Source organism: Sorghum bicolor, chromosome 5, assembly GCF_000003195.3.
Source record: "Sorghum bicolor cultivar BTx623 chromosome 5, Sorghum_bicolor_NCBIv3, whole genome shotgun sequence".
Lineage (NCBI taxonomy): Eukaryota > Viridiplantae > Streptophyta > Magnoliopsida > Poales > Poaceae > Sorghum > Sorghum bicolor.
The window spans coordinates 30247052-30391230 of record NC_012874.2 but is presented as its reverse complement, the minus strand read 5'-3'; positions in this window follow the sequence as shown (position 1 = coordinate 30391230).

The following is a 144179-nucleotide window of genomic DNA, read 5'->3' as shown; positions in this document are numbered from 1 at the left end:
AGTATTCAAAAATAAATAAATAAATGCATAACCATGAAACCAAACAAAGTTTTTCTTTTGAGTAATATACAATAGTTTTGTGTAATCCTAAGTTTTAAATAAAATAAAAAGAAAGTTTGATCCAAGTCTAGGTAATTGACAAACATGATATGAGAAGGTCTGAGCTACTATTTAACTTGTTCCAAGTTTCGCTAGAGTTTTGGAGATTTTATCTGTTGATGCAAAATCGATCTGCAAACACAAAGGGCTAATACCCGATTCAAACGTTAAGGCGTGCCAGCCGATTTGACCTTACTATCGGAAAGGTGATAACTCGAATACTTTAGTCCTGACAACAGCGATGCGCCCGGATGTCACGGCTAAGAGGTACTCACGCGGAACTCAAGAACACGCCGAACTTAAGTCGACGAATTCCTAAGAACTCGTAATAAAAGGGAAAAAAGTATGACGAAGTTACTGTTCATAAGTACGTTCTAAGTTGTTCATAAGCTGGCATCGGAGCAAGGTTTAGCGAGTTACTGTTCATAAATACGTTCTAAACAAAGTCTAAACAGGTCTAATGAAGGATTTTAGTAATTAATAAAGATCAAGGTGTTAAACTAAGTTTTGGGAAACTATCTAGTGTGCCATGGTCATATCCTTTATGCCCAATTAAGGACTCTAAGGTGGCTAGTTAAGTATTGACTTGGGGGTGAATGCATCATATTTTTATTTCGTCGCTCATACGGCGTGCAATAGTATGAGTGCCATTCATTTGAGTGGTAATGTATGGATCAATTTTTCCTCTACGCCACGGTAAGTGGGAGCTGTGAGAGCATGATCGGATACACTGCCGATCTAGGGGAGTGTTGTTAGGTACTGTGTCATGCACACATGTTTGGTGTGTCTTGAGAACAGTACCGCATGTTGGGAATTCCGTCCTGAGAGGCGATGCCGTCAATAGGGCGATGATGTGGGTAGTGACACGTCACATGCATGGACGGGTGTCTGTGTATGTGAAGTGCATAGTTAAAAATTCTTGTTCTGCACGATCATACTGTGGGTGGGCTGAAATGAGCTTTCTGCAGGTACACTAACCACGTTCTCGCTTAGAACGCTAGTTACGTTATGAGAGAACGTTGTGTGCCACCGCATATACCGCTTAGTGTTAACCTTTGTTTCTAAGTTCGTGAGATCGTAAGTTCGTGCATGCATCATGTTCATTTCATATCATTGCTTACTTTCCCCCTTAATTTAATCTGTCCCAATTCTAAATAAAATAATTAAAGGTAATCCTCGCTCTTACCCACGCTATTCCATTTGCAGCAGATGGCACGCACTAGGCTCACCGCTCGCAAGTCCACTGGTGGGCGGGCCCCTCGCCATCCGTTGGCAGCTAGGAGCTCGCGACATAAGAGCAAGTTCCTGGAGGAGTTTGGAATGCCCACTTTGCTTTGGAGGGTGCTCAGTTCGATGGGGTATCCCAAAGGAAGGGAGCCTCGCTACTATTGGGATAAGGAGCCGCTTGGTGATGAGACCCTGGTGGGGATCGAGGCAGTTGTCCCTACCAGTGGAGGAGACCCTGCTTGGGGCGGCTGGGTGTATGAGTCCCGAGGTGTCACGCCTTTCCACGGTGCTAGCAGGGCAGCTTTCGCAGTTCAGAGGGACCTCATGGATAGGTTTCCACAGGAGCTGGCCCACGCCTTCGCTGGGGTGTTTCCCCGAGGTGACCCCTACACTTCGGTGTGGGATCAGTCCGAGGTGAATGCTCTAGAGAGGAGTGCAGATGAGGACCAGCACAGTGACAGTGCAGCTATGAGTGCCATGTACGCGTTGATGAAGACCTATGGAGGCCTAGAGCGTTGTTTGGGTCGCTTGTCCGGGTCTCTTCTCACCGTCTAGGATGAGAAGCGTCAGTTGCAGCGTGAGTTCGACTCTGAGGTTGAGAGGCTACAGGCAGAGTTGGCCCGTGTGACCAGAGAGAGAGACCAGGCAGTCCAGAAGAACAGTGAGCTGAGTCAGGACCTGCTTGCAGTACGGGAGCAGAAGGACAGGGTGACTACTGCTCACAGGAACTGCGAGCGCATGCTAGTCCATGTGCTTGGACAGAGGAATGAAGCCTGGCACGAGGAGGACACTTTGAGGGCCCGACAGTTGGAGCTAGAGCAGCAGCTAGCTAATGCTGAGGAGTACAATGAGAACTTACATGAGGAGATCCATGTTGACACTAGCTAACACCACTTAGATACTAGGTTGTCATCCCTAGCATGGCGCCAGAGTGTACAAAGGTATTTATAAATGTAAAGGCTCTCTAGAAAATAATCTATTCTATCCGCAAGCGCACAGATAAAACACCTCATTGTAGCATTTCACCAGGATAAGTATTCCAGGTATCGTTATTTATAATTTTGCTTAGGGATCTAAGGAAGATGGAATTTAAAATAAAAGGGCAAAATCTATCAAGGCATAGACTAGAGATAAACTTGCAAGAACATGATTACTAATAAGAAACTCGTCACACAGTCACTTACTTTAGCAGGGGGTAAACCATAAAGATAATGATAATAAAGTATAAGTTCATGGGATAAAGAGCACAGCGATTAGAAAATAGACTACTCCTCATATATGTAGGTGATGTCGGAGCTAGAGAATGGATTCTAAGTCATCTACTAACTACTAAGTCATAATCTACTCTAGTTATCTACAAGATCATGTATAGCATAAAAGACTCTTCATTCATGTATAAGGAACATTGATAAAGTAAATCAGAACATCGCATGACTTACTCCACAATACCGGTTCTGCCTGTCCTATCAACGGAGGGTGGACTATATAAGAATCAACGAAGCTGTCACTATCGCGAACTACCACACGACTCGGCCAATAGGATACATTTGCAGATAAATAACATCTAAGCACCACGCTCACATGTGATCTATCACCTAACTCCCTCGCGACAAGAGCTAAGCGCTTTGCAAACTTATACATAAACTCATTATCAATTAGAACTATATCAAATATAGAACTAGAGCAAACTAAGAACATAATAATTAAAGACATAATGCAATTAGAACAATAGAATTAGAGAAAGATATGAATAATACCAATCTTTATTACCGAAGATCCGAATCCAGAGCGTAGTGCTCTACTTCTCTAATTGCTATCTAATCAAACTCTAAACTTGAAGGATTAGGTAGTAGCTAATTCTAATTCTCTGTGGGAGAGAAGCTCTAAACCCTAACTTTGATGGCTACCACTGAATAATGATTTCTCCTCCTCTCCTCCTGGGGCCAGGGGGTCTGGTTTTATAGTCCCCTCAAGTGAACGTGAGCCATTGGATCAAACCGACATAGATTGTATGGTTTAGATTGATCCTTTAGGTCGGTGGAGGATTGTCCCGAAGCAGAGTCCTGATTGGACTCTCCACCTGGGCGGGCGCCCAAGGGGGGTGGGCGGCCGCCCAGCCCCCGAGCCCGAATCCCCTCTCGTTCGTTCCCGTGGCTTCTGGATCCTTCTAGATCAAGGAAAATTGCACGGCACGTAATTATCTCGTTGTAAACATGACATGTGGACCTTCTCTCCCTATTTTCTGATAAACCCCTGTAGAAATAGATAAACACCAAAGCTCGTGGAATTCTGCCAGATAAAACCTTAATTCTAGATGTTTGTTTCATATTGATCCTTTTTCATGTTTATTTGATTATTAATTTTAGTACTTAAGGACCGTCAACAATCCACCAGCTGCATAACCAGCTCCACCCTCACCAAATGCCTGGAGCAGCTGAGCTAGACTCTAAGGACGAGATGGATGCGGATCCCGAGATAGGAGCAGCTGCTAGTGGAGATGAGGATGAGGATGGCTCCGGCATAGACAGTGACCATAGCGAGTAGATGCTAGGGCTCTACAGCTAGTCCTTCTTCTTATGTTGTTGTATGTTGCATGGCATGTCGTGTACTTTTGGATCTGGGCTATGTAAAACTTTATGAGTTAATGCTGAAAGTCCAGTGTATGTATGCTGGCAAGTTGGATGTATGCAAACCTTGTTGCGTGAATGTTAAGTAATCTGTTAGTGATGTTGTGCGTGGATGATCAGTTGTTGTGCCTTTGTTTATTGTGTGAATTTATTCCCTTAGTAAATTCAGTACGGCACGATTTTACACATTTTCTACCGTTGATGGCAACTCCTAACGATTGCTTATCATTGGCGTATGCAGATGGTGCAAACACGTGGCGGGGGTAACAGCAATCCGGGTCTTGGAGTAGGTACATCCGGAGGTGGGGCTCAACGGAATGAGGACAGAGCACCAACACCGCCCCCACCACCGCCTCCTCCATACACTGCGGACGTGTTTTCGCGCAGTTTCTGGGGAGCCAACGCAACATGGAACAGATGCAACGCAACATGGAAGAGGCTCTGCGCAACATAGCTGACAACACCCGTCGTGGGGATAACCAGGGCGGCCGCGAAGTCAACCAGTACAGTTCGTTCAAGGACTTCATGGATACCAAGCCACCAATCTTTAAGGAAGCCTTGGAACCGCTCAAGCAGATGAGTGGATCAACACGATGGAGCAGAAGTTTCGTCTTCTTCGGATGACCAAAGAACTCAAGGCTGAATATGCGGCACATCAGTTGCAAGGACCCGCTGGGATTTGGTGGTCCCATCACCGTACCACCTACACAGAGGGGACCCCAATTACCTGGAACCGCTTCACCACCGCTTTCCGGGGAAATTATATTCCTCCTGGTATGGTTGAAATGAAGGTTGGGGAGTTCATGAGGCTGTCCCAGGGGACGAAATCTGTGAAGGAGTATCTATATGCTTTCAATAATCTCGCTCGTTATGCCCCCGAGTTTGTGAACACGGAGGCCAAGAAGATTACTAGTTTCCAGAGAGGCTTGAATCCAAAGATGCTGAAGACCATGGGTACAGGGGCCAGGGCTACCTTTAATGCCTACATTAGTGACTGTCTGACCCAAGAGAACAATAACAACAACTACAGTGCATCCAAGTCACGTAAGAGGGCTTTTGAAGCCGGATCATCCCAGTCCAGGGTACCAGTGGCAGGGCGACAGCCGTATCGTCCTCCTGCCCCAGGTGCTAGGTTCCGACCGCCGCAAAGGAGGAATATCGGGCATCCAACACAGCAGAAGCCGTATAAGGTGGCGATAGCCCCTGCCAAGCCAAAGGCAATTCAAGCTGCAGCACCTGCCGTCAACAATGCGCCCAAGGGTCCGTGCTATAACTGCCACAAGATGGGGCACTTTGCAAAGGAATGCCCCTATCCCAAGAGGCAGCAGCCAACCTATCCAGCTCGTGTGCACCATACCTTGATCGAGGAAATCCCGGAAGGAGAACCGGTAATAGCTGGTATGTTCTCTGTCAACCAACATCTTGCAGTTGTTTTGTTTGATTCTGGATCATCGCATTCATTCATGAGCCAAGCATTTGCACAAAAGCATAATCAACCAGTTACAGATCTGGGTTATGGCTATCGCATCAGCTCAGCCGGAGCCGATGTGTTGACTAATAAAACAGGAACAGGAGTTACTTTGGATATCAGTGGCCGAAGGTTTCGTGTAAACCTTGTGGTCATGCCAGGACTGGTTTTGGATGTCATCATTGGAATGAACAAGATGACTGACTGGGGCGCGGTTATAGATGTCGGGAATAGAACTCTTTCCCTTAGAGACCCGCAAGGGAAGGGTGTGCTTCAGGTCAAGCTACCCAGACGGTTGGACTTCGCCAGTCTTTCGTGTGCAGTACATGTAGTTCCACTAGAACACATACCCGTGGTATGTGAGTTCCCTGATGTGTTTCCTGAGGATTTACCAGGGCTTCCCCCAGATAGGGAAGTGGAGTTTGCAATCGAGTTGATACCGGGTACAGCACCAATATCTAGAAGGCCATATCGGATGCCCCCAAACGAACTCGCTGAGTTGAAGAATCAACTAAAAGAATTACTGGATAAAGGGTTCATCCGGCCAAGCTCGTCGGAATGGGGTTGTCCAGCGTTGTTTGTGAAAAAGAAGGATCAATCGTTGCGCATGTGCGTGGACTATCGTCCACTCAATGCCGTGACAATCAAGAATAAGTATCCCTTGCCAAGGATTGATATCCTGTTCGATCAGTTATCCAAGGCCAGAGTGTTTGCTAAGATAGATTTGAGGTCTGGGTATCACCAAATCAAAATTCGTCCGCAAGATATCCCGAAGACTGCTTTTTCCACCAGATATGGGTTGTATGAGTATCTTGTCATGTCCTTTGGGTTGACAAATGCTCCTGCATACTTTATGTATCTGATGAATTCAGTCTTTATGCCAGAATTGGATAAGTTTGTTGTGGTGTTTATCGATGATATCCTGGTGTATTCAGAAAATGAGCAAGATCACGCCGAACATCTGAGAATCGTGCTGACACAATTACGAGAGCATCAGTTATATGCCAAGTTCAGCAAGTGTGAGTTCTGGTTGAAGAAAGTTCCTTTCCTAGGGCACATTTTGTCTGAAGAAGGGATTGCCGTGGATCCATCAAAAGTGCAGGAAGTCATGGACTGGAAGGCACCAACTTCTGTCTCGGAAGTTAGAAGTTTTCTTGGTCTGGCCGGGTATCATCGTCGTTTCATACCTGACTTCTCCAAGATTGCTAAGCCAATGACAAGTTTGCTACAAAAGGATCATAAGTTCGTCTGGACGGAAGAGTGTGAGTTAGCCTTCCGCACCTTGCGAAAGATGCTAACCACTGCTCCCGTTCTGGCACAACCTAATATCGAGAAGCCTTTTGATGTGTTTTGCGACGCATCGAAGAGTGGCCTGGGGTGTGTGTTGATGCAAGATGACAGAGTGATAGCTTATGCTTCCCGACAGTTGAGAAAGCACGAAATCAACTACCCAACGCACGACCTCGAGTTAGCAGCAGTGGTACATGCTTTGAAGATTTGGAGACATTATCTGCTGGGAAATAAGTGTCACATTTATACCGATCATAAGAGTTTGAAGTACATCTTCACTCAGTCCGAGCTAAATATGAGGCAACGACGGTGGTTAGAGTTACTCAAGGACTACGATCTGGAGGTTCATTATCATCCAGGCAAGGCTAATGTGGTAGCAGATGCTTTGAGTCGCAAACCGCACTATCAAGTGGTTCAACCGTTGTTTGAAGATGGGTTCAATCTTATGCATCCTGAGGTCTTATGTCATATACAACTCAGTTGTTCACTCGAGAGTCAAGTCATTGAAGGTCAGAAAACAGATAAGGGAATTTTCCACATCAAAGAAAAGATCAAAGATGACCCAAAAACTCAGTTTCGAGTTGATGAGAAGGGGGTACTGTGGTTTCAACAGCGGTTAGTAGTCCCGAAAGATCGGGAATTGAAGAATCGTATCATGGATGAAGCTCATCTCTCTAAGCTTTCTATTCATCCTGGCAGTAGCAAAATGTATCAAGATCTAAGACCCCACTTTTGGTGGACCAAGATGAAGAAAGAAATAGCCGCATATGTAGCCCGTTGTAACACATGTTGCAGAGTTAAGGCCATCCATATGAAGCCTGTAGGTCTGTTACAACCGTTATCCGTCCCAGAGTGGAAATGGGAAGAGGTCAGTATGGACTTTATCACCGGTTTACCAACCACAAGGAAGGGGAATGACTCGATTTGGGTAATCATAGATCGATTGACCAAATCGGCCCATTTCATTCCTGTGAAGACTCGCTACCGGCCTCCTGAGTATGCCGATATATATATGGCTGAGATTGTCAAGTTGCATGGTATTCCCAAGACCATCATATCAGATAGAGGACCACAGTTCACCACTCACTTCTGGGAGCGCATGCATAAGAGTTTGGGGACCAGTCTGATAAGAAGCACGGCCTATCATCCCCAGACTTCAGGCCAAACTGAGAGGCTAAATCAAGTGTTAGAAGATATGCTGAGGGCCTGTGTGCTATCATCCAAGGGATCGTGGGAATCATGGTTACCTTTGGCCGAGTTCTCATACAATAATAGTTATCAAGAAAGTGTCAAGATGGCCCCGTTTGAAGCTTTGTATGGTTGAAGATGTAGAACTCCGTTAAACTGGGTTGAACCTGGTGAAAGAAGATACTATGGTATCGACTTTGTGAATGAAGCCGAGAAAAAGGTGCAGATCATACAGCAGCATATGCAAGCGGCACAGTCACGACAAAAGAGTTATGCTGATAAGAGAAGAAGGCCACTTGAATTCAATATAGGTGACTATGTGTATCTCAAGGTTACGCCAATGAAGAATGTTCAACGTTTCTGAGTTCGAAGCAAGCTTACACCCAGATATGTGGGACCGTACCAAGTACTAGAAAGGAAAGGCCCGGTGGCCTACAAGATTCAGTTACCTGAAGAATTGAGCTCGATCTTTCCGTTCTTCCATGTGTCGCAACTGCGGAAATGTCTGAAGGTACCTGAACAAAGAATTGAACCTCGAGGAATCAAGATAAAAGCAGACCTAGAGTATAAAGAGCAGCCAGTGGGAATTGTGGATACCAAGGAACGAGTAACCCGAAACAAAGTTGTCAGAACATATAAGGTGGTGTGGAGTCATCATGACGATAGGGATGCCACCTGGGAAACAGAGGATTACTTAAAAACAGTTTATCCAAAATTTCATAAGAAATGGTTGGTAACCCAAAATCTCGGAACGAGATTTCCCTAAGGGGGGAAGGGCTGTAACACCCTAGGTGTTAAGCATGCACGTAGTCTTATCAAAGTCATGCATAAGCATTCCCATCAAGCATAAGCATCATGAGCATGTCACTCTTTTCAAAATATGATTTTATGTGCTTCATTTCATGAGTTATAAATATGCTAAAAATATGATACTTGCTCCTAAAATTGTGAAATACTCAAACTAGGTTGATTTATGTGTGAGAAGAATTTAGAGTATTTTTGTGTAATTTTTGGAGCTATAGAAATTGGGAAATGGAATTTATACCAAAATTTCCAAAATGGATTTATTTAAAAACCTAGAACTAAGTTTTAATTTGTAATTCAAATTCTATTTAGAATTTGGTCTTGCTTAGTAAAGCAAAGTTGTAGAGTTTTTAGTTTGGAACAACTTTGCCTTTGGGAGAAAGTGGTGAAAAATGATTTGAAAATGGCCAAAATGAATTTAGAAGAGAATTTGAGAAAAGAAATTCAAAAAAAATGGAAAAGGAAAAAGGCGGCGCTAGCAAGCCGCGGCCTCACTTCTGGCCCGCTGGCCGATGCCGGCCCGGCCCGCCCGCGCCTTCCCCTTCCCCTTCCCCGCGCTCGCGCCCGCGTCCGCGCGCGCGGACGGCCTCGCCATGCCGCCGTGGCGCGCCGGCAGAGCCTGGCCGCCGCGTGGCGGGCATGCGACGGCGCGGAGAAGCCCTGGTTGGCCACCAGGAGCCCCCGGCCGCGTCCGCCGAAGCCCCCGCTCCCATTTGCGCCCTCCACCTCGCGCTCTCGCCTCTCTGCTCGCTCTCGCGCAGCACTCGCCGCTCCGCCGCACGCCATAGCCGCCGACGGCTCGGATCTCCTCTCCCGGCCAGCTCCGGCCCTCTCCTTCCTCTTCGCGACCACCACCGGCTCCGCCTCGTCCTCCCGCGTCGTGTGCTTGCGCTCTTCCGCGCTCGGTGAGCCCCGCCTGCCCGCTAGAGCTCACCGGAGTGAGTCGGAGCTCCGGCGACCTCTCGGCTCGCACGGTTCTCCATCTCCTCTCTGTCTCTGCTTGCGTTCGTAGGTGCGTTGGATCCGCCTTGGCCTTTCGCACCTCTTCCCGACGTTAGCCTACGTTCTACCGCCGTGAAACGGCCGGACCACGGCGAGCAGCGCCGCCGCGTCCGCCATTCGCGACGGCGAGGTAGTTCCGGTGCTCGTCCAGTGCCAAAGAGGGTACGGTTGGACTCGTCTCGTTCTCGCGAAGCCGTAGGTGCCCCCGGTGTCGCCGGAAACCTCACCGGCGGCGAGATTCCGACCGATCTTTGGCCGCGAAGTCACGGGGTGGATGACAGGTGGGGTCATCTGACTCGCGTGTCCCGCCTGTCAGTGACTCCGAGGGTTTGAATCCGGGTGCGCTTAGCGATTTAGGTTGTTTTCCGTTTTAAAAGTTTTTCCAGAAAATGAGTTATGTATTCAAAAATCCATATCTTGAGGAATATAGCTCCAAAAATTGTGAAATAAATTTTGGTGTATTCCTTATTTCCAGATCTATAGCCTAGTATGTTTGCATGTCAGGTTTGAGTAACTTTTCTGTATGGAAATATTTAATCCATGTTTTTGATAAACTTGGAAAATGCATAGTAAATAAAATATGGCTCAGAAAAATGTGAAATTTGTTTTGTTGGCTCTGCATGTGTGTTTACTCACTGGGAAAATATTGTTACATATTATTTGGTGTATAAATGAATTTATGGTAATTTAAATACTTGCATGGCAGTGATTTATGATTTTTAATAATTATTTGGGTCCTGCAATAAATCTGAAAAATTTTGTGGGTATTTCTTATGATATTAGACAAATGGTAAAAATATGAAATCTGTTGTTTGACATTTATATCGCAGTGGAGTAATTATGCTTACTTTATTAATTAATCTTGTGATTTTTGTGGCTCAAAATAAGTATCCAAAAATTATGAAAAATTTACAGAAGACTTTATGCTTAGCTGGTAGTCTCCTGTAATTTTTGTGGAATTTATTGAGGAAAGAGAAGCTCCTGACCAATGAGAAGCACAAGAACATCGGCATCTTGAGATCTTCAGGAGACGCGTTGAAGCAGAAAATATCCGACCTATCGACAAGAAGAGAATCCCTGTTGGCGGAACTTAAGGAAGTGGAGGACGCCTTATCCCAAACCCAACAGGAAGAGAGCCAACTGCCAGAGACCATCAAGCTTCTTGAGCACGAGCGAAACGTTCATGGTCGCAAGGCACTTCAACTGAAGAAGAAGCTGAAGCCGATAGAAGGTTCTGCCGACGATGATATTAAAGAGATAGAAGCAGCCAACCAAATCCGGCTACGCGCCATATCGGCAATCCAGGCGCTGCTGAACATCTGAGGCTTTCATCGGCAACACGTCTTCGCTCCTCCGCACTTCAGTTTCTTTAATGTCTTAGTATAGCCGTTAGGACTGTTATCGGCATCTTTTGAAACATTAAATCTAGCTCCAGATACATTTTAATCCAGCCGATAGGAGTGTTATCGGCACTTAAACTTTTACGCATCGACCCATATGCTGGGGTAGTACTTCTTTAAATATTTGCCATTTAATGCTCTGGGAAATTCAACTCCTTCGAGAGTTTCTAGAATATAGGCGTTACCAGGAGCCGATCGACTTATCCGATAAGGACCTTCCCAATTAGGAGACCACTTTCCAAACTTCGAACTTTTAGTCCCGATTGGCAAAATTAATTTCCATACTAAATCCCCATCGGCAAACTCCTTAGCCTTTACTTTCTTATCATACCATCTAGCAACTCTCTTCTTATTTTCTTCTATACTCATTAAAGCTTTTAACCGATGCCCTGCTAGATCATCTAACTCATCGGTCATCAGAGTGGTATAATCATCGGCAGTTAACTGATCTTGAAAAGACAATCGCCTAGATCTAGCCTTAATCTCCCAAGGCAACACTGCATCATGTCCATACACCAATTGATAGGGTGACACCTTGGTTGATCCATGACAAGCCATCCGATAAGACCACAATGCTTCATTTAATAATGTATGCCACCGCTTAGGATTTTCTTCAATCTTTCGTTTAATAAGCTTGATAATTCCTTTGTTAGACGCTTCGGCCTGCCCATTGGCTTGAGCATAATAAGGAGAAGAATTCAACACTTTAATCCCCATGCCAATTGTGAATTCATCAAACTCCCCCGATGTGAACATAGTGCCTTGATCGGTAGTAATCGTCTGAGGAATCCCAAATCGGTAAATAATGTGCTCCTTCACAAAATCAATCATATTGGCCGAAGTGACCTTCTTCAAAGGAATAGCTTCAACCCATTTAGTGAAATAATCGGTGGCAACCAGAATAAACTTATGCCCTTAGCTAGATGGTGGATAAATCTGGCCGATCAGATCGATAGCCCATCCCCGGAACGGCCAAGGCTTGATAATAGGATTCATAGCCGATGCGGGTGCTCTTTGAATGTTACCAAACTTTTGACAACCTTGACATCTCTTGAAATACTTAAAACAATCCTCAAGTATGGTTGGCCAAAAATATCCATTCCTTCTAATCATCCACTTCATCTTAAAAGCTGACTGATGTGCTCCACACACTTCCTCATGGATCTCTCCCATCAAACTCCTAGCTTCATCATTACCTAGGCATCGGAGAAGAATTCCATCAATAGTTCGATAATACAATTCATCTCCGAGGAACACATACTTGGTTGCTTGAAACCGAACTCGTCTTTCAACTTTATTAGATGGATCTTTCAAATAATCAATAATTTCTTTCCTCCAATCATCGGCACCGATTGCCGATATTGCATTAATCATAGGCTGATATCCCGAGGCATGTTGAGCTAACCGATTGGCCTCTTCATTATGCAATCGAGGAACATGCTCTAATCGGAAATCTTTGAATTCCTTTAACAGTTGCATGCTCTTCTCGTAATAAGTTATGATAACTTCACTTCGGCATTCATAGCTCCCGGCCAATTGATTTATAACCAACATAGAATCCCCGAAGACTTCGACAGCGTCAGCACGAACTTCCCTCAACAACTCTAATCCTTTTATCAAAGCTTGATACTCAGCCTGATTATTTGTTGATGTAGCAACAATCGGCAAGGAAAATTCATACTTCCTTCCCACAGGGGAAACTAACACTATGCCGATTCCTGCCCCTCGGTCACAGGTAGATCCGTCAAAGAAAAGCGTCCAGGGTACAATTTCCAAGGCTTCCACTACACCGCAATGCTGAGTCACAAAATCGGCCATAATCTGCCCTTTGACTGCCTTGGCCGATTCGTAACGCATATCGAACTCCGACAGCGCTAAAATCCATTTACCGATCCTGCCACTCATAATCGGCATGGATAGCATGTACCGGACCACGTCATCCTTGCAAACAATAGTGCATTTGGCCGATAGCAGGTAATGCCTCAGTTTGATACACGAAAAATACAAGCATAGGCATAGTTTCTCGATGGCCGAGTACCTGGTTTCAGCATCAATCAACCTCCTACTCAAGTAGTAAATTACCCTCTCTTTCCCTTCAAATTCTTGGACCAAAGTTGAACCGATAACCGTCCCATCGGTAGACAAATACAATCTGAAGGGCTTTCCTTGTTGAGGTGGAACTAGAACTGGAGGATTCACTAGATATTTCTTGATTTCATCCAAAGCCAACTGCTGCTCTTTTCCCCAAACAAATTCTTTATCGGCTTTCAATTTAAGAAGAGGACTGAAAGCACGAATCTTACCAGACAGATTGGATATAAATCTCCTGATAAAATTTACCTTGCCGATCAAGGACTGGAGCTCAGTCTTGTTGGTAGGGGCCACTATCTTATTGATGGCATCAATAGATCTTCGACTAATTTCAATCCCCCTTTGATGCACCATGAAACCAAGAAACTGCCCTGCCGATACACCAAACGCACATTTGTTGGGATTCATCTTCAATCCATGCTTCCTTGTACACTCTAACACCTTTCGTAGATCGGCAAGATGCTTTGAGAAATCCCCAGACTTAACCACCACATCATCAATATAAATCTCCACCAGCTTGCCGATGAACTCATGAAATATAAAATTCATGGCCCTTTGATAAGTAGCACCAGCATTCTTCAACCCAAAGGTCATGACTATCCATTCAAATAACCCAACATGACAAGGACACCTAAATGCGGTTTTTGGAATATCTTCCTCTGCCATGAATATTTGATTGTATCCCGCATTGCCATCCATAAAGCTAATGATCCGATGACCAGCCGCAGTGTCAACCAGCAGATCGGCAATAGGCATTGGGTATCCATCCATCGGCGTAGCTTTATTGAGATTCCTAAAATCAATGCATACTCGAAGCTTCCCGTTTTTCTTGTAAACCGGAACGACATTGGAAATCCACTCGACATACCGACACTGCCGAATAAACTTAGCTTCAATGAGTTTGGTGATTTCGGCCTTAATATCAGGTAGAATGTTAGGATTACATCGGCGAGCTGGTTGCTGATGTGGCCGAAATCCAGACTTGATAGGCAACCGATGTTCAACAATTGATCGGTCTAAACTAGGCATCTCGGTATAATCCCAAGCAAAGCAATCTTTATATTCCTTTAACAAATCAGTTAATTGTTGCTTACACTCAAGATCTAATTTAGTACTAATAAAAGTAGGTCTAGGCTTATCACCACTACTTATATCTACTTCCACCAAATCATCGGCCGATGTGAATCCCTGGCCTAATTTTTCATCATCGGCGAATCTATCCATTAAAAACCATCGTCAGAACCGACTGCTTGGATCGGTGGAATCTCGTAATCGGCAAATTTGAGAAAATCTTTCTCCCAAACTTCCCCTGAAATGCACCTAGTCCTCTCATAGGTATCCGCCTCTGCCGATGCAATAACATAAGAAGAATCCCCTGGGACAATCTCAATCTTGTCACCTACCCACTGAACCAAGCATTGGTGCATTGTAGACGGGATGCAACAATTGGCATGAATCCAATCTCTTCCCAACAATAAGTTGTAAGAACCCTTTCCACTGATCACAAAGAAAGTTGTCGGCAAGGTTTTGCTACCGATGGTCAACTTTACACATATTGCCCCTTTGACTGGAGACACGTTTCCTTCAAAATCCTTGAGCATCATATCGGTCTTGGTCAAATCCTGATCCCCTTTCCCAAGCTTCCGATATACTGCATACGGCATAATATTAATAGCAGCTCCACCATCAACTAGGATCTTGGTCATTGGCTGCCCATCAACCCTTCCTTTGATGAACAGAGCTTTGAGATGCTGTCTTTCATCATCGGCAGGTTTCTCAAAGATAGCTGTCATAGGATCCAGAGCCAGCTGAGCTATCTGATCGGAAAACTCTAACTCATCATCGCTGGATGGTGCAAGAAACTCCATCGGCAACATAAAGACCATGTTGACTCCTACCGATGGACCTTCCCTCTTAGTGTCTGATGGCTGCTGACTTCCAGAGTTCTAGCGTTTGCTTAGCCCCTCTTGCCTTTCGCGTTGCAATCTCCTTTTCTGTGTCTTGGTTAACCCTTCAGGACACCATGGAGGGAGTGGCTTTTGCCTTGCTGCCGGGCATCGGTTCTCCCTTGACTCCATACGATGCGTGTTAGCATCCCTGCAAAATATAAACTCATCGGGAACTCGCGCATTAGCCATCCCCTCGAGCTCTTCCTGGTTCCTGGGAAAATATTGGACACGATCACCAAGCCTATCGTGCACGCTAAGCCTGCCCCCCAGCCGATCATGAACTGACGCCCTTCCTCTAATTGGCCCATTAAATCGCCGATCATCGTCATGATAACGCCGATCGGCCCTGTCGTACCGATCATAACCGTTGCACTCAGGGCAGTCTCTAACAGTGGGAAGCTTGATATTTTCCTCCCAACAATGGATGAAGAACGGACAATTCCAATGATCTCTATGCCGATTCCACTTCTGTCGGCGTCTTTCTTCCTCCCGTCGATAATCATCTTGCTGGCGTCGATATCGATCTTCCCGTTGCTGCCAATTCTCTCGAGGCCTCCTATGAGTTATAACGATGCCAGACCAAGAAGGCCTACCCGAATTAGTCCCTTCCTGGACTAAGCCTTTACCCTTTGCATCGGCAGTAGTAATCTGATGTTGAGGATCTACCGATGCACTTTTCTCAGCTGCTTCTGACGTTAAGACCTTGGCCTTCCCCTTTGAATCCAACATTTTTGTCGGGAAAGGATGTTGGTCTATCTTCATCGGCTTCTGAGTCTTGGAACTGTCAAATTTAATTCTCCCAGATTCTATTGCCGATTGCAGCTGCTGTCTGAAAACTTTGCAGTCATTGGTGTCATGAGAAGTTGCATTATGCCACTTGCAATATTTCATCCTCTTCAACTCCTCTGCCGATGGGATCACGTGATTAGGAGACAGCTTGATCTGACCTTCCTGGAGTAGAAAATCAAATATCCTATCGGCCTTAGCGGTGTCAAAAGCGAACTTCTCTGGTTCTTTCTGCCCAAAAGGACAAGACATCGGCTTCTTGTTCTTTACCCACTCTGCCAGGCCGATGACTGGTTCTTCATCAGAATCTGAGCTCGTTGCCTCATCAACAAATGATACTTTCTTGTTCCATGCTCTTTTGGGCTCAAAAGGCTTGATGTCTTGATCAGAAATCCTCTGCACCAAATGACTTAAGCTTTCAAACTCCTGAGAAGCATACTTGTCCCTGATGTGTGACAATAAACCCTGGAAAGCCAAATCGGCTAGCTGCCGATCATCTAGAACCGGACTATAGCATTTATTCTTAACTTCCCGTATCCTCTGCATGAAACCTTCAACCGATTCATCATTGCGCTGTCTCAATTTGACCAAATCGGTGATCTTCTTCTCGTGAACTCCAGAAAAGAAGTACTTGTGGAATTGCTTCTCTAGATCGGCCCAAGTAATCACTGAATTAGGAGGTAATGATATGAACCAAGTAAAGGCCGATCCAGACAATGATGATGAAAATAGACGAACCCTCAATTCGTCCCTGTTACCAGCTTCTCCGCATTGAATGATGAACCTGTTGACATGCTCCATGGTTGACGTGTCGTCCTGCCAGGAAAATTTGGTAAAGTCTGGTACCTTGTACCGATGTGGAAGCGGGATCAAATCATATGCGGGAGGATACGGTGTCCGATAAGAGTAAGTGTTGACTTTGGGTTTTATCCCAAATTGTTCCCTCATTACTTCAGCAATCTTATCGGCCCAATATGCATCGGCATCCTGCCGATGAGGCGACTGCGGGTCCGGCACTTGGTGGCGAACCTCCATGTGTCTGTTCGGGGCATGATCTGCATGGAACACTGGGTTGATCATCTACCCTCCAATCTGCGGACCACCAAACTGCTGTCCACCGATTTGTTGTCCGATATTCATCGGCTGGCTGGGGATCCCCTGACTTTGGAATCCGAGATAGATCTGTCCTTGCTGGAACCCTGTAGCCTGGTAACTCTATTGGGGCGATTGTGGAAAGACTTGCTGTCCAAACCATCCATTATTAGCGTTCATCGGCATAGGCGCTGCCGATGATTGGTAATTGGGTACCATCATTGAATTGACATACCCCGACTGGGCCATAGACCTCTGTTGCATCAGCATTGAATCTGCCGATGCATTAGGCATCTGGAACATTGAATCTTGAGGATTCCCAGTGTGAGGCCTTGCAGTAGTAGTTGTGGTATACCAAGGACTCTGGTTCCACGGCGCATTGGGAGGCGCCGATGCCATAGAAGCTTTGCCCCTCATGTCAGTTATCTGTGATGTACCCGGTGTTAATTCTGGAGGCATACCGTAGCCCCACCAGTTGGGAGGAGGAGTCAACCCTGACATTGCCGATGCCAACATATCTGTAGACAATTTATTCTACCCACTTGAAGTTTGTGGGTTGGTTGTCATTGGCACAGATTGTGTGCTAGTAGCTCCCAATGTACCCGGAGGGACAGCAGATTGTGCACTCGCAGCTGTCAAAGCAGCCGATGGAGCCGTAACCTCTGGTGCTGTTGGTTGATGATGAGTGGGGCCCACATAATCTAGTGGGATCTGTCCTTCCTTGAAAGTTCTTGCCACGGCATTGAAAACTGTATTGGACAGTACGCCAGCTTGGTTGATCAAAGCACGGTTGATAGCACTGTCAACCATATCTTGAAGCTTGCCCGGATTGGCTTCGAAAGTAACCTGCCGTGGTGCCGGAAGCGCATCCTTCTGGATCACCTCGCCACTCCTGTTTATGCTGAAGGACTTCAGGCATTGCAGCTTGTATTCCTCCATAGCTTGGGCAATAGTTTGCTTCTGCTCATCCTTGAGATTGGCCTCCGTCACAGGGATGACGTTTTCCTGATCGAAGTCAGAGATCGACATGTTGATCTTGATCTTGAATCTGGTCCCACTGGGCATGCCAAAAGATGTGTTGATGCAAAATCGATCTTCAAACACAAAGGGCTAATACCCGATTCAAACGTTAAGGCGTGCCAGCCGATTTGACCTTATTATCGGCAAAGGTGATAACTCGAATACTTTAGTCCTAACAACAGCGATGCGCCCGGATGTCACGGCTAAGAGGTACTCACGCGGAACTCAAGAACACGCCGAACTTAAGTCGACGAATTCCTAAGAACACGTAATAAAAGGGAAAAAAGTATGACGAAGTCGTCGAAAAGTAGATGCTGGAATATGAGTAAAAACGTGTGTTTGATTGAATGATAGATATCTCATTACAAGGTCTTAGGGTTTATATTTATACCCTGCTTAAAGAACTACAACCAGACATGACTAGAATTCGAATTCCAAATTACACAGAATCCGTATATAAAACGACTCAAATAAATAAGGAAATAACAAAGCTATCCCCCGTGACGAACTGGAATTCTTCCACAAACCGACTGGCAGCTTCCAGACTCCCCCTTTGTATCATCGGCAGACTCCCCTGCAATAGTCATCGGCAGACTTCCTCATCATAGCCATCGGCATAGACACATCATCGCCCGCAAACTTAGCCACATTCAACCTTTCCTTTGTCGGCAACCATCCTCATCGGCAACTCATTATGTAAACCACATACTGCCATCTTATCCTGCCATCCTGGACACGTGCCCAAAAACGGTGTCAACATTATCTTTTGAAAATCTTAAAATTAAAAAAAATGAAAAAATTAGATCCTATTTGACATAATACCTAGAGTCTTATAAGATATAAATATTAAAACTGTGGGCACTTGCTTTGTTCAAGCCATCGTTAATTCTTGTAGTTTTGGTTGAGAGAATTATCATGCTCCAAAGATCAAGATCTTTTTGTTTTAAAACTATAAACGATTCACTCTTCTGAAGTATTATTGCATTAGAGGCATGGGACTATGCAAAAATTTGATTCGAAAAAAAAGGAGTGAGACGAGAGGTAAAAATGGACAAGTGTCCGAAATAGAATTAGGGGTACAAAGATACCCACCTAAGTGGAAAAAATGGACATGTGCGCGATAGTAGAATTAGGGGTACTTGGTGCCCACTTGAAAAAAAAAAGAGAAAAGAGAGAGAGAGAGAGAGAGAGAGAGAGAGAGAGACTGAAAAAAAGAAAAAAAAATGATAGCCCATGGTCCCTCTAATAAGCAATATGCCAGTAAGAGATGACAAAATTTTCAAAAAGGTCAAAGGTCTTGATATAGGAGTATGACATTCCCCTCCCTTGCTCCGAGCATTGACATAGCAAAATGCAAGGTAAGTATGCTAAAACTTTTAAAGCTCTACTTATATATCTTTCGAGAAGAAGGCAAATGCCTCAGTTTTATTTTGGAAACTTACAAAAAAAACTCCAGAACAAAGGTAAGACAGAAGAACTTGAGACATAGTGCTTGACTTGATCATTCTGTTTTTCAATCAATTAAGACCTTAGTAATAACTTTAAAATCCTGTAGAAAGAGGCATAAAAGTAACCCCTGTTTTCTTGCTGATTTTAGCTTTGCTCAGGGACGAGCAAAGGTTAAGCTTAGGGGAGCTTGTTGACGGTCCTTAATGCTCACATTTAAGCGTCAAAATTAGGGTTTCATCTGACAGAATTCAAAATTAGGGTTTCATCATGGAAAAGGACCTATATGCAACCAACATCCAAAATTAGTTTTTCATCTGATAGAATTCCACGAGTTTTGGTGTTTGTCTATTTCTGCAGAGGGTTATCAGGAAATATGGAGGAAAGGCCCACACGTCACGTTTACATAGAGATATTAACGTGTGCGGCAATTTTCTATCATCTAGAAGACTCCAGAAGCCACGGGAACGAACGGGAGGCCGAGCGGGCCGGGGACTGGGCGCCCGCCCTCCCCCCTTGGGCGCCCGCCCAGGTGTCTCGGCCAATCAGGCCCCGCCTCATGGATCATGCTCCACTGACCTAAGGGATTAAGGAAAACCATGCGATTAAGGTCGGTTTGATCCGACGGCCCACATTCATTTGGAGGGGCTATATAAGCAGGCCCCCTGGCCCCTAGAGGAGATATCTCTTCTACAAAATCAAAGCTAGGGTTTCAATTATTCATCCAAGTACAGAGGATCCCTCTAGTTCATCTAGTTCTAGTTCTAGTTCTAGTTCTAGTTATAGTTAGTTCTAGTTGTAATCTAGAAAATAGGGAGAGAGAAGAGGAGAGCGGAGGATGAGCCGGATCTGTCGAATCTACCTCAACATTGTACTTTTGCAGCAACTGGTTCGTTCTTCATCGTTCTCCAAGTTCTTCAATTCATAATTCCTGAGTTCTTTAATTACTTTTATTTACATTCAAATTATTTATTGGATTCCAGCTAGCATCAAGTGCTATAGTCTTTGCAACGCTAGAGTAGTAATTAATAGATTAGACATGGTGTTTAGTCTTGCAATTACCTGGAATTACACCCAATCCTGCGGATTGTTGTGGTAGCCCTAGGGTAGAGACAGCCCTAACGGTCGACGTATTCCACCTTGTTCGGATCGGTGTTTGTAGGACCGTAGTCAGAGCTTCCTAGCCCCCTTCTCATCTCTTTCTGTGGTTATTGTTCTGATGTCCCGAAATAAATAATCTTTGAAGTAATTGTTGATTCTTAGATCAACTAGTGAACTCTCAGAAAACTTCCTCTCTTCCCACCAAAATTATTTATATAGTTATCCTTGGGCGATCTTGAATCTTAATTAATACACTCACGTTCCCTGTGGAAGATCGATACTCTGGAATACTCCCGGGTGAAAGCTACATCGGTATCTGTGCGCTTGCGGATTTTTCTGTTTGCGTTTAAAATACCCAACAATGCCCCTCTTAATAGTACGGTCAAAGGAAAACAAAGTCCTAAACTACTCTAAGTGCCCTTCTTCACCATATGATACTTAGACCTAGTCTAGTGTTGACGATGTCCAACCATCATTTGAAACCGAAACGATTTCCACCATTAAGTAGGCATGAACCTTTTAGTCCATCGATCACCATTACCATGACCGAACTCATATGACTTTGCCTCTGCAAAGCACACATTAGTCATAGTAATCAACATTGTCATTAATCACCGAAACTCATTGGGGGCCTAGATGCTTTTCAAATACTACTGTATCATACGTGATAGTGAGCGGCGGCAAAGCGTGATAAGCCATGTCGGGTATGGTCTGTAGGTGCCCATAAGAAATGAGTCCGCTTGGATAGGAGTTTCGTCCTCCAATTGCTGTCGACTTCCAGCAAACAAGCAGCTAAGTTTAGCGATGTTAGTGTGTGTCCGCTACTAGACTAGATTGGTCCATAGGAGTAAAGTTAGAGTCATAGGAGTCTTTTATCACTCGTTGTCCTCCCACCTAGCTACACTACACTAGTTATCTTAGATTTAACCAGAACCACATCAACCTTCCTCTATGCCTTCGTTACCTCACTACCTTAGTTGATCCTAGCTGAGATAGGATTTCCCTTCCTTCCTATCTCTTCTAGCATGCTTTCCCTTGGACGGACTATAAATTATGACACCTCGGATACTCACCATGGTCAAAGTGCTACATCGGTATCTGTGCTCTTGCAGAGTTACCCCTGGTACGTCTTGCATTTAAGCAGGGTAGCCTGACAACCTACACTAGTAATAGCTCGGGCTTGCATTTAAGCAGTGCTGGTTAGGCGCCACCATTTCAAGATACTTGTCACATCTTACTCTAGCTGGTGTGCGTTAAGATTTGCCAACAAGCATTTCTGGTGCCATTGCAGGGGGAAGCATAGCCTAGAAATTTGTAGGATGAACGAATCTGGTAAAACATCATCAACTTAGGATCAACTAGTTGTAGGCAGTTACCCTGCCTATGTTTCTCTTCATTGTGAAATAGGTAGTGTATGAGTGATTTCCAGTTCAAGGCAACCACATTAGCCCATTCAGAGAGATATCGAAGGAATTCTAGACTTCGTCTAGTCCACCGTCAGAGATCCAGCTCACACTTGAACTCACTCAAGGAAGGAGGCTCAGCACCAAGAATCAGAATGTCGATGGTCAACCAACCCATCATCGACTTCTCATCTCCCTCTGTGACCCATATCTCATTGGGACCGCAAGCGAAGATTGGAGATATTGACTTTGAGATCCAGCCATCGCTAATCCAATGGTGCAAGCTAGTACATTTAGTGGGAAACCAGATGAGGATGCAAACACACACCTTCAGATCTTTCTGGAAGTGTGTAGCACCATCGCTATCAAAGGAGTCACAAAGGGATCCATCCGCCGTCGCTTATTCCCATTCTCTCTGCTTGGGAAAGCAAATCAATGGTTCTACGCTCTCTCAGATGATGTTGACACATGGAGAAAGTGTACTATAGCATTCCTCAACAAGTTCTTCCAAATGAGCAAAACATCAGCTCTACAGGCAAGAATTTCCAACTTCTGTCAAAAGGCAGAAGAGACCATTCCTAAAGCATGGGAACGTCTCCAGGAGTACATTCGGGAATGTCCTCATCATGGAATCAAGGAATGGCTCCTAATCCAAGGTTTCTACCATGGGCTAACACTAGACGCCCGTAGTCACCTTGATGATGCTGCAAGAGGATCATTTACATACCTCAATGTCGCACAAGCAAAGAAGCTCATTGAGAACATTGTGACAAATCAAGGGTAGAATGATGAACATCCTAAACCCAAGAAAAGAGGCACCCACACCATTGAGGAGGTGAAAGCCTTCTCTCAAAAGATGGAGCTCTTGATGAAGAAAATGGAAGATCAAACTTCAAGAAAGATCGAGAGGCCATCCAACAGTAAACCTCAGGACGTGTCGTTGAAGCAATCCAAAGGTGCGAGGTTCAGGAAGAAACTCCAGAGGTCATCTCCGCATTCGACAATGGGCAACCACGACAAAGCAGACTAACTCCATGCTTCCATGGCCAAGGTAATTTTCAAAAATCTAACTGGCCTATGCTTAGAGATCTTGTTGTCAATCAAGCTAAAATTAATGAAGGCATAAATAAAAGGTTCTTAGCTAATGACAAGACTCTTGAAATATTAACTTCTAAAATGGACTCTCTAGCTTCTGTTGTTAAGGATCAATAGAACTTTAACAAGGTCTTAGAGTCCCGGATGACTCAAATTGCTGCTTCTGTTAATTCTTGTTACTCCTCAAATGCGGTGGCCACGAGAGGGGATAAGACCATTCGTGATCAACCATATCCTAACATGACAAGGAAACCAGCAAGGAAGGACAAGCAGGATGAAGAAGACAAGTTAGAAGAAGTAGAGCTTCCATCAATAGAAGAAAGTACCAAGTTCAATGGGAAAGTGGCACCACATGGGTTCTACGATACAAACCTACTGATGCCATTGCCCAGGACGAGGACTCAGAAGACCGATGAACAATTCTGCAAATTTGTTGAGGTAATTTGATAATTATATGTCAATATCCCATTACTTGATGCAATGCAGGTTCCATCCTACGCCAAGTACTTGAGAGACATCCTCAGCAACAAAAAGCCGCTGCCTAAAACCGAGGTAATTAAACTAACTAAAGAATGCAGCGAAGTCATCTTGAATAAATTCCCAGAGAAGAAGGACCCCGGTGCACCACCAATGATTGCTCCATCGGGACACACCACTTTGAGCATGCACTATGCGACTTGGGAGCAAGCATCAGTGTCATGCCAAAGGTAATGTTTGACAAATTAAATCATACTACCTTGTCCCCTACATCAATATATTTGCAACTAGTGGATCAGTCGATTGGCCATCCAGTGGGAGTATCTGAGAACATCCGTGTCAAGATACATGATTTCCTCGTTCTTGTAGATTTCGTAGTTCTTGACATGGAAGTTGACAAGAAGGTTCCCCTCATCCTTGGGAGACCATTCCTCAGCACTATCAAGGCACATATTGATGTTGGAGCCGAAGAAATTCAATTCACCATCAATGGGGCCTAGGAGAAATTCAACTTCAAGCCAAAAGTTGAGCAGTGCTCAATGATCTTGGCTACAGAGCTGGCTACAATTATTGCCCAGACGCACACCAAAAAGAAGGCTAAATCAAAACCATGGGCAAAAGCCAAGCAAATATGGAAGAGAAAAATAGTGGCTCCGCCCAAGAAGGCCTCTAGAGCACCTCAGGGAGGTCCTGATGAAAGGACCTGAGGCAACTACTCTTCCATCGAGGTAAGTCAAATCAAGGTGAGTTTTCAAACTTTTAAAATTCAGCATTTATTTTCTGCATTTAATTCTAAGTTTTTTTAATTCAAAACATTTTTTCTGTCGACCACAGTTGTGCATCATAAAGACTGAAATCAACCCCTGCTTAACATGCTGAGCAAATGGACATCAGGTGGGGCCTAGGGCCAGGTCGACCAACCTGCCCTTGGTGGGTCCACCTGCTCAATTTTGCTCCATCATCACACAATCCCATGCTCATGTCGGTGCTAAAGTGAAAACTGAATTTCATGACATGAATTGCTTCACATGCCAACTAGAGAATCTAGATGAAGCTAGCTTGGTAACTTTTGTGACTTTAAGCAAAGAAGTTTTACTACACAATGCATGATTGCTCTGTTTGAGTGCCGCTAGAGCCTGGGGGTGGCCAAACCATGGTCGGCCGACCATGATATTAGGCCCACCTCCCTCTAGCCCATGGTATTTATGGTCCTATGGCTCTAGGATGAGTGTTGCAAGAATGTAAGACTGGTGGCTGTTGACTTGAATTCCTAGGAATTAGTGGCTCTCCCTCACCTTCTTCGTTTGGAAATAGAATTAACAAATTGGCCATAAGCAATCCAAGGGTCTAGAGGAAAATTTTCATGACAATCCTTCTCCCTAACCACACTTATGCCCCAATCCACCATTCATTTTGGCTAAGCAAGCTTATTTAGCAGTAAGCTAATCACAAAAGGATGAGGAGGATTCTCCCGTGAGAACTCATGACACAAAATGCCACCAACCCTAGTCCTGTCTTGCCCCGTCTCTTTTGCTTTCTTTCCTCTCATCACTTCATCCAAGAAAGGGAGATGCCATGCACCACCATCCAAAGCATGTTATGCATGGAGCCAACATGGAGTGACATCCACTCACTCTCATCTTTGGCACAAAGCAAAATGGAGAAGAAAGATGGGTCGGTCGACCCATGATGGAGGACACCATCACATGCATTGCGATCCATCTCTCATTGCACTGCTCCTGGAGAGTGCACACTTTAAAATTGAGGAGAGAGTCCGGTCGGTCGACCGAGCTTTGGTGCACCCAACAGAACCACTTGCTTGCATTGGATTCCTGAAGGTAGGTGCCACGGCCACACAACAAAATTCCCCAGAAGTGAAGGTCGACCGACCTCCATAAATCCACAACAGCACTTCCTCATACTCCCTCCATCCAAACACACACTCTTGTGCACTCAACCAAACAGCAAGAAACCCATTCTTCTCTCCATTTTTTTAACCATCATTTTCTCCAAAATAAAAATCCAAAAATATTTTATTTTTATCCTTACTTTACAAGAGTTCATCATCTAGAAGAAAGTCAGGGGTTGGGGGAAGTCGGTTCTCCATCAAATTTCCTTTAGCTCTAGTGACTCCTCCATGCAAGATGCACGGAGTCAAGCGTCAAGGGAGCAAGTATCATCTCCACCACCTCAAGTAAATGGAGAAGTCGTCCATGAGAAAATTCGAGATGAGGAAACCGGCATTTGGCTCACTCCCGCTGAGATGGAGAAGCTTGAGGAACTCTGCGACTGTGAATTTATTCACACCAAGGTGATCTCTTGAATTTCTCCAAAGCATAGGCGTAGATGATGAGTTCACAGAAGTTTTCGAGAAAATGGGGTGGGATGAAAGCATAGGCGTAGATGATGAGTTCATAGATGTAAAAGGAAGTAAAATTCTCACCCTAGAATTTCTAAGCACCCTAGGAATAACAACAGAGAAAATTTTTTTAGAGTGCTTAATAATGAGTTTGACCTTCCATGGGATGTTTTCTCTACATGTCTTGGTTTTGATAATCCCAACATTAAAATTGATCATGCCACTAAGCACATGAACAAGAAAGAATTTTGGTATGAAATCACTTGGGAAAATTATGAGGGATGGTAACCACGTACTAGTCACATATGCAATCCTACCTTGCTTTTCTTGCACCAGTGGATAGGACTTACTTTGTTTCCTCGAGATGACATAAGAATTGTCAGGGAAATTGACACTAGGATCCTTTTTGCCATGGTTCATAAAATTCCAATTTCACCAGTGGTAGAAATGGCTAAACATTGGATATGGGCATCATCCCAACCAAGGAGCTAGGCCATTGAATTTACTTCTGTGATTACAAAATTTTGTGCACGCCTAAATCTGCTCAATAACTGTGATAGATACATAATTACTCCTAGAGTTGTCTTGCACAAAAGATTTTACATTCAGGGCCAATATCTTAAGGGAGGAGCAAATAACTTAGTGTTTTTAAAAGATTATAATACCCATGAAACAATTTTGTTGCCCTGTGAAGAACTAAAATTATATAGTGGCAAACCATTACACCCTATGTGCAAAAGACAAATGAGGCATGCAGGAACAACCACAAGTGTAAGAGCACGAGCTGCAGGTGATGATGATGATGATAGTGACTATGAGGGAAGTTTTAGTGGGATGCAGACGTTCCATTTGGGACGCAGGTCTGTGCCCACAGTGGCCGTATGTCTTGTTCTTCTTTGCAGGATTCACAGCCCCGTGCTCAACGCATTGACTTGGACATGCTGACCCAACAAATTGGTGTGCTACGCATTGGACATGAGGCTATGCCAAACACTGCAACTCAAACCCAGCAAGCCCTCCTAGATCTCCAAATCCAACACAACATAGGCTGGAACAGGATGTATGCACACCATCAGAGGCCACTACCACCAAATATTCCATTCATTCATATGCCACCACAGCGGTAGCAAGACCCATCTGCACAGTATCCTCCACCATATCCTCAGCAGCCCTCATATCCTCCACCATATCGTCAGCAGCCCTCATATCCTCCACCATATCCATATGGCTATCCACCATATCAGTGATGAGGCATGAGAAGAGACAATCTTGGGGGAGATCCTCTCGCCCAACAAGGTAAGTATTCTGGCTCTTTTAAATTGATTGCAATTTCAGTTTGTTCTATGCTTCATGAAAAATAATAATAATAATAATAATATTTGCCATGCATGTCATATTTCTCTTGGAAATAATGAATAGTTGCTCTGTTAATATTTCTCTAGTATCTAGCACTCAACTTAGTATTTTTCTAAGTATGGATCACTTGGCTCACATAGACAACCATGAACCTGATTTCTTTATGTGGGTTGCAAGTGCTAAAACTACGTCTAAGTTGTTGTGAGATATGAGATAGTAAGACAAGAGCTGCTATGATTATCGGAGGATTTATTTGGAAAATATCTAAAAACAATGGTTCCTCAATGATTATAAAATTCCTACCAAGGCCAAATATTTATGCTCCATATATATATGCATACTTTAGCCATAGTTGGTTATCATTGTTGGGGATTGTCAAGGATTGAACTTAACTTAGATTAAAGTCATATGTTTAGACTGAGACACACTTTGCACCCACCAAATAAAGCTAATTCTTACACTGAGGATTGCACGCAACTTGCACCCTTCCATCCACCAGAAAAAAGTGCTCTTCTCCTATACTGGGAGAAAGCAACCAATTTTTTTGCTAGGAAAATACTCCATCCACTTTTTCAAATTGATCTTTCTCGATATCCTTTTTAGAGAGACATGGCCAAGAAAACAAAAAGGTGCACCCATGTCAAAAGTCCCCAAATGTTTTATAGAAGGAAAAGTTAGTAGCCATGTCTCAAAATATTCTAAGGGAGAAAGATCATGCAATAAATGGAGTATAGTTTAGTGATAGGATCCATTCCACACACTTGACGTCTCAGTCTAGCATATGCCTTTGATCTTAACTTAGTTTGGTTTTTGATTTATCCCCATACAAGAAGCAAGTATGCCCACATTCCACACCTACTGAAACTCCACATAAAGCCTTAGCTATAGGTTGTGAGAAAAGCAATGCCTTTGGTAAGGTACATTATCCACTTGAGAGATTGAGAGAAATCAATTGAGGAACCTAGTTTTCTTTGTGAAAATGAAATTTGAAAAACCTCCTGTATGAAACTCGCTAACAATAAGAAAGTGGTGCTCTATATCAAACTGTTCTGTGTCTCAACTGCCCAAGACAAAGGAAAAGCCAAAAGCCCCACGAAGAACTAAGGTAAATGTGTAAGTCTTCACAACTAAATTTTCCATACTTATGAGAAATAATTTGATGCATACATGGTACTCTTGAAATGTTGACATTGCAGCAACTCCTGATCCACCGAGACTAAGTTTAATTATTTGCTTGGGACGAGCAAAGGTTAAGCTTGGGGGATCTTGTTGACGGTGGATAAGCTATAAATTCCACACATGAAAACACAGTCAACAGGCCAGAAATAGTGGAAGAATGGCATAACATAGGCATCTTTTATCACTAAGAGGTTCCACTTGTGCTCTAAGTATTTGGATGCAGGTACACTTACATTTGGGGCAAAATGAGCTCCTGGACCCACCAAGTCCAAGTCGGCCGATCTACACTTGGGGTGGTCCAGGTGCTGGCTCAATTCCTGGATCCTAAGATGACACATTCAAGTCCATCTCGACCCTTATGCCACACTTGTGTTTTGTTCAAGTGTGAAAGATGGAGGTACAAGGATCCATGGACCCACCAGAAGAACCAGACCAAAGATGAACACATGTTGCACTCCATGATAGATGGGGACACCAATAGAGCAAAGCTGGTGGGCCCACCTCACCAAACCTCGGTCGGCCAACCGGGCCCTGGTGGGACCCACCTGTCAACTGCACTCCACCGACCTCCAGGACTTCTAGAAGGCTCATGGTGGCCCCACCTAACAGAATGTTAGGTCAACCGACCTGTGATGTGGACCAACTCAAGGTCGGTTACACTTCACTGACTTTGGCAACATGTGCAGATGATCTTGGACGTCCATCTAAGGTGGTTCCAATGACGGTTTATCCAAGGGTGGAAAAGTGGGAAGCACATGGATCGCTGACGTGGCACCCCCTCTACTCCCCCTATAAGCATCCACCCTCTTTAGTGTGTGTGTTTTCAAGTAAGCTCTAGCTTTCCAGTTGTAAGTGTCAGTGTTATTCTAGTGTGGGAGTTAGAGTTGAGTCGAGCGAAGCTCGGAGTCTCCAGAGTCGTCTTCTGGAGAGTCTAGTATTCCTCTTTACCTTTTCTCTTGTAAGACTTTGAGTATTTAATATATTTACTTTTCCTTTACTTTCCTAATTATTTACTTTCAGTATTTACTTAGTGCAATATTCTATTGTAGTGTCCTAGTCTGTCTTGTAGTAGTTACATACTAGCTAAGTTATTCTTAAGTGCTTGGGTTGTTTTCTCTGCCGGTAACACGGTGCTTGGACTAGGTTGTATACTTAGTTTGTGTAGTAGGAGTTAGCATAAGTGTGGTGCTTAGGCTAAAGCCTGCCCTTGAATACCACCGTATCAAACGTGATAGCCAGCGGCGGGAAAGCGTGACAGGCCTCTGCTTCCCAGTAGGTTCTATTCACGTCGGGTATGGTCTGTAGGCGCCCATAAGAAACAAGTCAGCTTGGATAGGAGTTTTGTCCTCCTATTACAGTCAACTTCCAGCAAACAAACAGATAAGTTTAGCGACGTTAGTGTGTGTCCGCTACTAGACTAGATTGGTCCACATGAGTAAAGTTAGAGTCATAGGAGTCTTTTCTCACTCGTTGTCCTCCCACCTAGCTACACTACACTAGCTATCTTAGAGTTATCTAGAACTACATCAACCTTCCTCTACGCCTTCGTTACCTCACTACCTTAGTTGATCCTAGCTGAGATAGGATTTCCCTTCCTTGCTATCTCTTCTAGCACGCTTCCCCCTTGGACAAACTATAAATTACAACACTGCGGATACTCACCATGGTCGAAGTGCTACATCAATATATATGTGCGCTTGTAGAGTTACCCCTGGTACGTCTTGCGTCATTGCTAGAGCTTAGCATTTCTAGAGCCGTTGTCAGGGTAGCCAGATATCCTATCCTAGTAACAGCTCTGGCTTGCATTGAAGCAGTGCTGGTTAGGCGCCACCATTTGTAGATACTTGTCACATCATACTCTAGCTGGTATGCGTTAAGATTTGCCAACAACCATGGAATAATAAATTATGCTTGCAAGTTGAAGCAACTTAACCTGAGCATGTGTATAGTCACTAATGTTTTAAAGCCAGTGACAGAATCAACTTTGAACTAAGAAAGTAACAAAGCTCTGTTGGAAGGTGAACATATGAACGAAGAGGTTTGGTACAATGGATTAAAAAGGAAAAATGGACTAGTGACTGGAGTACCTGAGTGAGTAAATTGAAATCCCTACCAATATGATGGAACCACACAAGGAATAGAAGATTTAAAGGTAGATTATATAGATCTCTCTAATCACAGTCTTCTGAATCTCGAGGACGAGATTCATTTTAAGGGGCGTAGATTTGTGACAACCTAAAATTTGCTTCTTTTGAAATAGTTTTGAAATAATTTAAGTTTGTATTTTTGGTGCTCATGAAGACCTAGGAAAACAATAATTTTTTTATTATATTAAAATTCACTATAGAAGTTAGCAACATGTTTGAGCATGCATGCCTTTGCATTTGATTTATTGTAATGAGTGGTTGACTCAAAACTCAATAGATTCAAAAAGTGTTTTAAATGGATTAAAAAAATCTGAAATCACAAAAAAGAAAAGGCAACCAATTCTCTCACCCTTTCTCTTGCTTTCTTCTTATTGTCCTGATCCCAGCTAGTAGCAGCTAGTTGGCCTCAGCCTTCCTTTTGGTGCCAGCATCTAGCTCTAGCGCAGCGCCGCAGCCCAGTCCAGCCAGAGCGCTGGAGTGCTCTCTCCTTCTCTATTTGGATGACAGTCTGGTTCCGGTTTCCGTCTCTGCTACCATGCTTGGGCCGCGCGTAGGTGCCTTCTCGGTCCACTGGCTTGTGCCGTTACCGAGCTGGACTCGGCAGGGATGAAATCCCACCGATGCACTCCTGTTTTTTTGCCGATTCGGCGTTCGTGCCACACCCTTGCCCTATATAAACCAAAGCCAGGTGCTGTGCCGCCTTCTTTCTGCCCTAGCCATAGCCCTAGCTAGCTCCGTGCTGCCTCCATCATATCATTTGGATCACGGTGATGAGCAAGACGGATGCTGCTGCTGTTGGTGCTACCTGCTGGCTCTCTGTCCTCTATGACTAGCCACTGATCCAAGGCCAGGAGAGTAGAGGAGTCCTTGTACGAGGAGCACCATCTTCTATATTATCCAAATTGAGAACGCTGCTCTTCACCGGATGGTGCATTATTGACGGTGAGCACATCTACCTCCGCTCCGTGTCCGGTTGTGTTTTGCTTTTGCATTGCTAGCTTGACGACATCATGATTACATAGACAAGTTTTATTGCCGTTTTCCTTTAGAAAATTAAATCTAGAAATACGATACAAATACGTGACCTATACAATTAGCGATTTCATCATTTTAAGCCGGTTTCACATCGTTAAAGCTGTGTTAGATCCAAGTCATTGCACTCTACGCAGTAGGGCTAATATTTTTCATCTCACGCATTTATGCTTTCATTATTTAAATGCTAAATTGATTAACGTTATGCGATTGGATTCATGATAAAAAGCTATATAGGATATATACCTCGGTGATTTATAAATATTAATATGATTAGTGCCTTTTAAAAGTGTGTTTCTAAATTCCAAGTTGCTTAGTTTACACACGTTGCATATATGATAAATTCAATTAGTTGCTTCCACATATACTTTTTCTTTTGCAAAAATAAAGTTTAACTTGATTAAATTCTATGACATTGTTTATAAATAAAATATGAATAGTTTTCACCTAGCTTTTGAATTAAATTATGTTTTGACTAAACTAATCTAAATTACTTTTCACGTAGTTCTACTCAATTAGATTAATCGATCAAGCATATATAGGCTTATTCTTTAATATAATATAAAAAAGTCTCTGTAGTCGTTTCTTTTGAAACGTAGCTCCAATTAGCGTACTTTTCGCGTCTATGTGATCGTAGCAATGCGTAGAATCATTTTATAAACGTTTCTTACTGTTTTTCTACTATTGGTGTACTGTTCTAATTATAGCTTTGTTTCTTCGTGTATGTTTGGCTCTGAATGTTTGTATGTTTTCGATGATCGAGTATAGACGGTGAGCAGTATTTTGGTGATCAAGATCAGAGCCTTGGCAACAAGACCAGTAGAATCATTAGGATTAGCAAGAGCAATTGGATCAAGGCAAGTATAGCATTGGGTTTTATTTCTGTGAGCATGATCGTGTGACTAGAATAATGTTAAGCAACAAATGATAAAAATGAATTTTTAGTAACTTGAGGATTTATCTGTACGTTATCCCCAGGGATTGAAGTGCAACCATGAGGGCTATAAGGGCTTTGGCTTTTGTCAAGTATGAGTAACTTTTTTAGCTCATTTGTGGTTACCCATGTGGCACAATTAGGGGATAGCAGACCATGGATCCCTACATGTTAGAATTACATAGACTGACTAATGAAACCAAGCGGCCTTAACTCGTTAGACAAACCTTTGGAAGGCTTTATACTGATCCCTCTCGACCTCTCTAGGAAGGGGGTTAATAGATTAACTACCTCAGGCGAAAGGGTAAATCATGACTCATGGGTAAAGATGTACGACCTCTTCAGAGTGTTTATAAAACTGGTATACTAGCCATGCTCACAGTCACGAGGGGCCTTGAGGATTCTTGCATTTAGGGTGATGATTTTTGTTGTGTTAATATGCTCATATTTATTGTTTGATGCTCTATATTAGTTATGTCACATTGATCATGATATTGTGGGAGCTATACAATCTAGTTGCCATACTTGTGGAGTTCGACATGGACTCACTCTTGCTATTTTCCCCATACTTCAGGAGGAGTTTAGGCTTGAGATTAACCTGTCATTGTGGATCCTGTAGAGTGGAGTTAGTACTCGAAGTTTGGAGTTACTTCCCTTATTTGCTGCCTAAGGTTATGTCTGATTTTAATATGTATGTTATATAATTTATGCATTTTCTTTTGATATTACCCCTTATTTGTACTTATATGTAAGATTTGACTTCTAAGACTCACATATGGTGTATATCTGATTTTATCCTTAGGTATTACAGTATACACACTGCCTATCATGTTGCCTTACGTATGTCAGCCACGAGTTGAACCTCCCCATTTTCCTTAATTAGATGAATTATTCAATCTAAATAAAGTGGCTCACAAGCCATGCAGAGGGAGACTCAGGGCTTGACGCGTTCCATGTTTTGACGGCATCAGGCAACCCGGTCCAAGTTGAAAGGAGGATTCAAATCTCCACGAACTCCACGTCCGGATAGCAGTCGCGCGCGAGGCTATTCAAATCACAGCCACCAGGGTCATTAGCGGAGGCAGATTGAATTTGAAGAGCGCCAAACCTCGTGGTAACCACTCCCGCCGCTTTAGCTCTTGACGAGATTTCAAAATATAATAATAACCACCCGGCTCTCCTGAATCAAAATGCAGTCAGGCTGCCTGCTTGCATCGCTGAAACCACCGCCAGGCTGCTGCACCGCCCTCGCCCACGAAAAAGCAATGTCAGGTTGCCGGAGTGCCAAGGGAGTTGCTGCTGGGAGGCTGCCTCTCGGCTAGCGCACCGTCAAACGCCAAAAGCTGCACCATCGCCAAGAGTTCCAGTTGTGGCAGAACAGATCGCTGCTATAAGCGGCAGTGTTCTTAAGGATCCTGAGAAGGTGAGAAGCGCGTCGTGCTTCTCTTCTAGTTCTCTCTTCCATTCTTGTTCTGGTCTTCGGCTAAGGCATCGACGAACTACATCGGCAACTCTACGGTTTTGTTCAACGGGTAGCCTATGTTGCTGTGTATGAGTAGCGCATATAGGTCTTACCGCAGTAAAAGGTAAAAAGTGTCAAACATGACTGGTGCCCCGCGCCTGAGTTTGATCTCCAGAAAAAGGTCGGCTAGTAGTGCTATGACTGCCTTTTGCGCATGGATGATATGCCGTGGTTAAGGTGTAAGAAGACAACAAATAAGCCACGGTAAAATTCTGGTTTGGATGCAATTTGGCTCCATCTAGCGGTTAAAATTTGGGTTAGACGTACTTTGGCTCCACCTTGGTTATGTTCATAAAGAATTTTGGTTGGACGCGATCTTGGCTCCAACCCGGTTAAAGGTTCATGTATAAAATTGGTGGACGCGCCTTGGCTCCACACTGTTAATGAAAAAATTGATTTGGACACGATGTGGCTCCATACCCAAACAAATCTGCATATATTTTGGCCATGGCCCCACCGGTCCATTTCGATACTGTGCATCAAAGAAATAGATAAATTACATGCTACGGCCACAAAGGAAGATCGTATGCTAAGTTATGACAAATGAAAGAAATAGTCATGTGTGCATTAGAAATTAAGATAGCTATGTATTGGATAAGGAAGGAATAGCTTATGAAGAATTGTTTGCTCTAGTAGCAAGACTTGAGACAGTGAGACTAATCTTAGCTATGGCAGCTAACAGTGGCTGGGAGGTACATCATCTTGATGTTAAAACAACATTTCTAAATTGTGGACTCATGGAGGATGTGTTTATGTCCCAACCCGAAGGTTTTGTGAAGAAAGGGTAAGAGCAGATGGTACTCAAACTAAAGAGAGCTTTATATTTCCTAAAATAGGCCCCTAGAGCTTGGAATGTGAAACTTGATGGCAGTCTGAAGAAGCTGGGATTCAAGAAATGTGTGACAGAGCCAGCTGTGTACACAAGAGGTGTAGGACTGTCAAAAGTTATACTAGGCGTTTATGTTGATGACTTGATAGTAACTGGAGGTGATCCAAAAGAGATTAGTGTCTTTCAGTAGCAAATGACCTCTGAATTTGAGATGAGTGACTTGGGCATACAGTCATATTATCAGGGAATAGAGGTTGAGCAGAAGACAGACTATTTCTCTATCAAGCAAATTGTGTGTGCCAAGAAGGTACTTGATCAGTTTGGGATGAGTGACTGCAATGCAACAAAGTTTCCCATGGATCCAAATGCAAAGTTGGATGTAGATGAACAGGGAGAAATGATAGATGCAACAAGGTACAAGAGGATGATAGGCTGTTTGAGGTATCTGTTACATTTTAGGCCAGATTTATCCTTTTCTATTGGTGTTGCAAGTAGGTTTATGGAGAAAACCTACTGTCCAGCATTTCAATGCAGTAAAACAGATCATGAGGTATCAGAAGGGAACACTGAACTTTGGTTTGGTGTATACTCAAGAGAAGAAGCCAGAAGTGTTAGTGGGATACACTGATAGTGACAGTGGAGGTGATGTTGTGGGAAGGAGCACTAGTGGGATGGCCTTTTATTTAAGCGAAGGTCTGATTAGTTGGAATTCTCACAAGGAGAAAACAGTAGAATTGTCACCTTGTGAGGCTGAGTTCATGACAGCAACTGCAGCAGCCAAACAAGCTTTGTGGCTCAGAAATATGTTGAGCGAGATCACTGCAACTGAACCAAAGACAGTGACTCTCTATGTTGACAATCAGTCTGCTATTGCATTGATGAAGAATCCTGTGTTTCATGGCCGCAGCAAACACATTGATATGAAGTTTCATTTCATCAGAGAGTGTGTGGAGCGTGGCCAGATAATTGTCAAGAAGATTCACACCCTGGATCAGAAAGCTGATGCACTTACAAAAGCTATGCCAGCAGTCAAGCTCGGAGTGATGAGACATTTACTTGGTGTCAGTGAAATTGAAGAACATCAAGCTTAAGGGGGAGATTGTTGGGGTAAGCTTGTGTTCACAGGTGATGTGGTTGTTGATGTGGAGTTGGTTAGTCAAAAGCTTCAGCACAATTTGAATTCAAGCTTTGGCGGGACTGGTTGGTGTGAAGGTAGGTGCGTGGTGACCGCGCCCAGCGAGGAAGTTCAGTCTGTATCACATATTTTAATTTCATGTGTGTGTGTTGTTATCCTTACTAGCTATTGGTATAAATTGCTGAAAGTTAGAGGAGCGTGTTAGCGCTTCCTGTGTGTTGTAAACACCTATGTATTTGAACTCGTGAGAAGTGAAAAGGAGCACTGTCTACCCTGTTGACAGTTGCCAGTTCATCGTGTTCTTGCATGATCTTGAGCTCGTTCTTGATTTAGGCATAGCCACCGTGATAATCTATGTGTGATTGTCGATTCTAGGTCAACACTGGAGAAGCCCAAAATTCATAATCCTTATATGCTAGACAATTCATAAACCAGAAGCATTCATCCATATTATTTTGAACACAACAATTGATAAATGCCTTTTTTGGTTATGAAAATGATGGATGCCACTTACTTACACTATTATGAATGCAATTGTCTGTGGTTTCTATATTGCCTTCACTGATAGGTTTCGAGATCGGTCTAATTTTCAAAGGGAATGACATTGTTTAGTTCTACATTTGAATTATTTCACCATGTCAACTCACTGCAAATAAACTGAGTGGCAACACGCTGCAGTAGCAGAGCACTAGATATTTGCACTGCAGCTCCATCATGTTATTTGGGGGAACAAGGCCATACCCTATTATCTGCAATTATCTTGGTAGAAAAGCTTTATCTAATTATTTTGAAGGATCAGAAGGAGCTGCTCAATAATTGTTTCTATTCCTTTAAGCAACTGAATGTTTGACTATAGCTGTATCCCAGTCCCTTCTGTGTGTGTGTGGGATGTCTGTTATTTAAGATTTTTTTATCTTTATTGCTCTGGTAATAAATTTGTTTCGGCTCTTCACTGCATATGTTACTGGTTCAAAAATTTTTGAACTTGTAATCATCAGTTTTGACTTATTCACTGCAATATATGCGTTTATTCTAAATCTTTCTGATTATGTTGCTGACTAAAAACTACTATTTCCATTGATCTCAACATCTAAATCTTGATGATGAAGAGTTGTGAAAAAAGACAATAGATTTTTGCAGTTTATAAATTTTTTCTTAGACATGCTTTTGTAATGATATTGTTGAATCTATCATAATGAATCTTTCTTTTGCAAAGGGTTGGGTGTCCCATGGTAATTTTGGACTCAGATCTTTTGATGCTAACTATTATGCAGGTAAACATTGTTTTGTTGTGTGATTTGTATTACCAAATGTCACTATAGCGTTAGCATGGGTATTATATTATTTTGTCAACGTAGTGTTAGCACGAGTATTATACTTTTTTTTGTTGTGTGATTTGCATTACCAAACATTTTTTTCAGGTTTTCTATTTTGTCACTAAATGGTTGCCTCATGCTTTATTTAAGTTAGACTCTATCGTTTGCACTTGTTATCTTTGTATCTTTAGTTTCTTATTATGGTCGTCCTTTTTATGTATCACCCACAATGTGTGAGCACAACTGAAAAGTCACCATAGCGTTAGCTCGGACATACCAGTGCCGGTCCTAGAGAGGTGCTAGAGGTGCGCCGCCCGAGGGCCTATGGGAGAGAGGGGCCCACACCCAGGTATACAGTGACCCCCAGTATATACCGCTACGCGAGTGCCGCAGAGCCAAATACGAAGAGGCAGAGTCAAGCACACGGACACACGCGGCGATGGACCGCGGACTCGACTTGTCTCTTGCAGAGAATGGATCAGGATCAACGGAAACGGCGAGGCGCACCGCGCACTGCAAGGCGGCGTTCAGGCACCAGGCCCTAGCCGATTACTGTAGGTCTACAGCCGATTATCACTTCATCCATCATCAGTTCATCAGCCGATCAGGCCCTAGCCTCTAGGTATTTTTTCCTTGAGATAATCATATTAGTTTTAGTCTATATTGTTCTTCGATAATTACTAAACATGCTAAATTAAAAATATATCACAGGATTTGTTTTCATTTTGCAAGAAATATTAGCACTTATATATTATAAGTTTTATACAGTATAGAGAGGCCATTGCGACGATTTCGCTAGAGGGCCCTCAAAATTATAGGACCGGCACTGGGGCATACTATTATTAACAAGAGACCATGTATACATGTCATCTCAAAGCTTAAACCAGCATCACTATATTTTAGCCACCATCTAGGTTATTGTATACAAGAGTAATCACATGAGTTATTTATGCTTTTACTAATAACCTCTTTTCTTTACTTATATAAAATGCAATATATACTATTTCTAAGTGGTGTAGCAAATACCTCATTTGGATACCAAATCCTCATGAGAGATTGGTGATGTCAATATATGACTACTATATAAATTTCATATGCTCAGGTTATATAAATTAATTACTATGAAAAAGACAAATTCTAATTGTAATTAGGCATGTGAGAGGAAGATAAATAGGAAACTCAATATTTTATACCAACACATAGCCATATTATGTATCAAGATGATATCACATCATCATACAAAGGTAGAGGAACCGCATTTTCTATTTATGCATTTTTTTATTTAATTATAAACCATGTAACAATCAGTAAACAATATAAATCAATAACTTAATCATATTTAATCCAATGAACATGAACCTTTTTCTGCAACACACAGATAACATCATCAGCACAGCATAAAAATTTCAAATCAAAAGGAGCTACACAGCATGACAAATGGATTTCTCCCTTTTAAGCATAACTAAAAGGCATAAATCATAACTAATTATTTTACGATAGAACATGACAAGTTAAATATTTTTAATAAAAACTATACATCCCAAGGAGAACAACAAATTTTGGTTCACCAAAATTGGAGTTACCAGACTCTAGATATGAATTTTCAAAGATTCAACAAAACATCTACAAACTATTCACCTGAGTCATGGTCTATCCAGTTAGGTCCTGGGAAACTTCCAATTGTTGCATGAACTCCTTGGTCGTGAATTGAAAACAGAGATGATAGGGACAACGGTTCCAGCAAAATAAGGGCACATCAGTGTTGGGGATGAAGTGGGGAGCACCCCGGGGCTTGTGCACACGCATTACTGGTCGCAGCTTGTCTCGTGCTGGCTCGTGGCTGCCTGGCTACAGTGGCAGGATGCATGGCGGGATTCTGCGGGAGCAGGGAGGGATGGTAGTGCTCGGGGAAAGAGGGTGCCGAGGCACGTCAGCATCTCAACAACTGGGCAATGGTGCTGTGGAGCTATGGGCGAGGCAAGAGGTGGCTAGGGTGCGAACCGAGACAAGCTTGGCCGGCGGAGAGGGGTGGCTGGCGCTGAGAACGTCCAACGATGGCGGCAGAGGGAAGAGAAGCAAGTGTGGCGTCGTGGCTCCCTTCCAATGAGGACATAGATGGCTAAGAGCGATGGCGGGCAAGCACACAAGCAGTTGCGAGGCACACGCGAAAACATGCCAAGGGCGGCGGCGCTGCAACGGCAGGCAGCGATGCCCTACTGCGATAGTAGCGAGCACTGTACCTGCCCCCCTTTATTGAATTTTCAAAACTTCTGTGAATTTCACTAAATAACAAGAGAGTTCAAAATTCAAATTGGAAAAAAAGTCAATTTGGAAATTTTCTGAATTTCTAAAATAATTTTTAATTTTATGCAACATCATGGAAATCTCCAAAAATAAACGTTGTTCATTTTCAAAGGTTCAACTACTTTTCTTTTGACCACATTTCAAAATTCTAAACAAATTTTGAAATATAAGTTTAAAAGCACAAAATCTGTATTTGCAAAATTAGTTTAAATTTCATATTGAAACTTTAAAAACTCAAAAACCCCGAAGTTATACATCTCAACAAGATCTATAACTTTCCTTTTGGGCTCATCTCCAAATTTTGCTTAGATTTTGAATGACACAAAAGGGGGTATAAAGGGGATTTTGGAATTTAGGGCTTTTCAAACAATATGGTTTAGCGACCTTGGTGAATTAATTAGAGGCAAACATGGATCAAACATGTCTATTTCCATAGTAACATAGAGCAAGTAGCCTACCAAGCAATGCAACAAAAGTTGGGCACATTTTTATTTATGAAAATTTATTTAATAAGTCCCCCAAAAACAATCTTTCACTGATTCTCAAAACTGGGTCAAATTTTGATCAAGTTCTGAATCAATGTTAAATTCAATTTTGGAGCCAAAAAATTTAAACATGTTTAATTCAACAACTTTATCAAATTTTGATTTCACATTATAGAGCACACTTTATACAATAATGTTTATATTAACAAAATTTTACTTATTTAAGCAAAACTGCAGATGAAAATTCACACAGAATCCTTAACCACTATTCTTGATAACATTTCATGCAACTTATAAACACCACATACGAAATATATAGAAATTATATGTATAACATGATATGCATTTGGGACATGACACATGATACTTATGCTTGATGATGCTCATGATCTAGTTTGACTTAGCACTATAACATCTAGGATGTTACAGGCACAGACGCATGGCGGTGCTGAGCGCCGTCTCCATCTCTAGTTAGCACGATAGAGCGATCAGCACGTGCGGCTAAAGCTTGCATACACCCTAAGCTACACAGATAAGAAGAAAGGAGAAGAAGAGAGTGATGAGGCCACTTGGCATTGAGTTCATCAGAGAATCGACCATGGCGGCTGAGTTCGTGAGATTGGGGCAACGCAAAATGCCCTTACCAAGGCATTCTTTTGCTAGCACAAGGGTGGATGAGGTGGATGAGATGATAGTGAAGCTATGATGGTGGTTGGGAGGACAGATGAGCAACGACGAGTGCTGGTGTGGCCACCGAAGTGAGCACGACGGAGGGAGTTCACGACATTGTCTAGATTCTGGCTCAATGCACGTGCGAGAGAGTGTGGAGATGCCAAGGGAGGATGTGGTGATGTCGTGGATGTCATGCATCCTATGATGGCCTAACAAGCGGGCCTAATGCTGGCGTATGGTCACCACATGGTGGTTGTCTTATGCCGCTGGTCAGCCACGATGGCAATGTTGAGATGGCCATCAAGCCTGCACTTAGTGACAAACTCAATTTTGGGTGACGTTTTACACCCAATCTGTTGAGAACTAGGTGATGTGTTAGTTGATAATCTTGTAGAGATTAGTGAGATCTCCAACTTTGTCAATTGGAGCATGAGCTAATTCAGCCTGGATTGAGAGTTAGGGAGCCCTAAACCTAGGTTCATGCAAATTGTTTTCAGCTTTTAGACTTAGAAATGAAACAACACTCAAATCTAACTTGTGGGCCATATTTGAGAAAGTTGTGTACATTTTCATGAGATGACCGTTAAACAACTTTTGATCCATATAAAAGTTACTACAACTTTTCTTAAGGGTGCTCAGACATGCAAACAATTTAAGCTACACATTTTAGAAGGTCAAGCAAAAGAAGTTTAGAGGTCAATACAAGTCTAGCACTTGGAAGCATAATTAGAGCAAATGACCGACATGAACATTGTTCCTAAAGACATTCAATGTAAAGTTAAGTTGTTTAGGAAGGTTATAGATAGACACTTGCATAGGTTACACATGAGCAACCACATATATAAGCATATACAAGCAAGGTAAGCAGGACTAGGCATTAAATGATGGCACTCACATGACATGATGCTTATGATATGAGATAATGATTCCTATGCTCATGTTATCCAAGTGATTAGATGCAACCATAACACTTGGGGTGTTACAACCCTCCCCCTTACAAAAATCTCATCCCAAGATCTGGAAAGCTTACTATTTTTCATAGAAGGTTTTATAAACATCTCTTAAGTAGTCTTCTCACTTCCAAGTAGCATCCCACTCACTATGGTTGCTCCACATCACATTGTAGGGCCTAACCACTTGGTTATGAGTCACCTACTCTCGAACATCAAGGATGGCTATGGGTTTCTCCTCATACACCAAGTCTGAATTCAACTTGATACCTCGTACTTCAACTCTTTCTTTAGGAACTCAAAGACACTTCTTAAGTTGAGAGACATCGAAGACAGGGAATATAGCTCGCAATTCATGTGGTAACTACATTTTGTAAGCTACTTTCCTGCTCTTTGCAAGGATTCGATATGGCCCAATATATTAGGGTGCAAGCTTACACTTGACTCTGAACATTTGAACACCTTTCATCAGAGACACCCTCAAATATACATGGTCTCCCACTTCAAACTCGATAGGCTTTCTTCGCTTGTCAGCATAACTCTTTTGTCTAGCCTGAGCAGCTTCTATATTTTGCTTAATTTTGCAAACTTGCTGCTCTGCTTCTTTGATAAAGTCGATGTCGTAGTATCTCCTCTCTCTAGGTTCACCCAGTTTAAAGAGTCCTACACTTATGACAATACAAAGCCTTGAAATGAACCATCTTGACATTCTCTTGATAGATACTGTTGTTAGAGAATTTAACTAACAATAACCACTTCTCCCACAAACCTTAGAAAATATAACACAGGCCCTCAACATGTCCTCCATAATTTGGTTAACACACTCAGTTTGCCTACCAGTTTGTGGATGATAAGTAGATCTTCTAACCAAATGAATGCCCAAATGCTTATGCAAGCACTCTCTAAAATGTGCAGTGAACTGACATCCACAATCAGATAAAATGGTGCGAGGCACACCATAGAGACGAACTATTTGAATGAAGTACCGCACAGCGTACTGATGTGGTCGATAATGAGTTGGGACTAGGATGAAATGAGCTACCTTGGTTAGACGATCTACAATCACCCAGCTGACCTTCGGGTCCCGCATGTCAGCGTCCCTAGGGGACAAATCTGGGTTGCACGTAGCATTTTAGGCCAAGGATTTTTAATAAAAAGGATTCTAGAAATGTTTTAAAAACCATAACTTGGTTTCTAGAGCTCCAAAAATGATGAAACCAATTTTACTGTGCACTGTAATTGTAGATATACAACTTGGTATACTTGCATGTCAAATTGGTGATACTTTTATGTATAAGATTATTTAAATCATGAAAATGTTGATTTCTTAGGAAAATGTGTAGAAAATAAAATATAGGTCAGAAAAATGTGCTTCTTGCTTTAGTAACTTTGAGATGTTGTGTAGCCTCTGTGAAAATGTAGAACATGATATATGCTATACAAAAATAATAATTTGTGAAGTAAATGCTTGAATGACTATTGTTTCAGACTTTTAATAAATAATCTACACATGGAAATAACTTGAGAATTTTTGTAGGGCCTTATTATGCTGACATTATTTAAGAAAAGTATGAAATCTATTATTTGGTGTTGATATTAGTTACAGACACAGAGAAATAATCTGCAAGAACATGGATATCTATGAGCACTTCACCCGGGAGATATTCAAGAGTATCGTTATTTATATTTTTACCACTGAGAGAAAGCTTGCATCTGACTAACCTAAATCTATACTTAACCCCTAGGCTTGCAAGACATGATAGTGAGATATAAGTGATATAAATTGAATTCCTTCATTAGTCTTCCTTTAACCTATGGTAAGCTGTGTAACTATTGTTCTAAGGGGCCACCTAAGCAAAAGTGACACCTCAAAGAGCGGTTAACCCTGGCACGTTATTTCCTACCTTACCTACTGACGGGACGTGGATTACGGAGACATAAGGAGATTGTCACTTCCGCCCAATGCTACCACAAATCTAGCCAAATAGGGAGTATCTACGCGTATTCCTAGCCGAAGCTCCACGATTACGCTACGAATGATTACTCTATTCCCTAGCGCTAGTGAATAAAGTAACCCCGTAAACCAAAGAACAATAAGAACAATAAACTTAGTAGTATTAGAAGTCAAATTGCCAAATGATTCTAGAACCAAGCCTCGGGTTAGGAGACTTGATCCTGCAGATACAAGGAAGAAGACAATGACAGGCCGGGCTTCCTCCACTTCTATCTCCACTGTATACTCTCTCAACCTCTCTTGCTGCTAAAAACCTAAAGAGATAGATCTATTCAAGGGACCCATCTCTAGCTAATTCGCTCTAAAAAGTATGAATTAGGGTTTTAGAATTGGCACTAAGCCAGGAACGGTCAGGCTTGTATTTATAGCCCCCTAGGAAGCACCATAGCCCTCGGATCAAACCAACCTTGATGGATGGCCAAGATTACTCCTCAAAGGCGGTGGAGGCAAGATCCGCGAGGTTGGGTCTGATTTGCTGAGCTAGTGTGGCGAGCGCCCCTGCCCTATGGGCGGCCGCCTGGCTCTTGAGCCTGATTTGCTTCGCATTTGGCCTAGAGTCTCCTCAAACCTTCTAGGTTACAGAAAAGTATATGTTTGCCTTTTATCTCTATGTAAACCCGATATGTAGACCATCTTTGATTGTTTTTAGCTGACACCCTGCAGAAACAAACATTCACCAAAACTCGTGGAATTCTATTAGTGATAACCCTATATCTACTAGGTGTTTACATATAGGTCTATTTTCTGTTTAGTTGACAGTTAAAATTAGGAGTTATCTACCATCAACAAACTCCCCCAAGCTTACCCTTTACTCGACTCTGAGCAAAGATAATACTCAGTGATGGATCAGGAGTTGCTACATGCTTTCATGCCTCAAAAGTACACATGTGTTCAAATAAGAACTCTCTTTCAGATTAGAGTGAACTATTCTAACTCGAAACTTACTCATTTTACCTTCCCTTATGGGGCTTGTAACCGTCACTTGGGTCTTGAGCAGTTGAATGATAGGACAATCAAGTCAAGCGCTATATTTCTTGCTATTTGATCAACTTTTATTCTAGAGTTTTTGCAAGATTTTCAAATAAAACTTAGAGTTTCCTTATATGACCCTTTCAAGACTCTCATTTGTGGTATTTCTGGATCCTTACCACGACATTAATGATGTATGCCTTCTCTCTACTCTCACAATATGTGGTATCTCTGGAATTAAGGCATAGAGGCATTTTGCCTTCTTTCTCTCACCCTACATCTAATAGGCTTATATGGCCCTCATAGGTGGGGAGACAGCTCAAACATACTTGCAAAGATATGTTGTATAGTTAAACTATGGATCCAAAAAAACTAGTCATACAATCAAATCATATGTGCATGTGGATGCGAGGAATGAAATGAGTGTTATGGATGGTGATGATGATAAGGAAATAATTATGATGATGGTGGAGATCTAATTCTACATTTGCTCCTTGGGGATATTTACCTCCCTTATCTAGAACTCTAGAAGTTTTTGGGGAGTACTTGAGCTGCTCATTCATTTTTTTCTTTCTTGGGACATTTGTCCTCTCTTTTTTTTCTGTTTTTTTAGAACAGCCAAGCCTCTTGATGTGTATCAGTAGGGAGTATTATCTGAAGTAACTGGAGCGTTATTGGATGATGAAAAAAAGGATACGATGGTGACATATATTTTTGGTGTTCACTCTTAGTGTAGGAGTAGAACATTTTCTGAATGAATGAAGTGTATGTATGTGAATAAAGGAATGTCTACTGCTAGGTTGGGAGCAGCATAAGTGCGTGTTTCTAGGGTAAAATAGCACAAGATGCATGGAATGTGTATATATGTGGGTGGTACTTCCAGGAACAGATGTAGCACAGAGTAAATGCAGTGTAGTGACTTATGAACAGGGGCATACTTCTAAGGATAGAAGCAACATAGATCAAAGGATGGAGAGCACACAATATTAACTTTGGTTGCATGACTAATTCCTAAGGGTCAACACAACTTAACTACATGCAATGCATATAAGCAGTATATGGAAGTAGATGGCTTTCCTAGTCTAGTAAGCATGTGTATTTGGCTGTGGTAAGAATTTTAAACTCTCATCATACAGGAACTCATCATGCAACAATTTAAGATTTTCAAAGATAAATTATCTAGAACTTTAGTATCTCTAGGAACAAGATGAACAACAACTCAAACCCTTCCTATATCATGTCCGTCAACTACCTAGACTTAGATCAAGCATTCGCTACCTACAAGTTTCAGGTTTAGAGCATACCTTAAATCAAAACAGTTGTGTCCAAAACTTGGGAGAGTTCGAGGTTCAAAACTAGGTACTTGAAAGGAATTATAGTAGAGAAACTATTCATCATTTCCGTATAAGAGCTTACTCTGTAGGGTTTATTTTAGCAGGCAATTTCTCCAAATATTCTCCTAAATTTTATTTAGCAAATTTAATATCAAAAACAAAGATAGATATAGATATAAATAGGGAAATATTTATTTGGGTTTTCTATAGTTATGCATATTTTTATTTGCTTCAAATCAACATAGCACATTTAATAAATAAATAAATAAATAAATAAATAAATAAGCTAGTGATACTTGGCGAGATATATAGGGTGTGCTCTCCCCCAAGCTAGATGTTGACGTACTCTGTTGGTGTTGCTGTCTAGCAATGAAGGTGTACTGGTCCTCCTGGAGTGTTAGGGATGATGGCTGTTGAGGATAGCACTCCGACAGGGGATAGGACGTCTTTCTGCATGTTATCTCTTCTTGATCCTTAAAATTCTATGAAGCTCAAATAGACAACAAAGCTTGTGAAACTGATTAACTGTTAGTGGTAAAAACCCTAAGCCTTGGATGTCTAGAACCTTCTTAGTACATATTGTTGGGTATTCTTAACATCATTACTAAAAGTAGACTAAGTTCTAAATCTAGCAACGGTGCCAAAAATGCCAAACCTATCCCTCACACCACTTAAGCCAAGTTGTCATCCCCAGCATGACATGAGAGACGCGGTATTGAAATATGCAATTGCTCTTCTAAATAAATAATGAATGGGATCTGCAAGCGCACAGATTAATACCGATGCAACATTTTAACCGGGAAGTATTCCAGGTATCGTTATTTATATTTTTACCACTGGGAAGGGATTAGCAATCATCACTATTGATTATAGAATAGAATATGAGATTGAGCATCTGTCATTGCATGTATAATTGAGAATATTATATCTAACTCTTCATACAGGGATAAGTGTCACATAAAAGATATATGAAATAATAATAGTGACAAGGATAACTAATCTGATCTAGCCACATAATAAATATGATAAGCACCTCAATTAGATACTCTAGAAAGTCATTAGCATGGTATTAGAACGAACTATAAGAATATTCCCTAAGTTAATTTTAACTATATAGTCTAGCATTATCATAGTTAGTGCAAGCATACTTAGCAATCATTGCGAGACAAGACTACGCCCATGCATAGTGATATTAGCAAGGAATATGAGAAACATAGCAATCACTCCCCTGTAATAATGTTGCTCTGCCAGCCCAATACACGAGAGGGGACTATATAAGAATCAATGAAGCTGTCACTATCACGAACCACCCCACGATCTGGCATATTGGGTACAATCGCAGATAAATACGGTATAATCACCACGCCTACACAATATCTATCATTTACCCATGGATCCGATGGATAAACGCTATACGATCCTAAGCATGTATATAGATCGTATCTAACTAAGCCAAGTACATAACTATGATAAACTAAGAACAATATAATCTTGAATATAAGCAAGTAGAGCAAAGTCATAAGCAATATACTGAAGTAGAATAAAGTCATATTCATAATATTGAAGAACAAAGATAATTAGAAAGCAATTAGAAACACAATTAGAGAATTACCAAGAATCCTCCTGACAGATCCGGAAACCAATCGAAGATTGACTCCTTCTAGTTCTAATCCTATGTAGCTATGCTAATCTAGATGTCTAATTGATGTGGTGGCTCTAATCTTGATCAAAGGCTTCTTCTCCCTTGATGGAACAATGAATTAGTGTTGAGAGGCTCTCTCCTCCAGGGGCCAGGGGGTCTGGTTTTATAGTCCCTTCAAGTGAATATGGGCCCTTGGATCAAACCGACATAGATTGTATGGTTTAGATTCATCCTTTAGGTCGGTGGGGACTTCCCGCAAAGCAGAGTCCTGTTTGGACTCCAACAGGGGGCGGGCGCCCAGTAGGACAGGGCGGGCGCCCTGCCTCTGGCCCCGTTTCGCCTCCGCTTCGGTCTCGTGGCTTCTGGAGTCTTCTAGATGTAAGATAATTGCACAGCACGTTAATATCTTTACGTAATCCTGACATGTGGGCCTTTCTTCCGTATTTCCTGATAACCCCCTGCAGAAATAGACAAACACCAAAACTCATGGAATTCTGTCAGATAAAACCCTAAGTCTAGATCTTGATTTCATTTGGATCCTTTTCTTTATTTATTTGATAATTAAATTTGATACTTAAGGACCGTCAACAAACTCCCCCAAGCTTACCTCTTGCTCGTCCCTGAGCAAGGATAGAGTCAGCTATGGACCAGAAGTAGTTGCAATATCTTTAAAATTTGACGGTAGACATACTTTTAAATAAGATCTCATCTCTGAGTGAGAGTAAACTGTCAAGACTTAAAACTTACTTACTTTACCTTCACCATGGGACTTGTAACTGTCACTTCTGTCTTGAGTAGTTAAAAGATAGAACAGTCTAGCCAAGTGCCATGTCTCTTATTCTTGATCAGCTATAGCTCTAGAGTTTTTGCAGATTTTCAAATAAAACTCAGAAATTCCTTGTATGATTCTCTCAGGTCTCTCTTTTGTGGTATTTTTTGGATCCTTACCAAGGCATTGATGGTATATGCCTTCTCTCAAGATATGTAGTATTTGTGGTATGAGGCATAGTGACATTGCCTTTTCTCTCACCCTACTCTAATAAGGCTTTAATATCTGGAGTTCATAGGTGGGAGATAAAGTATACATACTTACAAGACATTTATTGCATAGTCAAACCATGGATCCAAAGAAACAAATCAATAAGCCAAATCAAGATGTGCATGTGTGGCGAATGAATGGTGTATGGTGATAATGGTGATAACAATGGTGGAAACAATGGTGGTGGAAGTCTAATTCTACTTTGCTCTTTTGAGGGGATACATACCTTCCTTGCTTTTGAAACTTTATGAGGAGAATGAGATGCTCTTCTTTTTCTTGTCTCTCAGGTGGGCATCTTGCACCCCTAATTCTACTGTCGGACACTTGTCCATTTTTACCTCTCATCTCACTTTTTTTTAGAGCACTCATCTCATGAGATAATATAGCAAGTGGTAGTAACAAGATAACTTGAGCATTTATTTTACAAAGGGAAAAATAGAAATATTTTTTTTTGGTTATTCTCTCCCGGATTAGGAGTAGAATATTTTTGGGTGATTCTGGAGATGGAAATGGATGGATATATGTGAATAGTACTTCCGGAGTAGAAGTAGCATATATGAGTGAACGTGCAAGTGAATCTTGATTTAACCACATGACAAGCTCCTAAGGGTCCACACAGCTTGACCACACTCAATGCTCATAAGCAGTAAATAATAAATGTGTGGCTCAAAGTCTAGCAAGCATGCATATATGGCTGTGGTAGGAATTTAAGCTCTCATCATACAGGAACTCATCATGCAACATTTTAAAGATTTTCAAAGATAAAATTCTCCAGAATTCTAGCATCTCTAGGAACAGATAAACAGTAGCTCAACCTTCCCATATCATATCCGTTAACAACTTAGACTTCAGATCAAGTTTTCATCCCACAAGTTTAGGTCTACAGCAAGATTTAAATTATAACAGTTATATCTAAACTTGAGAGAGAACTTAAAATTCGCAAATTAGGCAGAGCAACTATTTATCATATCCATGCTTAAGTTTTATTTAGATACAGATTAGCATAGCCACTTTATTTATTTATTAAACACACTAAGCAAAAGGCATATATATAAGCATAAAATCTTTATTTGGTTTTTTCATAGTTATTTATATTCTAAAATAATATAAGTATAAAGATAGAAATAAATACTTATCCGGATAAATGGGGGTGCTCTCCCCCAAGCTGAATTTTGACGTAATTTCTTTTGGTGTAGCTAGCAGGTGGTAGAGGTGCATTTGAAAGTTAGCAGCATTCTGACAGCGATTAGGATGTCCTCCGTCTGCTAGTCTTCTTGATTCTTAAATTCTGTGGAGCTCAAATAGACAACAAAGCTTGTGGAACTGATTAAGTGTTAGCATAAATATCTAGCCTTTATCGTGTTGAGACTCCTTAATAAATATTACTCCCTGTTTTTATATTTTTGTTTTTATAAAGCAGAAAAAATATTTATTTTATTTTTATGCCACCACAGTGAATGTACTTATGGGTTTTATGCCACTCGTCTACTCACATGGGGCTTACTATTTTTAACATTTTTATTTTCTTTTTAAGATAGTGTGAATATGATTAACTAAGTAAACTATTTGAAATAATTGAAAGGGAAATGATAACTACCAAGTTTACCTCTTGGCAAGGCGTTCGGTGTTTTTAAGTCCTCCGAACGGGACTCTCCATTTTCTTAATCGTCCTGAGGTTCGTTGGGTGGCGTAGTCGGTACTTCCGGCAGCGCCTCCTCTTCTTGTATAGTTATCTTCATTTTCCATACCTGACTCGGTGCTTCAATCTCCTCTGGATAATTCTGTTTAAACTCTATGTCTTCTGACCTTACAACTTCTCCTTCATAGTCTGCCTATCCGTCCTTGATGATCTGCCTCCTCTGGTTGCGGTTGCGTCGCTTTCTTACCTGCTTAGATTCTTCAATGATATAGTTAGGGTCAGTAAAATAACGGCGTACCTTCTCTGAGCGGAAGTGCATATGGACTTCTCTGGTTCTAATGTAGATAATTGCTTTAACGGTGCTGAGGAACGGTCTTCAAAGGATGACGGGTGGATCATACTCGTCTTCTCCCATGTCAACAACTTGAAAGTCTGTGTAGACAAAGTGATCGTCTATTTTGACTGGGACATCAGATACTATTCCTTGAACTTCTCGAAATGTCTGATCTGCCATCTGGACCTGAATGTATGTTGGTCTTAGTGGCATGGTTCCGAACAAGAGCCGATAGGTGACTGCAGCCATTATGTTGACGCCCGATCCGGTGTCGCAAATTGTCTTGTAGAAGCTATATCCATGTATGGAGCAGTAAATGCTTGGCATTCCTGGGTCGTCCTTCTTGGTCAAAAAAGGTGACTTAAGTTGGTGATCTTGACCTCCATGAACTACAGTGACCATCTTAGCTGACTCGGTCCACACTTGCTTGTCCCTGTTCCTCCTGTTGGTCCTCTTCCTTGATTCACGTCTGGATTGATTTGGAATTTGTGTAGTCTTGTTCTTGAAGAAAAATGTCTCCTTCTTCCCTTTGACATAGAAACTGATCTTGGCAGCACTGGCGTAGATGATAGCTCCCGTGGTGTTCAAGAATGGCCTCCATAGGATGATAGGTGCTCTCTCATTATTTCCGGTCTCTACCACTACGAAGTCTGCTGGGGCATATAAGGTACCAACTCGGACACAAAGGTTCCTCACTATTCCTTTTGGAAAAGTTATCGTCTGATCTGTAAACTGCAAACACATGGTTGTCTCTAATAAAGGATATGTAAAGAATTTCTCATAGAGTACCCTCGGTATAATGTTGACGCTAGAGCCAAAGTCACAGAGTGCTTCTGGGAAGTCCACCATGCCGATGGAGATCGAGATGACGGGGCGTCCTGGATCGCCTCTCTTGACCGGCAGACGGTCAGTAGAAAATTCAGTGACGGGGTTACTCCAATTACCTGCATCAAACACGTCTACAAGATTTGCAGATTCTAATCCTTCCGGTTGTGATGGTATACCGGGGTTAGTAGTAGGAACAGCAGCAACTATTTGATTTAACTGAGATTCAATCATTTTATTAAAGCTAATTTGATTCTTGATGGCAGTAGAAAAATTATCCATTCTATTATTTATATTTTCTAGCATTTTATCATTAGATGCCAATTTCTTAGATAGATTATCCATTAGCTTTCCTTGATTAGACACTAACTCTCTCAAAGGTGGAAAATTACTATTGTTGTTATAAGAATTGTTACCTTGATAATTACCTGAGTAGTTAGGCCTCTGTTGATTCCAACCTTGATTTTGTTGAGGACGGTTGTAGTAGTAGTTGTTGTTGTTGACGTAGTTCACATCCTCAAGTATCTAAGGGCAGTGGTTGCCTGAGTGTCCAGTGTCTCCACACTCCTCACAAGTCATGTGAGAGTCGTAGATGTGCATAACTTCTCTCTTGTCTCCAGCTCTATCATCGAGCTTCTTCATGAGCAGGTCTAGCTTTGCAGACAACATGTCTACCTCCTTCAGCTGATGCATACCTCCACCTCTCTTGCGTGTCTGGGTCCTCTCTTCATTCCAGCTTTGGTTGGACGCCATCTTCTCCACAAGAGCTGTGGCTTGTGGTATAGTAAGTGATAAGAATGCTCCTCCAGCTGCAGCATCCATGGTTTCTCGGGTACTGTTGCTGAGCCCATGATAAAACGTCTGCATCAATAGCCAACTCTCCATTCCATGATGGGGACATTCTAGGATGTAGTCTTGAAAGCGCTCCCATGCTTCTGGAACAGATTCATCATTTTGTTGCTGAAAACTTGTAATCTTCCCACGGAGAGCATTGGTCTTGCCCATGGGAAGGAACTTAGCCAGGAAGTTTGTTGAGCAGAATGCCCACGTAGTATTCTTCTCCTTTGTAGCGTAGAACCACTGCTTCGCTCTTCCTAACAGTGAGAATGGGAAGAGGCGAAGTAGTATAGCGTCTTTGGAAACTCCTGCTATGGTGAATGTGTTGCAAATCTCCAGGAAGTGTTGTAAATGAGCACTAGCATCTTCGTGTGCCTTCCCACAGAACTGGTTGGATTGCACCATGTTGATAAGTCCAGGCTTGAGCTCAAAGTTGCCATCGATCTCTACAGCAGGTCCAGTGCGGATGTTGTCCGTAGTGGGAGCTGAGAACTCGCGGATCGATTTGTTCGCCATGGCTTCGAACTCTGAAGACAAGTTCCGGTGATCTTCTTGATTGGATGAAGCTTCTTCGTGAAGTGTTGATGATTCCTTTAGCTTGGCTCTCGTCTTCTTGAATAATGCTTCGGGATTGTCAACAAAATTTCCTGGAAGATGTCTTCTATTCATACATTCCCCTGCATAAGATAAAATAGAAAAATATCGGGGTAAAACTGTATGAGAGAATAGATAAGCTCAATCATATTAGTGATGCGGATGATAACTCAAAATCTTTTATTCTATTCCTGATTAGTAATCAACCTTCCCCGGCAACGGTGCCAAAAATGCTTGTTGGGTATTCTTAACATCGTTACTAAAAGTAGACTAAGTTCTAAATCTAGCAACGGTGCCAAAAATGCCAAACCTATCTCTCACACCACTTAAGCCAAGTTGTCATCCCTAGCATGACATGAGAGACGCGGTATTGAAATATGCAATTGCTCTTCTAAATAAATAATGAATGGGATCTGCAAGCGCACAGATTAATACCGATGCAGCATTTTAACCGGGAAGTATTCCAGGTATCGTTATTTATATTTTTACCACTGGGAAGGGATTAGCAATCATCACTATTGATTACAGAATAGAATATGAGATTGAGCATCTATCATTGCATGTATAATTGAGAACATTATATCTAACTCTTCATACAGGGATAAGTGTCATATAAAAGATATATGAAATAATAATAGTGACAAGGATAACTAATCTGATCTAGCCACATAATAAATATGATAAACACCTCAATTAGATACTCTAGAAAGTCATTAGCATGGTATTAGAACGAACTACAAGAATATTCCCTAAGTTATTCTTAACTATATAGTCTAGCATTATCATAGTTAGTGCAAGCATACTTAGCAATCATTGCGAGACAAGACTACGCCCATGCATAGTGATATTAGCAAGGAATATGAGAAACATAGCAATCACTCCCCTGTAATAATGTTGCTTTGCCAGCCCAATACACGAGAGGGGGACTATATAAGAATCAATGAAGCTGTCACTATCACGAACCACCCAACGATCTGGCATATTGGGTACAATCGCAGATAAATACGGTATAAGCACCACGCCTACACAATATCTATCATTTACCCATGGATCCGATGGATAAACGCTATACGATCCTAAGCATGTATATAGATCGTATCTAACTAAGCCAAGTACATAACTATGATAAACTAAGAACAATATAATCTTGAATATAAGCAAGTAGAGCAAAGTCATAAGCAATATACTGAAGTAGAACAAAGTCATATTCATAATATTGAAGAACAAAGATAATTAGAAAGCAATTAGAAGCACAATTAGAGAATTCCCAAGAATCCTCCTGACAGATCCGGAAACCAATCGAAGATTGACTCCTTCTAGTTCTAATCCTATGTAGCTATGCTAATCTAGATGTCTAATTGATGTGGTGGCTCTAATCTTGATCAGAGGCTTCTTCTCCCTTGATGGAACAATGAATTAGGGTTGAGAGGCTCTCTCCTCCAGGGGCCAGGGGGTCTGGTTTTATAGTCCCTTCAAGTGAATATGGGCCCTTGGATCAAACCGACATAGATTGTATGGTTTAGATTCATCCTTTAGGTCGGTGGAGACTTCCCGCAAAGCAGAGTCCTGTTTGGACTCCAACAGGGGGCGGGCGCCCAGTAGGACAGGGCGGGCGCCCTGCCTCTGGCCCCGTTTCGCCTTCGCTTCGGTCTCGTGGCTTCTGGAGTCTTCTAGATGTAAGATAATTGCACAGCACGTTAATATCTTTACGTAATCCTGACATGTGGGCCTTTCTTCCGTATTTCCTGATAACCCCCTGCAGAAATAGACAAACACCAAAACTCGTGGAATTCTGTCAGATAAAACCCTAAGTCTAGATCTTGATTTCATTTGGATCCTTTTATTTATTTATTTGATAATTAAATTTGATACTTAAGGACCGTCAACACATATATCTTTTAGCAGGATCATAAGATATATTTTTGATCTTTTATATTTTATGGTATGAAGAAAATATACTATGATGAAAAATTATTTTTGTGCCACCATCGTGGATATCTCTGTGGGCTGTCGCACCACAAACTTATTCACATGGGGCTTAGTATTTTCTAGATGCAATGGTAAAGTGGATGTGTAGCCAATTATGCATTTCAGGGGAAGTAAATATGCTGAAAGAAAATTATGCAGTGCTAAAAAGGGAAATGTTGATAACTACCAAGTTACCTCTTGGCACGGTATTCGGTGTTTTAGGTCCTCTAAATAGGACCTCTTACCATGTTAATTCCTTAGGTGCTTTATTTAGTCCCAAAGGTGGAGACCATGATATTTGCGCCTCTTGAGATGGTGTCACACAAGTTTATTGCTCTTCTAGCCGGTTAGAGTGCGAAGTACTAGTTGTGGGAGCTAGCAGCATCTTCACTCAGTGTGCATGTTCATAGGTCTAGGACATTCACTTGTAGGAACTAGGGAAGATTCCTTAACCTTGCTCGTGGTGTGTCCTGCTCATACAGACAAGGCAGAGATCGAGTCCATGGGTTCTGTTGGTGGGAAAACACCAATAAAACCAAAATGTTTGTTCATTATTCTCTAGCCTTAGGCACATTGAATGAAATAAAGTTCATATATGTGTTTTGCTCTATCTAAACATGGGCGATAGCATCAAACGATGAGCAAGAACGTGGCATTAAAATATTTAGCAAATCAAATTACTCAACATTAATGAAGGATGGTTTACTTATGCAAATTGTGTAACGATTTTATGACTATCTTCCAAGGATATGATGCTCAACATCTTGGATTATTGAATTAAAGGCTATGAGACCAAGAAAGTGACGCTAGGATCAAGCATGAAGAACTGAACATGTTGAGTTAGTTACACTGGATCAAATAAGGTTGTAGCTCAAAGCATTTTTGGCTCTCTACTTATGTGCATGCCAAAATCAAGGAGGATATTTTGGAAGTAATGACCATTTACCTAGAGATGTTACCTAGAAGATGTTGCCTAGTCACGTGTCTTGTCTCCTTTGTTGTACTCCTTTCTTACCTTATGCCATTATATGTTCTCTATCAAATTTGTGCTTGGACCTTTATCTCTTCTTATTGTTTTATCCCTGCAAATCATTAGTGGACAATACATACCCGAAGGAATATAAAAGTAATGACAAGGGCATTGTTGTAACATAGCTAAGAGTCACTTTCTATGCTACAAAAAAGGAACTTGCTTGAGCACAACACATTTATTATTCATAATTACTTCTTTCTAAAGGATTGATTTTATTTTCCCATCTTATGTTTTGATTCTCAAATATAGGCGTTATGAATTAACTCAAACTCATAGAAATAAAACAATAGTTAATTTAGAGATTGCAAACCAACGTACAGAGAGATGGGAGCATGAGATGTGGAAGAACTTGGTTGGATCATCTAGAAAAGTTGACATTTTCTTCGTCATGTCTCAGCTACTTCACCTCAGAGGGGAGAGTGTAGAATGTTGCATGCTCTTCTCTTGTCAATCTTTTCTTGATTCCTGATAATTAGTGGTTGATAAGAGAATGCAACTCCATGGAGTGAGTTGTGTCTCTCTTGTGCAAAATTATTGTGTCTCTCTTCATCTCCAGTGTGAGTTCATTTAAGGACTTCCCCAATTTGGTATTAAAAGTTTCTCTGCAGGAGTTAGTCCAACAAAATATCCAATATCTACTACAACATACTATCGACTCAAAAATCATCCTAGACACCATGTCTAATTTGATTCAATAAGACATTTTAACCATGCGTAATTAAAAGCCTTTGAGAGTAAGATCGCCACTCCTAAACTAGGCACCATGCTCCATTTAAGAGATGTATGAAACTACTCCAAACTTAAACATATACTATAGCAAACAAAGGTAACATGACCACATTATAGATGTTTACTAAAATAGTGATCATAGAGCATGATTGTTGTTTAGAGCATATCTTAAAGATAGGGACAACCAAGATGATGTAGCAACATGCAAGAGATGTATATATGGAAGCATATCCCGCAAGCTTGACTTTTGCAAAAATCAAGATTGGATGAAAGTAATTTAATGTTGCATAATGATTGGTTGGACATACCTGTGTTTGTTACTCCTTCAATATTTTTGCCTCAATCCTGGAAAGGTTAGCGACAAGAATATCTAAAGGAATATTTTCACAATTATAATTCTATGCTCAATTAACAAGGGTATTGCAGTAGAAAGGTGGACACTCATGTCATGGTCTAAATTGTGCTTGTTTCAGGACACTAAGCTTGTCCTTGGGAAACCTCCAAGGTGTGGTTTGGAGAAGTGGTTTCCCTTCCAACACCAATCTAAGTATACTACTCTCAAGATTCACCACATGAGATCAACAATATTTGTGATAAACATATGTGTCTACAACCACCCTTTCAAAAACTTTAGGAACAGGGAGCATGAGGGGGTTGAAGATCTCTTCAGGGGCAATGGTAGAGAGACTAAGTGAATCAGGAGATTTTTCATATGAGCCTTAGATGGGGTGTTGATGAAGTAGCTTCCTTGCTCGTTGAAGTCTCCATCATTTTCTACTTCCAAGGGTGACTCGACATGTATGTCCAAAAATTCGCTTGGGTAATCTCCTAAATTTATCTTATCTATGGTCTTGTCCATCCATTCAATGGCAATAGCATCTAGGTTTCTAATGATCTCTAGCCATGGATGCTGCTCTTGTCGATCTTCTATATGGTATTGATGATTCCTATGCACGGGATATCTAGATGGATGTCTAGAACCATCAGGAGGTTTAGGAGAAAGAGCATAGAACAAGCCATAGTGGTTAAGGATGGGTTTAGAGATGGGTTCGTATTCTATATCTAATGTGGGCATAGAAGGGGAGAGGATAAGAATGGCTTCTAGATGGCTTGGCTCTCCTTCTATGGCATCACTTGACATGTCATCCTTGAGTCTTTCGAATTGTCCTTCAAAGGGATTGGATTTGAAAAGCTTTCTAACAAATCTCTTTTGAAGATTAAAACTATATGCACTGGAAGATCTCTTATGAAGCAAGAAGTTTAAACTCATCCCAAAATCATTGGAAAGGATTTCTAAAGGTAGAATTACTTCTTCCCTTAGAGGATTTTGAAGTACTACTAGTTTGGGATGGATAGCCGAATCATGGGATTGGAATGTTTGCAAAGAGGCTATATGAAAACTTCCTCTTCTAGTTTGGGAGACGATTCCTTCTTTATCTCTAGGATTTCATCATGAAGGCTAGTGCAAGGAGTGGGTCCACTAATAATAAGGACAAACCCCACCTCATTAATGGATAAAGAAAGGAAAACTCCTCCAAAGGTGGTATTAACAATACCCATATAAAGATGTTGAAGAAGAACAAGGTCCTGTAAGCCTAGGTCTAAACCTAATTTATTGGAAGATTAAAAGTTTCCCTAAGTGTAGCCAAAAGTTCATTACCTACTTGATCAGAAGATAGGACCTTGGGTACATTACCTTATTGATTAGAAGATAGGACTCTAGCTGTAGAAAAGAGTTGGCTTTGACCTACTGCAACCAAACATGGGCGTAGCTCATAGCTAGATGTAAGAATCATGGGCTCTAGTAGCTCCAAGCTTACACTAATAGGTGCAAGAAATTGATAGATACGTGTGGAATTTGGGTTATTTATAAGGATAGAAAAGAAAAGGAAAAAGAAAAGATGAGATAAGAGAAAAAGATAAAAGTATAATACATGGTTAAGCATGACTTAAAGTTATCTCAGCAGACTATCTTTCTCCCCAGCAATGGCGCCAGAAATGCTTGTTGATATTAGTTATGCACACAGAGAAATATTCGCAAGCACACGGATATCAGTGAGCACTTCACCCGGGAGATGTTCTAGAGTATCATTATTTATATTTTTACCATTGGTTGAAAGCGTGCATCTGACTAACCTAAATCCATACTTAAACCCTAGGCTTGCAAGACAAGATAGTGAGATATGAGCGATATAGAGAGAACTTCTTCGTCAGTGTTCCTCTAACCTATGGTAAGCTATGTAACTATTGTTCTAAGGGGCACCTAAGGAACAGAAACACCTCAAAGATTGCTTAACTCTGGCATGTTATTTGCTACCTTACCTCCTAAGGAGACGTGGATTATGGAGACACAAGGATATTGTCACTTCACCCCAATGCTACCATAAATCTAGCCAGATCGGGAGTATCTACTAGTATTCCTAGCCCAAGCACCATGCCTACGCTATGAATGATTACTCTATTCCCTATCGCCAGCGAATAAAGTAAACCCGTAAACCAAAGAAAAATAAGAACAATAAACTTACTAGTATTAGAAGTTGAATTGTCGAATGATTCTAGAACCAAGCCTTGGGTTAGGAGACTTGATCCAGTAGATACAAGGAAGAAGACACTGACAGGCTGGGCTTCCTCCACTTCTATTTCCAAACTATACTCTCAACCTATCTTTCTGCTAAAACCCTAAAGGGACAAATGCATTTGAGGGACCCGTCTCTGGCTAATTCTCTTTGGAAAATATGAATTAGGGTTTCAAAATTGGCACTGAGCCAGGGGGTCAGACAAGTATTTATAGCCCCATAGGAAGCACCACAACCCTCAGATCAAACCGACATTGATGGATGGCCAAGATCACTCCTCAAAGGCGATGGAGGTAGTATCTGTGAGGTTGGTTATGATTGGCTGAGCTAATGGGGCGGGCTCCCCTGCTTATGGGCGGCCGCATGGCTCCTGTGCCCAATTTGCATCCCGTTTGGTCTGGAGCCTCCTCGAACCTTCTAGGTTACAGAAAAGTATATGTTCACCTTTTATCTTTATTTAAACCCGACATGTGGACCATCTTTGATTGTGTTGACACTGCTTTTGAACACGTATCAGGAAAGTTAATGGAGCTTGGATCGTCAGTTGGAAAAGTAATAACTGGTGGATAAGGGAGTTGTCAATGGCTTATGATACCGATGATAGAGCAGCGGGATGTGATCAAGTCCAGGAATGGTAGCTGATCCATGCGATGGTTGATATTGACGATTGCCGATGCTGATGGAGGATGATATGCCGATTATGGTGAAGGAAGATGTAGGAATCATCGAAAAGATGATGATGGTGTGCCGATTGCTTAGAATAGATAAATTATTGTTTTCCATAATTATTATAGTTTGTTTTGTATACGGATTCTGTTTAGTTTGGAATTAGAGTCCTAGTCGTACTTGGTTGTAACTCTTTAGGACAGGGTATAAATGTAGACCTAGTAGTGATGTAAGAAAGACAATCCAATCAATAAAACACAAGTTTTTACATCTATTCTTGCATCTAATTTCGACGACTTCGTCAACCTGCATATTTTCCTTTTACTTACGAGTTCTTAAGAATTCTTCAAGTCATACTCGATGAGTTCTCGAGTTCCGCGTGAATACCTCTTGGCCGCCACATCCGGGCGCATCGCTGTTTTCGGGACCAAAGTATTCGAATTATCACCTTTGTCGATTCTAAGGTCAAATCGGCTGGCATGCCTTAACGTTGAATCCGGTATTAGCCCTTTGTGTTTGTAGACCTACTTTTGCACCAACACATCTTTTGGCACACCCGGTGGGACAGATCTATCATCAAGATCAACATGTCTAATACTGAGTTCGACACGGAGAACATCATTGCCGCGACGGAGGCTGATCTTAAGGATGAACAAAAGCAAGCTATGGCAAGAGATATGGAGGAGTACAAGCAGCTCTGTTTGAAATCCTTCAGTGCAACAGGAGCGGTGACGTGATCCAGAAGCAAGAACTGCCGATGCCTCGGCAGATCACTTTTGAAACCAATTCTAGAAAATTGCAAGATATGGTTGACAATGCTATCAATCGTGCTTTGATCAATCAATCTAGTGTGCTGTCGAATACTATTTTCCACACTATGGCTAAAACTTTCAAGGAAGGGCAGGCACCACTTTATATGTTGGCCCAGCCTATGATCAGCATGGGTTGTCATTGGTTACAGCTCCATCGGCGCCTCTGGCCGTTGCAGGTACAGAAGTTACTTCTCCTCCAAGCACATTAGGGATGACTAATGGGCAATCTACACTAATGAGGACCAATCCAGCAGCATCAGATGGACGGATTCAACCCAATACAAATCTATCGGCATCGGAGATGTCAGGGTTTGTGTTCTAGAATTGTCAAGTTCCTCCCAATTGGTGGGGATATGGTATGCCTCCGGATTTTCTTGCAAATAGTTCTGGAACGTCTCAGGTGGTTGATTTGACAAGCAAGGCCCCTATGACATCGGCACCTCCAGTATCGTCGATGACTCAGAATCCTCAATATTCTACAACCACTACTGTAAGGCCTGTTACTGGAAACACTTTCAGATGCCAGCGTTCTAGGTGCCTAATGCATCAGCGGATCCACTGCCAACGTACCATAGGTTTATGACTCAGACAAGGTATGTCAACCCAATGATGACACCCAACTATCAGCCATCAGCAGGGCCTGCGCCGATGAATGCTAACAATGGATGGATAGGGTAGTTTGTCTTTCCACAAATGACAACAAAATCATCAGGCTACAGGATTCTAGCAGGGACAAGTGCAGGTTGGTTTTCAGAATCCAGGACCAGCCAATCAGCTGATGAATCTTGCTCAACAAGTCTGTGGCCAATAGGCTATGGCCAATGCTATGTTCCCTAGAGATCGTGCACCTCAGAGACACATGGAAGCTTATCAGGAGGTGCCAGAACCTCAACCCGCACATCGGCAGGATGCCGATGCCTATTGGGCCGATAAGATAGCTGAAGTTATGAGAGATCAATTCAGAATAAAACCGAAGGTCAATACTTATTCTTATCGGACACCGTATCCTCTAGCGTACGACTTGATTCCACTTCCAAATCGGTACAAGGTGCCAGATTTCACTAAATTCTCTAGACAAGATGACACGTCGACCATGAAATATGTTAATCGGTTCATCATCCAGTGTGGAGATGCTGCTAACCGAGATGAGTTAAGAGTTCATCTATTCTCATCATCTTTGTCAGGATTGGCATTTACTTGGTTTATTTCACTACCTCCAAATTCGGTAATTACTTGGGCTGATCTAGAGAAGCAGTTCAACAAGTATTTCTTTTCTAGAGTTCATGAGAAGAAAATTACCGATTTAGTAAGGTTGAGGCAACACAATGATGAATCGGTTGAAAGCTTTGTGTAGAGCTTGCGGGATGTTAAGAATAAATGTTACAGTCTGGTTCTGGATGATCGGCAGCTAGCCGATTTAGATTTCTAGGGATTGTTGCCACACATTAAAGACAAGTATGCTTCCCAAGAGTTTGAAAGTCTAAGTCATTTGGTGCAGAGGATTTCTGATCAAGATATGAAGACTTTTGAGCCTAGGAAAGCTTGGAACAAAAAGGTGTCATTTGTCAATGAAGCAGCAAGTTCAGATTCTGATGAAGAACCAGTCATCGGCTTAGCAGAATGGGTAAAAAACAAAAAGCCGATGTCCTGTCCTTTTGGCCAAAAAGAACCAGAAAAGTTTGCTTTTGATGTTACAAAGGTCGATAGGATATTTGATTTTCTGCTTCAAGAGGGGTAGATTGAGCTGTCACCGAATCATGCGATCCCATCGACAGAAGAGTTGAAAAAGATCAAGTATTGCAAGTGGCATAACGCAACATCACATAGCACAAATGAGTGCAAATTATTCAGGCAGCAGCTGCAATCGGCTATAGAATCTGGGAGGATTAAGTTTGATAACTCCAAAGCTCAGAAGCCGATGAAGATTTATCAACACCCTTTTCCTACAAACATGTTGGATGCCAAGGGAAAGACTAAAGTTTTAACATCGGAAGCAGCTGAGAAGAGCACATCGGTAGATCCTCAGCATCAAATCACTACTGATGACGCCAAGGGCAAAGACTTGATACAGGTGGGGCAGTAGTTCCGGGAGTCCTCCTCGATCTAGTATTGTGATCACCCATAGGTGGGATCGGGAAACTTGGCAGCAGCATGAAGATCGGTATCGCCGCCAGCAAGAGGATCGTCGCTGAGAAGAAGAAAGACGCCGACAAGAGTGGAATCAAAAAAATATCATTGGAATTGCCCGTTCTTCATCCACTGCTGGGAGCAAAACATCAAACTACCAACTGTCAGAGACTTCCCTGAGTGCAATGGTCATAATCAGTATGATCGATCGAGTTGGCGACATCAGAATGATGATCGGCAATTCAATGTGCCGATTAGAGGACGGATGTCAATTCATAATTGGTTGGGGGCAGGCTCAGTGTGCATGACAGGCTTGGTGAACGTGTTGGCTATTTTCCAAGAAACCAAGAGGTGCTTGAGGAGATGGCAAATGCACAAGTTCTCGATGAGTTTATATTTTGCAGGGATTCTAATACTTATCGGATGGAATCAAAGGAGGCTCCCTATCAACCAGTGCAGAGGACACAGCTTCCCCAATGGTGTCCAGAAGGATTGACAAGGTCACAAAAGGAGGATGCAGTGAGAATGGCAAGAAGAATTGAATAGGGAAGAAAATTCTTCTAAGTCTGAGAATCGGTAGCTATCGGATCACAAAGGAAAAGGACCATCGGCAGATGTTAACATGGTATTTATGTTGCCGCTTGAGTTTCTTGCACCCTTTAGTGATGATGAAGAAGTAAATTGTTGACGGTTCTTAAGTATTAATTTTAATTATCAAATAAACAAGAGAAAGGACCAATATGCAAACAACACCTAGAATTACGGTTTGATCTGACAGAATTCCACGAGTTTTGTTGTTTATCTGTTTCTACAGGGGGTTATCAGGAATTAAGGAAGAAAGGCCCACATGTCAGGATTACATAGAGATATCAACGCACCGTGCAATTTTCTGCCATCTAGAAGACTCCAGAAGCCACGGGAACAAACGGGAGGCCGAACGGGGCCTGGCCCAGGGTACCCGCCCTAGGGACCAGGGCGCTCGCCCCCCTCTGGACTCCAATCAGAACTCTTTTCGCGGACCAAGCTCCATCGACCTAAAGGATCAAGGAAAACCATCCAATCAATGTCGGTTTGATCCAATGGCTCACGTTCACTTGAGGGAACTATAAAACCAGACCCCCTGGCCCCTGGAGGAGACAAGTTCATCATAGAGTTGAGAGGAGCCCTCGAAGGAATACCTCTCCTCTAAATAGACTTTTTTAGGGCTTAGCATCCAATGTGAGTAGAATTAGATCTTCTAGTTTCTACTAGATTGAGAGAGATAGAGTGGAGGTGTAGATCAGAGGAAGCCCGGCCTGTCAGTGTCTACTCCGAGGTTGTACCTGCGGGATCAAGTTCTCCTAACCTGAAGCTTGCTCCTAGGATTCTTCAGTATTTTGACTTCTAAATTCTAGTAAGTTCTTGTTTTATTATTCTTTGGTTTATGAGTTTACTTTAATCTCTTCATGTAGAGTTTAGAGTAATCATCTCTAGCGTAGACGTGGTGTTTGGGCTAGGATACTCATAGATATTCCCTCACTAGCTAGACCGTGGTAGTAGCGAGGAACGTGACACTTCCGAGTTACCTTTGCATACCATATCTCGTTAGTAGGAAGGATAGGGTTTATAGGTGTGGGTTGAACATCCTCTGTGGTGTCTAGATTCTGTTAGCCTCCCCAATAGAACAGTAGATCATCCTTACCAAGGTTAGAAAGAGATTACGGTTGTAGTCTTCTCTATATATCACTCACATCGAGAAACATTCCTTGTAGCCTAAAGGTTAGTAGTAATATACCAGGTTAGTCAGATGCACTCTTTCTCCTAGTGGTAAAAAAATAAATACGATACTCTGATAACCTCCCGGGTGAAGTGCTCACCGATATTCGTACGCTTGCGGATCAATTCCTTATTGCGTTCCCAAATATCAACAAGCATTTTTGGCGCCGTTACCGGGGAGAAAAACGGTTTACTGAGATAACCTTGAGTCTTACTACTAGCTTGTATCTATACTTTTACCTTTTCTTATCTTTTATATTCTTTATTTATTTTCTTCATTCTTACCTTATGGAAAACCAAAATTCTAAATCGATCCATGAATCTGCAATCCCTTTAGTAACTGACCTTTTACCATGAGAGTCATCATAGCCTATCCAAACATCAGTATAGGTTAAGTTATAGATTGATTGTCATGATTCAAAACCTATCTTTTTCGGGAAAGGAAGACGAAAACCCTTACCTTCATATTAGAGATTTTGAGCAAACATGTGACAGTCTTCGCATTGAAGGCATTTCTGATAAAACTTTACGATGGAAGCTTTTTCCTTTTTCTTTAAGGGGAGAAGCTAGACAATGGTACAGTCAGAAGGTAAGTCAACAACGAGGTGAATGGGGAGTTTTACGAGCCAACTTTTGTCTAGATTTTTATTCCCTCGACCATATCAGCAACCTTAGACTCGAAGTCCTATCTTTTAAAGAAAAAGATAATGAAACTTTGGGAAAATCCTGGAAACGTTTTTCTGATCTTTTAGAATCTGGTCCAAGCCTTAATCTTGAAGACCCTGTTCTTTTATTTCACTTTTTTCGAGGTCTTCAGAAAGATCACAAACAAATGCCACATACAATGTCTAGAGGTTCTTTCTTTCGCAGCCCTACTCATGAAGCTAGAGTGATCTTAGATAGAATCCTAGAAGCTGAGATGGATAATACCCTTCATGATGAAACCCACGAAGCCGAAGTAGACACTCTGCCAAATTCTTCATCTACTTTAGCTATCCCAAGTTCTAAGCCACAAAAGGAAGAAATTCCACCACCGGACTTCATGCTGGATATAGAATCTGATCTTTTTGCCGATTTTGGAAACATTTCAAACTACCATTCTACTAACAGACCCCAAAACGGCCATTTTAGCATTTGTTTACCTTGTGAACATCAATTGAGAGAGCTTATCGCAGTCATGAGTAGCGAATGGTTGGAGGAATCAGAGCTTTCCTCTGATGCGATCCGTTTGGACACACCCTCTATAACTATACGCTGTGCTTATGATTCTGATCGATTTGATGCTCTCTATAATCCTGTTGTGGGGATCAACATCATGTCTGAATCTTTTGCACTTAAACTATTTAAAAATTTGGTTTTAACTCCCACAACAAAAGTCATAATGGAATCTTCAGGACAATTAGTCCCCAGTCTTGGAATTATTAATGTCCTACCTCTTACGGTAGAAGGCTCCATGGTTCATTTGAACTTCTATATCTTTGATACATGGTACTTCGACCTGTTGATAGGACAACCTTTTAGAAGACTCCTTTATGAAGGTCATACTGGAAAGCTACACATTTCTTTTGGGAAAACCTTTCAATTCCCAATAACAATTTCACACTCCTTAAATAATAAGGTCGAGTCATATCTTTTGCCTGATCCTATGGAGGAGGTAAAGGCTGCATCTCTAGATCTTTTAGATGAACCAGTCTTAGAAGACGAAGCTCCTTTCTTCATAGAAGAAGAAGCTGAACCATTTGAATCTAAACCCTTAGATGAGTTTGCAGAAACACATAGACCTCCCATAGAGCTTAAAACTTTACCACTCGGTCTTATCTATGCTTTCCTAAACAATAATTCAGACTTTCCTATGATCATTAGTGATAAACTCACTCAGGAGCAAACTCTGCGATTAATGACCATTCTTGAGAAACATCACTCAGTTTTTGGCTACTCACTCCAAGATCTTACATGAATCAGTCCTATGATTTGCACCCATCGTGTTCCAACAGATCCTTCTGTTTCACCTTCTCGAGAGCCCCAACATAGACTTAACAAGACGATGAGAGAGGTAGTTAAAAAGGAAGTTATAAAATTGCTGCATGCAGGGATTATATATCCTGTGCCGCATAGTGAGTGGGTAAGCCCAGTTCAAGTTATGCCTAAAAAGGGAGGCATGACTGTTATTATGAATGAAAAGAACGAGCTAATTCCACAACGCACCGTCACGGGATGGCGGATGTGCATAGACTATAGAAAACTAAACAAAGCCACGAGAAAGGATCAATTTCCTTTACCTTTCATAGATGAGATGCTAGAGCGATTAGCGAACCATTCGTTCATCTGTTTCTTAGACGGATATTCAGGGTATCACCAAATCCCGATCCATCCCGATGATCAAAGCAAAACCACTTTTACATGCCCATATGGAACTTATGCTTACCGTAGAATGTCTTTTGGGTTATGTAATGCACCAGCTTCTTTTCAAAGATGCATGATGTCTATATTTTCTGATATGATTGAAGAGATTATGGAAGTTTTCATGGATGATTTCTCCGTTTATGGAAAAATTTTTGATAGTTGTCTTAAAAACTTAGACAAGGTTTTGCAAAGATGTGAAGAAAAGCACTTAGTCCTTAATTGGGAAAATGTCATTTCATGGTTAGGGAAGGAATAGTGCTGGCACACCTAGTGTCTGAAAGAGGTATTGAAGTAGACAAAGCTAAAATTGAAGTAATTGAACAACTACCTCCACCTGTGAATATAAAAGGAATTCGAAGCTTTCTTGACCATGTTGGTTTTTATCGCAGGTTCATAAAAGATTTTTCATTTATTGCTAGACCACTTACTCTTTTGCTAGCCAATGATGCTCCTTTCGAATTCGATGATGCATGTCTAACATCTTTCAATCTATTAAAGAATACACTCATCTCTGCACCAATCATTCAACCCCCTGATTGGTCGTTACCTTTTGAAATTATGTGTGATGCTAGTGATAATGCTGTGGGGGTAGTTTTGGGACAAACTAAAAATAAGAAGCATTATGCAATTGCTTATGCCAGTAAAACTTTGACAGGAGCTCAACTTAATTATGCAACCACTGAGAAAGAGCTTCTGGCTGTTGTTGGGTATTCTTAACACCATTACCAAAAGTAGACTAAGTTCTCTAAATCTAGTAACGGTGCCAAAAATGCCAAACCTATCCCTCACACCACTTAAGCCAAGTTGTCATCCCCAGCATGATATAAGAGACGCAGTATTGAAATATGCAATTGCTCTTCTAAATAAATAATGAATGGGATCTGCAAGCGCACAGATTAATACCGATGTAGCATTTTAACAGGGAAGTATTCCAGGTATCGTTATTTATATTTTTACCACTGGGAAGGGATTAGCAATCATCACTATTGATTACAAAATAGAATATAAGATTGAGCATCTATCATTGCATGTATAATTGAGAACATTTATCTAACTCTTCATACATGGATAAGTGTCACATAAAAGATATATGAAATAATAATAGTGACAAGGATAATTAATCTGATCTAGCCACATAATAAATATGATAAGCACCTCAATTAGATACTCTAGAAAGTCATTAGCATGGTATTAGAACGAACTACAAGAATATTTCCTAAGTTATCCTCAACTATATAGTCTAGCATTATCATAGTTAGTGCAAGCATACTTAGCAATCATTGTGAGACAAGACTACGCCCATGCATAGTGATATTAGCAAGGAATATGAGAAACATAGCAATCACTCCCCTGTAATAATGTTGCTCTGCCAGCCCTATACACGAGAGGGGGACTATATAAGAATCAATGAAGCTGTCACTATCACGAACTACCCCACGATCTGGCATATTGGGTACAATCGCAGATAAATACGGTATAAGCACCACGCCTACACAATATCTATCATTTACCCATGGATCCGATGGATAAACGCTATACGATCCTAAGCATGTATATAGATCGAATCTAACTAAGCCAAGTACATAACTATGATAAACTAAGAACAATATAATCTTGAATATAAGCAAGCAGAGCAAAGTCATAAGCAATATATTGAAGTAGAACAAAGTCATATTCATAATATTGAAGAACAAAGATAATTAGAAAGCAATTAGAAGCACAATTAGAGAATTACCAAGAATGCTCTTGACAGATCCAGAAACCAATCGAAGATTGACTCCTTCTAGTTCTAATCCTATGTAGCTATGCTAATATAGATGTCTAATTGATGTGGTGGTTCTAATCTTGTTCAGAGGCTTCTTCTCCCTTGATGGAACAATGAATTAGGGTTGAGAGGCTCTCTCCTCCAGGGGCCAGGGGGTCTGGTTTTATAGTCCCTTCAAGTGAATATGGGCCATTGGATCAAACCGACATAGATTGTATGGTTTAGATTCATCCTTTAGGTCGGTGGAAATCTCCGGCGAAGCAGAGTCCTGATTGGACTCAGGGGCAGGGCGGGCGCCCTGACCAACTGGGCGGGCGCCCAGGGTCAGGCCCCATTTCACCTCCGCTTCGGTCTCGTGGCTTCTGGAGTCTTCTAGATGTAAGATAATTGCGCGGCACGTTAATATCTCTATGTAATCCTGACGTGTGGGCCTTTCTTCCGTATTTCCTGATAACCCCCTGCAGAAATAAACAAACACCAAAACTCGTGGAATTCTGTCAGATAAAACCCTAAATCTAGATGTTGATTTCATTTGGATCCTTTTCTTTATTTATTTGATAATTAAATTTGATACTTAAGGACCGTCAACAAACTCCCCCAAGCTTACCTCTTGCTCGTCCCTGAGCAAGGATAGACTCAGCTATGGATCATAAGTTGTTGCAATATCTTTAAAAAATTGATGGTACACATGCTCTTAAATAAGATCTCATCTCTGAGTTAGAGTAAACTGTCAAGACTTAAAACGTACTTACTTTACCTTCACCATGGGACTTGTAACCGTCACTTCTGTCTTGAGTTGTTAAAAGATAGAACAGTCTAGCCAAGTGCCATGTCTCTCATTCTTGATCAGCTATAGCTCTGGGGTTTTTGCAGATTTTCAAATAAAACTCAGAGATTCCTTGTATGATTCTCTCAGGTCTCTCTTTTGTGGTATTTTTGGATCCTTACCAAGTCAGTGATGGTATATGCCTTCTCTCAAGAAAGGTAGTATTTATGGTATGAAGCATAGTGACATTGTCTTCTCTCTCACCCTACTCTAACAAGGCTTTAATATCTGGGAGCTCATAGGTGGGAGATAAAAAATATACATACTTACAAGACATTTATTGCATAGTCAAACCATGGATCCAAAGAAACAAATCAATAAGTCAAATCAAGATGTGCATGTGTGGCGAATGAATGGTGTATGATGATAATGGTGATAACAATGGTGGTGGAAGTCTAATTCTACTTTGCTCTTTGAGGGGATACATACCTTCCTTGCTTTTTGAAACTTTATGAGGAGAATGAGATGCTCTTCTTTTTCTTTCCTCTCACGTGGGTATCTTGTACCCCTAATTCTACTGTCGGACACTTGTCCATTTTTACCTCTCGTCTCACTTTTTCTTTTCTTTCGTGGTTCCGAGCACTTGCTCTTTTTTATTTCATCGTATCTTTTATTCGTTTTTTTCTTTTTTTTAGAGCATTCATCTCTTGAGATAATATAGCAAGTGGTAGTAACAAGATAACTTGAGCATTTATTTCACAAGGGGAAACAGAAATATTTTTGGTTATTCTCTCCCGGATTAGGAGTAGAATATTTTTGGGTGATTCTGTAGATGGAAATGGATGGATATATGTGGATGGTACTTCCGGAGTAGAAGTATCATATATGAGTGGACGTGCAAGTGAAATCTTGATTTAACCACATGACAAGCTCCTAAGGGTCTACACAGCTTGACCACACTCAATGCTCATAAGCAGTAAATATTAAATGTGTGGCTCAAAGTCTAGCAAGCATGTATATATGGCTGTGGTAGAAATTTAAACTCTCATCATACAGGAACTCATCATGCAACATTTTAAAGATTTTCAAAAATAAAATTCTCTAGAATTCTAGCATCTCTAGGAACAGATAAACAGCAGCTCAACCTTCCCATATCATATCCGTTAACAACTTAGACTTCAAATCAAGTTTTCATCCCACAAGTTTAGGTCTAGAGCAAGCCTTAAATTACAACAGTTATATCTAAACTTGAGAGAGAACTTAAAATGTGCAAATTAGATAGAGCAACTATTCATCATATCCATGCTTAAGTTTTATTTAGATACAGATTAGCATAGCCACTTTATTTATTTATTAAACATACTAAGCAAAAGACATATATATATATAAGCACAAACTCTTTATTTGGTTTTTTATAGCTATGTATTTTAATATTCTAATATAATATAAGTATAAAGATAGATAGAAATACTTAGCGAGATAAATGGGGGTGCTCTCCCCCAAGCTGAATTTTGACGTAATTTCTGTTGATGTAGCTAGCAGGTGGAAGAGGTGTATTTGAAAGTCAGCAGTATTCTGACAGCGATTAGAATGTCCTCCGCCTGCTAGTCTTCTTGATTCTTAAATTCACTGGAGCTCAAATAGACAACAAAGCTTGTGGAACTGATTAAGTGTTAGCATAAATATCTAGCCTTTATTATGTTGAGACTCCTCAATAAATATTACTCCCTGTTTTTATATTTTTGTTTTTATAAAGCAGAAAAATATTTATTTTATTTTTATGCCACCACAGTGAATGTACTTATGGGTTTTATGCCACTCGTCTACTCACATGGGGCTTACAGTTTTTCATATTTTTATTTTCTTTTTAGGATAGTGTGAACTTAATTAACTAAGGAAAGTATTTAAATAATTGAAAGGGAAAGGATAACTACCAAGTTTACCTCTTGGCAAGGCGTTCGGTGTTTTTAAGTCCTCCGAACGGGACTCTCCATTTTCTTAATCGTCCAGAGGTTCGTTGGGTGGTGTAGTCGGTACTTCCGGCAGCGCCTCCTCTTCTTGTATAGTTATCTTCATTTTCCATACCTGACTCGGTGCTTCAATCTCCTCTGGATAATTCTGTTTAAACTCTACGTCTTCTGATCTTACAACTTCTCCTTCATAGTCTGCCCATCCGTCCCTGATGATCTGCCTCCTCTGGTTGCGGTTGCGTCTTTTCCTTACCTGCTTAGATTCTTCAATGATATAGTTAGGGTCAGTAAAGTAACGGCGTACCTTCTCTGAGGGGAAGTGCATATGGACTTCTCCGGTTCCAATGTAGATAATTGCTTTGACGATGCTGAGGAACGGTCTTCCAAGGATGATGGGTGGATCGTATTCATCTTCTCCCATGTCAATAACTTGAAAGTCTGTGTAGACAAAGTGATCGTCTATTTTGACTGGGACATCAGTTACTATTCCTTTAACTTCTCGAAATGTCTGATCTGCCATCTGGAGCTGAATGTATGTTGGTCTTAGTGGCATGGTCCCGAACAAGAGCCGATAGGTGACTGCGGCCATTATGTTGACGCCCGATCCGGTGTCGCAAATCGTCTTGTAGAAGCTATATCCATGTATGGAGCAGTAAATGCTTGGCATTCCTGGGTCATCCTTCTTGGTCAAAAACGGTGACTTAAGTTGATGATCTTGGCCTCCATGGACTACAGTGACCATCTTAGCTGACTCGGTCCACACTTGCTTGTTCCTGTTCCTCCTGTTGGTCCTCTTCCTTGACTCACGTCTGGATTGATTTGGAATTTGTGTAGTCTTGTTCTTGAAGAAAAATGTCTCCTTCTTCCCTTTGACGTAGAAACTGATCTTGGCAGCACTAGCGTAGATTATAGCTCCCGTGGTGTTCAAGAATGGCCTCCCTAAGATGATGGGTGCTCTCTCATCATTTCCGGTCTCTACCACTACGAAGTCTGCTCGGTTATATAAGGTACCAACTCGGACACAAAGATTCCTCAATATTCCTTTTGGAAAAGTTATCGTCTGATCTGCAAACTGCAAACACATGGTTGTTTCTAATAAAGGATATGTAAAGAATTTTTCATAGAGTACCCTGGGTATAATGTTGACACTGGAGCCAAAGTCGCAGAGTGCTTCTGGAACGTCCACCATGCCGATGGAGATCGGGATGACGGGGCGTCCTGGATCACCTCTCTTGACTGGCATAAGGTCAGTAGAGAATTCAGTGACGGGGTTAATCCAATTACCTACATCAAACATGTCTACAAGATTTGCAGATTCTAATCCTTCCGGTTGTGATGGTATACCGGGGTTAGTAGTAGGAACAGCAGCAGCTATTTGATTTAACTGGGATTCAATCATTTTATTAAAGCTAATTTGATTCTTGATGGCAGTAGAGAAATTATCCATTCTATTATTTATATTTTCTAGCATTTTATCATTGGATGCCAATTTCTTAGATAGGTTATCCATTAGCTTTCCTTGATTAGACACTAACTCTCTCAAAGGTGGAAAATTATTATTATTGTTGTAAGAATTGTTACCTTGATAATTACCTGAGTAGTTAGGCCTCTGTTGATTCCAACCTTGATTTTGTTGAGGACGGTTGTAGTAGTTGTTGTTGTTATTGTTGATGTAGTTCACATCCTCAAGCATCTTAGGGCAGTGGTTGCCTGAGTGTCCAGTGTCTCCACACTCCTCACAAGTCATGTGAGAGTCGTATATGTGCATAACTTCTTTCTTGTCTCCAGCTCTATCGTCGAGCTTCTTCATGAGCTGGTCTAGCATTGTAGACAGCATGTCTACCTCCTTCAGCTGATGCATACCTCGACCTCTCTTGCGTGTCTGGGTCCTCTCTTCATTCCAGCCTTGATTGGACGCCATTTTCTCCACAAGAGCTGTGGCTTGTGGTATAGTAAGTGATAAGAATGCTCCTCGAGCTGCAGCATCCATGGTCTCTCGGGCACTGTTGCTGAGCACATGATAGAACGTCTGCATCAGTAGCCAACTCTCCATTCCATGATGGGGACATTCTAGGATGTAGTCTTGAAAGCACTCCCATGCATCTGGAACAAATTCATCATTTTGTTGCTGAAAACTTGTAATCTTCCCACGGAGAGCATTGGTCTTGCCCATGGGAAAGAACTTTGCCAGGAAGTTTGTTGAGTAGAGTGCCCACGTAGTATTCTTCTCCTTTGTAGCGTAGAACCACTGCTTCGCTCTTCCTAACAGTGAGAATGGGAAGAGGCGAAGTAGTATAGCGTCTTTGGAAACTCCTAATATGGTGAATGTGTTGCAAATCTCCAGGAAGTGTTGTAAATGAGCACTAGCATCTTCGTGTGCCTTCCGACAGAACTGGTTGGATTGCACCATGTTGATAAGTCCAGGCTTGAGCTCAAAGTGGCCATCGATCTCTGCAGCAGGTCCAGTGCAGATGTTGTCCGTAGTGGGAGCTGAGAACTCGCGGATCGATTTGTTCGCCATGGCTTCGAACTCTGAAGACAAGTTCCGGTGATCTTCTTGATTGGATGAAGCTTCTTCGTGAAGTGTTGATGATTTCTTCTTGGCTCTCGTCTTCTTGAATAATGCTTCGGGATTGTCAACAAAATTTCCTGGAAGATGTCTTCTATTCATACATTCCCCTGCATAAGATAAAATAGAAAAATAACGGGGTAAAACTGTATGAGAGAATAGATAAGCTCAATCATATTAGTGATGCGAATGATAACTCAAAATCTTTTATTCCATTCCTGATTGGTAATCAACCTTCCTCGGCAACGGCGCCAAAAATGCTTGTTGGGTATTCTTAACATCATTACCAAAAGTAGACTAAGTTCTCTAAATCTAGTAACGGTGCCAAAAATGCCAAACCTATCCCTCACACCACTTAAGCCAAGTTGTCATCCCCAGCATGATATAAGAGACGCGGTATTGAAATATGCAATTGCTCTTCTAAATAAATAATGAATGGGATCTGCAAGCGCACAGATTATTACCGATGTAGCATTTTAACCGGGAAGCATTCCAGGTATCGTTATTTATATTTTTACCACTAGGAAGGGATTAGCAATCATCACTATTGATTACATAATAGAATATAAGATTGAGCATCTATCATTGCATGTATAATTGAGAACATTTATCTAACTCTTCATACAGGGATAAGTGTCACATAAAAGATATATGAAATAATAATAGTAACAAGGTTAATTAATCTGATCTAGCCACATAATAAATATGATAAGCACCTCAATTAGATACTCTAAAAAGTCATTAGCATGGTATTAGAACGAACTACAAGAATATTTCCTAAGTTATTCTCAACTATATAGTCTAGCATTATCATAGTTAGTGCAAGCATACTTAGCAATCATTGTGAGACAAGACTACGCCCATGCATAGTGATATTAGCAAGGAATATGAGAAACATAGCAATCACTCCCCTGTAATAATGTTGCTCTGCCAGCCCAATACACGAGAGGGGGACTATATAAGAATCAATGAAGCTATCACTATCGCGAACTACCCCACGATCTGGCATATTGGGTACAATCGTAGATAAATACAGTATAAGCACCACGCCTACACAATATCTATCATTTTCCCATGGATCCGATGGATAAACGCTATACGATCCTAAGCATGTATATAGATCGAATCTAACTAAGCCAAGTACATAACTATGATAAACTAAGAACAATATAATCTTGAATATAAGCAAGTAGAGAAAAGTCATAAGCAATATATTGAAGTAGAACAAAGTCATATTCATAATATTGAAGAACAAAGATAATTAGAAAGCAATTAGAAGCACAATTAGAGAATTACCAAGAATCCTCTTAACAGATCCGGAAACCAATCGAAGATTGACTCCTTCTAGTTCTAATCCTATGTAGCTATGCTAATCTAGATGTCTAATTGATGTGGTGGCTCTAATCTTGATCAGAGGCTTCTTCTCCCTTGATGGAACAATGAATTAGGGTTGAGAGGCTCTCTCCTCCAGGGGCCAGGGGGTCTGGTTTTATAGTCCCTTCAAGTGAATATGGGCCATTGGATCAAACCGACATAGATTGTATGGTTTAGATTCATCCTTTAGGTCGGTGGAAATCTCCCGCGAAGCAGAGTCCTGATTGGACTCAGGGGCAGGGCGGGCGCCCAGGGTCAGGCCCCGTTTCGCCTCCGCTTCGGTATCGTGGCTTCTGGAGTCTTCTAGATGTAAGATAATTGCGCGGCACGTTAATATCTCTATGTAATCCCGACGTGTGGGCCTTTCTTCCGTATTTCCTGATAACCCCCTGCAGAAATAGACAAACACCAAAACTCGTGGAATTCTGTCAGATAAAACCCTAAATCTAGATGTTGATTTCATTTGGATCCTTTTCTTTATTTATTTGATAATTAAATTTGATACTTAAGGACCGTCAACAGCTGTCGTCTTTGCCATTGCCAAATTTAGATCTTATTTAGTTGGAGCTAAAATAATTATTTACACTGATCATGCTGCACTAAAATATTTGCTCACTAAAAAAGATGCTAAACCTCGCCTCATTAGATGGATCTTATTGCTTCAAGAATTTGATGTAGGAATAAAAGATAAAAAGGGAGTAGAAAATTCTGTTGCTGATCACTTGTCTAGAATGTATTTTAAGAGTCCACAGGAAACCCCCATCAATGATTCACTCCGGGACGACATGCTCTACGGGATTAACAGGTATGACCCCTGGTATGCAGATATTGTTAATTTTATGGTTTCAGGGTATGTACCACCAGGAGCAAACAAGAAGAAGCTTATTCAAGAAAGTCGTTTACATATATGGGATGAGCCATACCTCTTCCGAGTATGCTCTGATGGCTTAATCGGGAGATGTTTGACCACTCAGGAAGGATGGAAGATCATCGACAGATGTCATTCATCACCTTATGGAGGTCATTATGGAGCATTGTGTACACATTCAAAAATCTGGCAGTGTGGATTCTACTGGCCTACAATGTATGAAGACACGAAGCAATATATCAGAAGATGTGGGCCATGTCAAAGGCACGGAAACATAAACACAAGAGATGCCATGCCACTCACCAACAACCTTCAGATTGAGCTCTTTGATATTTGGGGAATAGACTACATGGGTCCATTTCCCCCATCAAAGAAGTGCGAGTACATCTTGGTGGCAGTTGATTATGTCTCCAAGTGGGTAGAGGCACTACCTTGCAAGCATGCCGACAACATCAGTTCAAAGAGGGTGTTTGAAGAAATTATATTTCTAAGATTTGGAGTTCCTATAGTAGTGATAAGTGATGGAGGAGCACACTTCATCGACAAACGCTTCAAGCAATATCTATCAAAACATGGAATCCATCACAACGTTGCTACCCCCTATCATCCTCAGACAAGTGGCCAAGCAGAGACTTCCAACAAGCAAATCAAGAATATTCTTCAGAAGACAGTGAATGAAATGGGAACGGCATAGAAAGACAAGTTACCCGATGCACTCTGGGCATACCGGACAGCATACAAGACCCCAATTGGAATGTCTCCATACCAATTGGTGTACGGGAAGACTTGCCACCTACCTATTGAACTAGAATTCAACCACACTGGGCCATAAGGAGATGGAATATGGACCTAGAGGTCGCTGGAGATCATAGAAGAATGCAACTATCAGAATTGGAAGAATGGCGGGAGAAAGCATATCACAATTCGAAGATCTATAAAGAAAGAGTCAAAAGGTGGCATGACAAGAGGATCAAGAAGAAGGAGTTCGCACCTGGAGATAAGGTATTACTTTTTAATTTCAGGGTGAAGCTTTTCGGGCATGGAAAACTCCGAAATAAATGGGAAGGACCATTCAAGGTAATCAATTCATCATCCCACGGAGCTATCACTCTTCAAAATGACGAAGGTACGTTATTCAAGGTAAATAGCCAACGTCTTAAATTATTTTTAGAGCCCAATAAAGAATTAGAAGAAATAGACGTAATCCATTTTTACTTCCCCATGGAGAATTAGAGCCCGACATTTTTAATCTGACGTTTTTGGGTCATACATATATTTTCCTAATTAGTTTTGTATCTAGAAACACGCTCGAGGAAGCGGGCCCACGGAGGGGCCAGACACAGGGCGGGCGCCCTGATCAAGAGGGCGGGCGCCCAGCTCGTGACCCCTCTCGGTCCCGATTTCCTCCGTTATGGAAAACACACTTATGGTAATCCGAATAATCCCTCAGATGGAAAGTTTCACACACACATTGTCGATGAAAGCTAGTCGGCAGTCTACCTTGGGGTATACCCACGATAGTAGTTTATCGGTAGACGGTGCGCAAGCTACGAACTTGATGGTGACGCAAGACACGGACAAGCTTCTTATCTAGGTTCGGTGTAACACCCAAAATTTTGATTTCAATTAATAGGAATTAATTTGATTTATTTAAGTATTTTTGGTGAACATTCAATTTAGTGAATAAATAATTTTGAGGAAAATAAAATTTATCATAGGTTTAGTAACCTTGATGGTGCATTCATGCTGGAGCATATTTTATGTGTTGCTTCATTGTTCTTGGGTAGAACTAATATGTGCACAAAATTCTGTTTAGAAAATGTTTTGAAAAAAAAGGAGAAGAAACAAACAGAAAAGAAAACAAACAAAACCCCGGCCAGCTCTACCCTCGGCCCCTCTCTGGCCTGCTGCCCGCTCCCCCCCCCCGCGGCCCAGTTTCCCCACCCCGGCCCAGCATACCCGCGCAGCGCGCCCCCTTTCTCCCCTTTCTCTCTGAGACCGACAGCCGGGTCCCGCCCTTCTTCCTATGACGCGTGGGGCCCGCTGGACAGCGCCGCCTTCCCCTTCCTCCAGCCGGGTTCGAACCGGACTCGCCTGGGACGCGCCCGATCCCGCGATGCTCGGGATTTTCTTGCCAAACGCGTTAGCCAAAGCCCTACAAAGCCCCTAGCAACGCCCCGCAGCTTCTGTTTGCTATCTGCCGTGCCCTAGGAAGCCTTAGCCGCTTGCATCTACGTCTTGGAGATCTCGCCGAGCCGAGCATCTTCCCTCACCGCGACACGAGTGCCCTGGTTGTCCTCGGCCCGAGAAAACCCCCTTCGCGACCTTGGGTTAAGCTTCTCTTCCCCCTGGCGGTCATCTTTCATCTGGAGGCTTTCGGAAATGTGAGATCAAGGAGCTCCGGTGAAGCTCGGGCGCCGGCCATGGCGTCCGCCGTGGAGGGCTCGCCGCCGGCCGGCCGGTTTCTTAACCAAGCCCTCCCAGCCGTCCAAATCGCGATCGACGCACATGATTAGAACATACCCTTTCGGGGTAACTTTTGTTAAAGAACCCCTGGAAAAATTAAGATTAAACCCGCAGTCCTTGGCGCCTGGTGAAAATACGTATTCCAATATCAAAGGCATATTTTTCGTCGGTTTGAATCAATTTACGCTTTCTAGAATTTACAAAAATGCCATTGAGTTTGTTTAGGCCATAAAATTCTCATTTTAACTCCGTTTTTGTCCATTCAAATTTCGTTAGATTCGTTTCAATGAGCTCTACATGTTAGAAGTATTAGTTTACTGTTTTGAAACTTTTATTTCTTCAGTAACATTTAATTAATTATTTCTATATAGGAAATCTTAGAAAATGCATAACTTATCCGTTTTGATTCCGATTTTCGTGAACTTTACGTTTGTGTGATCGTAGCGCTGCGTAGATTCTTTTTATAAACTTTTATCTATGTTTTACCACTGTTTGGTGTAATGTTCCAATTATAGCTTGTTTGCTTCGTGTATGATTGTCTACATTGGATTGCGTGTTGTTGATTGATGATTGGGATTAGACGGTGAGCCGTACGTTGGTGCTCAAGATCAAGCATTTGAAGACCAGCAGGCTCAGGAGAGCTTTGATCAAGGCAAGTATAACTTGTGATCATCCTTGTTACCTATTCACTTATAACTACACATATATACCATATGCATGCTATCACCATGATGACCTTAGCAAAATCATAGATGATTGTTATCCCGAATTCTTGTTACCTATTTGGATATGCATTTGGGTAGTTCTTGCTAGTGCTTGATTATTAATCCATGATCTTGTGATATGAATATTTGAATAAACAATAAACAATAAAATAAGCTTTCTAGCAACTGGAATATAAAGGGTGGAAAGAACTCTGGCATTTGCTGGATTGATCTTGACCCTCCATAAGGACTTATCCCTTGGCAAAAGCTGGGACATCTCTTACAACCATGAGGGCTATATGGCTCTGGCTTTAGCTCAGTATGAAGGACTTTTCTAGCTTGTTAGAGGTTACCCGAAAGGGCGGAGGGGCTGAACCGTTTTGGGTATAGTGTGGCCTCTGTCTGTATGTGTATAGGCTGCGAGTCATTGTGCCATCGGAAGGAGGGCTCTATATCCGCGTGCAAAGGAAACCTTGTGGCCCTAACATGTTAGACGAACTTTTGAAAGGCTTCATAGTGATCCCTGCCGACCTCCCTAGGAAGGGGGTTAAGAGATTAGCTACCTCGGGCGAAAGGGTAAATCACGACTCATGGGTAAACATGTACAACCTCTGCAGAGTGTTAAATCTGGTATACTAGCCGTGCCCACAGATACGTGCGGCCCGGAAAACTGACGGAATAGATGGACCACGGATGAACGTGAATAATGATAATAAATGATGGTTTATTATGTTGTTTATGTGTGTTATTCTTAATTCTTGTATACATTGATCATGTGGTTATGGGATTAATTATGCTACCTTGATATTTGCTATCCAATGATTAAACATGCTATCCACTATTAAAAGCTAAATGCAGTCAAACTAGTGTTAGCTATTTGAGCCTCATGAACCCCTGGTTATACTTGTTGAGTACGATATGTGCTCACTCTTGCAATTTCCCAACACCCCAGGTTACGATAATGATGATGCTTGGAATGAGGACTACTGTTATGAGTACTAGGTTTGGAGTCAACCAGTCAATAGTGTCCCTGTGTGGAGCTTCCGTCGAGAGCGTTGTTTACTTTATGCTATCATTTCTGTATGAGACTATGTGATATTTTATATTCCACTATGTAATAAACACTGCAATGGTACATTTGAGATTTGTCTACTTATGTGTGCGATTGTTTCTGGGGCACATATAAGTCTTTTATGCATCCTATTTTTTTCTTAAAATATGGGTGTGACAAATTGGTATCAAAGCTTTGTTGACTGTCGGACGCAAGCCAAGTTAGAAATTGGCCGTCTTAAGGTTTTGAAATTGCTATAAAATCCTTGTCCTATAAACATTGATAATTTCTTCTACACTATATCCTATTCATCTTCACCTTGTTGCTTATTTTAAAGACTTGTTCTCATCCACACTCTTTGCTTTGAATATGCTTTTAGAACTTTTCTTACCACCTTCTAACATCATTGAAATAGGAGTTATAGGATCTTCACCCTTAATAGGAAGAGAACGTTAGTACCGCAAGTTGAGTCAATGCTTGAAGTGTGAACTTTTGATGCTTGGTTTGGTTTGTTATTATGCTTATGCTTGATTTGGATTTTTGTAATGAGTGCTGGAACCTTGTGGGCATATCCACAAGTTTCCTAGTTAAGAACCTTAAGTAAGAACATGAATAAATAGTGGTTTGGGGTCATATCCTGTTTCTGTCCTTTGCTGTTTTCTGAAGCAGTCGGCAATGATTCTGGTATAAATCAAAATCTGTTCGTGCAATGTCCATCAAATTTTTCTGGGAACAAGTAGACTTTCATATATTTCCAATGTCTCAAGAATGACATTATTATCTATTATGAGCTGTGAGTTATGACTGTTTAAATTTGAGGTTTCTGCACAGTCTGGAATTCTGGAACAGTTTCGGTTGTACACAGTTTTTGATTAAACTAACTTTGGAATCTGGTAATATGATCTAAATGAAAGTTGTATACAATTTCGTTATCTTTCGAACGGTGTACAGCAAGTATCCTTTTGAATTATGGAACTCGAGATATGACTGATTTTCTGATCTGCTGATGTTGGATGATACCCAGAAAATTTCAGATTCCGTTAACTCTTGTAATTGTCATGATTGGACATTACTAAGATGTGTTTATATACCTTGGAATGCAGATGGCAGCAAGGGGAAGAGGCAGAGGCAGAGGCAGAGGCCGTGGCAATGGCAATGGTGGCAATGCCCCAATTACCGTGGAGGAACTCATGCAAACCCAAAATGAGATGATGCACGTCTTCATGCAGCACTTGCAGCAACAACCTCCACCAACACCACCACTTGTTCATGTGAGGGATAAGCATGGGGAGTTTATGAAGGGAAGACCTCCTGTATTTACACACTCAGCTGATCCCATGGAGGCAGATGATTGGTTACGTGCTGTGGAGAGGCAACTGAACATAGCCCAGTGCAATGACTTGGAGAAGGTGTTGTACACTTCTGGACAGCTTCAAGGGCCAGCTCAGACATGGTGGGAGTCATATCAAGCTGCTCGTCCCAACAATGCTCCTCCTGTCACATGGCTGGAATTCTGTAGAGATTTCAGAGCTCGACATATAAATGAGGGAATGATGGAGCTCAAGCAAGAAGAATTCAGATCACTCAGGATGGGCTCCATGACTGTGGCAGAATATCATGACACCTTTGAACAGTTGGCTCGCTATGCTCCGAACGATGTCAGGGAAGATGCTGATAAGCAGCGTCTATTGAAAGGTCTCTACTACGAGCTCAGGTTGCAGTTGGCAGGAAACACCTATCCTACCTTCCAAGCACTTGTGAATCGTGCCATTGTGCTTGATAATATGCGTAAGGGTCAGGATAAGAAGAGAAGGATGCTGGCACAAGGTTCTGGGTGCAACAACCGTCAGCATTTCAGCTCTTAGCAAGGCTATCAGCAGAGGTTCCAAGGACCAGTTAGTCAGTGGAACCGCAACCAGCAACCTCAGCGTTTCCAGAATCAATCACAGAGTGGGAATCAACATCCTCCATTCCAACAACGTAATCCTAGACAACAGCAGGATAGTCAGCAGACACACCGCTCAGGAAATTCAAATGCCACTCCTATGAAGAGGAGTGCTACCAATACTCCTACGAGGTGTTTCTAGTGCGGCAAGGAAGGGCATATGTCATACGATTGTCCAGAGAAGTTTAACAAGCAGAACAACAACCAGAAGTCTACTGCTTATGCGGCAACAGTGAATAATGTGGCTACAGAGATAGTTCATGAGGGACCAGAGATTATGATGGGTACGTTCAGCATCAACTCTATCCCCGCTACAGTTTTATTTGATTTTGGAGCTTCGCATACATTCATATCACAAGCATTTGTTTGAATTCATAGCATTCCACTAGTTGCAATGAAAACTCCTATGCTAGTAAATTCACCGGGTGGGACTATACCAGTTTCTTTATGTTGCCCCTCAGCAAGTCTTTCTTTAAGGGGGGTAGATTTTCCTATCTGTCCCATGGTTATGAGAACTTCAGGCATAGATGTGATCTTGGGTTTGGATTAGATGAAGCAACATGAGACAAATATTAATTGCAAAGAAAGAGTAGTGGCTCTGACAACCCCAAAGGGAGAACGAATCAGTGTTGATGTAACTGTGCAAGCACCACTCACAGCTAAAGTGAACCAACTGAATGATGACATTGATCCTCAGAATCTGGTAGTGGATGAGTTTCCGGATGACTTTCTAGATGAATTGCCAGGTATGCCTCCGACCGAGACATTGAATTTATTATTGAATTACTACCTGGTACTGCACCCATAGCTAAAAGACCATATAGAATGGGGGTTAATGAACTAGAAGAACTTAAGAAACAAATTAAGGAATTGCAAGATAAAGGGTTCATTCATCCTAGTTCATCACCAAGGGTTGCACCAGTTATCTTTGTTGATAAGAAGGATGGTAGTCAGAGGATGTGTGTTGATTATCGGTCACTTAATGAGGTCACTATCAAGAATAAATATCCCTTGCCTAGGATTGATGACTTATTTGATCAGCTAAGAGGTGCTTGTGTGTTCTCTAGGATTGATTTGCGTCCTGGTTATCATCAATTGAAGATTCGGAAATCAGATATACCAAAGACAGCTTTCAGAACAAGGTATGGGTTGTATGAGTATAGAGTTATGTCTTTTGGTTTGACCAATGCACCAGCTTACTTTATGTACATGATGAATTAAGTATTTATGGAGTATCTTGATAAGTTTGTGGTGGTCTTTATTGATGATATTCTGGTATTCTCTAAAACAAAAGAAGAACATGCTGAACACCTGAGATTGGTCTTACAGAAACTTAGAAAACATAAGTTGTATGCTAAGCGTAGTAAATGTGAGTTTTGGTTGGAAGAAGTTTCTTTTCTTGGTCATGTTGTCTCTGATGGTGGTATTGCAGTGGATCCTAGTAAGGTGAAAGATGTGTTGAATTGGAAACCACCTACAGATGTAAGTGAAATTCGTAGCTTTCTTGGTTTAGCTACTTACTATCGTAGATTCATTGAAGGGTTCTCAAAACTTGCAAAGCCTATGACTGCTCTTCTGGAGAAGAATGTTAAGTTTGTATGGTCTGATAAGTGTCAAGCTAGTTTTGAGGACTTTAAGAAGAGATTGACTACTGCACCTATGTTGGTACTGCTAGATCTGAGTAAGAGTTTCTCTATCTATTATGATGCTTCTCGTCTGGGTTTGGGTTGTGTTCTTATGCAAGAAGGTAGAGTTGTTGCTTATGCATCTAGACAGTTGAGGAAACATGAACTGAATTATCCTACTCATGATCTAGAGTTAGCAGCTGTGGTCCATGCATTGAAGATTTGGAGACACTATTTGATTGGGCATAAGAGTGACATATATACTGATCATAAGAGTTTAAAGTATATCTTCACCCAGACAGATCTGAATTTGAGGCAACGAAGATGGTTGAAACTGATAAAGGATTATGATTTGGAAGTGCATTATCATCCTGGAAAGGCGAACGTCGTAGCTGATGTACTTAGCAGAAAGAAATATGCTAATGAGCTTCGGGCGACACCTGAATCTAAGGAGTTGTGTGCTGAATTTGCATATTTGAACTTGGGGATCGTAGTAAATGCTATGGAGATTGAGGTCACTCCTACTCTAGAGGAAGAGATATTGAAAGGACAGTTGGAAGATGAAAAACTAAAGGAGATAGCACAGAATGTGGTACTAGGCAAAGCACCAGGATTCAGAATAGATGACAATGGTGTATTGTGGTTTGGAAAAAGGATATGTGTTCCTGAAGTGAAGGCTATTCGTGATATGATTCTGAGAGAGGCTCATGAGTCAGCATATTCCATACACCCTGATAGTACAAAGATGTATCTAGATCTGAAATAGAAGTATTGGTGGTATGGGTTGAAGAGAGATGTAGCTGAGTATGTTGCTTTGTGTGATACTTGTCAACGAGTGAAGGCGGAACACTAGAGGCCAGCTGGACTGTTGCAACCAATGAAGATTCCTGAATGGAAGTGGGAAGAAGTAGGCATGGATTTCATAGTGGGTTTACCTCGTACACAGAGAGGATATGATTCAATATGGGTAATAGTGGATCGATTGACTAAAGTTGCTCATTTCTTGCCAGTCAAAACCACTGATTCAGGAGCTCGACTAGCAGAGTTGTATATGGAGCGGATAGTTTGTTTGCATGGAGTGCCTAAGAAGATTGTATCTGATAGAGGCACTCAGTTTACCTCTACTTTCTGGAAAGTAGTGCATGATTCCTTGGGGACAAAGTTGAATTTTAGTAAAGCATATCACCCACAGAAAGATGGACAGACTGAGCGGATCAATCAGATACTAGAAGATATGTTGAGAGCTTGTGCATTGCAGTATGGAACCAGTTGGGATAAGAGTTTGCCATATGCAGAGTTTTCTTACAACAACAGTTATCAGCAAAGTCTTAAAATGGCACCATTTGAAGCATTATATGGTCGTAAGTGTAGAACACCTTTGTTTTGGAATCAGACAGGAGAGACTCAGGTGTTTGGTACGGATGTGCTTATACATGCAGAACAACAAGTGCGGACTATCCGAGATAATTTGAGAGTTGCTCAGTTTCGTCAGAAAAGTTATGTACATACATGTAGGAGAGAACTAGCTTTCGAGGAAGGTGATTATGTCTATCTGAAAGTGTTCCCTATGCGGAGTGTGAAGAGGTTTAATATGAAAGGAACGCTAGCTCCAAGGTATGTCGGTCCGTTTAAAGTTTTGCAAAGGTGTGGAGAAGTAGCGTATCACTTAGAGTTGCCAGAAAGTTTGTCTGGTGTGCATGATGTGTTCCATGTGTCACAACTTAAGAAGTGTTTGCGTGTACCTGAGGAGCAAATACCATTGGAAGAGCTTTCTATTAAAGGTGATCTCACTTATGAGGAGTATCCGGTCAGAATATTGGAGACAGCTGAGAGAGTCACCAGAAGTCGGGTTATTAGAATGTGCAAAGTGCAGTGGAATCGGTATTCAGAAGCAGAGGCAACTTGGGAAAGAGATGATGATCTGAGGAAATCATACTCATACTTGTTTGAGTAAGCACCTTTCAATCTCGAGGACGAGATTCTTTTAAGGGGTGTAGAGTTTGTAACACCCAAAATTTTGATTTCAATTAATAGGAATTAATTTGATTTATTTAAGTATTTTTGGTGAACATTTAATTCAGTGAATAAATAATTTTGAGGAAAATAAAATTTATCATAGGTTTAGTAACCTTGATGGTGCATTCATGCTGGAGCATATTTTATGTGTTGCTTGATTGTTCTTGGGTAGAACTAATATGTGCACAAAATTCTGTTTAGAAAATGTTTTGAAAAAAAAGGAGAAGAAACAAACAGAAAAGAAAAAAACAAAACCCCGGCCAGCTCTCCCCTCGGCCGGTGTGGACGGTCCTTAATGCTCATATTTAACCATCAACTAATCATGGAAAAGGATCCAAATGCAACCAACACCTAGACTTAGGGTTTTATCTGACAGAATTCCACAAGTTTTGGTGTTTGTCTATTTCTGCAGGGGGTTATCAGGAAATACGGAAGAAAGGCCCACACGTCGGGTCGACATAGAGATATTAACGTGCCGCGCAATTTTACGTCATCTAGAAGACTCCAGAAGCCACAGGAACGAACGGGAAGGCGAACGGGCCCGGGGGCAGGGCGCCCGCCCACCCCCCTTGGGCGCCCGCCCAGGAGTTGTAGTCAAACACGTCCAACTTTGCGGACAACGCTCCACCGACCTAAAGGATCAAGGAAAACCACACGATCAATGTCGGTTTGATCCGATGGCCCAGATTCACTTGAAGGGACTATAAAACCAGACCCCCTGGCCCCTGGAGATCATACCTCTTCTACAGAATCAAAGCTAGGGTTTCAATTCTTCATCCAAGTAGAGAGGATCCCTCTAGTTCTTCTAGTTCTACCTCTAGTTCATCTAGATCTAGTTCTAGTTCATCTAGTTCTAGTTCTAGTTCTTCTAGTTATAGTTCTAGTTCATTCTAGTTGTAATCTAGAAAATAGGGAGAGAGAAGAGGAGAGCGGAGGAGGAGCCGGTTCTGTCGGATCTTCCTCAACATTATACTTTTGCAGCATCTGGTTCGTTCTTCATCGTTCTCCAGGTTCTTCAATTCATAATTCCTGAGTTCTTTAATTACTTTTATTTACATTCAAGTTATTTATTGGATTCCCGCTTGCATCAAGTGCTCTAGTCTTTATAACGCTAGAGTAGTAATTAAAAGATTAGACGTGGTGTTTAGTCTTGCGATTACCTGGAATTGCACCCAATCCTACGGATTGTTGTGGTAGCCCTAGGGTAGTGACAGCCCTAACGGTCGATGTATTCCACCACGTTCGGATCGGTGTTTGTAGGACCGTAGTCAGACCTTCCTAGCCCCCTTCTCATCTCTTTCTGTGGTTAGTGCTCTGATGTCCCGATATAGATAATCTTGAAGTAATTCTTGATTCTTAGATCAACTAGAGAACTCTCAGGAAACTTCCTCTCTTCCCACCAAAAACAATTATACAGTTATCCTTGGGCGATCTTGATTCTTAATTAGTACACTCACGTTCCCTGTGGAAAATCGATACTCTGGAATACTCCCGGGTGAAGGCTACATCGGTATCCGTGCGCTTGCGGATTTTTCTATTTGCGTTTAAAATACCCAACAAGCTTTCTGGCGCCGTTGCCGGGGAACGGTAGCTGTGCTAGTTTCGAACCAAGTCGTCCGTGTATCCTTTTTATTTTCCTTTTTTTACCACACTCACCTTATCATTTTCACCACACCATATGGATTTCACTCTAAGCATCAATGAGCATGGAATTTATTTCATAGCCACTTCATTTACTCCATGCTCATATGCAACATCTTCACAATCCGTTGGTCTCTCCAATATCACCACATTCGAGATCTCCAACCCCCTCTTCCTTTCTATTTATAAAAACTTTAAAAGGGCGGTTGTCAATGCATATGTCTATAATAAATACTGCAGATCTCGTTGAGTTGATCTTGATATAGGTCAGCGTTGGAGGGGAAACCACTTCACTGACATAAATCGATGGTTTCCCAAGGACAAGCTTAGTGTCCTAAAACAAGCACTGATCAGATCGTAACATGAGCTTTTAATTATTTGCAAGATTACCTTGTGTGTTGAGCATATAAGGATAATTGTAAAAAAAATTTCCTTCGGGTATTCTTGTCACTAACCTTTCTAGGATTGGAGCAAGAAGATCGGATGAATGACAAGCACAAGGTATGTCCAACCAATCATCATACAACATTGAATTAAATTCATCCAAACTTGAATTTTGCAAAATTCAAGCTTGGGGGAGTACTTTACATAAAAACATCCTTTGCCATGTTGCTATGTTGGTTGTCCCTACCTTTGAGACATGCTCAATTTTGTTAAATACTAATCACACTACTTCATCCCCACTTGAGTAGATCTCTATAAATGCTCTCATGCTACCTTTATTTGCTTTAGTATATGTCTAGGTTTGGAGTAGTTTCATTTATCTCTTAATTAAGCATGGTGCTTAGTTAGGAATGTTGATCTTACTTCCAAGGGAGTTTAAATTAAGCATGATGCTTAGGTTAAAATGCCCTCCTAAATCAAATTAGACATGGTGTCTAGGTTGATCTTTGAGCCGATAGTATGCTATAGTAGATATTGGATATTTTGTTGGACTAACCCCTACAGGAAAACTTTCAATATCGACCTGGGAAGTCCTGAGATAAACTCACATTGGAGACAAAGAGAGAGGCACATGAAGTTTAACAATTTACACAAGGAAGGCATAGCTCACAAGAGATGATCCATGAAGGGTGCCACAAACACGTTGTACAACCACTAAGAGAGGAAAGCTTCCATAAGGTGATACTGTATCATCACTCTTCAAGTAAGCTAACATCTTAAGATACTTGACTATCACTTTTATAAGCTTCTCCTTATTTTTGGCATTCACATGAATAAACAGACAAACATGTATGATTTACAACTTTAGATTAATCAACCCAATTGATTCAATATGTTTAGTCCTTCCACCTTTGTGATCCTACACTCCTAATCATATAAGCTAAAATGTTGCACACTCAATCTTTGGAAGATATATATAAAAGAAACAACATAAATATAGATAGATTATCTTTCCATTAGCTTGAGCGATCTGATCTGACAAATGTTTTAAATGCTACACCCATGATCTTGTTATCCATCAACTTTGTCTTGCTCACTATGCTTAAGGTTAGATAAGAACAAATACACTTTTGGTTCTGTTGGTGTTTTCCACCAACAGGGCCCATGCACTTGATCTTTGCCTTGTCTCTATGAGCAGGTACACTTCGAGCAAAATATGGAGGAGTTTTACAACTCCCAGACTCCACCAAGTGAAGAACCTAGATCTATGAGCACAAACACACTACAGATACTGGACACTCAGGCAATCACTGCCCTGAGATGCTTGAGGACGTAACTACTGGAGTAACCTCATCACTGAAGTTACTACTGACCTTCTGCCAGTCAAGAGAGGTGATCCAGGACGCCCCGTCATCCCGATCTCCATCGGCATGGTGAACTTCCCAGAAGCACTCTGCGATTTTGGCTCCAGCGTCAACATTATGCCCAGGCTTGCAGATCAGACACTAAGTTTCCCAAAGGGAATATTGAAGAACCTCTACGTCCGAGTTGGTACCTTATACGCTCCAGCAGACTTCATGGTGATAGAGACTGATACTGATGAGAGGACACCCATCATCCTAGGGAGGCCATTCCTGAACACCTCAGGAGCTGTCATCTACGCTAGTGCTGCCAAGATCAGTTTCTACATCAAGGGGAAGAAGGAGACGTTTTCCTTCAAGAACAAGACTACACAAATTCCAGATCAATCCCGACATGAACCAAGGAAGAGGACCAACAGGAGGAACAAGAACAAGCAAATGTGTACCAAGTCAGCTAAGATGGTCACTGCAGCTCAAGGAGGTCAAGATCGTCAACTCAAGTCACCGTTCCTAACCAAAAAGGATGACCCAAGTATGCCAAGCATCCAGTGCTCCATTGATGGATACAACTTCTAGAAGATGCTTTGCGACACCGGGTCAGGTGTCAACATAATGGCTGCCAGTCACCTATCAGCTCCTATTCGGAACCATGCCCCTAAAATCGACATACATTCAGCTCCAGATGATTTAAAGGTTATTGACATGGGAGAAGACAAGTACGATCCACCCATCATCCTTGGAAGACCGTTTCTCAACACTGTTAAAGCAATCATCTACATTGAAACCGGAGAAGTCCACATGCACTTCCCCTCTGAGAAGGTACGCTGCTATTTTAGTGACCTTAACTATATAGTTAAAGACTCTAAGCAGGTCAGGACAAGAAGAAGATGACGCAACCGCAACCAGAGAAGGCAAATCATCAAGGACGGATGGGCGGACTACGAAGGAGAAGTGGTAATGTCTGAAGACATACAGCTTGAACCGAACTGTCCTGAGGAGACCGTAGCACCGAGTTAGGTGTGGAGAAAGAAGATAGTTATACATGAAGAGGAGGCACCGCCGGAACCACCGACTACGCCATCCAGCGAATCCCAGGACGACTGAGAAAACGGAGAGTCCCGTTCGGAGGACTTAAAAACACCGAACGCCTTGCCAAGAGGTAAACTTGGTAGTTATCTTTTTCCTTTCAATTATTTTAAAATAGTTTGCTTAGTTAATCAGGTTCACATCATCTTGAAAAGAAAATAAAAATGTTGAAGATAGTAAGCCCCATGTGAGTATGCTCATGGCATAGAACCCATAAGTACATTCACTGTGGTGGCATAAAAATGAAATAAATATATTCCTGTCCTAAAAAAATAAAATTATGATCCTACTAATGAGTAACATTTATTGAGGAGGCTCAACATGATAAAGGCTAGATATTTATGCTAACACTTAACTAGTTCCACAAAGCTTTGTTGTCTATTTGAGCTCCACAGAATTCAAGGATCAAAGAAGACTAGCAGACGGAGGACATCCTACTCGCTGTCAGGGTGCTGCCGACATTCAAATACACCTCTGCTACCTGCTAGCTACATCAGAAGAAATTACGTCAAAATCCAGCTTGGGGGAGAGCATCCCCATTTATCCAGCTAAGTGTTTCTACTCACGTTTATACTTTACTCAAATAATAAAAAGATGCATGATCATAAAAACCCAAATAAAGATTTTGTGCTTATATATATATCTTTGCTTAGTTTGCTAAATAAATAAAAAAAAATAATTTGCTATGAACCCTCATGATAAGCTCTCACATGGAAAGATGAATAGTTGCTCTGCCATGACTAGTTCTCAAAATTGAAATCTCTCTCAAGTTTAGGCATCACTGTTATTAATTAAGATTTGCTCTAAACCTGAACTTGTGGGAAGAGTACTTGATCTGAAGTCTAAGTCGTTAACGGATATGATATGGGAAGGTTGAGCTGCTGTTTATCTGTTCCTAGAGATGCTAGAATTCTGGAGAATTTTATCTTTGAAAATCTTTAAAATATCACATGATGAGTTCCTGTATGATGAGAGTTTAAATTCCTACCACAGCCATATATACATGCTTGCTAGACTTTGAGCCACACATTTACTTTTTACTGCTTATGAGCATTGAGTGTGGTCAAGCTGTGTAGACCCTTAGGAGCTTGTCATGTGGTTAAGTCAAGATTCACTTGCACGTTCACTCATACATGCTACTTCTACTCTGGAAGTACCATCCACATATACCCATTTCCATCTCCAGAACCACCCAAAAATATTCTACTCCTAATCCGGGAGAGAATAGCCAAAAATATTTTTATTTTTTCCCTGTGAAATAAATGCTCAAGTTATCTTGTTACTACCACTTGCTATATTATCTCATGAGATGAGTGCTCTAAAGAAAAAAAGAGAAAAAAAAATATAAATACGAGGAAATAAAAAGGGGCAAGTGCCCGGAACCTCGAAAGAAAAGAAAAAAAAGTGAGACGAGAGGTAAAAATGGACAAGTGTCCGACAGTAGAATTAGGGGTACAAGATACCCACCTGAGAGAAAAGAAAAAGAAAATATAGAGCATCTCATTCTCCTCAAAAAGTTTCAAAAGAGCAAGAAAGGTATGTATCCCCTCAAAAGAGCATAAGTAGAATTAGGCTTTCACCATTGTTATCACCATTATCACCATACACCATTCATTCGCCACACATGCACATCTTGATTTGACTTATTGACTTGATCTTTTGGATCCATGGTTTGACTATGCAATAAATGTCTTGTAAGTATGTATTAGCTGTCTCCCACCTATGAGCTCCAGATATCAAAAGCCTTATTAGAGTAGGGTGAGAGAGAAGGCAATGCCACTATGCCTCATACAAAAAATACCACATACTTTGAGAGAAGGCATACACCATTAATGCCTTGGTAAGGATCCAAAAATACCACAAATGAGAGACTAGAGAGAGTCATACAAGGAATCTCTGAGTTTTATTTGAAAATCTGCAAAAACTCCAGAGCTATAGTTAATCGAAGAACAAGAGACATGGCGCTTGACTAGACCGTTCTATCTTTTAACTACTCAAGACAGAAGTGACGGTTACAAGTCCCATGGTGAAAGGTAAATGAGTAAGTTTTAAGTCTTAATAGTTTACCCTAACACAGAGATGAGATCTTGTTTGAACGCATGTGTATCTTTAAGGCATGAAACCACTGCAGAAACTCTTGAGTTCATCTTTGCTCAGGGACGAGCAAAGGTTAAGCTTGGGGGAGCTTGTTGACGGTCCTTAATGCTCATATTTAACCATCAACTAATCATGGAAAAGGATCCAAATGCAACCAACACCTAGACTTAGGGTTTTATCTGACAGAATTCCACAAGTTTTGGTGTTTGTCTATTTCTGCAGGGGGTTATCAGGAAATACGGAAGAAAGGCCCACACGTCGGGTTGACATAGAGATATTAACGTGCCGCGCAATTTTACGTCATCTAGAAGACTCCAGAAGCCACGGGAACGAACGGGAAGGCGAACGGGCCCGGGGGCAGGGCGCCCGCCCACCCCCCTTGGGCGCCTGCCCAGGAGTTGTAGTCAAACACGTGCAACTTTGCGGACAACGCTCCACCGACCTAAAGGATCAAGGAAAACCACACGATCAATGTCGGTTTGATCCGATGGCCCAGATTCACTTGAAGGGACTATAAAACCAGACCCCCCTGGCCCCTGGAGATCATACCTCTTCTACAGAATCAAAGCTAGGGTTTCAATTCTTCATCCAAGTAGAGAGGATCCCTCTAGTTCTTCTAGTTCTACCTCTAGTTCATCTAGATCTAGTTCTAGTTCATCTAGTTCTAGTTCTAGTTCTTCTAGTAATAGTTCTAGTTCGTTCTAGTTGTAATCTAGAAAATAGGGAGAGAGAGAAGAGGAGAGCGGAGGAGGAGCCGGATCTGTCGGATCTTCCTCAACATTATACTTTTGCAGCATCTGGTTCGTTCTTCATCGTTCTCTAGGTTCTTCAATTCATAATTCCTGAGTTCTTTAATTACTTTTATTTACATTCAAGTTATTTATTGGATTCCCGCTTGCATCAAGTGCTCTAGTCTTTATAACGCTAGAGTAGTAATTAATAGATTAGACGTGGTGTTTAGTCTTGCGATTACCTGGAATTGCACCCAATCCTATGGATTGTTGTGGTAGCCCTAGGGTAGTGACAGCCCTAACGGTCGACGTATTCCACCACGTTCGGATCGGTGTTTGTAGGACCGTAGTCAGACCTCCCTAGCCCCCTTCTCATCTCTTTCTGTGGTTAGTGCTCTGATGTCCCGATATAGATAATCTTGAAGTAATTCTTGATTCTTAGATCAACTAGAGAACTCTCAGAAAACTTCCTCTCTTCCCACCAAAAACAATTATACAGTTATCCTTGGGCGATCTTGATTCTTAATTAGTACACTCACGTTCCCTGTGGAAAATCGATACTCTGGAATACTCCCGGGTGAAGGCTACATCGGTATCCGTGCGCTTGCGGATTTTTCTGTTTGCGTTTAACATACCCAACAGCCGGGCACGGCCCAGTCCCCCCTCTCTGGCCTGCTGCCCGCTCCCCCCCCCGCGGCCCAGTTTCCGCACCCCGGCCTAGCATACACGCGCGGCGCGCCCCCTTTCTCCCCTTTCTCTCTGAGACCGACAGTCGGGTCCCGCCCTTCTTCATATGACGCGTGGGGCCCACTGGACAGCGCCGCCTTCCCCTTCCACCAGCCGGGTTCGAACCGGACTCGCCTGGGACGCGCACGATCCCGCGATGCTCGGGATTTTCTTGCCAAACGCGTTAGCCGAAGCCCTACAAAGCCCCCAGCAACGCCCCGCGGCATCTGTTTGCTATCTGTCGTGCCCTAGGAAGCCTTAGCCGCCTGCATCTACGTCTTGGAGATCTCGCCGAGCCGAGCATCTTACCTCACCGCGACACGAGCGCCTGGTTGTCCACGGCCCTAGAAAACCCCCTGCGCGACCTCGGGTTAAGCTTCTCTTCCCCCTGGCGGTCTTCTTTCATCCGGAGGCTTTCGAAAACGCGAGATCAAGGAGCTCCAGCGAAGCTTGGGCGCCGGCCATGGCGTCCCCCGTGGAGGGCTCGCCGCCGGCCGGCCGGTTTCTTCCCCAAGCCCTCCCAGCCGTCCAAATCGCGATCGACGCACAAGATTAGAACATACCCTTTCGGGGTAACTTTTGTTAAAGAACCCCTAGAAAAATTAAGATTAAACCCGCAGTCCTTGGCGCCTGGTGAAAATACATATTCCAATATCAAAGGTGTATTTTTCGTCGGTTTGAATCAATTTACGCATTCCAGAATTTACAAAAATGCCATTGAGTTTGTTTAGGCCATAAAATGCTCATTTTAACTCTGTTTTTGTCCATTCAAATTTCGTTAGATTCGTTTCAACGAGCTCTACATGTTAGAAGTATTAGTTTACTGTTTTGAAACTTTTAATTCTGCAGTGACATTTAATTAATTATTTCTCTATAGGAAATCTTAGAAAATGCATAACTTCTCCGTTTGATTCCGATTTTCGTGAACTTTACGTTTGTGTGATCGTAGCACTGCGTAGATTCTTTTTATAAACTTTTATCTATGTTTTACCACTGTTTGGTGTAATGTTCTAATTATAGCTTGTTTGCTTCGTGTATGATTGTCTACATTGGATTGCGTGTTGTTGATTGATGATTGGGATTAGACGGTGAGCCGTACGTTGGTGCTCAAGATCAAGCATTTGAAGACCAGCAGGCTCAGGAGAGCTTGGATCAAGGCAAGTATAACTTGGGATCATCCTTGTTACCTATTCACTTATAACTACACATATATATCATATGCATGCTATCACCTTGATGACCTTAGCAAAATCATAGATGATTGTTATCCTGAACTCTTGTTACCTATTTGGATATGCATTTGGGTAGTTCTTGCAGTGCTTGATTATTAATCCATGATCTTGTGACATGAATATTTGAATAAACAATAAACAATATAATAAGCTTTCTAGCAACTAGAATATAAAGGGTGGAAAGAACTCTGGTTTTGCTGGATTGATCTTGACCCTCCATAAGGACTTATCCCTTGGCAAAAGCTAGGACAACTCGTACAACCATGAGGGCTATATGGCTCTGGCTTTAGCTCAGTATAAAGGACTTTTCTAGCTTGTCAGAGGTTACCTAAAAGGGCGGAGGGGCTGAACCGTTTTGGGTATAGTGTGGCCTCTGTCTGTATGTGTATAGGTTGTGAGTCATTGTGCCATCGGAAAGGGGCCTCTATGTGTGAGCGCAAAGGAAACCTTGCGGCCCTAACATGTTAGACGAACTTTTGAAAGGCTTCATAGTGATCCCTGCCGACCTCTCTCGGGCGAAATGGTAAATCACGACTCATGGGTAAAGATGTACAACCTCTGCAGAGTGTTAAATCTGGTATACTAGCCGTGCCCACGGATACTGGCGGCCCGGAAAACTGACGGAATAGATGGACCACGGATGAACGTGAATAATGATAATAAATGATGGTTTATTATGTTGTTTATGTGTGTTATTCTTAATTCTTGTATACATTGATCATGTGGTTATGGGAATATGGGATTAATTATGCTACCTTGATATTTGCTATCCAATGATTAAACATGCTATCCACTATTAAAAGCTAAATGCAGTCAAACTAGTGTCAGCTATTTGAGCCTCATGAACCCCTGGTTATTCTTGTTGAGTACGATATGTGCTCTCTCTTGCAATTTGCCAACACCCCAGGTTATGATAATGATGATGCTTGGAATGAGGACAACCGTTATGAGTACTAGGTTTGGAGTCAACCAGTCAACAGTGTCCCTGTGTGCAGCTTCCGTCGAGAGCATTGTTTACTTTATGCTATCATTTCTGTATGAGACTATGTGATATTTTATATTCCGCTATGTAATAAACACTGCAATGGTACATTTGAGATTTGTCTACTTATGTGTGTGACTGTTTCTGGGGCACATATGAGTCTTTTATGCATCCTATTTTGTTCTTAAAATATGTGTGTGACATTCGGCCGCCGTGTGGGCGTAATACCTACGTCCTGCGTCTGGTTGTATTGATTTATGTTGAGATAATCTATCTCAGGGGGGTCCTTGCCTCTCCTTATATAGTCCAGAGGGCAGGGTTACAGATGTGGAAACTAATCCTAGTCAGTTACAATTGCCATAGATAGTACGATATCAATTCCTATTCTAACCGACTAGAATCCCGCTTGATCCCTCCGTCTTGTTTCCTTGTGCGAAACTCCGAACAGTTGGATCAAGCCTCGAACTGTCTTCGTGATGGGCCAAGCCTCCTAGCCCAAGTCTAACTGTAAGGGTATAGGGGTTTAGACCCCCACGGCTAGTCCCCGAGCACCATGTATTGTGATGTAACACGCCGTCTTGAGCTTCTTCGACTAGTAAGACTTGACATATTTGACTACCAGGAAGATCGCCTAAATAATTGCAACGTTATTTCGATCAACTTGAAAACTAGTTGACCAACATCAACATCAAAGAAGCCGGTTGTTCAAAGAATGCATGGTGCTCTTGAGAAAAAAGATTTCTTTCCTAGTGTTTCCTGGTGAAGTGTGCCCACTTTACTTTTCTGAAAAGTACAGACTTTCAAAAAGCAAGCATGTTCACCGCAAGGTGAAGTGTGACCACTTAGTCCCCGAGCCTGGTAGTAGGTGATGTAGGCACGTGGTGCTAGGGTCTAAAGAGAAAAACCACATAGAAAATCTGATACTGAAATGCATCGCCAGATGCATCGTACCAATGTAGTCCCCGAGCTTGCTGGAAGGCGAAGTATGAGCCTTGTAGCAAGGTCTAAAAAATTAAAATTATTCCGTCCAATCCCCAAGCTATGGTTGGAGAGTAATCCAAGCAAGTCCCGAGCACAGCGCAGGGAGTGATTGATGAGTCTTCGAGCACGGTTGGGAATGTAATCGTGCTTGGTGGTCAGCATAGTACCCGAGCACGGCATAGAGACTGGTCGACCAGTCCCCAAGCATGGTTGGGAACATAAAGGTGCTAGGTGGTCGGCACAGTCCCCGAGCACGGCGTAGGGACTGGTGGACAAGTCCCCGAGCGTGGTTGGGAATGTAAAAGTGCTCGGTGGTCTGCACAGTCTTCGAGCACAGCATAGAGACTAGTCGACAAGTCCCTGAGTGTGGTTGGGAACGTAAACATGCTCGGTGGTCGGAGCAGTCCTCGAGCACAACGTAGGGAATAGTCGACAAGTCCCCGAGCGTAGCTTGTTGACTGGGCCAAACTCTTGAAAAATAATATATAGAATAGGTAGTACATGATGTATAAATAAACTCTAGATAAAAAATCAGTACTGAGATAAGTTTTAGATTTTTTTTATAAAATTAGCACGAGTACTTAATTCATCCTAGAGCTTGTACCAGCTCTGGTTTAGCTAACAATCAGCATGAGGTGCGGAACCTAGACATGCGTGGGATTGCCAGCCTCACCAGAGAGCTAACTGCCGACCACCCAGAACGCAGAGGGCGGATCTCATGCACATGTAGGGAGAAGTCGGAGACAGGACCGGCTCTGGAAAACTCGTGTAGGAGAAAAAACTAGTCGGCTAACCAAAAAATTGTTTTGAAGGATAATAAAAAATATTATGCCAAAAATAAATAAAATATTAGAATTGTACTTATCTTTGGAAGTCTGATCGGTGACAACAAAATTGTCTGGCTCTCGAGCTTTTTGACTTGTTGTCATGACTGTGGTCGCGGTTGTCGTAGCGCCGTTCTTCGCGGCGATTATTATTGCGACTGGTGGTTAGAGCAAGTAGGCCAAACAACTTGGTCGATAGCCCGAGGAGGTTGGTGTCGTCGATCTGCCTCCCTTTGTAGCAGGGAAGCGGGTGACGCGTTGTCGGTGTGATCGGAGACGTTGCTGGAGTAGTCGGAGTTGTAGCCAGTGTGGTTGGAGCCGCGACCGACGTCGATGAAGAAGTGATTGGCGCAGATCGGATCTACGCCTCCTCCGTGGTCATGGCGGTGAAGCTGTTGAAACTGACGGTGAACGTGAAGCCGCCCGCCTTGGCCGTGAAGTCGGAGATGATGGCCATCTTGTTCGTCTAGGAAGCTGTACGCACACCCCCTACCTAGCGCGCCACTGTCGACGAAAGCTAGTCGGTAGTTTACCTTGGGGTATACCCACAATATTAGTTTATCGGTAGACGGTGCGCAAGCTACGAACTTGATGGTGACGCAATACACAGACAAGCTTTTTATCCAGGTTCGGCCGCCGTGTGGGCGTAATACCTACGTCTTGCGTCTGGTTGTATTTATTTGTGTTGAGATAATCTGTCTCAGGGGGGTCCCTTGCCTCTCCTTATATAGTCCAGAGGTCAGGGTTACAGATGTGAAAACTAATCCTAGTCAGTTACAATTGCCATAGATAGTACGATATCAATTCCTTTTCTAACCGACTAGAATCCCGCTTGATCCCTACGTCTTGTTTCCTTGCGCGAAACTCCGAACAGTTGGATCAAGCCTCGAACTATTTTCGTGATGGGCCAAGCCTCCTAGCCCAACTCTAAACGTAAGGGTATAGGGGTTTATACCCCCACGCACATCGACGGGAGCAACCCGAACAACCCCTAGAGGCACTTTTTGACCCCTATATAAACAGACCCCTGACGTCAGTTTTCAAACACCAATCTATTCAAGCCTTCTCTCCTTCTTCAATTAGAGCTTAGTTCCTTGCTGCTCCAATAGCCGAAGAGTTCCACGACGATTGGGAAGTCGTCCCCTTCGACCTCAACATGAAGCCTGAGGAAGACCCCGACACCCGTGCTCTCGTCCCTGCCAACACAGAGCGATAGCTAGAAGCCATGCCATTATGCCAACGCAGCTCCGCCCAATCCTACCATGCTCAACTAGTTCTCACCGCACCGCCACAACCCCTACTTCTCAAGGGATCATCATGCAAGAAGGAGACCACCATCAAGGTGCCAACCGGCACGAGGATCCTTCCACCTAAACCCAATGAGAGGGTCGTTGGAGTCAAGACCAACCGGAGCGGCGAGATCAGCAGCATCCACTACACTACGGGGTAGGAGAGACCTTACTTTAAAGGGATTAGAGCAGCCAAAGTCCGTTTCATCCTTCCAAAGATAGCACCGAAGCACGCTCTCAATGCTTTTGAGACACCTCCTAGGCGTCGTAAGACTATAGTGGATATTGATGAGGACATTCGCAGGCTAGACAGAGTTATCATGGACCTCCAGTCCTCGGTTAAATCCATCACTAGGCAGCTCTCTAATCACAACACCGTTATACTAGGCCTTAGGCATGATTGCCAATAAGAAGATCAAAGAGTTAGAGCGCCGCTAAGTTATCTAGATTAGATCTTGAGGCAATGCATCTTAGTTATTTATCGTCAGTTTAGATTTTTACTATTATCATCAGTTTGCTTCTAGTCATTTGTAATAAATGCCTCAAGATTAATAAAGAGTATTATTATTATTATATCTTGTATGTCTCTACTTTATTTTTGTGCAAGAAAGCAGAAAACAAGTATGGGGGAGATCCCTCGACATGCCAAACACACTTCGACTACACCACTCCACGATTCACGTACACACTCTGCACACTTTACACATACACATATCTTGGATTATGCAGAATACTGTCTCCGACATGATAAATTAACAAGATTAAAATGTTTCTAATCATGATTAATCTCACTCTATGATATTTCCTGAAACATGCAATTATTGAAAAATCATTTTAAAACCCTGTGTTACTTAAGTCATTGTGAAATGTGAAATGGTAGAGTATGAGTTTCTTATTCTTGATATAATTGTTGCTTGGAGAATTTATTCAAAAATTCTAGCTACCATCCTAAATGTTTTATATGCCTGATAAACATGAAAAAATTAATTATAAAAGCTATCTACTCTGTATTGAGTTTGTTCAAAATGAGTTAGACCCTTGTTGAGAGATTTATCATGCTCCTAAGATCAAGACATTTATTCAAAAAGATTCACTCTTCCGAAGTATTATTGCATTAGAGGCATGGGCTATGCAAAAATAAGGATATTTTGAGGAAATAAAAAGGAGCAAGTGCTCGATAACCTTGCAGAAAAAATGGACAAGTGTCCGGCAGTAGAATTAGGGGTACCTCGGTATCCACTTAAAAAAAGAGAGAAAAAGAAAGAAAATGATAGCCTATGGTCCCTCTAATAAGCAATACGCCAGCAAGAGTTGACAAGTTTTAAAATTTACAAAGTCTTTGATCTAGGAGTATGGCATTCCTCTCCTCGGATCCTGTTTTGATCAGGCAATAAATACAAGGTAAGTATGCTTGAGAATTTTTGCAAATTAAAACAGCCTCAGTGAGATATATAAAAGATAAATGAGTGACCTGAGAGAACCTATGAGGATAAAAGGTATGCTAAACTTCCTTCAAAAATATAACAAAAAACTCCAAGTGACAGGATTGAGAAGAAAGGATCTCTACTCTTAATCATATATTTTCTTGACTACAGTATACAGTGAATTTTTACAACACCCTGCAGGTATGAAGGAAATGCTTTACAATGTTAACCCCAGATATTTTTCTTAACCATTCTTTTCTGGAGGACGAGTAAAAGCCAAAGTATGGGGGTATTTGTTGACGGTTCTTAAGTATCAATTTTAATTATCAAATAAACAAGAGAAAAGACCAATATGCAAACAACACCTAGAATTAGGGTTTGATCTGACAGAATTCCACGAGTTTTGTTGTTTATCTATTTCTACAGGGGGGTTATCAGGAATTAAGGAAGAAAGGCCCACATGTCAGGATTACATAGAGATATCAACGCACCGCGCAATTTTCTACCATCTAGAAGACTCCAGAAGCCACGGGAACAAACGATAGGCCGAACGGGACCTGGCCCAGGGCGCCCGCCCTAGGGACCAGGGCGCCCACCCCCCTCTGGACACCAATCAAAACTCTTTCTGCGGACCAAGCTCCACCGACCTAAAGGATCAAGGATAACCATCCAATCAATGTCGGTTTGATCCAATGGCTCACGTTCACTTGAAGGAACTATAAAACCAGACCCCCTGGCCCCTGGAGGAGACAAGTTCATCATAGAGTTGAGAGGAGCCCTCGAAGGAATACCTCTCCTCAAAATAGACTTTTTTAGGGCTTAGCATCCAATGTGAGTAGAATTAGATCTTCTAGTTTCTACTAGATTGAGAGAGGTAGAGTGGAGGTGTAGATCGGAGGAAGCCCGGTCTGTCGGTGTCTACTCCGAGGTTGTACCTACGGGATCAAGTTCTCCTAACCCGAAGCTTGCTCCTAGGATTCTTCAGTCTTACGACTTCTAAATTCTAGTAAGTTCTTGTTTTATTGTTCTTTTGTTTATGAGTTTACTTTAATCTCTTCGCGTAGAGTTTAGAGTAAACATCTCTAGCGTAGACGTGGTGTTTGGGCTAGGATACTCATAGATATTCCCTGACTAGCTAGACCGTGGTAGTAGCAAGGAACGTGACATTTTCTGAGTTATCTTTGCAGACCATATCTCGTTAGCAGGAAGGATAGGGTTTATAGGTGTGGGTTGAACATCCTCTGTGGTGTCTAGATTCCGTTAGCCTCCCCAATAGAACAGTAGATCATCCTTACCAAGGTTAGAAAGAGATTATGGTTGTAGTCTTCTCTATATATCACTCACATCGAGAAACATTCTTTGTAGCCTAAAGGTTAGTAGTAATAGACCAGGTTAGTTAGATGCACTCTTTCTCCTAGTGGTAAAAAAATAAATACGATACTCTGGATAACTGTTGACGGTCCTTAAGTATCAAATTTTGAAAGGATTTAATTGGCCTAGAGGGGGGGGGTGAATAGGCGTATCTTAAAAACCTAAAACTCAAAAAATCAAGATGCGGAAGTTAAATGCCTGCCGGTACTACCGACAGTTTGGGCCGGTACTACTGGTGTAAGACAGCCAGTACTACCGACGCAACTGTTGGTACTACCGACGCCCTAAGAGAGCTACGAAATCAGAGTATTTTGAGTTTTGATTTCAGATTTGAGAGTTACCCCACTTTCCTAGATGTAGTAGAGGGTGATGTTGAGGTTCCCCTTGGCTCAGTTCTTCTCCAAAACGTAGAGCGGCCCTTGTTCACCTATGAAAGGGAGTAGAGAGGAAGAACACGAAGAACACAAGAACAAGGGTAGTCGATGCTACCTCCACAGCAAGACAAGATATTTTTTCCCGAGGTTCGGCAATCCCCACAAAGGAGTTCCTACGTCCCCGTTGTTGAGGTGACCACGAAGGTCTGACCACTTAGGTCTCCTCCCTCAAGCAACCACACAGGTTAGCTCAAGATTTCCACTAAGAATCAAAGGGTTATACAAACACTTCGGGGTGCCCTCACAAATGAATCAACACGGGCAACCACGAAGAACGCCTAGCTGGCTAGGGTTCCAAGAACCCAAGAGTAACAAATGCAAACCAAACCGGCAAGACGAAGAATCCAAGTGCTTAAGTCACAAATCGAAGCTCCCAACTCTCTAATCTCACTTCTCTAGCTCGAATCTCTCAAAGAGTGAAGTCTAGGAGCAAAGAGGGAGAGAGAGTGGGTGAGACAAAGCTTGGAGACTGATTTCTCAGATGTAGAGTTGAAGGAATGGGAGAGCTAACGGTCAGAAATGAGGGAAGTGCACATTAATTATGCTCGATAAACATGTTAGTCCCTAATTTGGTTGTCATTAATTATCAAAACCCACATCGGGGGCGAATGCACTTACAAATTTAATTATCAAATAAATAAAGAAAAGGATCCAAATGAAATCAACATCTAGACTTAGGGTTTTATCTGACAGAATTCCACGAGTTTTGGTGTTTGTATATTTTTGCAGGGGGTTATCAGGAAATACAGAAGAAAGGCCCACACGTCGGGATTACATAGAGATATCAACGTGCTGTGCAATTATCTTACATCTAGTAGACTCCAGAAGCCATGGGAAGGAAGCGGAGGCCGAACGGGGCCAGGCACTAGGCGCCCGCCCAGTTGACCTAGGCACCCACCCCCTCCTGGAGTTGGATCAGGACTCTCTTTCGGGAAAGATCTCCACCGACCTAAAGGATCAAGGATAACCGTTCAATCAATGTCGGTTTGATCCAACGGCCCATATTCACTTGAAGGGACTATAAAACCAGACCCCCTGGCCCTAGAGGAGGGAGCCTCTCAACCCTAATTCATTATTCTCAAGGGAGAAGAAGCCTCTGATCAATCCTAGAGCCACCACATCAATTAGACATCTAGATTAGCATAGCTACATAGGATTAGAACTAGAAGGAGTCAATCTTCGATTGGTTTCCGGATTTGTCAAGAGGATTCTTGGTAATTCTCTAATTGTTCTTCTAATTGTTCTTCTAATCATCTTTGTTCTTCAATATTATGAATATGACTTTGTTCTACTTCAATATATTGCTTATGACTTTGCTCTACTTGTTTATATTCAAGATTATATTGTTCTTAGTCTATCATAGTTATATACTTGGCTTAGTTAGATTGGATCTATATACATGTTTAGGATAGTATAGCGTTTATTCATCGGATCCATGGGTAAATGATAGATATTGTGTAGATGTGGTGCTTATACCGTATTTATCTGCGATTGTACCCAATATGCCAAATCGTGGGGTAGTTTGTGATAGTGACAGGTTCATTGATTCTTATATAGTCCCCCTCTCGTGTATTGGGCTGGCAGAGCAACATTATTACAGGGGAGTGATTGCTATGTTTCTCATTTACCTTGCTATTATCACTATGCATGGGCGTAGTCTTGTCTCACAATGATTGCTAATTATGCTTGCACTAACTATGATAATGCTAGAGTATATAGTTGAGAATAACTTAGGAAATATTCTTGTCGTTCGTTCTAATACCATGCTAATGACTTTCTAGAATATCTAATTGAGGTGCTTATCATATTTATTATGTGGCTAAGTTATGCTGATCAGATTAATTATCTTTGTCACTATTCATTACTTCATATATCTTTTATGTGACACTTACCCCTGTATGAAAGAGTTAGATAAATATTCTCAATTATACATGCAATGATAGATACTCAATCTATAATCAATATTGATGATTACTAATCGCTTCCCAGTGGTAAAAATATAAATAAGGATACCTAGAATACTTCCCGGTTAAAATGCTACATCGGTATTAATATGTGCGCTTGCAGATCCCATTCATTATTTAGATGAGCAATTGCATATTTCAATACCGCGTCTCTCATATCATGCTGGGGATGACAACTTGGCTTAAGTGGTATGAGGGATAGGTTTGGCATTTTTGGCACCGTTATCAGAATTAGAAAACTAAGTCTATTTTTGGTAAGGATGTTAAGAATTCCCAACAATAACCTCCCGGGTGAAGTGCTCACCGATATCCATGCGCTTGCGGATCAATTCCTTATTGTGTTCCCAAATATCAACATAAATCTCCCTAGCCAGATAGCTCAATTAGCGCTCGACCCAATGACAGCCATGTTTGAGAAGCCTTCTGATGATGAAAGACAGCATCTTAAAGCCTTGTTTGTTAAGGGTAGGGTTGATGGACAGCCAATGTCCAAGATACTCATTGATGGTGGAGCTGCTATCAACATTATGCCACACACAGTCTATCAGAAGCTTGGCAAAGAGGATCAGGATTTGACCAAGACCGATATGATGTTGAATGATTTTGATGGGAATGTGTCTGCAGTCAAGGGGGCTATATGTGTTGAATTGACCATCGGCAGCAAGACTTTGCCGACAACTTTCTTTGTCATCAGTGGAAAAGGTGCATACAATTTGCTATTGGGGAGAGACTAGATTCATGTCAATTGTTGCATTCCTTCTACAATGCACCACTGCGTGGTTTAATGGGTAGGTGACAAAATTGAAATTGTCCCCGGAGATTCTTCATATGTCATTGCATCGGCAGAGTCAGATACTTATGAGAGGACTAGATGCTTTTCAGGGGAAGTTTGGGAGAAGGATTTTCTCAAGGTTGTCGACTATGAAATCCCACCAATCCAGGCAGTCTGTTCTGATGAAGAATTTTAATGGATAGGTCCGCCGATGATGGAAAGTTAGGTCAGGAGTTTACATCGGCTGATGATCTAGTAGAAGTAGATATAGGTAGTGGCGATAAGCCAAGACCTACTTTTATTAGTGCTAAATTAGATTCCGAGTCTAAGCAGCAGTTAACTGATTTGTTAAAGGAATATAAAGATTGTTTTGCTTGGGATTATACCGAGATGCCTTGTTTAGACCGATCATTCGTTGAACATCGGTTGCCGATTAAGTCTGGATTTCAGCCGCATCAGCAACCAGCACGCCGATGCAATCCTAATATACTCCCTGATATTAAGGCTGAAATAACTAAACTTATTGAAGCTAAATGTATTCGGCAATGTAGGTATGCCGAGTGGATTTCTAATGTTGTCCCTATTTATAAGAAGAATGGGAAGCTTCGTGTTTGCATTGACTTTAGGAACCTTAATAAAGCTACGCCGATGGATGGTTATCCAACGCTAGTTGATGATCTGTTCGTTGATGCTGCAGCTGGACATCGGATCATTAGCTTTATGGATGACAATGCAGGATATAATTAAATATTTATGGCTGAAGAAGATATTCCCAAGACTACATTTAGATGTCCTGGTCATGTTGGATTGTTTGAATGGATAGTAATGACTTTTGGTTTGAAAAATGCTGGTGCTACTTATCAGAGAGCCATGAATTTTATTTTTCATGAATTCATTGGCAAATTGGTGCAAATCTATATTGATGATGTGGTAGTTAAGTCTAGAGATTTCATAAAACATCTAGCCGATCTGCGAAAAGTATTGGAATGCACAAGGAAACATGGCTTGAAGAAGAATCCTAATAAATGTGCCTTCAGTGTATCGGCAGAACAGTTTCTTGGTTCCATGGTACATCAAAGAGGAATTGAAATTAGTAGAAGATCCATTGATGCCATCAATAAGATAGTTACTCCCACCAATAAAACTGAATTTCAATCATTAATCGGCAAGATTAATTTTATTAGACGATTCATATCTAATTTGTTGCGTAAAATTCAGGCTTTCAGCCCTTTGCTTAAGTTAAAAGTCAATCAATGATTTGTGTGGGGAAAGGAGCAACAATTAGCATTAGATGAAATCATGAATTATCTGGCTCATCCTCCAGTTTTGATACCACCTCAACAAGGAAAGCCCTTCAAATTATATTTGTCTACCGATCATATGATCATCGGTTCAGCTCTCATCCAAGAATTTGAGGGGAAGGAGCGTGTAATTTACTATCTAAGTAGAAGATTGGTGGATGCTGAAACAAGGTATTCGGCAATTGAGAAATTGTGCTTATGCTTGTATTTTTCTTGTGTCAAATTGAGACATTACTTGCTATCGGCCGAATGCACTGTCATATGCAGAGATGAAGTGATCCGATACATGTTATCAATGCCGATTATGAGTGGTAGAATCGGCAAGTAGATATTAGCATTGTCGGAATTTGATCTACGCTACGAATCGGCTAAAGTGGTTAAAGGGCAGATTATGGCCGTTTTTGTAACTTAGCATTGTGGTGTAGTGGATGCTTTGGAAATCATTCCTTGGACGCTCTTCTTTGATGAATCTACATGTGACCGGGGGGCAGGAATCGGTATAGTGCTAATTTCTCCTCGGGGAAAGAAGTATGAGTTTTCTTTGCTGATTGTTGCCATGCCAACAAATAATCAAGCTGAGTACCAAGCTTTGATCAAAGGATTGGAATTATTAAAGGAGGTTCACGCCGATGCTGTTGAAATTTTTGGCAATTCCATGCTTGTTATAAACCAGTTGGCTGGAGTATATGAATGCCGAAGTGAGGTTTTGATAGCCTATTATGAAAGATGTGTACAACTGTTAAAGGAATTCAAGGATTTCTGATTAGAGCATATTCCTCGGTTACATAATGAAGAAGCCAACCGATTGGTTCAGCATGCCTCGGGATATCAACCCATCTTGGATATATTATCGATAGTCGGTGCTGATGATTGGAGAAAAGAGATTATTGGTTATTTAAAAGATCCATCCATAAAGGTTGAGAGACGTGCTAGGTTTCAAGCTACAAAGTATGTACTTCTTGAGGAAGAGTTATATTACTGAACGATCGATGGAGTCTTGCTTAAGTGTTTGGGTGATAATGAATCTAGAAGCTTGATGGGTGAAGTTCATGAAGGGGTGTGTGGAGCGCATCAGTCGGCTTTCAAGATGAAGTGGATGATTAGGAGAAATGGATATTATTGGCCAACTATACTTGAAGGTTTCTTTAAATATTTCAAAGGATGTAAGAAGTTCGGCAATATTCAAAGAGCACCCGCATCGGCCATGAATCCCATTATTAAACCATGGCCGTTTTGGGGATGGGCTATTGATCTCATCGGTCAAATTTATCCACCATCAAGCAAAGGGCATAAGTTTATCTTGGTCGCCACTGATTATTTCACTAAATGGGTTGAGGATATTCCCTTGAAGAAAGTTACATTGGCTAATATGATTGATTTTGTAAAGAAACATATTGTTTACCAATTTGGTATTCCCCAAACAATTACTACCGATCAGAGTACTATGTTTCCATCAGGAGAGTTTGATGAATTTGCAATCGGTATGGGGATTAAAGTGTTGAACTCTTCTCCTTATTATGATCAAGCTAACGGACGGGACGAAGCTTCTAACAAAGAGATTATTAAGATTATTAAGCGGAAAATTGAAGAAAATCCTAGAAGATGGCATTCATTGTTGAATGACGCTTGATGGTCATATCGGATGGCGTGTCATGGTTCAACCAAAGTATCACCTTATCAGTTGGTATATGGGCATGATGCGGTATTGCCATGGGAAATTAAAACTGGTTCCCAACGGATATTTTCCTAGGATCAGGTAACTGTCGATGAGTATGCTACTTTAATGAAAGATGAATTGGATGATTTGGTAGGGCATCGATTGAGAGCATTAATTAGCATAGAAGAAAATAAAAAGAGAGTTGCTAAATGGTATGATAAGAAAGGAAAGGCCAAGGAATTTGTTGATGGAGATTTGGTGTGGAAGTTGATTCTCCCGATTGGGACTAAAAGTTCAAAGTTTGGAAAATGGTCTCCAAATTGGGATGGTCCTTATCGGATAAACTAATCTACTCCTAGCAATGCTTATATTTTAGAAACTCTCGAAGGAGTTGAATTTCCGAGAGCATTAAATTGAAAATATTTAAAGAAATCTCATCCTAGTATCTGGATTGATGCATAAAGGTTCAAATGCCGATAATAATCCTATCGGCTGGATAAAATGTATCTGGAGCCAGGCATAGTGTTTAAGCACCGATAACAATCCTATCGGCTGGACCAAAATGATTAAAGTTTCTGAAAATAGAACTAAACAAGTTGCCTATGAAGAGTTCACAGATTCAAAAGAGTCTAGATGGCCGATATGGCGCGCAGACGGATCTGGTTGGCTTCTTCTATTTCTCGAGTGTCTTCATCGGCAGAACCGTCCACAGGCTTCAATTTCTTCTTCATGTGCAATACTTTGCGGGCTTGAACATCTCTCTCTTGCTGAAGAGTTCTGAGCGTATCAGGCACCTGGTTTTCTTCATGCTGAGCTTGAGTCAGAGCCTCTTCTGCTTGCTTAAGTTCGGCCAGTAGGGCATCTCTTTTTATCGATAAATCGAAGATCTTCTATTTCAGCTCATCCCCTGAGGAGTGTAGAATGCCAATGCTCTTGTGTTTCTCATCGGCAACACGCTTTACTTGTAGCATCTTCTCCGTGAGCCGAGCATGAGCAGCTCTATCGGCAAGGCGCTGGGTAGCCTTCTGATACTGGAGTTGGCGACTTTCTAGGTGAGCAGCTTGGAAGAGGACTTCTTCTGCATCGGCTGGAATTTGACCACGGAGGGTCTTGAATATAGCTTTGGCCAGATCGGAATCAGCCACTAGCTGAGCCGTGTCTCGGTGCAACTGGGCTAACAAATCTTTCAACTTGGCCTTAATCTCTACCAATGAGATTCCAACTGCCTGAGAAGAGCTTGCGTCTTCGCCTTCATCATCGGAGATGTCGATAGCAAAGGAGATTAGGCTCTCTAGGGAATCTTGCTCCTAGAAAAGGAAGAAGATAAGTTACCCAAGATTAAGTGTTGATAAGGCAAAATCTGAAAAAATTAGATAGCTTACTTGCTTCAGGGCGATTTCCTGTCTCTGACGTGGAGATGCAGCTGGTACTATAGAATGAGTGGCTGAGGTTGCTGATGAAATAACTTCAGCAAAAAAGTTGCAAGAATGATTATAGCTTATGAATAAGTTCACAAGTGATAATTATATGATCGGTACTTTACCTTGGGGAGGTATGGTGATTGTCTGCTCTAGAGGGACAACCGATGACGTACCCAGATCAGCCAGATCGACAATCTGTTCAGGAACATCGGCTGGTGCTTCTTGCGGCTGGGGTACTGGTCGAGGAGGAGATTTTGGTGGAGATTTTGCTAAAGAATAGAAGTTACCGATGAAGTTCCTGTTGTAGCCGATGTACCTTGAAAAGATAATGTAAGTATGCAATGAAATTGGTATAAACAAGGAAATTAAGTGTTTACCTTAAAAGCATGTGCCAGAGTAGCAGCAGCGACCGATGGAGAAGTTTTCGACTGTTTGGTGGTCGTCTTCTTGAAAGGCCGATAGGCTTGGTGCGTTGCGGCCGATCAGAGAAATTGGGCCTGATTGAAGAAGTTCGATCAGCCTCCCACTTCTACTGATTGTCGGTGCTGGGTCATCAGCCTGTTGAAGTAGAAACAGATAAATTGCCGATAAGATTAAAGATAACAAAGGAATTGAGGTATCAGTAAAGAACTTACAATGTTATCGGGGACTTTGTAGTCGGGATCAATCATGCCGCGGTTTGTATGAGCTGATGCTCTAAACAGATGCTCCTTCCATTCTTCCCACCAATGTTTATACAACTGGGTAATGAAGAGAGCTAAAACCCAAGCCCATAGATCGATGTCTGTCATATCGGCATCTGGCTGGAGTTGAGCTATCCTAATCCAATCAATCCACTGGTTATTGTCTCTCTTGGTTTTACCACATTGGCATAACAAAGTGTGATTGGCAGTTGACCAAAAGCCAGTTGGCGAGCTAGTGCCGATGGGATGTAAAAATCATAGCTGGGGTTGGTGTTTTTCCTGCTGCCAAAGCTATTCACTGGAATTGCTCTCGGAGTGACGATTGCCATCATCAAATCATTATCCTTGTTGAGAGAATCATCAAAAGGGTGGAAGGTGAGCGGGAATTTGGTTTCTGGATCTTCATAAGGCATCCATCCTCACTGATCTTTGCAGAGGCCATCAAACAGGGTTTGGAAGAATCGGCCGACGTGGTTTTCATTGCAGCTAGTACCAGGGAGGACTATGACAGCTTCACCATAATTAAGAGGTGAGTGAGTTGCCGATTCATATCTGCTAGTTCATAGTCTTCGGCAATATCTTGAGGGAATCGTTGTGCGAAGAAGTCAAACCGGAGGCATTTGTGCATATGGGTGTTGAGCCACATATTGATGAACCACCAAGGGCCTCCTAGATTGCCGATGGGTTCACCTAGCAGAAGTTTCTGGGTCACATGATGGAGGAGATGATAGGCGGAGCCTACCAGGTATCGGCCAAGAGGGAATCGGCCACCATCTGCTAATCTTTCTGCTGCCGATAAGTAGACGGAGGTTGGGCCTACCAATCAGCTGTAGAAGATGAATTTGTCTAGCCACATGTTCAAAAAAGTGGCGTGTTCCCTCTAACCAACTGGTCCCGTTTTCTGATTTTTCTGAATATAACCTGACTAGCCGCCGATGTTGTGGGTTTCTACATTGCATTCGGCTTTGCGGTCGAATAAATGGCCATCATCGGCAGTGGCGATATCTAAGCCAGTGAGCATGAGGACATCGACGAGAGTGGGGGAAGCTGGGCCATGACCAAAAATGAAAGCATTGAAAGTATCTGACCAGAAGTATGAGGCAGCTATCAGCAGTGATTCATTTCTTTCCATATCGACAATAGACAGCCTGATACACTGGTCTATTTTGCATTCACCCCAGTATACTTCATTTGTATTGCTAACCCTCAAAAACCAATCCTTCCATCCTTTGGTGGAGTTTGGCCAAGATCGGAAGGTATCTTTCCACAGATCTAATGAATAATTGTCGGCTCTAAAGGGGATTTTGTTTGTTTCCGCATTAATCAGATCGGTAGGATCTGGGTCACCCAGCGGGCCGAGGCATTGGAGATGGGGTTGTTCAGTGGGAATGACAAGTTTTTCGCTCAACTCCTAAGGTTCAAAGATTGAAAGAATAGAGGAAAAAGAAAAGAAGAAAAAGCTAAGTAAATAAACTTGTAGAAAGGGAAAAGATTGCAGTAGAGGAATGGGGATGGATTAACCTCGGGTGCGATGAAGTTGACAGCCATGTTCTTCCCAAAGTCGAAGGAGCCAAAGACTTGAAGATTCTTGGAGAGTTCTTGTTGCACGGCCTCATGAGTTTTTCGTCAAAGCCGCCGGCAGAAGATGGATTTGGGAATGGATGATGGCAAGATGAGGAAAGAGTGTTGAGGAAGGAAGTATTTATAGAATAAAGTGAGCAGGGGTATTTTTGACTTATCTCTTTGCTGTATCCGTGAAATTTGAGGGTGTTCAGGTGGATATGGTAACTGTTCGCACGATAATTAAGGGATTGAGCAGGTGATTTGACAGTAAGTAATCATGATCTTGGGAGATATTTTACTATGCGGGATTTCCTGGTCGGCCCATCGGTAAGTCAACTCTAATGGATAGTTGCCGATGAATGGGTGTTTAGGAGGTTTGGTTCGGATGGTTGAGAAATTCGAGGTATATGCTGGGAATCCGGGTTGAGGTTGTTTGGATTTGGTAATTAATTGCTCTGAGAAAGAAATAACTGTGAAAAGGGTGTCATTATTATGAGAGAATTTCAGAGCATTAATGATTTTATACTCCGAAATTGGGGGGCATGTGTTGACACCATTTTTGGTCACGTATCAGGAAAGTTAATGGAGCTTGGATCGGCAGTTGGAAACGTAATAGCTGGTGGATAATGTCACAGAACCGACCAAATTATAAGAGTTCAAGTGCAGAAACGATCGACAAGCAATCAAGTTTCCAAACTTGAGCCCATATAATCCCGGTAGTCAATTGAAATCACGAAGGACTTCAAACCAACTCGCAACAAACCAAGATCATAATAGTTCAACATAAACACAACGATTATTACATAGTCATTCATTGCCGTCGAAGCGGCACCACATCGGAGTATTAAGTTATTACAACACTTGTTCGAAGGAGCGGAAGCAAAATAGTTACACACACTTTCCAAGTTCAGTTCATAAGTTTGAGTTACTGCCAGAGTCTATACCATCCATCCAAAAGCAACAGGTACGAAGTTGTTAGAGAACCGTGCCCAACGGTTAGTCCTCATCCCCAGCGGGATGGAGACAGGTCTTGCAGAAACCGTCATAGAAGATGTCATCTCCAACAGGTGGGAATAAACCCTGAGTACGAGAAGGTACTCAGCTAGACTTACCTGTCTAGTAAAACATAAAAGACACCAAGGATCATGCAAGGCCAGATATCAAGTTTAGCTGGTTGACTCACCATTTGCCAAAAGCTTAAGTTACGACTAAGTTTTTTTGAGAGCATCATATTTATTTATCATCAGCCTACCACTAGATTAGCACCTGTACTACAACACATCACTTGATTATTACAAACAATAATAACCATATCAAATTCCTCATATGTTCTTCTTGCTATCATCATTATCGTAAACCAAGTTCATTAGTGAATGCTACGTTTGCCACTGCTCTGTCAAGTTCTCACTAACCGGGAGAGACGGCGATTCGAATCGAATTCCTATCCAGCTGGAGGGTTATTCCTAGCACTCACCCAAGCATCCCCTACTGGAGAGCCAACGGGTCACCTTTGGTACAACTCAGGAATCGCGGCTCCGATCAGCGCCGCACTCCCAGGGCTACCACTCTGCCAGGGAGTTCAGGAATTTTAACTCACCTGCCTTTGGACTTACGCCAATGGTCCCCCGCACACCGCACTTCCTCCGGTAGTGCGCACTTTATACTTGCCGGTCTTCCGGCCTGAGTCATACTACTCGGCTTCGCGGTCGGAACGAGTTATCCGGCCAACTAAGTGTTAGGCATGCGTTCAACATGACAAGAGGACGTACAACGATCGGTCCTTAGCTGCCACAGACGGAGTTACTACAAACTTGCAAAACTCCGCCCGGCTTAAGTCAAATTAATCCGGTTCCATCCACGATAGCACATATAGACCATCGTGATCCGACATAACCCTATATCGCGCAGGTGACAGGAAATCATCCGACTTCTACCGTTTAAGCATGGCTAAGCTGCTACTCGATCCTAACTCTATAACCAGGGGAGGATGAATTATCTGGACAAGGATAGAATAAAGTGCAGCAAAGGTTGTCATCACAACTCCTAAACTTAATGCATCAATAGATATAACATATTAAGTAAACTTTTGAAAATAAAGGGAGACTTAGAATGCTCCGTGGCTTGCCTTTCACGAACGACGCCGGCTCGTGATTCGGGCACTCAACCTCTTCTTTGGGCTCCTCGAGTCCGGCTTGCTGGACCTCCACCTCTTGGCTGCCCTCCTGACCTTCGGGATTCGCCTGCAGCTCGTAGGAGGCTGTCGCGTCCGATGCACCTATTGCATGCTCGATGAATAAAATAGTGTGCATACAAAAGAATGAATGCTTGATAACATAATGAACTCACTGGGCACTCACTTACGGAGTAACACAGTTCTAACAAGTTCTCACAAGCTAACAAGTTACTTAACCCAAAACTTATCATGATACTAAAACAGCAAGCAACACAAAACATGTATACTCAGTAAATAAATCCTAACTAATAATAGACAGGTCCAACAAACATGAGGGAAGACATTCTGGAAAGCTTAGGAAATTGTCTACAACCCATCTTTGAACATTACAGCAAGATTCATAAAATAAACCAATCATTTAATCCAAGTTCCAGGTTCTGTCCCAGAAAAACAGGGAGCACCTATTTCTGGAACCTAACTTGGAACAGCCATAACTTTTAAACTACTGAACCAAATGATCCTAAATTTAAACCACAGCTAGTTCAATAAGTTTACAACAACGTTGATTTAGACAAGTTGCCCAGAAAAGCAAGTTATCATTAAGCAACAGTTAAATTGCTTCCTTGCTGTCCAGAACAGCATTTAACCCTATAGTTAATTATTTAATGACATGATCAAAACACAAACAATGTCAACCACATAGCTTATGAGCACAAGCATATTACAAGATTACCAGAACATCAGATGAAAACCCCCAAACATTTACTTAACAAGGCATTTATTAATTAATTCTAGATAAGAGCATAATTATAAGATACCATTCAAAGTGCTCAGAACAATCTACAAAAATTACAGAAGCACAAGTATATCATCAGGGTATCACCATAAAAATTTCAGAGCAATTGCACTTACTAAATTAAAGATATGTATTTAACATGTGCCAAGGCTCTTATTTCATAAATTCAGAAACATGACTTATATGGTACCAAACAACAGATTTCAGATTATTTATATATGAGAAATACCATGAACATGTTTACTACCAAAGTAGAGCACCAGCATAAGCACCAATTATTTTATATGATTTAATTAAAGAAACAAGCCACATTTCAATCATAAATTGCATATCAAAGCTGCAGTACACCAAAAATCATGAAATATTTACCACAGCACTCTAATACCATACAGAGACTACCATAAAATTTTTAGAGCAAACTCAACTGTATAACAAGAGATATGCATTTAACCAAGAATAACAAGATTAAATCCTTAATAAATATTTTCCCAGAAAACATGGTTCATATTATATTTTTATTAAAAACTAGCCATCTCATGGAACAACACAAAATTGGTTTCACAATTTTTGGATCTCAGAAACAGAAGATATGATTTTTGCAAGAAAGCCCAAAAATCAGGATTTTGAACAAAAGAAAAGGAGGGAAAGAGGTGACACTGACAGTGGACCCCATCTGTCAGGTCCTTCTTCCTCACGGCCGAGGCGACTTTCACCGGCGATTTCTCCGCGACGGTGAGGTCTCCGGCCAAACCAAGGGCATCAACGTGATCCCCAAACCCTAACGACTCAATTGACCCCCTTTTCCCCACGGCGGAGCCACCGGAAAGGGCCTGCCCTCGACGATGGCGGCTCGGCGGAGGTGCTCGGCATTACGCCGGAGCCCTCAGACCGGTAGAGCGCAACCTAAGGCCTTCTACAGCACCAGCGGACTACGGCGAAGCTTCCTAGGTATACAGCTTGGCCTGGATCCTCGTGGAACACGCTGGCCACGAGAGCACCCATCTCCGGCGGAAACACGGCGGCGCTGCGCACCGTGTCCGGCGACGGAGAGCTTGGTAGAGCATCTGCCAAGTGGCGCAAAAGCTCGCTATGGACCTAAGCTACCTCTAGGACCTAACCAGAGACGACGAGAGGCTTCACAGGGCTCGGCATTGAGTTCGCCGGAGAAGAAGGTCACGGCGACCCGAGTTGGGGGAAGAAGGAAATGTCGGCTCACCGGTGGATTTCTCGGCGAGTTAGAGGGTGGAGATTGGAGAGCGGTTCACGACGGAGCTTTGGGTGAAGTTTGGTGGGCAAAGGCGCAGCAGGGAACGCGTCCCGGCGGCCGCGTTTCTAGCGAGCAGGGCGAGGGAGAGCGAAGTGGACGCGTCCACTCTGAGCGGGCGACGCCGTGGAGGTCATGCACGTGACGGGAGCTGACAGGCGGGGCCAGAAACGGCGTACGGACGACAAATGTCGCCGTTGTGCTGCCGCCGGTCGGCCACGTCGGCGAGCTTCAAACCGATTCAGACAAAACGATGGCCGACTGACAGAGCTACTTTTGCAACAATTTGCTCCCAAACCAGTGCGAATTAGAGGACGGTGCAGTTGACAAAGTTGGAGTACTTGCCGAGAACTACAACTTTGTTAACTGGAGCAAAAGCTAAATCGGCCTGGATTGAGAGATATAGAGTTTTCAAAATCGATCAAGCAAACTGGTTTCGTCCCAGGACTTAGAAAATTTTCTAAGTGTTGGAAACAGCCCCAAATCTGCCTTGTGGACCCCATTTGAGCTATTTGTGATCATTTTCATGAGATGGCCGTAAAACAACTTTTGTTCCTTATAAAATTTGCTACAACTTTGCTGTAGAAAGTTTTGACATGCAAACATTTTATGAAACACTTTTTAAAAGCCTAAGCAAAAGAGGTTTCTAGGACCTATTTGCATAAGTATGACTTAAGTGATTATTTTGGAGAAGTGATCGACATGAACATTGATCCCAAAGTCAAGTTAAGCATAGATAAACTAATTACCAAGGCATTGAGCATAAACACAAGCATGGTTCATTCAATTATAAGCATAGGAAGCCTATTTAAGCAATCTAAAACACATTTTTGCATAGAATGACATGGCTCAAGGTAGATGATGATCATGATATGCTTTGAGTAGATGATGATGCTTATGCTATGCACATGATCAATGCAACCATAACACTGGGGTGTTACAGCCCTCCCCCCCTTACAAAAATCTCGTCCCGAGATTTGAAAGCTTACTGATTTTCGAAGAATGTTTTGTAAACTTCTTTTAAATAATCCTCCGTCTCCCAAGTAGCATCTTCCTCCCCGTGGTTGCTCCACAATACCTTGTAGAGTTTAACTACACGATTACGCGTCTCCCGTTCCTTGCGATCAAGAATCGCCACAGGTTTCTCCTCATACACCAAGTCTAACTTCAACTTGATATCTCGAACTTCCACTCGTTCCTCCGGTACACGAAGGCACTTCTTCAATTGTGATACGTGGAAGACAGGGAAAATAGCTCGAAGCGCAACTGGGAGTTGAACTATGTATGCCACATTCCCTTTCTTTTCGAGAATCCGATAAGGTCCCACATAGCGAGGTGCAAGCTTTCGCTTGACTCCGAACCTTTGTACACCCTTCATCGGAGACACCTTGATGTACACATGGTCACCAACTGAAAACTCAATCGGCTTCCTTCTCTTGTCGGTATAACTTTTCTGACGAGCTTGAGCAGCTTCGAGATGTTGCTGGATAGTACGGACTTTCTGCTCGGCTTCGTTCACGAAATCGATGCCATAATACCTTCGCTCTCCGGCTTCCACCCAATTCAACGGGGTTCGACACTTTCGACCATACAAGGCTTCAAATGGAGCCATCTTGATACTCTCATGATAACTATTGTTGTAGGAGAACTCAGCTAATGGCAACCACTTAACCCAAGAACCTTTTGAAGAGAGAGCACATGCCCTCAACATGTCTTCGAGGATTTGGTTAACTCGTTCAGTCTGACCAGCCATTTGGGGATGATAAGCAGAGCTACGGACTAAATGAGTACCAATTTGCTCATGCAGACATTCCCAAAACGAGCAGTGAACTGTGGTCCACGATCGGATATGATCGTTCGAGGAACACCATACTGACGAACAATGTGCTCGAAATACAACTCCGCATACTGATGTGGACGATAGTCAGTTCGGACTGGAATAAATCGAGCAACCTTGGTCAAACGATCTACAATCACCCAGATGGAGTCGTAACCCCTAACAGAAGTTGGGAGTCCACTGATGAAATCCATGCTGACTTCTTCCCATTTCCAACCAGGAATTGACAAGGGTTGAAGCAGACCAGCTTTCATGTGAACAGCCTTCACACGACAACAATTGTCACAACGAGCGACAAAAGCAGCTATCTCCTTTTTCATCTTTGTCCACCAAAACAAAGGTTTCAAATCCTGATACATCTTGCTACTACCAGGATGGATAGACAATTTGGAGGAATGAGCCTCAGATAAGATCTGATTTCGTAGCTCACGGTCTTTTGGGACCACAAGTCGATCCTTGAACCAAAGGATTCCGTTCTCATCGACCCGGAAATGCTTGGTTTCTTCTTCCTTCATTTTCCTCTTTATATGGTGGATGCCTACATCTGTCTGCTGCAATTCGATGACTCAATTGCGAATGGTACTTTCCAGAGAAATCTAGGTGAGCACAAGTGGATGCATAAGATGTGACAACAACGGATCTTCCACTTGGATTGAGTGATAGTGCGCTTTCCGACTCAAGGCATCCGCCACCACGTTTGCGTTGCCCGGATGATAGTGCACTTGGAGATTATAATCTTTAATCAACTCAAGCCACCTTCGCTGTCGCAGGTTCAGTTCAGGTTGAGTGAAGATATACTTGAGGCTCTTGTGATCGGTGTAGATATTACACAGATTACCCAGCAAATAATGCCTCCAGATTTTTAAAGCATGAACAACGGCTGCCAATTCTAAGAAATGAGTAGGGTAATTGACCTCATGCTTTCGAAGTTGGCGTGAGGCATATGCAATTACGCGACCTTCCTGCATCAACACACAGCCTAAACCAATGCCCGACGCGTCACAAAAGACATCAAAGGGCTTTTCGATATCAGGTTGAGCTAGGACAGGAGCTGATGTCAGCAATGTCCTCAACTTGTGGAATGCCTCTTCACACTCAGGTGTCCACACAAACTTCTCATCCTTCTGAAGTAGACAAGTCATAGGCTTGGATATTTTGGAGAATTCCAGAATAAATTGACGGTAATATCCTGCCAGACCAAGAAAACTCTGAACCTCGTGCACCGAAGTTGGAACTTTCCAATCCAGCACTTCTTGCACCGATATGCCTTCTTCAGATAAGACATGGCCCAAGAAAGGTACTTTATTTAGCCAAAACTCGCATTTGATAAACTTGGCATAAAGCTGATGTTCGCGCAAATGCGACAACACAATACGTAGATGCTCTGCATGCTCCTCTTCATTGCGGGAATATACCAAGATATCATCAATGAAGACCACCACAAACTTGTCCAATTCAGGCATGAACACCGAATTCATGAGATACATGAAGTGAGCAGGTGCATTTGTAAGACCGAAGGACATGACAAGATACTCATACAACCCATACCTCGTCGAGAAAGCTGTCTTAGGTACATCTTCAGGACGGATCTTGATCTGATGGTACCCAGATCGCAAATCAATCTTGGAGAATACCTTAGCTTTAGACAACTGATCAAACAAAATATCAATGCGAGGAAGAGGGTATTTGTTCTTGATAGTCACCGCATTTAGGGGACGATAGTCCACACACATGCGCAACGATTGATCCTTCTTCTTCACAAAGATAGCCGGACAACCCCAAGGAGAAGAACTAGGACGAATAAGACCCTTCTTCAACAACTCATTTAGTTGGGTCTTAAGCTCAGCTAATTCATTGGGTGGCATTCTATAAGGTCTTCTAGAGATAGGAGCAGTACCTGGAATCAATTCAATTTTGAACTCCACATCCCGATCCGGAGGAAGCCCGGGTAGATCATCAGGAAAAACATCCGGAAACTCACACACCACTGGAATATCCTGAATAGCCTTAGATGTAACTGCATTCACAGTGCTATGGATTTGAATATCACGAGGGAGTTGCAATAGAAATGCCTCCTTGGTATTTGGGTCTTTCAACATCACTACACGAGTGGTGGTGTCGATAAGAACTCCATTGCCACTCATCCACTTCATCCCCAGAATTACATCTATGCCCACACCGGGCAGAACAACCAAATCAGCAAGAAACTGACGGCCTCCTATTTCCAGAGTTGCCCCCAAAACCACTTGATTGGTGGAAATATCATTTCCCGCAGCACTAATACAATAACTGCCCTTATCAAGTGTAATTGCCTTGATGCTATGCTTAGACACAAATTCAGAACTCACAAAGGAATGCGATGCTCCAGAATCAAAAAGCACAAGTGCATCATGTTGATTAACCAGAAACTTACCAGCTGTGACTACCTCACCAGCAGGGATTGCTTCCACAGTGGTGTAGTGAACACGCCCCTGACAGACATTCCCTTGGTTGCCCTTCTTTGGCGGGTAAGGACAGTTGCTCTTCCAATGCCCGGTCTGATTGCAGTTCCAGCACGGACGGTTGGCAGGTGGAGTCTTGGCATAGTTTGGACCCGTGTTGCCCCTAGGAAGAGCAATAGAGTACCCCTTGCGAAAACCCGTCTTGGCTTGATTCTTCTTCATCGGAGGGCGGTACCCCTGGTTAGGCGTTGGAGCACAGAACGGTGGCTTAGCTGCCACTGGAGCCTTGGACTGAGATGACCCGGCCCCGGCCTCAAAGAATCTCTTGCAAGTCTTGGTCGTAGTGTACACAGTGTTATAGTTCTCTTGAGTGAGAGCATCACTGACAAACTCATTGAAAGTTGCACACTTAGTGCGGCCCATAGTCTTCAGCAATTTGGGGCCCAAACCCCGCTTGAAACTAGCAATCTTTTTCGTCTCCGTGTTCACAAACTCAGGAGCATACCTAGACAAATGATTGAATGCATGCAAATACTCCTTCAGAGTCTTGTTGCCCTGAGTTAACTGCATGAACTCGGTATGCTTCATCTCCATGACACCAGGAGGAATGAAATGCCCCTTGAAAGCTTCACGGAAAAGATTCCTGTCAAGCACAGTGTTAGCTGGAAGAGCTTCCCGATACTGATTCCACCAGATGCCTGCCGGTCCTTGCAATTGGTGAGCTACATATTCTGCCTTCAAACCTTCAGTCAACCGAAGTAAGCGGAACTTTTGTTCCACCATGTTCAGCCATTCTTCAGCTTGAAGAGGTTCTTCACCTTCTCTGAAAGGTGGGGGCTTGGTATCCATGAAGTCCTTGAAGCTACTGTACTGGTTAGGAGCGGGCCCTTCCTGTGCATTACGACCACCCGGATTTGCCATCCGATTGATGGTCTCAGTGAGCATCCTCTGATTTTCCACCATCATTTGCATCAACTCAGCTGGATTTGGCGGTGGAGGAGGAGGGGGTGGATTCATGTTTGCACGCTGTTCCGCACCTCGGGTGCCACGAGACATCTGTAAAGACACAGTTAGTGAGCATTGATGATGACAAGATTTGCCGCAGAAGAACTTATATTCATGCCTGAAAGTATTCGAGACAATAGCTTTACAGAAAGGCACAACAATTCAATTCCACAAAACAACATCACCAATCCAACACATGACATAGATATCCGCAATACGCACCACAACGGAAAACATCGGCATAACATACGAACATGTTAAGATTGCAGATTGGGTCCATAAAGTTATTACACCATCACAGTACATGCCATGAATCAAGGTCAAGGTTCCGGATTACAACATGGTTACAAAAGCATCACCACTAGCAGCCAACTACAAAAGATCCTCACATAACACTACCCACTACTCCCTACACTCCAGGCTCGTCGTCCAAGTCAGCGTCGAAGATCGCCTCTCCATCCTCATCGCTAACCAGCTCAAGCTCCTCGTCCTCCACGTCCTCGTGCAAAGGTGGTGCAGCCGCTGCTGGTCCATCGACCTCCATACCATCATCATCGGCCACAATCACCTGAGGTCCCACCTCTAGATACACGGGTATAGGGCGAGGAATAGGGTGTAGCAAGTTGTTGAGACGGTGAATCTCTACAAGACCAGCCTCAACCTGATCCTGCAGATAGTTCTCCCGCTCAAGCGACTGAACTCGGTGCATCTCCCATGCTTGGCGCCTGTTCTCCGACACGCGGAGTGCAGTATCCCTCTCACGGGTGAGCTGCACCAAGCGCTCCTGTAAGGTCTCTCTCTCTAGCTAACTGGCTCATCTGATCCTGCTTATGATCTCTCTCTCTAATGGCCTTCACCCACTGCTGCCTACGATACTCCGCAATGTCTTCCCAGTCATTTCGGTCCTTCTGAGCTTGCTCCAGGAGTCTAGCTTGCTTGCGAAACTTGCGAGCACGCTTTTCAGCCTTCCACTGCATCTCCTGAGCCTTGCGAACAGCCACCATCACCTGTGCATAGGTGCCCTCTCGCTGACTGATCAGCTTGAGCATAGCCATCATAGCACTCATAGCAGGACTAGAACTCTCAGCCCTCTCTCCCCTGCCTTGAACCAAAGCACAACCGTCAGCCTGTTTCCACTCCACTGCTGCTGGGTCAGCACTGGGAATGGAGGCCGCTGGTCCTCCCGTCAGCTCATCACCACACCTCTGACAGATATCGAGCAGTATAGTCTGGGCTGCAACCTGAGCTACCTCCCAGGGAGTCTGCCCATCTGAGCTACAAGTCCAGCCTGTCCATGCAGGCTTGTCCCCATGTGGAGGGACAACTCCCTGCACAGCAAACCACTGTATCCCTCCAGTGCTCTCCATCTCCCACCAAGAATACTGAGGTGGCTCAGTATACCCGACAGACTGAAGCACTCTCCAGAGCAGGGTAGGAGTACCAAACTCATGCAAGAAAGTGTCACTGGGACGGGGTGAAGCGGGTGCGTCCATCTGTGGAAAGGAATAGGAATACCATGGATAAAAGAGGATTAGTTTAAGCAACATTTATTTATTTAAAAGGGACGAAATTGTAAGGGAAGGAGTAGACAGAATGTATGCATGAATGCGACATGATGCATGCACGAACCGTACGTCCTCACAAACTTAGAAAATTAATATTCTAACGGATATACGGTGGCATACATTCGTCTCTCGATACGATAACTATCGGTTTACACGTGCGCTGTTAGAGTACCTGCAGAAAACTTCATTTCAGCCCAACAATTCCCAATATATCACTCAAGAAAGCAGTAAACTAAGTGCACATTGCTTGGACATGCCCAACATGCACAAACAATGACACCACAACTACCCGAGAAATTAAATACTCCCCAATTAAGTTTCCTTCGTGGTTCCATGGTTTCGACATGTAACCACTCCAGAAAACCACCGCGAACACTCCCCTAGACCGCCGTTTGGACGATCATGCTCTCACAGCTCACACTACCAGGGCGTAGGTGCGACGATACATAATTTAAATCTAGCGACATATGTGGCTAATTCACATATGAAGGCTACCTCCACCATTAGACCACAGGGTAGCATAGTGTCGTCATCACACATCCATACCTCAGTACTGCCGGAGATGCATAAATAAAACCCCCAAGTCAGTACTTAAATAGCCACCTAGAGTCCTTATGTGGGCAAGGAGGATTCGACCACTGGCATAACTTAATTATTTGTTTTACACCATTTTATTTAAAAACTCTTTTGTTTTAAATATACAAACGCTGCATTTATAATTCTGAACTTGCTCCGATGCCAGCTGTCACAGAACCGACCAAATTATAAGAGTTCAAGTGCAGAAACGATCGACAAGCAATCAAGTTTCCAAACTTGAGCCCATTCATTGCAACAAACCAAGATCGTAATAGTTCAACATAAACACAACGATTGTTTCATAGTCATTCATTGCCATCGAAGCGGCACCACAACGGAGTATTAAGTTATTACAACACTTGTTCGAAGGAGCGGAAGCAAAATAGTTACACACACTTTCCAAGTTCAGTTCATAAGTCTGAGTTACTGCCAGAGTCTATACCATCCATCCAAAAGCAACAGGTACGAAGTTGTTAGAGAACCGTTCCCAACGGTTAGTCCTCATCCCCAGCGGGATGGAGACAGGTCTTGCAGAAACCGTCATAGAAGATGTCATCTGCAACTGGTGGGAATAAACCCTGAGTACGAGAAGGTACTCAGCTAGACTTACCCGTCTAGTAAAACATAAAAGACACCAAGGATCATGCAAGGTTAAATATCAAGTGGAGCTGGTTGACTCACCATTTGCCAAAAGCTTAACTTACGACTAAGTTATTTTGAGAGCATCATATTTATTTATCATCAGCCTACCACTAGATTAGCACCTGTACTACAACACATCACTTGATTATTACAAACAATAATAACCATATCAAATTCCTCATATGTTCTTCTTGCTATCATCATTATCATGAACCAAGTTCATTAGTGAATGCTACGTTTGCCGTTGCTCTGTCAAGTTCTCACTAACCGGGAGAGATGGCGATTCGAATCGAATTCCTATCCAGCTGGAGGGTTATTCCTAGCACTCACCCAAGCATTCCCTGCCGGGGAGCCAACGGGTCACCTTTGGTACAACTCAGGAATCGCGGCTCCGATCAGCGCCGCACTCCCAGGGCTACCACTCTGCCAGGGAGGTCAGGAATTTTAACTCACCTGCCTTTGGACTTACGCCAATGGTCCCCCGCACACCGCACTTCCTCCGGTAGTGCGCACTTTATACTTGCCGGTCTTCCGGCCTGAGTCATACTACTCGGCTTCGCGGTCGGAACGAGTTATCCGGCAAACTAAGTGTTAGCCATGCGTTCAACATGACAAGAGGATGTACAACGATCGGTCCTTAGCTGCCACAGACGGAGTTACTACAAACTTGCAAAACTCCGCCCGGCTTAAGTCAAATTAATCCGGTTCCATCCACGATAGCACATATAGACCATCGTGATCCGACATAACCCTATATCGCGCAGGTGACAGGAAATCACCCGACTTCTACCGTTTAAGCATGGCTAAGCTGCTACTCGATCCTAACTCTATAACCAGGGGAGGATGAATTATCTGGACAAGGATAGAATAAAGTGCAGCAAAGGTTGTCATCACAACTCCTAAACTTAATGCATCAATAGATATAACATATTAAGTAAGCTTTTGAAAATAAAGGGAGACTTAGAGTGCTCCGGGGCTTGCCTTTCAGGAACGACGCCGGCTCGTGATTCGGGCACTCAACCTCTTCTTCGGGCTCCTCGAGTCCGGCTTGCTGGACCTCCACCTATTGGCTGCCCTCCTGACCTTCGGGATTCGCCTGCAGCTCGTAGGAGGCTGTCGCGTCCGATGCACCTATTGCATGCTCGATGAATAAGAAAGTGTGCATACAAAAGAATGAATGCTTGATAACATAATGAACTCACTGGGCACTCACTTACGGACACAGTTCTAACAAGTTCTCACAAGCTAACAAGTTACTTAACCCAAAACCTATCATGATACTAAAACAGCAAGCAACACAAAACACGTATACTCAGTAAATAAATCCTAACTAATAATAGACAGGTCCAACAAACATGAGGGAAGACATTCTGGAAAGCTTAGGAAATTGTCTACAACCCATCTTTGAACACTACAGCAAGATTCATACATTAAACCAATCATTTAATCCAAGTTCCAGGTTCTGTCCCAGAAAAACAGAGAGCACCTATTTCTGGAACCTAACTTGGAACAGCCATAACTTTTAAACTACTGAACCAAATGATCCCAAATTTAAACCACAGCTAGTTCAATAAGTTTACAACAACTTTGATTTAGACAAGTTGCCCAGAAAAGCACGTTATCATTAAGCAACAGTTAAATTGCTTCCTTGCTGTCCAGAACAGCATTTAACCCTATAGTTAATTATTTAATGACATGATCAAAACACAAACAATGTCAACCACATAGCTTATGAGCACAAGCATATTACAAGATTACCAGAACATCAGATGAAAACCCCCAAACATTTACTTAACAAGGCATTTATTAATTAATTCTAGATAAGAGCATAATTATAAGATACCAGTCAAAGTGCTCAGAAAAATCTACAAAAATTAAAGAAGCACAAGTATATCATCAGGGTATCGCCATAAAAATTTCAGAGCAATTGCACATACTAAATTAAAGATATGTATTTAACATGTGCCAAGGCTCTTATTTCATAAATTCAGAAACATGACTTATATGGTACCAAACAACAGATTTCAGATTATTTATATATGAGAAATACCATGAACATGTTTACTACCAAAGTAGAGCACCAGCATAAGCACCAATTATTTTATATGATTTAATTAAAAAAACAAACCACATTTCAATCATAAATTGCATATCAAAGCTGTATTACATCACAAATCATGAAATATTTACCACAGCACTCTAATACCATACAGAGACTACCATAAAATTTTTAGAGCAAATTCAACAGTATAACAAGAGATATGCATTTAACCAAGAATAACAAGATTAAATCCTTAATAAATATTTTCCCAGAAAACATGGTTCATTTTATATTTTTCTTAAAAACTAGCCATCTCATGGAACAACACAAAATTGGTTTCATAATTTTTGGATCTCAGAAACAGGAGATATGATTTTTGCAAGAAAGCCCAAAAATCAAGATTTTGAATAAAAGAAAAGGAGGGAAAGAGGTGACACTGCAGTGGACCCCATCTGTCAGGTCCTTGTTCCTCACGGCCGAGGCGACTTTCACCGGCGATTTCTCCGCGACGGTGAGGTCTCCGGCCAAACCAAGGGCATCAGCGTGATCCCCAAACCCTAACGACTCGATTGACCCCCTTTTCCCCACGGCGGAGCCACCGGAATGGGCCTGCCGTCGACGATGACGGCTCGGCGGAGGTGCTCGGCGTTACGCCAGGGCTCTCAGGCCGGTAGAGCGCAACCTAAGGACTTCTACAGCACCAGCGGACTACGGCGAAGCTTCCTAGGTACACAGCTTGGCCTGGATCCTCGTGGAACACGCTAGCCACGAGAGCACCCATCTCCGGCGGAAACACGGCGGCGCTGCGCACCGTGTCCGGCGACGGAGAGCTTGGTAGAGCGTCTGCCAAGTGGCGCAAAAGCTCGCTACGGACCTAAGCTACCTCTAGGACCTAACCAGAGACGTCGAGAGGCTTCACAGGGCTCGGCATTGAGTTCGCCGGAGAAGAAGGTCACGGCGACCCGAGTTGGGGGAAGAAGGAAATGTCAGCTCACCGGTGGATTTCTCGGCGAGTTAGAGGGTGGAGATTAGAGAGCGGTTCACGGCGGAGCTTTGAGTGAAGTTTGGTGGGCAAAGGTGCAGCAGAGAACGTGCGTGAGCTCGCCGGAGTAAGCTCGCGGAGGAGAGCTCCCGGCGGCCGCGTTTTTGGCGAGCAGGGCGAGGGAGAGCGAAGTGGACGCGTCCACTCTGAGTGGGCGACGCCGTGGAGGTCATGCACGCGATGGGAGCTGACAGGCGGGGCCAGAAACGGCGTACGGACGACAAATGTCGCCGTTGTGTTGCCGCCGGTCGGCCACGTCGGCGAGCTTCAAACCGATTCAGACAAAACGATGGCCGACTGACAGAGCTACTTTGGCAACGATTTGCCCCCAAACCAGTGCGAATTAGAGGACGGTGCAGTTGACAAAGTTGGAGTACTAGCCGAGATCTACAACTTTGTTAACTGGAGCAAAAGTTAAATCGGCCTGGATTAAGAGATATAGAGTTTTCAAAATCGATGAAGCAAACTGGTTTCGTCCCATGACTTAGAAAATTTTCTAAGTGTTGGAAACAGCCCCAAATCTGCCTTGTGGACCCCTTGTGAGCTATTTGTGGTCATTTTCATGAGATGGCCATAAAACAACTTTTGTTCCTTATAAAATTTGCTACAACTTTGCTGTAGAAAGTTTTGACATGCAAACATTTTATGAAACACTTTTTAAAAGCCTAAGCAAAAGAGGTTTCTAGGGCCTATTTGCATAAGTATGACTTAAGTGATTATTTTGGAGAAGTGATCAACATGAACATTGATCCCAAAGTCAAGTTAAGCATAGATAAACTAATTACCAAGGCATTGAGCACAAACACAAGCATGGTTCATTCAATTATAAGCATAGGAAGCCTATTTAAGCAATTTAAAACACATTTTTGCGTAGAATGACATGGCTCAAGGTAGATGATGATCATGATATGCTTTGAGTAGATGATGATGCTTATGCTATGCACATGATCAATGCAACCATAACACTGGGGTGTTACAGATAAGGGAGTTGCCGATGGCTTATGATACCGATGATAGAGAAGAAGGATGTGATCAAGTCCAGAAATGGTAGTTGATCCATGCCGATGGTTGATATTGACGATTGCCGATGCTGATGGTGGATGATATGCCAATGATGGTGTAGGAAGACGTAGGAATCATCAGAAAGATGATGATGGTGTGCCAATTGCTTAGGATAGATAAATTTTTGTTTTCCATAATTATTAGAGTTTGTTTTATATACGGATTCTGTTTAGTTTGGAATTAGAGTCCTAGTCGTACTTGGTTGTAACTCTTTAGGATAGGGTATAAATGTAGACCCAGTAGCGATTTAAGAAAGACAATCCAATCAATTAAACACAAGTTTTTACATCTATTCTTGCATCTACTTTCGACGACTTCGTCAACCCGCATATTATCCTTTTATTTACGAGTTCTTAATAATTCTTTGAGTCATACTCGACGAGTTCTCGAGTTCCGCGTGAATACCTCTTGGCCGCGGCATCCGGGCGCATCGCTGTTGTCAGGACCAAAGTATTCGAGTTATCACCTTTGTCGATTCTAAGGTTAAATCGGCTGGCACGCCTTAACGTTGAATTGGGTATTAGCCCTTTGTGTTTGCAGATCTACTTTTGCACCAACAGGTTGTTTTCAGCTGACACCCTGCAGAAACAGACATTCACCAAAACTCATGGAATTTTGTTAGTGATAACCCTATATCTACTAGGTGTTTACGTATAGGTCCATTTTCATGTTTAGTTGACGATTAAAATTAGGAGTTATCTACCATCAACATTTGACACTGTTGCATATATATGGTATTTTCCATGATGTATGCTAGTATACTTGTTGTTTTTGTGTAGACCATCTTATTATATGTCCAAATGCAGTGAAAATTTTATGGTAGACTATGTCAGCTATATGCGAGCTATAGTATTTTTTACAGTATTTATTAAACACCAGAAGTATATGTTGTTGTTTTATGCCTAGTAATAATTAAGTAAATAATTAATTGCTTTGTGAGAGTTTGAAAGTGATATGACTAGTTTGGTGTATCTTTGAAGCATTGCAAAACCTGCTAGTTTTTGTTGGTAGAAGTAGAAAAGAATGCAGTAGTTAATTTGTACTTAGGGTACATATTCTTTGATGACGTTGACTACCTTGTAGAAATGAGTGATGCTTGTCTTTGAATCATACTACTCCTTCACTAGAGAAGAAGTATACACTTACTCAAGTACTTAATCAATCATGACCATTTCTATTGACCACATGCATAATCATGGATCATGTGAACTTGCTTACTTATTCAAACATATCCATTGTACAGGCTCGTAGGAGAACAAAGTAGTTACCGATCTCGAGGAGCCGAAAGTAGTCATGGTGCACGAGGTCACCAAGATAGAAGAGTAGGAAGAGGAGTTTTAGGAGTGTCTACATAACCATCCTTGCTCGTTTGAGAAAGGCAAGCCTCAGACATTCTTAGTCTCCCCATAATTTCTGCTAACTTATATCTATATATATCACTATAGTTATATTACTGCATTAAGTTATAGGAGTTGCTTGCAACTGTTGATGCATTGATTATCTTAGAATACCACCTTTCTATAAATCTTGTCCTATGTAGTATAGGCTCAGAGTCAATTCTTAGCTTTGCCTAGCATGTCGAAGTCGGGTGATTTCTTGTCACCTGCGAGCTATAGGTGGACACCAAAAGGGTTGGCAATATGTTTGATGTCATGGTTGATAACCAAGTGTTGAAAAATAAGTTGAGATATGGCAAAGCCTTGTGGGGGTGTTGGACCATGGTGGTTTTGTCTGTGTCAATTAAGTACTGATCGTTGATAGCCCTCTTTTCATGTTGAACACATGCCCCATATTTAACTGGAAGGATAAGTCATTCGAACCGTGAAGCCGGGACACTACTCAAGCCAGAAATCGACCCGATATACACACTCTATTAGAGATGGATGAGGAGACTGATGGGGACACAGCGTGCAACCTTGGTACGCCTTGGTCACTAGAACAGTCCCTAGGTATGGTGGTGCCTGTCGAACCGATGATTTGGTCCTAAATAGTGCATCCGGTGACTTGTAGCTCACTTTGGCCGGTGAGTGTGGTTTTTGTGGGGATTAAATCACCATCTAGTTAGGAATCGATTTGAATCACCATCACTCCTAGATAAAGAGCACTTGACTTGAGCTTGGTCGTCATAGTAATGTTTATGAAACACTGGATGCTTATGGTATGTTGATGAAGCTAGAAATGCTACAATAAATTGGTACTACTACTATTTCAATCAAGTGGCTGCTATAGTGTAGGTGCTAATCTAGAAGATAGGTTAATAATCATTAACTTGAGCTCAAATATTTCAAGGGTTACCTACTTGGTGACTTGAGCGTTTATGCAAAGTTGTGTTAAGCTAGCAAACTATAAAGCCTTGAAAGGATCAAGATGCCAAAGAGGATAGGTGAATTGGGCTTCTCTAAATATTAAGCAACCTATAAGCCTCAATTCAACCCTTGTGCCTAATTGTGTCCTAGAGAGCTACCAGATAAAAGTTTTTCAACCTAGTTCCAATCCAATTCTACCATTGAAATTCTATGTATGTAAAGTGATCAAATTAAATGCTAGAATGTAAAGGATGAGGAGAAGAGGAATTCTGTGATGTTTTGCCGAGGTATTGTTGGCAAATCTAAACGCACACCGGCTAGAGTAAGATGTGACAAGTATCTAAAAATGGTTGCGCCTAACCAGCACTGCTTAAATGCAAGCCTGAGCTATTACTAGGATAGGGTGTCAGGCTACCCTGAGCAACGGATCCAGAAATGCTAAGCAACGCTAAACTCTAGCGGTGACACAAGACATACCAAGAGTAACTCTGCAAGCGCACAGGTACCGTTGTAGCACTTCAACCGTGGTGAGTATCTGCGGTGTCGTAATTTATAGCTCGTGCACGAGAAGCGGACTAAGACTCTCTAAAATATATGGATGGATATCTATGGTTTGTGTCTACTCAATCTAAGTTCACTAGTGCTAATAAGGGGGGTAAGATTAGCAAGATAGAATAATAGATAAGTCAGATAAAGGTAAGTAATGATAATTGGTAGTGAGCTAGCTAGGTGGGAGGACAACGAGTGAGTAAGGACTCCTATGTATCTAACTCTACTTCTGTGTTCTAATCCTAATTAATGTAAATGACTCAACTAGACTAGTATCCATACAGTCTTGTGTGGTGGAAGTCGACTACAATAGGAGGACGAAATTCCTAACCAAGCGGACTTTTGTCTTATGGGCGCCTACAGACTGTACCCGACGTGATTAGAACATACTGGGAAGTAGAGGCCTGTCACGCTTCGCCGCTGCCCGCTAACACGTTTGATACGGTGGCATCCACTAATAAGCACTAGCCTAAGCACCTCGCTTACACTAGTCTTACAATTTCAACTATCACGTAAATAGCCAAAGCCCCTAATGGTAGTGGAACACACATAAGGTGTTGAAGACACTAATCTAACTAAGAAAGCTACACTAATAAGACTAAGACACAACACTACTACATGTATAGTAATGCACTAAGAAATACTCAAAGTAAAGACTTGAAGTAAATACTTAGTAAAGTAAAGAAAGACTATATTGATATAAAGAATGTAATAGAAGAGAAAAAGGTACAAGAGCTATACCAGACTCTCTAGAAGATAGCTCCGGAGACCCGAGCTTTGCTCGACTCGACTCTAGCTCCCACTCTAGACTAGACTACACTACACTTGATCTCCCAAGTGGGATTCGGAAATGAAAAATGAGAGATGGAAGATGGGAGATGGGAGATGGGTGAGAGAGGCGGTGCCATGTCAGCAATCCGTGTGCTCCTTCCTTCTCCACCCTTGGATGCACCGACTTCCCAACCGCCTTAGATGGACAGTTGGAGCATTGCCACACAAGGTGAATGTGAGGAAGGTTGGTGGGAGTGAACCAACTCTAGATGGGGCCCACTTGTAGGTTGGTCGACCTACCCTGTAGCTGAGAGTGGGTCCCACTGACCTTCTAGAAGATCCTTAAGTCGGTGGGAGGCTAGGCCAGGTGGCATCACACAATTGGTCGGTCGACCAACCGACCTTTGGGGCCCTTAGCCCACCACTAGCCTCCTAGTGGTGTCCCCACTTGTCATGTGAAGTGTTGTCCAAAATTGAGTCTAGTTGCACACTTGCTTGTTTCCATGTGGGCCCAAGGATCTATGTCTAAGTGTTTGAACCATTGAGGGCAAGCACACTTTGATCCAAGGGTTGGGATTGACTCCTTGGAGTATGCCATGGCTCATGCCATGGAGGGGAGCCCCTGGTGGGCCCAAACCCTGGTCAACCGACCTAGGTTATGGGGCCCATAGGGCTCATTTCCTTCTTCCCTGCATTGAACAAGCTTAGAGTACAAGTGGAACTTTATTAGTGATAAATATGTTCATGTGATAGTCTTTTGAGTATATAGAACTGAGTCTTATTTCCCATCAACAAGATCCCCAAGCTTAACCTTTGCTCGTCCCGAGCAAACAATCAAGACTTGGTTCGATTGGATCAGGTATTATCACTAAGTTAACATCTTAATAGTACTAAGTGCACAACAAAGAACTTCTCCTTGAATGGAAAACTTAGCAATGCTAACACACCAATGTTACTTTAGCACCCATGGGGCTTATTGCATTAACTTAGTCCTAGGATGTTGAGAGATAGAACAGCTTTGACTCGATATCTACTTTTCTCATTCTTTAGCAAGTTTCATGCCAGAGGTTTTTGCTAAGTTTATTAAAAGAAATCTTAATGTTCCTCATATGGTTCCTCTCAAGTCACTCAAGTGGTGTATAAATCCTTACCGAGGCATATGAGTAAGTTGCCTTCCCTATGTAATCCTACTTTAATAAAGGCCTATGTGGAACTCAAGGTAGGAACAAGGGGATGGTGTACTTACACTGCATATGTTGTGAAGTCAAACGTCGGATCCTCGGAGGAAGAGTACTGTCATGCTCGAGATCAAGATATATGTGGAAAGGTGGTATGAGTATGATGGCTAGATGGCTCCTTTATTTGATTGTGCTCTCTCTATTTTTTTCTTTCTATTGAGACAAGGCTAGCATGTTCTCTTTTTTTTCTTTCAAGAACTTGATGATGTCCTTCCTAACAAGATGATTATTTTTCTTTAGCCTTTAATTTGTGTCTCAACTAACATTTAGCTATTAGAGAGAGAGATTCTACACTTAGAGCATGGAGCATCTATATTTGGTGGAATGGAATGGAATGGTATGGAATGTTGCATACTGTGAGGTCCAAATGGCTAGAGGGGGTGAATAGCCTATTTAAAAAATCTACAAGCTTTACTAAACAAATGAGTTAGTAAATTAAGTGGCGAAGCTATTCTAGCACTAGCACAACTAAGCTATGCAAACCACCTATACAAGTCTAGCAAGAAGGCTAAACACTAAAACACAACAACTAGAGAAGGCTACTCAACAACTCTATACTAATAAGAACTGAGCTACACAAGCTAAACTAACAAGGTAGGCAAGTATGTAAAGAGAGGAGAGTGATTGTTATACCGATGTTGTAGAGATGAGATATATCCAATCAAGCACATACTCAATCACAAGAGAGACCTCGGCAAGAGATGACACAAGATTTTTTACCGAGGTTCACTTGCTTCCCGGCAAGCTACACCTCGTTGTGGCGATACACCCACTTGATGGATCACGAGCTAATTGGCAATCCAAAGCCAAACCCTCAGCGGGTGCAGCACATCCACTCAAAGATGGGGATCATCCAAGCCACGAGCAATCCACTAGAGTAGCCAATTGCGATCTCCGGCGGGGAAGGCTCAAGAACCCCTGACAAATCACTTGGTGAGGCTCGAAACAATCTCCAATCACAAGCTCAACACCACCGCTGCTCCAAGCCGTCTAGGGCGTCGGGAAACACCCAAGACTAACAAGAAATCCATAGCAAACTCAAGAATCAGGTGCCACTAAATGCAACTCTCAAAGCAAAGCACTTGAATCTCACTCAATCTCACTAGGATTAGCAATCAAGCAAGGAGATGAGTGGAGGGAGTGTTCTCTAGCTCAATGTATGTCTCTAGTAAGCAAATGTGCAAGAGTTGACCTCCCAAAGCTGGCCACCTTCTATTTATAAGCCCCCTCAAGGAACTAGCCATTGGCCACTTTCATTGGGCTGAAATCGGGGGCACCGGACGCTGTTGACACTTACTAACACCACTTGGAAACTAGGTTGTCATCCCCAGCATGGTGCCAGAGTGTACAAAGGTATTTATGAATATAAAGGCTCTCTAGAAAATAATCTAATCTATCCACAAGCGCACAAATAAAATACCTTATTGTAGCATTTCACCAGGTAAGTATTCCAGGTATCGTTATTTATAATTTTGCTTAAGAGAACAATGGAAATGAAGATAAGGATAAAATCTATCAAGGCATAGACTAGAGATAAACTTGCAAGAACATGATTACTAATGAGGAACTCGTCACACAGTCACTTATTTTGGTAGGGGGTAAGCCATAATAATAATGATAATAAAATATAAGCTCATGGGTAAATAACACAGCGATTAGAAAATAGACTACTCCTCATATATGTAAGGTGCCGTCGGATTAGCTAGAGAATGAATTCTAAGTTATCTACTACCTACTAAGTCACAATCTACTCTAGTTATCTACAAGATCATATATAGCATAAAAGACTCTTCATTCATGTATAAGGAACATTGTTAAAGTAAATCAGAACATCGCAAGACTTACTCCGCAATACAAATTCTACCAGTGCTATCAACGGAGGGTGGACTATATAAGAATCAACAAAGTTGTCACTCTCGCGAAGTACCACACGACCCGGCCAGTAGGATACATTTGTAGGTAAACAACATCTAAGCACCACGCCCACATGTGATCTACCACTTAACTCCCGCGCGTCAAGAGCTAAGCACTTTGCAAACTTATACATAAACTCATTATCAATCATAACTATATCAAATATAGAACTAGAGCAAACTAAGAACATAATAAATAGAGACATAATGCAATTAGAATAAAGTAGTAGATAAAGATATGAAATAATACCAGTCTTTATTGATGAAGATCCGAATCCAGAGCGCTAGGCTCTACTTCTCTAATTCTATCTAATCACCTATAGATCTTGAAGGATTAGGGAGTAGCTAATTCTAATTCTCTGTGGGAGAGAAGTTCTAAACCCTAACTTTGATGGCAATGGGGACCCGATCCCCGATTCCCCGCAGGGAGTTCCTCCATTAGGGGACGGGGATGGAGAGAAATTTATCCCCACGGGGAATAAAATGGGGAAGAAACGTCCCCATCGGGTCTGGCAGGGGTGGGTACGGTTGTGCTATCCCCGTACCCGTTTCCCCGCATCCCCGCTTGCGCGCACTCATAGACTCGCAGGCAGCCCTCTCATTCCTGGCCCTGGAAAGCCCAGTAGAAGAGCCACATATAAAAGACAAGAAAAACCTAAGCAGCCAAGCCAAGTTTCTACTCCCTTCCCCATTCTCACCTGCCGGCCGCCGCCGCCAAGATAGCTGAGCAGCCGAGGAACACGCCGCACTTCTTCTGTCTTCCGTGCGACGCGACGCATCTCACTCACTCCTGCGTCTGCACATCTGCTGACTCCAAGCCACACATCACGCTTCCTCTTGCAAATCGCTGCCCCCACAAAGTACTTCTTCCTGCAGCATCCGCATGCCAACACAGATTGAGAGATGTATGTTCGAGCTCAAGGATTTGACGTGACATGCTTGGAGCTGGAGTCACATGCACGACATGTCTTGAGTGCGGCGTGAAGTCTTGTTGGGGTGGAAATTTTATTCAAGATAGTTTAGCACCGAAGACTTATGTGTTCTTGTTTATTTGTGCTTTCTTTGTTCAGATTTCGTGAGAAGGAAGCTAGTAATGTTTCTTGGCAATCAGCACATGATAAATCTTGAAATCTTTCTCGATTGACATCTATAGATCAATTGACGTCTATTTTGATGTCGTAGATCTGCTTCTATCCTCAACTTCAATATTTTTAACGGGGATGGAAACCCCGTGGGGATAAATTCCCCATGTGGGGACGGGGATGGTAGAGGATCGTCCCCCACGATTGTCTACGGGGACGGGGACGGGGAAATTTCATCCCCACAGGGACGGGGATGGGAGCCTAATCCCCGACGAGGAATTCCCCATTGGCATCCTCTGTTAATGATTTCTCCTCCTCTCTCCCTGGGGTGGAGAGGCCTTGCTTATATAGTCCCCTCAAGTGAATTTGGGCCGTCGGATCAAACCGACATTGATCACACGGTTTTCCTTGATCCTTTAGGTCGGTGGAGCATAATCCGCGAAGTTGATTATGATTGGCCCTGAGGCCAGGGCGGGCGCCCAAGGGGGGAGGGCGGGCGCTCTGCCCCCAGGCGCGATCGGCCTTCCTTTCGTTCCCGTGGCTTATGGACTCTTCTAGATTAATGAAAATTGCGCGGCACGTAATTAACTCGTTGTAAACTTGACATGTGGGGCTTCTCTCCGTATTTTCTGATAACCCCCTACAGAAATATACAAACACAAAAGCTCATGGAATTCTATCAGATAAAACCCTAATTCTAGATGTTTGGTGCATATTGATCCTTTTCCATGTTTAGTTGATGGTTAATTTTAGTACATAAGGACCGTGAACAAACTCCCCCAAGCTTACCCTTTGCTCGTCCCTGAGCAAACAGCTACACCTAGATGGATCAGGAGTTGCTTCGATGTTTTCTTTCCTCACAGGCACACATGCTTTCATATTAAATTCTTCCAGATTAGAGTGAAGTGTCAAGGGGCTTAGTACCTGTACTTAAGTCTTAAGTAATCGAAAGACAAAATAATTAAGTCAAGCACTATTCCTCCTGTCTATACTTCACCTTTGTTCTAGAGTTTTGCATAAGTTTTCAAAAATAAAGCTCAGAGTTCCCAGCTATGATTCTCTCAAGTCTCTCTATATATATAGTATTTGTGGATCCTTACAAAGATGTTACCTACCTATATCTAATGGAATATTTAAGTGGAGCTAATATGAGTGAAAAACAGCTCATACATATGTTGTCTAATCGAGCCATGGATCCAAAGGAACTCAACATATCAAGATGTGCATGTGTGGTGGAGTAAATGATAGTGATGGTAAAAATGTATAAGTGATGATAAAACTTACTTCTCATTGCTCCTCATATCTCTATCTCTCCTCCTTTCTTGATCTTTGCTTTGGGAGAACATGGGCTATCTCGCTTTTTTTTCAGGTGGGTAGTAAATACCCCTAATTCTACTGTCGGACACTTGTCCATTTTTTCCGCTCAAGGGGCATCTTTGTACCCCTAATTCTACTCTGGACACTTGCCCATTTTTACCTCTCGTCTCACTCTTTTTCTTTCTTTTTTCGAGGTTTCGGGCACTTACTCCTTTTTATTTCCTCGCATATTTTTGCATAACCCATGCCTCTTCTACATTGAAACTTTTTGGAGAGAGAGAATAACAACACTTGGGACAGTGAGTGATAATATTTTTTAGCAATTTTAATGAATGGTGGTGGATGGTGTAGTAGATGTGTGCAAGTGAATATCTTAACTTAACCACATGAAAAGCTCCTAAGGGTCCACATCGCTCGATCAAACTCAATGTGAATATAGTAGCAAAAGATGTTATAGCAAGTATGGCTGTGGTAGGAATTTTGTCATGCTAGGAACTCATCATGTGTTTTGCTGTTTTCAAAATAAATCTCCAGAACTTAGTGTTGTAAGAACAAGATAAACCGTAGCTCAAACTTTATATCATGCATTGCTCTTACCAAGACTTTAGTTTTAGGTTCATGCTTCCCATAGATAGTAAATTTTAGTTTTAGTAATTCCTAGAAGAACTCTAATATAAAAGCTAGGTACTTGAAAGTAAGCAAACAGAGCAACTATTCATCATTTCCATCATGCATCTTTTTGGTCTTTTTATTTTTTTAGAGATCAACACGTGGCAGATAAATAAAGCACACTTATCCACACACTCTTTTTATTTTGTTTTCATGTTTATAGAATGCAGTAAATTAAAGCAAGAAAATTTTTATTAGGTTTTCTAAGTTTTTTCTCTTTAAGATAAATAAAACACTAAAATAGAAAAGAATAAATAAGAAGAGCAAAAATAAAAAAACTTACTTGATAAAATGGGGAGGAACTCCCCCAAGCTGGATGTGGTTGTCGGTCTTACCCAATGTTCCAGAATCGCATCATGGTGGTGATGTTGTCGTTCATCGTCGTGGTGTCTTGTCTCAGTTCTTGTACTATAGTGGCGTGGTCCTAGTTCCATTTTTGTTGCTGTTCCAAGAGTCGTCCATGTTCTGCTTGCGTATTTTGGATGACGAGGAGGGTGTTGTCGGTACGGGTGAAGAAAGCGCCGGCCTCTTGGTAGTAGTCATTCGTGAAAGCATAAGAGGCGTCAGAGTACCGTCCTGCATCGAATTGGGGCTGGGATCTAGACCCTGAAGCTCCATATGGATCAGTGGAGTGTCTGCCCGTATGGAAAGACGTGTTTGTCCACTGGTGATCTTGGCCATCCGGCCATGTCTCCTGTGTTGGCTCTTGTGGTTGAGCATGTCGAACCCATGGGTTCCGAAGGACTCGAGGGTTGTAGTAGCAATAATACAGGTGCGCTGCTTCTTTCGGCCCAAGATCAGCTCCATACCAGGTGCGTTCTTGATGGGTGGTCATCCTTTTAGATGCCACTCGTTGTGGAGCTCTCTGGTTTACCGGTGCCACTGCAATCTCAATCAAATAATTTTGAACAACATAGAGGCCAAGGTTCGGGTTAGGTAACCGAATCTTACCTTTATTATTGTATAACATATACATTGTATTCCCCTCTTTTTTCAACATCGTAGCTTGCCTAAATGTGTCATAACCATGATAAATTCGTAACTCGTCAATGAATTCCAATGACGAGTTTTCTAGCAAATAAAGACTAGAGGCTAGACGAGTGACGAGTGAAGTACAACCGACAGGTCCCTAAGACTAGGTATACTAAGTCAATGAGAAACCAAAAGAGTAACAGGTGAAGTGGGTATTTTAGTTATAGCAGCATATAGAAGTTGTAAATCTCCTATTCTTACTTTTCTAATATCATCACGATGGAAAAGATTGTACCCGAGCCATTTGTGGAACATCCTAAGCGTGGGGTGTTCCATGTCACTGGTTCTGGCTTGACTATAAAACTCATCTCTAGATATCTCTCTCCAGAACTGGTGTCTCTCAAAATTGGGTAAGTCGGAGTCAATGTCCAGGATGCATCTTGAAGAGAAACCGAGATGGTCACTCAATACTCTCCAAGACAACATAATGTCCTGTTTGAACATCCGAAAAGCGATTCCTCCCTCATAATATTGTAAAGTGCAAAGAAATTCAATGGTGACAAGACGGGAACCCAGCTCAGTTATGTTCCAAAAATTTGTCCATCCCACCATGTGGAAAATTAAGTCAAATTCAGTATCCATACCTGTTTCTTGTAGCAAGATAGGATCAAGAGTGGGGGTGTGAATGAAATCCTTGTTCTTTAGCTGCTGGAAAACTTCCTTCTCCCTGCGGATCTTCAGTCCAAGGTCTCCTATCTTGAGGAGGACCTTGACTCGCGTATTTGATGAAGATGATGGAGCTTGCGGGGGTGTCGGGTCGACGCTCATCTCTGACTAGTGCAAGGAGTGTCGGGACGAGCTCCTCGTACTAATGTTCTTGAGGGCCTTCCCTGCGTTCTTCACCTTCTTGAACATCCTGTAGACACAAGTTGACACACACACAACTAGTGGAAAATGTGAGAGAAAAATATTAGTGGTCAGCTCTCTGAAATGTGAGTCGTCTAGGGGTTAGTCATCTAAGACAAGTTTTTATTTTGGCAGCACCTCCCCCTAAACAACTTTCAATTCTGCTTTGGACAGCAGGATCACTATTTACTAGGTGAACCTCACTCTCTCACTCAAAGACTACCAACCTCTCTTTCACTCTTCTCTTCCTCTCTACTCTCCTTCTCACTTCACTACAAGAGCTCCTTCTCTGGAAACTGAAACTTGCATGGTTTTCTAGAATGCTTGTGTGAAGAAGTTTGAGGCAAGAGGTGGCCTTTTATAGGCTGAAGGAAGGGCAGGGCGGGCGCCCTCTGTAGGTGGGCGGGCGCCCACCTTTGGTGGCCATCCTGGCGGCAACTTTTCTATTCCCTCCTTTGCTTAGCTCTTATGCAAAATAATAATTCATGGGTGGTGGTTGGTCGGTGGAAAAGTGCTAGTGAGTGCAGATATGTTGGTGGATCAAATAATGTGGTGGGATGTGTGTGTATGACATGTGGGACCCAAGAAGTGTGGGTCATGCTTCTAGAAGGTTGCTACAATTACATATAATGCAGGAAAATCTATGAGAATTGAAACTTATTGAAATGAACATGGAAAAATATTTTTGTGCCTCCACAATAATTAATAAATATGGGTTGTTACACACCATAAATATTATTTATATGGGGCTTTTGATTATTATAATATTGCTATGAATGAATATGACTAATGCAAGAATTAATTATGCAAGAATTTAAACAATGTGGATAAATACTGATTTACCTCCCGGCGAGGGTTTGGGATTTTTTGGTCCCCCAAGCTGGACCTCCAAATCTTTTAATCTTCTGAATTACCTTCCTCTAGAGATGGTGTCTCCAGTGGTTCTTCTTCATAAACTTTCTTCACTGTAGAGTCTCTTTATGGTCTGGGCTTAAATGTGAAGTGTTCTTCTTTTCCGTTGATGTTGAACTTGATTTCTCCCTTTCTGACATCAATGTGGGTATTTGCAGTGCTCAGAAATGGCCTTCTAAGGACGATGGACACTTTTGAGTCAGGACTCATGTCCAGTACCACGAAGTCTACTGGCACAAGGAAATCTCTGTTCTTGACTGGAATGTTTTCGGCGATGCCCAATGGGTGTCGAACTGATTGATCTGCTAGTTGTAGGCACATTGATGTTGGTTCTAGGGTCGTATGCTCAAGCTTCTCGTTGACTGATGCTGGCATCACACTGACACTTGCTCTGAGATCACAAAGTGCATTATTGAAGTGTTGGTTTCCGATCGAGCAATCAATAGTGGGGCATCCTGGATCCTTCTTCTTCCTTGGGGGTTTGTTTAGGATGGCCGCACTACATTCATCTGTCAGCTTGATAACCTCAGTGGTGGGCAGTGGTCTCGTCTTGTTAAGAATATCTATGATGTACTTTGCATATGTGGGTACCTTTATGGCATCAAGCAGAGGTATGTTGACATATAATGTTTGAATGACCTCTACAAACTTACCAAACTGCTCATCCGACTGCAGTCCTCTGTTTCTTCTAGGAAATGGCAAGTAGTTGGTGTCATGAAAATCTTTCCTCATTTCTCCAGCTCTTGGTGGTTGTAGCAGATCTTCTGCTTCAACTGGGCTTTCTTCATTACTACTGGTTGCACTGGTGCTGATGTTCTCTGTTTCTCTTTTGGGTATGGGGGATCCCTGGTGGCTTTGCCTCCTCTAGTAGTTATATTATTTACCTTTGCTATTGGGTTGACTTGAAGTGGGTTGATATTTGTATGCTGTCTCAATGGCCCTTTGATCTTCTTTGAACTTAGCCCTATGGTCAATCCAATGGAGCAAATTTTCCATCTTGGTTGATAGTGCATTTAAGTCGTCTCGTATTTCTTCAGTTTGATGATATTGTTGAGCTTTATCTTGGAACCAGCTTTGGTTTTCTGCTATCTTATCCAAAAGTATCTCTGCTTTTCCAATTGTAAGCTCCAAAAATGATCCTTTAGTAGATGCATCTTGGCACTCATGAGCCTTTTGGGTTAATCTATGGTAGAAGGTATGCATAAGTAACCATCTGGCCATTCCTTGGTGAGGACAATCTGATATGTATCCTTGAAAATGCTCCCATGCTTCTGAAATGGTTTCTGTCTTCTGCTGTTGGAAACTGACAACATTCCCTCTTAAGGAAGCTGTCTTGCTTATGGGGAAAAACTTTGATAGAAAGGCATCTAGCAAGTTCGTAGAGAATAAAGTAGTAGAGAAATATATGAAATAATACCAATATTTATTGATGAAGATTTGAATCCAGAGCACTAGGCTCTACTACTCTAATTCTATCTAATCACCTATAGAACTTGAAGGATTAGGGAGTAGCTAATTCTAATTCCCTGTGGGAGAGAAGTTCTAAACCCTAACTTTGATGGCATCCTCTGATAATGATTTCTCTTCCTCTCTCCCTGGGGTGGAGAGGCCTTCCTTATTGATGGAATCCTCTGATAATGATTTCTCTTCCTTGATTGTGATTGGTCTTGAGGCCAGGGCGGGCGCCCAAGGGGGAGGGCGGGCGCCCTGTGTTGACGGTCCTTAAGTATCAAATTTAATTATCAAATAAACAAAGAAAAGGATCCAAATGAAATCAGCATCTAGACTTAGGGTTTTATCTGACAGAATTCCATGAGTTTTGGTGTTTGTCTATTTCTGCAGGGGGTTATGAGGAAATACGGAAGAAAGGCCCACACGTCGGGATTACATAGAGATATTAACGTGCCGTGCAATTATCTTACATCTAGAAGACTCCAGAAGCCACGGAAAGGAAGCGGAGGCCGAACGGGGCCAGGCACTGGGCGCCCGCCCAGTTGCCCTCGGCGCCTGCCCGCTCTCTGAGTCCAATCAGGACTCTCTCTCGGGAAAGATCTCCACCGACCTAAAGGATCAAGGATAACCGTTCAATCAATGTCGGTTTGATCCAACGGCCCATATTCACTTCAAGGGACTATAAAACCAGACCCCCTGGCCCCTGCAGGACAGAGCCTCTCAACCCTAATTCATTATTCCTCAAGGGAGAAGAAGCCTCTGATCAAGATTAGAGCCACCACATCAATTAGATATCTAGATTAGCATAGCTACATAGGATTAGAACTAGAAGGAGTCAATCTTCGATTGGTTTCCGGATCTGTCTAGAGGATTCTTGGTAATTCTCTAATTGTGCTTCTAATTGCTTTCTAATTATCTTTGTTCTTCAATATTATGAATATGACTTTATTTTACTTCAATATATTGCTTATGACTTTGCTCTACTTGCTTATATTCAAGATTATGTTGTTCTTAGTTTATCATAGTTATGTACTTGGCTTAGTTAGATTGGATCTATATACATGCTTAGGATCGTATAGCGTTTATCCATTGGATCCATGGGTAAATGATAGATATTGTGTAGGCGTGGTGCTTATACCGTATTTATCTGCGATTGTACCCAATATGCCAAATCGTGGGGTAGTTCGTGATAGTGACAGCTTCATTGATTCTTATATAGTCCCCCTCTCGTGTATTGGGCTGGCAGAGCAACATTATTACATGGGAGTGATTGCTATGTTTCTCATTTACCTTGCTAATATCACTATGCATGGGCGTAGTCTTGTCTCGCAATGATTGCTAAGTATGCTTGCACTAACTATGATAATGCTAGACTATATAGTTGAGAATAACTTAGGAAATATTCTTGTAGTTCGTTCTAATACCATGCTAATGACTTTCTAGTGTATCTAATTGAGGTGCTTATCATATTTATATGTGGCTAAGTTATGCTAATCAGATTAATTATCTTTGTCACTATTCATT